This window comes from Adelges cooleyi, unplaced genomic scaffold (assembly GCF_023614345.1).
Source record: "Adelges cooleyi isolate 19-005CV unplaced genomic scaffold, UGA_ACOO_1.1 ACOO_flye_CR_arks_rails_tigmint_CR_PRNA_1, whole genome shotgun sequence".
In the NCBI taxonomy this organism is placed as follows: Eukaryota; Metazoa; Arthropoda; class Insecta; order Hemiptera; family Adelgidae; genus Adelges; species Adelges cooleyi.
The window spans coordinates 4,177,404-4,284,008 of NW_026095751.1; the positions used below are offsets into that span (position 1 = coordinate 4,177,404).

General features: G+C 27.6%; 14 protein-coding genes and 1 long non-coding RNA gene across 25 annotated transcripts; 9 read left to right on the forward strand and 6 right to left on the reverse strand.

The window, feature by feature from the left end:
- The first annotated feature begins 472 nt into the window (after positions 1-472).
- Positions 473-14,598, forward strand: LOC126835161 (uncharacterized). The gene is made up of 11 exons (XM_050567477.1): positions 473-487; positions 7,938-8,001; positions 8,094-8,129; positions 8,205-8,234; positions 8,748-8,801; positions 9,077-9,106; positions 9,179-9,208; positions 9,353-9,400; positions 10,899-10,928; positions 13,218-13,310; positions 14,139-14,598. Exons 2-11 carry the CDS (start codon positions 7,944-7,946, stop codon positions 14,387-14,389), a joined length of 660 nt encoding a protein of 219 aa, XP_050423434.1. The 5' UTR covers positions 473-487; positions 7,938-7,943; the 3' UTR covers positions 14,390-14,598.
- Positions 14,599-18,958: 4,360 nt separating this feature from the next.
- Positions 18,959-25,883, forward strand: LOC126835166 (uncharacterized). Its single transcript, XM_050567491.1, has 6 exons — positions 18,959-19,043; positions 24,197-24,261; positions 24,330-24,495; positions 24,584-24,658; positions 25,483-25,545; positions 25,723-25,883. Exons 1-4 carry the CDS (start codon positions 18,968-18,970, stop codon positions 24,646-24,648), a joined length of 372 nt encoding a protein of 123 aa, XP_050423448.1. The 5' UTR covers positions 18,959-18,967; the 3' UTR covers positions 24,649-24,658; positions 25,483-25,545; positions 25,723-25,883.
- Positions 23,521-26,386, reverse strand: LOC126835171 (uncharacterized). Of its 4 annotated transcripts, none has more exons than XR_007685170.1 (6): positions 26,284-26,379; positions 25,946-26,060; positions 25,695-25,883; positions 24,578-24,697; positions 24,317-24,503; positions 23,521-23,691 (listed from the first exon to the last, which is right to left on the reverse strand). It is a non-coding gene; the product is annotated as an uncharacterized LOC126835171 (long non-coding RNA). The 4 variants fall into 4 exon arrangements; XR_007685172.1 differs by having other exon boundaries at positions 25,946-26,069; XR_007685169.1 differs by having other exon boundaries at positions 25,709-25,883; positions 25,946-26,386.
- Positions 26,387-28,770: 2,384 nt separating this feature from the next.
- LOC126835926 (uncharacterized) lies at positions 28,771-30,934 on the forward strand. The gene is made up of 4 exons (XM_050568817.1): positions 28,771-29,178; positions 29,504-29,621; positions 29,682-29,765; positions 29,849-30,934. Exons 1-4 carry the CDS (start codon positions 29,124-29,126, stop codon positions 30,162-30,164), a joined length of 573 nt encoding a protein of 190 aa, XP_050424774.1. The 5' UTR covers positions 28,771-29,123; the 3' UTR covers positions 30,165-30,934.
- Positions 30,935-31,152: 218 nt separating this feature from the next.
- On the reverse strand, positions 31,153-33,101 carry LOC126835920 (DNA-dependent metalloprotease dvc-1). The gene has a single exon (XM_050568803.1). The coding sequence runs from the start codon at positions 32,732-32,734 to the stop codon at positions 31,334-31,336; it is 1,401 nt and encodes a 466-aa protein (XP_050424760.1). The 5' UTR covers positions 32,735-33,101; the 3' UTR covers positions 31,153-31,333.
- Positions 33,102-35,662: 2,561 nt separating this feature from the next.
- Positions 35,663-47,859, reverse strand: LOC126835889 (guanine nucleotide-releasing factor 2). Of its 2 annotated transcripts, XM_050568755.1 has the most exons (18): positions 47,726-47,859; positions 47,449-47,630; positions 42,862-43,118; positions 42,497-42,784; positions 42,214-42,434; positions 41,932-42,149; positions 41,739-41,849; positions 40,772-40,911; positions 40,486-40,693; positions 39,650-39,673; positions 39,338-39,518; positions 39,131-39,274; positions 38,880-39,058; positions 38,305-38,479; positions 37,827-38,189; positions 37,456-37,734; positions 36,825-36,956; positions 35,663-36,740 (listed from the first exon to the last, which is right to left on the reverse strand). In XM_050568755.1, exons 2-18 carry the CDS (start codon positions 47,501-47,503, stop codon positions 36,611-36,613), a joined length of 3,105 nt encoding a protein of 1,034 aa, XP_050424712.1. In that variant the 5' UTR covers positions 47,504-47,630; positions 47,726-47,859; the 3' UTR covers positions 35,663-36,610. The 2 variants fall into 2 exon arrangements, with proteins under 2 accessions (XP_050424712.1, XP_050424721.1); XM_050568764.1 differs by lacking the exon at positions 39,650-39,673.
- Positions 47,860-48,019: 160 nt separating this feature from the next.
- Positions 48,020-56,917, forward strand: LOC126835900 (cyclic AMP-dependent transcription factor ATF-6 alpha). 3 transcript variants are annotated; one of them, XM_050568782.1, is made up of 14 exons: positions 48,020-48,238; positions 53,367-53,410; positions 53,487-53,613; positions 53,683-53,783; positions 54,082-54,268; positions 54,332-54,397; positions 54,546-54,757; positions 54,828-54,968; positions 55,036-55,178; positions 55,237-55,437; positions 55,551-55,730; positions 55,798-56,021; positions 56,414-56,545; positions 56,616-56,917. In XM_050568782.1, the coding sequence occupies exons 1-14, from the start codon at positions 48,193-48,195 to the stop codon at positions 56,711-56,713; spliced, it is 1,902 nt and encodes a 633-aa protein (XP_050424739.1). In that variant the 5' UTR covers positions 48,020-48,192; the 3' UTR covers positions 56,714-56,917. The 3 variants fall into 3 exon arrangements, with proteins under 3 accessions (XP_050424739.1, XP_050424748.1, XP_050424732.1); XM_050568791.1 differs by lacking the exon at positions 48,020-48,238 and adding an exon at positions 51,399-51,770; XM_050568775.1 differs by lacking the exon at positions 48,020-48,238 and adding an exon at positions 52,478-52,541.
- A 1,642-nt stretch (positions 56,918-58,559) lies between these two features.
- Positions 58,560-65,010, forward strand: LOC126836130 (conserved oligomeric Golgi complex subunit 2). 2 transcript variants are annotated; one of them, XM_050569296.1, is made up of 11 exons: positions 58,560-58,806; positions 59,007-59,234; positions 59,323-59,574; positions 59,700-60,001; positions 60,067-60,187; positions 60,272-60,414; positions 60,691-60,849; positions 62,150-62,376; positions 62,473-62,716; positions 62,783-62,942; positions 64,836-65,010. In XM_050569296.1, the coding sequence occupies exons 1-11, from the start codon at positions 58,756-58,758 to the stop codon at positions 64,932-64,934; spliced, it is 1,986 nt and encodes a 661-aa protein (XP_050425253.1). In that variant the 5' UTR covers positions 58,560-58,755; the 3' UTR covers positions 64,935-65,010. The 2 variants fall into 2 exon arrangements, with proteins under 2 accessions (XP_050425253.1, XP_050425340.1); XM_050569383.1 differs by lacking the exon at positions 58,560-58,806 and adding an exon at positions 58,828-58,908 and having other exon boundaries at positions 64,836-65,009.
- Positions 64,667-69,901, reverse strand: LOC126836088 (WD and tetratricopeptide repeats protein 1-like). Its single transcript, XM_050569158.1, has 11 exons — positions 69,622-69,901; positions 69,412-69,542; positions 69,224-69,335; positions 67,231-67,418; positions 66,531-67,066; positions 66,377-66,474; positions 65,833-66,214; positions 65,566-65,740; positions 65,302-65,494; positions 65,048-65,228; positions 64,667-64,880 (listed from the first exon to the last, which is right to left on the reverse strand). Exons 1-10 carry the CDS (start codon positions 69,682-69,684, stop codon positions 65,049-65,051), a joined length of 2,058 nt encoding a protein of 685 aa, XP_050425115.1. The 5' UTR covers positions 69,685-69,901; the 3' UTR covers positions 64,667-64,880; position 65,048.
- A 2,013-nt stretch (positions 69,902-71,914) lies between these two features.
- Positions 71,915-77,550, forward strand: LOC126836239 (D-2-hydroxyglutarate dehydrogenase, mitochondrial-like). 3 transcript variants are annotated; one of them, XM_050569652.1, is made up of 11 exons: positions 71,915-72,164; positions 72,427-72,527; positions 72,633-72,723; positions 72,894-73,117; positions 73,738-73,980; positions 74,043-74,240; positions 74,324-74,517; positions 75,528-75,696; positions 75,755-76,041; positions 76,117-76,273; positions 76,879-77,550. In XM_050569652.1, exons 5-11 carry the CDS (start codon positions 73,746-73,748, stop codon positions 77,127-77,129), a joined length of 1,491 nt encoding a protein of 496 aa, XP_050425609.1. In that variant the 5' UTR covers positions 71,915-72,164; positions 72,427-72,527; positions 72,633-72,723; positions 72,894-73,117; positions 73,738-73,745; the 3' UTR covers positions 77,130-77,550. The 3 variants fall into 3 exon arrangements, with proteins under 3 accessions (XP_050425609.1, XP_050425467.1, XP_050425522.1); XM_050569510.1 differs by having other exon boundaries at positions 71,920-72,164; positions 76,117-76,288; positions 76,879-77,547; XM_050569565.1 differs by lacking the exon at positions 72,894-73,117 and having other exon boundaries at positions 71,920-72,164; positions 76,117-76,288; positions 76,879-77,547.
- An 811-nt stretch (positions 77,551-78,361) lies between these two features.
- LOC126847017 (pre-mRNA 3' end processing protein WDR33) lies at positions 78,362-80,980 on the forward strand. The gene has a single exon (XM_050587004.1). It carries the CDS (start codon positions 78,618-78,620, stop codon positions 80,904-80,906), a length of 2,289 nt encoding a protein of 762 aa, XP_050442961.1. The 5' UTR covers positions 78,362-78,617; the 3' UTR covers positions 80,907-80,980.
- Positions 80,981-85,779: 4,799 nt separating this feature from the next.
- LOC126834292 (apoptotic protease-activating factor 1-like) lies at positions 85,780-94,519 on the forward strand. 2 transcript variants are annotated; one of them, XM_050566103.1, is made up of 21 exons: positions 85,780-85,920; positions 86,048-86,252; positions 86,325-86,558; positions 86,624-86,761; positions 86,901-87,058; positions 87,537-87,808; positions 87,878-88,016; positions 88,101-88,239; positions 88,314-88,490; positions 88,571-88,813; positions 88,964-89,136; positions 89,223-89,349; positions 90,440-90,602; positions 90,665-90,867; positions 91,004-91,226; positions 91,462-91,714; positions 91,775-92,057; positions 92,136-92,414; positions 92,486-92,593; positions 93,684-93,947; positions 94,060-94,519. In XM_050566103.1, the coding sequence occupies exons 2-21, from the start codon at positions 86,109-86,111 to the stop codon at positions 94,333-94,335; spliced, it is 3,996 nt and encodes a 1,331-aa protein (XP_050422060.1). In that variant the 5' UTR covers positions 85,780-85,920; positions 86,048-86,108; the 3' UTR covers positions 94,336-94,519. The 2 variants fall into 2 exon arrangements, with proteins under 2 accessions (XP_050422060.1, XP_050422069.1); XM_050566112.1 differs by having other exon boundaries at positions 85,801-85,905.
- Positions 94,520-97,168: 2,649 nt separating this feature from the next.
- LOC126834769 (probable low affinity copper uptake protein 2) lies at positions 97,169-98,712 on the forward strand. Its single transcript, XM_050566937.1, has 4 exons — positions 97,169-97,699; positions 97,781-97,955; positions 98,015-98,241; positions 98,309-98,712. The coding sequence occupies exons 1-4, from the start codon at positions 97,630-97,632 to the stop codon at positions 98,407-98,409; spliced, it is 573 nt and encodes a 190-aa protein (XP_050422894.1). The 5' UTR covers positions 97,169-97,629; the 3' UTR covers positions 98,410-98,712.
- A 440-nt stretch (positions 98,713-99,152) lies between these two features.
- On the reverse strand, positions 99,153-100,169 carry LOC126834760 (mitochondrial import inner membrane translocase subunit Tim29). The gene has a single exon (XM_050566925.1). It carries the CDS (start codon positions 100,084-100,086, stop codon positions 99,469-99,471), a length of 618 nt encoding a protein of 205 aa, XP_050422882.1. The 5' UTR covers positions 100,087-100,169; the 3' UTR covers positions 99,153-99,468.
- An 819-nt stretch (positions 100,170-100,988) lies between these two features.
- LOC126832935 (DNA polymerase eta-like) lies at positions 100,989-105,910 on the reverse strand. Its single transcript, XM_050563993.1, has 8 exons — positions 105,587-105,910; positions 105,385-105,519; positions 105,046-105,248; positions 104,695-104,864; positions 102,887-103,110; positions 102,623-102,806; positions 102,362-102,534; positions 100,989-102,299 (listed from the first exon to the last, which is right to left on the reverse strand). The coding sequence occupies exons 1-8, from the start codon at positions 105,724-105,726 to the stop codon at positions 101,345-101,347; spliced, it is 2,184 nt and encodes a 727-aa protein (XP_050419950.1). The 5' UTR covers positions 105,727-105,910; the 3' UTR covers positions 100,989-101,344.
- Positions 105,911-106,605: the final 695 nt, after the last annotated feature.

Below are 106,605 nucleotides of genomic sequence, written 5' to 3' on the forward strand. Positions count from 1 at the left end.
ATATCTATAGCTTAACTCGGTGTATTAGTGTAAAGATTTATCAATAGAAACAAAGTGTTCGTCTATTATTTATTTATTTTATTATAGTTTAATTATCCTAAAATAGTCCGGTTATAGTTATCCTGGTTCACTTCATTTCTTGGGAAGCGAATGCAGCTCAGAAATTTAATTTCATTGATTGCCAATGAGTTGGGTGTTCTCGATAAGAATTGGATACTTTAAATAATTAAATAGTCATTATAAAGTGTTTAGTAAAGAAAGGACAATCTGTGTAGTCGTCTTTGAGCGGGGTAGTATACCAGTCTTCATTAGGATATGTAGCCTTGGAATAGGATAACCAAATAGATCTAACTAGCAAACGAGTTTTGTGTAGTACCCCTACTAGTTGTCAAGCAGCCTGAGAGGAGATAACCAAAACTAAATGGTATAATATACAACTAAATTAACAAAGCTGCTACTCCGAGATCATCGCTGCACCAGAATCAAGGTACGTACAAAATAATATAATATCATAACACATATTAGAGTAATAATAATGATTAAAGTATGTATAGTGTATACAGACATCCATTATCCCAACGTCCTATCCTATTCTTTTAATTTTTACAATTACAATATTTTGGAATACTTAGAGACCGTTTGAATTATTACCAATATTCTAGTTATAGTAACAATAATTGAATTCCATACTGTGATTTATCAACAACCATGTTGTTATTAGATACCAAGAGTTTAAACGTTCAACCAGGTTATCGTTTTATTGCAAATATAACAAATTGTTGACAATTTACAAAGTATCAATAATTTTGATTAGCTATAATTTTCAACAAAAAATTCAGATTTGTCTGAAATAGTTAAAAAATATACATGTTTAATTTGATAAAATACGGATAATTAATTCAATTTCCGTATCTGAGTGTATACAATGTAATTAACCACATTAAAATTACAATGGTTTTCCTAATTTAGGTTTAAAAAAAACTATAACCCCTATAAAAACTTGATTCTATATTTTTCTCTTGGGTTAAAAATCATTCGAATCTCATAGTTTTCATATTGCGTGTTCATTGGCGACGATCGTTTGTACGAATTTATTTGTAAGTTAATTGTGTACATAGAGCTCCGCTGAGACCCCGCCCTTACTATTACTCATACTACTAAAATATTGAGTAAATGTAATATTATACTCTACTTCGTATTATGCTTCAGAGTAATGTAAATATAAATAAGTTGCTCGAAACCAAAAATGACATATGTTTCTAGTGTTAACAAATTCGCAAAAACAATTCTGCAAAATACATCTAGATTTTATTGTTTCGGTCGACAAAATATAAGCCATTCGATCAGTCGTAAAAAAACCATTAAAGAAGCCAGTATAACTATCATTGCAATTATTTAGTAAGTAATATACAAAATTGTTTTCTTATATTTACTGGGTTTATATTTTTTCTAAATACAAAATTTACTAAATGTATATTAAATAATATTTTTAAATATATTTATTTAAAAAAATGTTTTATTTTTATTTTTTATTGGAAATATTTACAATCTGTATTAATATGAGCAATAAGTAAAATAATTTTTTTTTACAAAACTGGACGACTTGAGTCCAGTGACACTACTTCAGGTGTAAAAAAATACTTACTGACAATTTAAATACTATTTTTAAAAATTATTCAAATACATTTTTAAACGAAAAATTTGTATTTGAATAATTTGTCATCTAGAAGATTATTTATATATCTTTTATTATAATGATGCAAAACACTGGTTATAACTACGCATTAGGATGGACCAAAAATAATTTTTTTTGTTCTTCTCTTGACATTTTGTTCCTTGGGGGGGGGTATAACAATATTTCCCTTTTTTTTTTAGCTTTTAATTTTTTTAAGGTATAAATATCAATATTAAACAAATGTTGCTTGTATACAAAATCATCATTAAAAAAAAGAGTAATAAACCATTATTTTTTTTTTTTTTACAAAAAAAACTACTATCCAACTAATTTAGGCCTTAGAATTTGGAATATGCTAAATCATTGATATATATATTATACTCTAAACAGTACCCCAAAATATTTTTTTTAGGAATATAAAATATTTTTAACTTATGTCTCATTTAGTTGCAAAGAATTCCGATATACTTACATAACACATTATTCTAACAATAGATCAGAAAAAAATATGATTAAAAAAAAACAAAAAACAAGTTTTGAATACTGTTACTTAACAAATATATTTTTTTTTTAGTTCATTGTTTTTACAAATAATTAACAAAAAACGATATTATTTTTTAAAATAAAAAAATCTTTATGTAGAAGTACATAAATTTTATATACAAAAACATAACACATTATTCTAACAATAGATCAGAAAAAAAATTATTTAAAAAAAAAAACCAAAAAAACTAGATATATATATATATATATATATATATATATATATATATATTCAAAACTTGTTCTTTGGTTTTTTTTCTGATCTATTGTTATTATAATGTGTTATGTAAGTATATCGGAATTCTTTGCAACTAAATGAGGAATAAGTTAAAAATATTTTAGAAAATTTTACATTCTAAGGCCTAAATTAGTTGGATAGAAGTTTTTAAAAAAAAAAAAAACTGATTTATTCCTCTTATTCTATTGATGATTTCGTATACAAGCCACATTTGCTTAAAATTGATAAGTATACATTAAAAAAGTAAAAAAACAAATTTTTTTGTATACTGATGCTCGCAACCTTTATAAATAATTTTATAAATTTTAAAAAATAGGGAAATATTATTTTACTCCCAAGGAACATAATGTCAAGAGAAGAAGTAAAAAAATTGTTCTTGGTCCACTCAACTACGCATATCATAGTACGTATAAAAGCGTTTATTTGAAAGTGATTTTATCCTAGTAAGCCAGTAAAGTTGGTTCAAGGCATAATGGAATAAAAACAGTAGGGACGGAGTATTTAGAATAGATGTAAATAGTTTTTTAGTATTGTAGTGTAGGACTTTCAGCATTTGTTTAGTTGTATACCATATTATACTTACATGATATATATTTTAGCTCCTCCTCTAGCCGTAGTCACTCTTTGATGTTTACATATTGAACACAAAAAAAACATGTATTTTTTAAACAAGTGTTTTGCACTAACTGAATAATATCACCAGAAATTGTTGGGTACTCATATTGTTATTATTATTGTTTAAGTACTTCAAAATAGTAATCCAAAACTTGTTATCAACCAGTCAAAACGTTTAGTACATTATTCTCAATTTAAAAAGTTAATGAAATGCATGTGTTAAAGTTTATGTTTTAAAATTTGCTAACAAAAAAACTAAGTTTAAAAGCAGTTGAAGATATAAAATGTTGTGGAAAATCGAGATCACATTTTTGAAGACACTATGAAAAAAAAAATGTATTAGTTGAGCTAAGTGAGATATTAAGTGGCCCATGATAAAATAATCACACTGTACATGTATGAAAACCATTGAAGCAGTTAGTATTTCAATCATTGCAATTGTTTAAGTAATACTAACGAACTTCAAAAATGGTAACATTGTATGCTATGGTACAATGTTACAATAGCATACATGCCCTCTTTTTATTATTATGTGGTGAACCGGCAACACTGCTTGTGCCACCACCCCCGGTTGGACGAGAGAGAACGCTGATGTAACGCAGCTCGTCTTTGTCAGTAATCTTATGTTTCGTTGACCATTGTGCCTTTCTTTCTTTGAGTGCCGTATTCGTTATCGAACGTTGGCAATCATGTTAGCTATTTGGTCTCTATTAATGGCTGTTCTGAATAGAGAGATCGTAGATATATTGAACCACTCTCGGAGATTGTCCATCCAAGAAATTTGAGGTCTTCCACGGCTCCTTCTTCCAACTATTTTGCCTTGTAGTATTAGTTGTAGTTAACTATACTTTTCTGGATGCCGCATAAAATGTCCCAGGTATTGAAGTTTACGCCTTTTTATTGTTGTCACTAATTCCAGATTCTTGTTCATTCGTTCCAATACTGTGACATTCGTTATGTGATCGCACCAACTAATTTTTAATATTCTTCGGTATATCCACATTTCGAACGCTTGGATTCGGTTGATCGGAACTTTGGATAAAGTCCAAGTCTCTACTCCATAAAAAAATACATTAAACACATAGCAACGAATCATTCTTATTCGGAGATTCATGCTTAGTTGATGGCTACAGAATATATTCCTCATTTTCATAAAAGCCGCTCTTGCTTTCTCTATACGACATTTTATTTCGTGCGAATGATCCCAGTTATCTATCAATGATTGTCCAAGATAAGTAATTTTATGTACTCTATCTAAGGGGACATTGTTAAGTCTAAGCACATTTATCGGGCTTTGTTCTTTATCGATTATCATATATTTGGTTTTTCGGGCATTTAAATGTAGACCTAAGTTTTCATTAGCTGTTATTACTCTGTCCAATACCTTTTGCAGGTCTTCGATGCTGCCAGCTATCAACACGGTGTCATCTGCATATCTCAAGTTGTTTATAATTTTCCCATTTATAACAATGCCCTCCTCATTGTGCCTACCGGTCGTTTATTCGCTCGCCGGTGTACATCCCGTCATCTTGGACCTTACTCGATGGTCCTATGTTGTTATTTTAGTAAATAGTCGTTCGTATAGTTTTAATCGTCATGCGATTTGCCTGCACCCTTGTACATATAGTTTAATCGCCCTGCGACTCGCCTACACCTTAGCGTGTTCTAGTTCGCGTGTGTGTACTCGTCAGCTACATATCTGTCATCCTAGTGGCCATCATTGGGTTGAACATAGGTTACAAGACAAATCTTCAAATAGTCGATAAGTATCTTATTGTTAATATAAATTTAGAAGTTTTTAGGTTACTGCGCCGTGTGGCATTAATTTATAAGAATTCTCCCCATTGATTAATAATTTTCTGTTCGTTTTGTGTTTTATGTTTAAGTACATATTTTACTTATTTTAATTCCGCATTCGTTTTCAATATTATTGTAAGTGCCATCCTACCATCTATACAGTCCACTTTATCCGCTTTTATCTTAAGAATGCTTTAGTGTATTACCTATTGAACCACGCAAATAATCGGATCCAACCTGTGTAAAAAACACCCGGGCGATGGATTATCCAGTAGTATTCAGTTATTGTTTGTTTGGTTGTCCAGGGTATAGTTTTATGCCATTCTATTTGAGTAATATTTTCAAGGTTTATTCTATAAAGTATGGCTTGGTAAATTCTTGATTTGTTGTAGTTTAATGTTGGGTTATTTGTTCTTAATAATTTGAACGTGTAAAGAAGAGACGTATCCCACTATTGTGTTTGCTTTCTATTTGTCTAAGATAGTTCGATTCACACTTATATAATATTATCACTCCATAGTCTATCTTGGACCGAATAATGGCTCTGTACATTATTTTTGAAATTAAAGTATCTGCACCCAAAATGGTGTGTGATATCATTTTGATTAAGTTTAAGTTTCGATTTAAATACATTTTTAGCTGATTTATGTTGTAGCCATGAATTTTTTTGGTTGTAAGTTGGACCTAATATTTTTATTACTGTGACTTGTTCGGTTTCCTTGTTGGCCATTTTTAATGATAGCTTTACAGTCTTACGATTTTTAGTAAAGTTTTTACATTTTGATTTTTTGGAGGAGAATTGAAATCCTGAGTTAAGTGTCCAATTAGAAAGTTGGTCTAATGTATCCTGTAAGAAGTGTCTCACTGTTTTAATTCTTTTGCTTTTACAAGAAATATATAAGTCGTCGGTAAATAACGTTGCCTGTATTGGTGCCGAGATAGTATTAGATACATTGTTTCACAAACTAAAAAAAGAGTTACAGGTAGTGTCGATCCTTGAGGGACTCCATTCTCCCAAATATATTTATCCGAACAGCAATTTTCCCCTTTGACCTGAAATGTTCTAATTTGAAGGAAACTTTCGACAAATTTAAACATTTTTTCTTTGTTTATTACTTTGGATAGTTCTCTTTTGATTTAGTGTCTCCATGTTTTGTTATAAGCTTTGGCTATGTTTAAGCTACCCAATTAGTCCAAATTTTTGCTTAACCTGTTGAGCAAAATTTATATCATCTTTTATCTTACTAAGAGAATTTTAAGTTGACTTATATTTCCTAAATCCACTTTGAATAGAACTGAAATATTGTATGTGCTTAAGGTACCAGACCAATCTAAACTTTATAAATTTTTCTAACATTTTACACATGGTGTTAAGTAATTTAATAGGTCCATAACATTTAAAATGCAATTTATTTTCCCCAGGTTTTTGTATCGTTACTACATTTCCGTTTTTCTAGCTGTCCGGTATTTTACCGGTATCCCATATTTTGTTAAAATCCCCCTGCAATAGTGTAAAGAGAGGGTATTTTCTATATAATACTTTCGATGTCATTGCAAGAAAATGTTTTTTGGTTGGAAATATAGATGTAACATATTATCAGTGGTTATTTTCATTTTATTTTTGATACTACTACTTCTAAATCTGATTTAATTTGAGTTCGCTCGCTAGGGAATGAGGAGTTTATGTATATCGACATTTTTTTTATATTTAGTTTATTTTATTTTAATGTGTTTGTTGACACACTATACACTTAACTTAGTGTATAAGAACTCGAAGTAATGGAGACAAAAGACAAATGGCTGTTAAGCTAACAGTGTTAGCTTCACAAATTATTTAAGTTACTCCGTTACAAGAACTGTTGAATTTTACAAATACAATTTTTTAAGTTTTACCATAATTTTTTATTTCTTATGAAAAACAAACGGTTTTTTGAATGTAACATGTTTCAGTATTTGTCTTTTTGAACGTTTGAGCTTTCTTGCATGATATTACCTTATTGTTACAAATATTATGTCAAACACAAATTTTGTATTAAAATCAATAAATATACTTATCAAATGGGTTTTTGCCTACATGTATCATATATTCTAGTTACCAAATTTTTCATTACTTTGTCCATACTTTCCGATCTCTTAATAAATAAACAAAATTCTTCTTCATTCATTAATGTGTCACAATTAAGAAAATAGTATCGTTATACATTTTCTATACAATCTAATGTTTTGTAATAACTCGGTAAGAATTATAATTGTTTACACTAGGACAAGTATAGGCGATAGTATATACCCGCTCAGTAAATCGATATTTCTAGAATAATATAATATAACAAAGCCAAACTTGCCCAGACACACCGAACTAAATTTCCAATTATTATACAAAAGTATTGGGGACCTAAATGAAAAATTGTTGCTTTGCGGTAGTTTTCCGGAACCGTAATGATAAAATAAATTTATTGATCCATTATTAAAAAAGCCAAGTTTGCCCAAAGACACCTTACAATGTTATTTTACTGGAAAAAATCTTGTGAAATAAATTAACAATTTTCGATTCTAATATGTCGGTAATAGGTCGGTATAATTATGGTCTTAGGATTTCCCATAGATGGTCAGGTTGCTGGTTAATTGTTTTAAAGTCATCGTATTTTCTGCATCTGTTAATACGTATTTGACCGTGATAGAGGTGCCGCGGGATTGACATACTGTCTTGTTTTCTTTTTTTTAAATGTACACATGGGTAAGTTTTTGTGTCCAATTCTGAGCCTGTTTTATATGACTTCGATTTTTCTGCTTTTTGGCCATCTTTTGATAATGTTTTTTATTTCAATTAGCTTTGTGTTTGATTGTTGCCACATGTTCTGCCATTCTATTTCTATTTTTTCTTGTATTATTCTATTAATGTTGTTGTAATGTAGTTGTTCGATCCAGTTATACATTAATATATTGATAAAGAAATAATCCCAAACGGAGTTAAACAGTTTACATAGGCAACCCTACAATAAATGTTTAGATTTTATTGTAAGTATATCTCCGTCTATTATGACATGTTTTAATTTGCATTATTATTTGCAGACAAAAATGAAAGTGAACTATGTGTTAGTCTTCTATACTATTTTAAATGTTTTAGCAACTAATGGTATGTAATTTGTTTTTACAAGTACCTACTCAAGGTATTTGTTGTAACTTTAAAAAAAAACTAAACAAAATAAATATTCAACTTTCTTACAGATATGGATTTCTTTCGATCGGAGCTTGAAAATACAAGTCAGTACATATTTCGTTTACAAAATATTTGGTTTAATTTCAAGACTTGCATTTTTTATACATAATTTATTACAGACCTACTCATTGACGTACATATTGAAGCCAGTAAGACATACTTAAAATTATTAATACTATAAATTTAATGGTTTTGTTGTACTTGCCATTTGCCTGACTATAAGGTAATTTATATTTATGAACTATAATCTCTGTAAAAAATGGTTCTAATTAGTGGCCTTTGTGTGTATTGTATTTTTAAAAAATGTTTTTTACCAAAGAACTCCAAGAATTATCAATAGTGGTGAAGTCGAGGATTGATGAGGATAATAAGCTCAATTAACGCAACTTGTGTTAACAATATTTCTCAAAAGAGTCTCCTACACGAACAATATGATTATATATTAATTTAGTTTGTACAATATCATTGATAATCTAGAATAGATATTATAGAATAATTGTTTAATAAAATTCCGAGACGGTTTATCACTAATTAAATGGGTCACGTTTAACTCAAAATGTACTTCTATTCAGAACATTTTGTGTTAAAACAAAATGTTGCGATTATGTCGCATTAAACTTCATTTGATTGTTTTAACTCAATCAATTATTTGTTTATTTCAGAGACCATTTGGAACGAGATAAATTTTTTTGTTGGACAAGATAACATCTCAATGGGTAACTATTATTATATAACAAAACCAATTAAGTATGCTAGTAGGAGAAATATTTTGGAAATGATACAAAAATCGCAAAAACAATTTATCTATGTATTTTTATGAGAGATATAAATATTAAATTTAAATCCTTTGGTATTTATTTGTAAAATTAACTTCCTTACTCTATTATTAAACGTGTATTTTAAACCTTGACTTCCTCCTTTAATTTATAATGAAACATGAAATTAGGTCTTATATCGTTTAAAAATATTTTTTTTGTAATCATAATTTCAGAGCAATTGACTTTTATGTTTGCAATACCTGGTAATAATAGAAAATATTTCCATTTAGTTGTTGGTTATTCACAAGTATAAAATGTTTCCGTTTTAATTTCAGAACGAAATTATGGTCCAGACACACATACGCGTAATTCCTATTTCATATTAATAATACATTACATACGGCTTTTACATTAGTTTTTAAATTATGAGAAAAATCATAGTATGTATACCTATTAATTTTGCCATAACAATAGACATATGTAAAAATTAATTTTGTTTTAAATTTTAGAGCTCTTATCCGAGATTCGACTGCAAAAACGGTTACTCGAAACTTCAGGTAATTATAAAATTCAACATATTTTTACAAACACTTTACAAAACTGAAAGTTTTATTTTAATTGTACTTAAAAACAATATCTCATTCGCTATACTTATTTCAATTTATGAATATCAATTTTTTTAATTTATTGTTCAACCAACAGTACAAGGTTTAATTGAACGAATTTGACCCTTTTCATAAACGATGAGTTAATTGGGTAACATAAGTTACTTAATTCCGTTGATGAATAAAATTACTAAATCATAAACAAGGTTGTGTGCAACAGAGTGATGTGATCCAAAACTACTTCACCAATATAATTTTTTATGATTTTAAAATATTTAATTCGCTAGTAAGGACTTCACAATTTAATTTAATAATTTAAATAGTTGTTTGAATTTCCATACTAAAATTAACTATCATAAGAATTCGACTTCATTCAATTGAAAACGATCCGTATAGCCACAGACCATATTTATTAAAAATATATCTAGTTATTTTCTCCGCTCCACGGAAAAACATTGAATCGTGGGAATGCTTTAGCATTACGGGTCCGTATAACCATAACGACTGTTTTATTATGAGGTACAATTAATAAAAACATTGAACATTTCAGTAAGATGTTTTTATATTACAAAATTGTAAGAATGTGAGTAATCTTAAGCTTGTCACTCCTGGTACACCTCTCGTTAATTAATCGTAAAGTTCACACTGAATAAACAAGCGTACACAAATAAATGAATGGAATGAAATGAAAATTAAATTAAAAGAATAGAAAAGTCGTAAAACTTTATCGACCGCAGCAACCATTAATTCCTTTCTTATTAGATATTATTTGTATATTAACACGTTTTACGCACAGGACTCTAGTACTTTTTCTTAATAAAATGAAATTCTAGCGTTGAGTGCGTTAAGCAAGCTTGGCTTTTTTAATAATGGCTCAATACATTTATTCTAGCTTTACGGTTCCGCAAAACTAACGCAGTTTCTAAACTTTTTTATTTAAGTTCCTAATACTTTTTTCTTAGAAAATGATATTTTAGTGCAGTGTGTCTGGCAAATTTAGCTTGGTTATGTAATATTTTTCTAAAAATCTTTAACGTATTCCTAAAAAAATTTAATTTTTCAAAGGTTTCGATGTTATGAGTTTCATACAATTATCGTCCACTCCTGGCGCTGAGAAATTTATAGCAAACTTAACGTATGGGTCCCTGGTACTGTGGCCGCCAGCGACGGAGTGTGTTATATAGTACCCTGGTACCCATTATTATTATTCAATCACTAAATCTTTATCTTTATGTTGATGACGCGAAATCGTAACACACATTTTCTACGCCAATGTTGGAATGACACGCAGTCCAATATCATATCTATGTTACTTGTAATTAACAACAAAATTGTGACTAAGCCTATTGTATCTTAGTTTTAAAGTTATCGTTATACGTAGATCTAATAAAATACATATTTTCAATAATCGTACAATTATTTATTGCATATTTTTATGTTTTTGTTACAGGCTTGGAGGCCGTCGCGATTGAATCTGGTGGTAATTACGCTTTATTCGACAGTCGTAAATAGCGCTTAAAATCTAGTTAGTCATTCGAAATGTATTTAAAATCAATCCAAGTTTCCGTAACGTAACGAGAATAAACTGTTAAAATGAAAACGTTCAAATTGCAAGTTGATAATAAACTAAACATAACATTATACAAATATTTGTTCAACAACTATACGTTCATTTAAACGCTATATATTTTAACGTTCAAACCTTGTTACCTCCAACTGAACGCAAAAAAATGATACTTTCACTGCAACTATTTAACTTATAACGTAACATGTTTCAACTTCAAAAACCTCCACATTGAACTGAATGTTAAACCTTTATTTGCAAAAATTTAATCAACAAATCGTTGTTATACGTTCAGTTCAGTGTAACGGTTTTTGAAGTTAAAGCGTATGACGTCATAGGTTTAAAAATACAATGAACGCATAATTTTTTTGCGATTAGTTGGTGGTAATAGTTTTTGAACGTTTAACAACTTAGCGTTCATTTGAAAGTTATATTTTTTACCGTTCAAATTCCGTTTCTCTGAACTGAAGGCACAAAAATATTATGTTCATTCAACTTGTAAACTTAAAACGTTACACGTTTTAACTTCAAAAACCACTACACTAAACTGAACGTATAATAACGATTTGTTCATCAATTTTTTTTTGCATATAAACATTTAAGATTTAAGAACACATCATAATTCCTAGTCAATGAGATATAAAAAAAAAGTTTTCTGTGGTTTCAATATATAGTTTACAACGTTTTCGATCCGTTTTTTTTATATGCTTTGAATAAATATGTTATGCTCAATTATTAAAAAAATACATTAAATGGATACAACAAAAAAATGACTTTATAAAAAAATATTTATTTTTTTTCCATAATGAAATCTTTTTTAATGTAAACACATCTTAGTACTATAAATTTAATCATTTAATATAACTAACACAAGTCACAAATATACATTTTATTAACTTAAATTTATATCTAACTTACAAATATTAAACAACAAGAATTAGTCTCTTTTTAAAAAATTATTTTAATAAAACCTAATACCAGCTATAATAATAATAATAGTTAATTTATTTTTTATATAAATATAAATGTACAGAAATTGTCGAAAATATAATTCAATAAAAAATAAATAAACACTTACAAAAATTAATTATAACGAAATAATTATTCTAAAAATGTTATATAGAAATGTATAGGTAGTTAACAAAAAATAATGTTGTCAATAGCTCGATTTTTAATATTCAAACAAGTTGTAAATTAAGGGTCATAAAAACGATCTACTTTATATTTGGAAGTCTATCAAGAAACCGATTTGACCATATTGTCTTCAAGTAGAATTGCAAACGTTGGTCGTTCAATATAAATTCCCGTCGAGGATATTAATGTTCATGGATCTTTTATTTTAAAAGTTTTAACAAAAACGTCTCTTGGGTATAAAACTTTAAATTTTTAAGTTGCATGATAGAAAAAAAAGTTCCAAAATTTATAAAAGTCTTAAAATAGGATTTTTTTTTTTTTTAAAAAAGCTAAAAACATAACATTATTTTTTTTGGGAAAATTGGTTAATTATAGAATTTATTAATAAATAAATGAGCCGTATGATCGATGGTTAAGTTTAAAAAAATTAATTAACCTTGACCTAAGTAATAGTAATATCTATTTCTAACGACAGTGGTTCACTCAAACTATGGGAGAAAACTTTACGTACCAATCACATAATTTCCAAAATGTAATGATTTAAAACACTATTAAAAATGATGTTTAGAACGGCTTGTATTCCCTAGTCGAGATTTTTTTGCGATATCTATTTTTATTGGCATTTTAATTTTCAGTGAAAAACTATGTCAGTAATTGTAGTTGTCTTCTTACCATAATAAAATATCACAATGTAATTGTCATTAATTAAACTACTATTAATTTAAGTTTCTTCTTTGGCTTCACGTTGGTCACTGTTACTAGCCAGATTACTTTATAGAATTTGTCATTAAACAGTTGTTTTATTTAAATAACATACTAGTCGAATAAAATATTATTTGGTTGAAAAATAATAGATTTTGCGAATAACAATTTTTTGACACCATGTAAACGTTTAGTTCCAGTAAAAACATATATGAACGATTTTTGTGTTTGTTTAATGTGTGTTTTTCGAATAATGCAATTTGCAAATTTGAAATTTCGCCGTGTTTACTTAGGTTACAAAATTGCCATAATAAAAATATTTTACAAAATTATTTATTCTTTGTTTAACACAATTATTGAATTTTTCAGTTACCTGTCTAATAAGTGTGAAAGATCTTGGAGAATACAGAAGACTTAAATTAAAACCACAATTAAGCAATTTACTAATCTATATTATAAAAAGTATATAATAAACTAATAATAAAACAGTGGTTACACGGAAAAAAAATCATATTCGGACCAACAAACATTACAGTTAACACAATACATTTATAGTAGAAATATTTACATATATAAATCATCTAACTAATTTCCTAGTGAAATAAACTACAAACATAGTTCAACAAGTTTTTTAAATTTTTATTCCACCATTACAGTTTTTTATTAGGTTATATCCGTACCTCGGAGCAAAAGTGTATTAAATAAAAAATTTCAATTATCCGGTTTTTTGGTTCACCTAGATTTAAATTTCACGCTCTATTCACTGCCTATATATGACTTTTGGGCTCTAAATGGGTCCATCTAATTTTATTTATTTTAACAAATTAGTTAGTTCTTTATCAATTAGAGGTTCAGAGGTGGACGATAAAGAAAAAAATGTGTGCCGTAAGTGAAAGTATGGAAATGTATGAAGGCACAAGTACAAGAGTGAAGAGTGTGTGTGTTGAAATAAAAGATTTTAGTTTAAGAGTTGGTGTGCATCAAGGTATCGTGTTTAATTTTGGAGAATGTTATAGGGTAAGACAGGTAATGCAGTTGGGTGATGATAGAGTGTGTGAGGTTGATAGGTTTAGGAAGAAGAAATTAGTAACTATCAATTCATTAATAAATAATAATTTTATTTTTCACACTCGTGTAAAATTTACATTTTGTGACTCAATACACTTTTTCTCGTGGGTGAGGATATAAGATGGGTAATAGATTAACCTTAATTTTAGTTTGTCCATATATGTATTTTTTTCAGTGCAGCAAGCTAAATTTGGATAACTTTTAAAAACTTTTTTTTTTTAGACCTGGAGACCTACATTATGGGTTTTAAACACATATGTCGACTCATAGGATTGTTCATGAGTACGGATCTTAGAGGACCATCCGTAACAAGTGCTGATGTTTCACCCCCACCCGACAGCACTTGTGTCATACGTCATGGAAGTGATGTCTTGCGGTCATTCAAATATATTAACCATTATATACGTTTTGTAAATGACGAAAATCATGGTGTTGAAGGGCAGAGCATAATGCCATTTCTACGATATTATTAGTATATTAGCACACTAATTACAATAATTTGTATTGGCTTAATATACAGGCCATTTAGGTCCTTTTTCGAGACCACTACTCCTCTCCATCCATCCCATCCGTCGACATTGCTTCACCGTTATTTAATATTAGTAATTTTAATTCCTTTCTTTTTTCTTAATACAGAAGATGAAACTTCCTTAGTTATGGCTCTCCCATACAAATATTTTAATTAGTCCATAAAATAATGTTATTTCTAGATAGGTAAATAAGCATTTCTCTACTAAATAATTTGAAATAATACTTCTTAAAAAAAATGTATCTGAAAAATTAAATCACATACAGAATTGGAAAAAATAAAATATAATATGTGTGTATCAATTTCAAAAAATATTATAAAACAAACTACAGTTTCAATTTTTAGCTTTTTTTTTAGTGTGAATTATTGATTCCTATATAGCTTACCTACAATATCTAAATTTTACAGTAATGCTGAAATTTAAAAAAAAACCACAAATTTTTTTAAAAACCTCAAGCAGATGGGTACATAATAGTGTTTATATATACCTATATACATATATAAATATATAATATATGTATAGTTTATACATACAGAGGTGATTATTTTATCATGAACCAGTCAATATCTCACTAGGTTTAATCAATAGTTGAATTTTTTTTTTATAATGTTTTTATAAAACGTGATCTCAATTTTTCACATTTTTTTTTGTTTTACCCAATTTAGTTTTTTTGATAGCAACTTTTGAAACCTAAATTAATTAGTTCATATATTATGTACATTAGTATATAATATATTAACTATTTAATTATGAGTTTAAAAGTTAGGACGGGAGGGGAAGTGCGGCTGGGTAATGCGTGCAGATAAAAATAAAAATACACTCCACCTTTCCTCCTGCCCCAAACTTGAAACTTCAATAACTTCAAAAATAGTTATCCGAAACAGTCAATATTGTTAGTACATTATTCTTAATTTAAAATGTTAAGGGGATTGCATGCAGTCGGGGTTTTCAGTCAAAACACATCATTTTTGACTGAACCAGTGATCCGATAAGCAATTTAAAAACGTATTCGTATTCGCCATGCAGTTTACTTAGGATCGGTCAGAGTACTTTTTTCAATTTTTAATTTTAACCCTTTCCAAATTTGATTTCATATTTGGAATTTTTGTATAATGTTCAAACTTGTTTTTTACATAGTAGGATTAAGATATCAAAAAAGTACGCTGACCGATCTCAAGTACACTTTGAGACGAATTCAAATCTGTTTTTAGATTACTTATCGGATCACTGGTTCAGCCTGTGCGACGGAACATGAATTTCATATTATATTACCTAAAATGATTTAAGTTAAAAATAATCTTTAATGAATTTATTCTAATATTCAGAGATTAAATATTAAACTACACTGAAAAATTAAAAAAAAGAAACAGTTTCTAACACTTTTAAGGGCAAGGATTTTTGGTATATTTTGTTGAGTTTGATCTCACTGTCCTAATTAATGCGAGGGTATACAATAAAATTCATAAATTAAAAATTAGAGTATAAATATATAAAAACAGAAACAACATAAATAATAATGGAAAGAAAATGGAAGGAGGTTTTAGTAATGGCAATTCGCATAATTTTTTTTTAGAGATTGGTTAGTAGCATAAATATGTTTTATTACGCGTTTTACACAAAATTGTTTTTTACTGCATTATTTGTTGTTGATATAATATCGACTCCGCATAGTATGTATAGTAGTTTAAAAGTTTTTATTTTATCAAAAACTAGTGACGATAAAGTATGTTTTATAAAAATATTATTTTTCTTCGATTTGAATTGTTTTGATTTGATTGAATTCGGTTAATTCACCGAATTCAATCAAAGTAGCACAATCAATATGCATATTCAGTTTGCCTATTAAATTTAGACATATGTAATAAAACTGGTCAATAGCATGAAAAAGGAATAAATATGCTTCATATTTTTAAACTCATATTATATGCGTAAGCAAATACTACTTATATATTGTTGGCTTTCGTATAGCAAGAGGATACTAAAACTGTTAGTTGATAACTTATAGTTATCATGCATTAAACGAAAAATAGCAATGTAATTACAATATGTAAAATAAAGGCATTGTGAACACTTCAACGATGATAAAATACAAATATATAAAATAAGCATTCAAAATAATATATGTAAACATACAGTACTCCAAAACAAAAAAAATAGGCCAAACATATAAAAACACAAACTACCAATTGAATACGATTAAAAAACTAATTATTTATCAAACTTGTAAAAACAAATATACTTACTCGTTTAAAGTGAGACATTGCGGAAAACATCATAAAAATAAAAACACAATACCTCATCGTTTTGAAAACTAAAAAAAAAAAATTCGATATTCAAAATCAAACAATTATTATGATCAACTAAGAAAAATAATTAAAAATGGTTATTAGCTATATATATATTAACCCTTTATATGTTAGTGGCCTCTATGAAAACCGTACTGTGGCATGTATTATGAAGGGCACTTGTAAAAATACCCTAGATGGGCAGAACTGTTTTTTTCATTAAAACGTTCTTTTAGAATACTATTACCATTCTACAACTTATTTGTATCATTTTTGTTTAAGGGAACATCAATGTTACTTTAAAATTAAGTCCTGTAGATGGTGGCTGAAATAGATGCCACCAAACTATAAAGGGCTATGAATTTTCCTTGACTATGTACTTATTTAGTACATACCTACATCGTTTTAGAAGTGTCGATGTATCATTAAATAAAATTCAATCGCAATCATTGAATAAAAATTAATCTACTTAGCATAAAGTTCAGAGAAAATGAGTGTCGTACGTTAGATGGATCACCCATATTTCTGAGACCTATATATTTAAACTTTTTGTGCTCATAAATCTTCTGTGCGCAACTAGTTACATTGATAAATAATATACTGTTAAAAACTACAGAACATAACGATTTCAATAATATATAATTTAATGATATTAATTTACTATAACATTTTATAATCAGCAATTAAAAATACAGTTTTTTTTCTTAAATAGTTCTTTTTGTATTTTTCTTGAACGCAAAACTAGTGTAAAACAGAACAGTCGTTTATCAATAGTCTACCATCTATGTAAAATTTATAAATAATTACATTGTGTACTTATTTGAATTGTTTTACTTCGTAAAAATCGAAAAAGTCATAAAATATCTGAAATTAACATAAAACTTGAAATTATAACCTCTTTTATGAATCAATGACACGTGTACAAGTCACTTTCGACAATCACGATTGTAATACGGTGATTACCATATAATATTATATATTATATAGTCACGGTGGTTACATTGATAATATTTTATCGACATTGATAAACATAACCAAAAACCTATTAATTTTACAGCTGTTTTTATATTGATAAAAAAGTGTATACCGTGTTTACAGTCTTTATAATGGTGGCTTTTATGGATGCCACAGTTGTCTTGTTTATTAAATTTTACCGACCGGTCGTAAATTTACCGTTTTGGATATGTTGAAATGTGTTTTTTTTTCTAGTCTAAAATCACAATAACTTTTTTCTCGTAGAGTAACCTACTCGGTTAATATCTGATGTTCCTTGGCTTTAGTGGTTCGCCCCGAAGGGATCCCCTTCGACTGCGGACCGACTAGTAGCACTGGGTGCTAATTGCGGGCCGGGGAAGGTGTGTCACAAGATGAAGTGACCAGTCAGAAGGCCGCTTATCGGATGGCACTACGTCACGTTAGTCGCCTTTTACGACAGGTGTGAAGACCTTGGTAGATTTCTTTCTCCCCTTACCACAAGGATGACTCGATTAATATCTATATGCATTTTAAATTGTATGTGGTTGGTACTTTGGTGGGTCAAAAATAGAAAAAGGAAACTTCTTTATCGTTAAAATCGAGTAAACCAAAAATATAACTGTTTGTTAAAAAATGCATTCACTGTGTTAACGTTCTATTTTGGGGCATTTGAGTACATTTTAACAGCATTCTGATCATATCAATACAAAGTGGTTCTAAATTGGCAGAAATTTTCTTAATGCTTTAGCAGTCAACACTGACAACGAGTTAATAATTATTCTAAAAATTTATGAAATATAAATGATATAACTATTTGTAATATGTTAGCATTCACTTTTACAAGTTACCTGCTTATACTACGATTAATAAAAGTACAATTATTAATATTCAGTAGCTACTTTTATAAGTCACTTGTTCTGTTATGATAAATTGTGCTGAATACTGAAAAATACACAATAACAACGTCTTATATCTTCTAAGTTATTGACTGGTTCATAGTTAACCAATCACCCTGTACATTCTACAGAAATATTAATTGATAAGAAAAATTAAAGTATATTTTAAAAACAGTATTAAATCACAAAATAACGTAAATTACAGTTTATACTAATTTTTTAGTATTCTCTTTATCAAAGTAGTGTAACTATAGCAACACTATAATATGAAATGTAATTGGTTTTTCCAAACTGTGATTTATGACTTAAGCTCAACAATTTCGACTCGTGATTTTTTAACCTTTATTTCATTTGGCCCGAAAATAATGTTTTTTCAATGTAAAACTATATCATCAAATTATCATGGTCAGACGATCAATCCTTTTCGTGCAACGTTAAATGGTAAGTTTAATAGAAAACTGTAATAGTGTATATTATAGTTATTATATTGTATACAATAATTGTATCTTAATATAGGTACAAAATAGTTATTCTTTATAATTATTGAAACGTTTTACGGTCATGCTAGAAAAAAGTTCAAACATTTCAATGGGTGCCTACACAAACACCAAGACACACTTGTTTTTGTCAATTTTTCGCTATAGCCAAAATTTCCTAAAAAATTTATTATCGAAGAAAAAACAGCTCAAAAAGTCTTTAAAACTAAGAGAGACGCTAACATTATGAAAAATACCAAAATGTGTGTCACACGTGGAATATAAAAAAGCCAGTACAATAAGGTTGGGGCATGGAGGGCAGAGTGTGTTTTTGAACAATATAAATTCTAAAAACATGAAATGTTTGTACCGTTTTCTATTAAATTTGTATTAACAGACACGAAAAACATGGTGGTGCTAATGTATCTGTGTATTTTGTGCTTGAATAATTTTTATAATGCACTGATAAAATAATAATATGCGGCTCAAAAAAAAAGCAGACTAGTAGAGCGTTAGGAGAATCACCTGGTATATCAAAAATGACTAATGCAGTAAAAACAATTTTGTGTAAAACGCATATACCTCCTGAACTAAGCAATAAAATAAAAAACAAAATATGTTTTAATGATTCATACCATTTTATCAAAAAAAAAAAATTAATTACAGGCAAAATGTTTTATACTAGAAAAAACCTGAGCAAACCACTTTATAACCTATTTGAATAATTTCTCGAAACATATTTATGCTACTAACTAACCTTTAAAAAGTTTTTGCGAATCGCCAATACTAAACCCTCCTACCATCTTCCTTCCATTGTTATGAATTTTGTTTCGTGTTTATTTATGTTTCTACATATTAAATATTAAAAATATCAATTAGGACGGCGAAAAATAACTCGACAATGTATAAAAAAATTCCTTCCTCTTAGAATTGTTGGAAACTGATTTCTTATTTACATTTTTTAACGTCTCATTTTAATACTATACAACATAAATGATTTTTCTCGAAAAAATTTTAAATTTTGTTTACTTATAATAATAAGTAATACAAATTATTTAAAATCGTTTAATAGGTTCATTTATTTTTGTTATTTATAGTGTTATTTATAAAAAAAATGAAAAACTAGTTTTTCAGGTTTTTCTAGTTTTTCTAGATTTTCTGATTTTTCTAGTTTTTCTAGTTTATCAATTTTTTCTAATTTTTCTGATTTTTCTAGTTTTTCTATTTTTCAATTTTTTCAGGTTTTCCTAGTTTTTTTAGTTTTTCAAGTTTTTCTAGTTTTTCGAGTTTTTCTAGATTTTCTGATTTTTCTAGTTTTTCTAGTTTTTCTAGTTTTTCAAATTTTTTGTAGTTTTTTTAGTTTTTCTAGTTTTTCTTGTTTTTTTTGTTTTTCTAGAAAAGATAGAAAAACTAGTAAATCCAGAAAATCTAGAAAAACTATTTCTAGTTTTTCAATTTTTTCTAGTTTTTCTAGTTTTCTAGTTTTTCTAGTTTTTCTAGTTTTTCTTGTTTTTTTTGTTTTTCTAGAAAAGATAGAAAAACTACTAAATCCAGAAATCTAGAAAAACTTTCTAGTTTTTCAATTTTTTCTAGTTTTTCTAGTATTTCTAGTTTTTTTAGTTTTTCTAGTTTTTCTTGTTTTTTTTGTTTTTCTAGAAAAGATAGAAAAACTAGTAAATCCAGAAAATCTAGAAAAACTATTCTAGTTTTTCAATTTTTTCTAGTTTTTCTAGTATTTCTAGTTTTTCTAGTTTTTCAGGTTTTCAGGTTTTTCAGGTTTTTTTAGTTTTTCAATTTTTTTAATTTTTTCTAGTTTTTCAATTATTACTAGTTTTTCTAGTTTTTCTAGTTTTCAGTTTTTCTAGTTTTTCAATTTTTTCTAGTTTTTTTAGTTTTTCTAGTTTTTCTAGTTTTTCTAGTTTTTCAAAATTTCGGATTTTTCTAGTTTTACTAGTATTTCTAGTTTTTCTAGTTTTTCATTTTTTTCTAGTTTTTCTAGTTTTTCAGGTTTTTCTAGTTTTTCAATTTTTTCAATTTTTTCTAGTTTTCAAGTTTTTCTAGTTTTTCTAGTTTTTCAATTTTTTCTAGTTTCTCTAGTTTTTCAGGTTTTTCTAGTTTTTCAATTTTTTCAGGTTTTTCTAGTTTGTCTAATTTTTCAATTTTTTCTAGTTTTTCTAGTTTTTCAGATTTTTTCTAGTTTTTCTAGTTTTTCAATTTTTTCTAATTTTTCATTTTTCTAGTTTTTCTATTTTTCAATTTTTTCTAGGTTTTCTAGTTTTTTCTAGTTTTTCTAGTTTTTCTAGTTTTTCTGATTTTTCTAGTTTTTCTAGTTTTTTCTAGTTTTTCAATTTTTTCTAGTTTTTTTAGTTTTTCTAGTTTTTCTTGTTTTTCTAGATTTTCAGGTTTTCTAGTTTCCTCTAGTTTTACTAGATCTTTCTAGTTTTTCAATTTTTTCTAGTTTTTCTAGCATTTCTATTTTTCTAGTTTTTCTAATTTTTCTAGTTTTTCTAGTTTTTCTTGTTTTTCTAGTTCTGTCCAGCTGTTCTGTCTAGTGAATTTAGGCTAGACTGGCTTTTTAGTTCTTCAATCTTTTCTTGTTTTTCTAGTTTTTCTGTTTTTACTAGTTTTTCTAGTTTTTCTAGGTTTTTAGTTTTTCTAGTTTTTCAATTTTTTTAGTTTTTCTAGTTTTTCTAGATTTTCTGATTTTTCTAGTTTTACTAGTTTTTCTAGTTTTTCTAGTTTTTCTATTTTTTCTAGTTTTTCAGGTTTTACAGGTTTTTTTAGTTTTTCAGTTTTTCAATTTTTTTTATTTTTTCTAGTTTTTCTAGTTTTCAATTTTTTCTAGTTTTGTCTAGTTTTTCAATTTTTTCTAGTTTTTCAGGTTTTTCAGTTTTTTCTAGTTTTTCTAGTTTTTCATTTTTTTCAGGTTTTTCTAGTTTTTCAATTTTTTTTAGTTTTTCAAGTTTTTTCTAGTTTTTCTAGCATTTCTAGTTTTTCTAGTTTTTCTAGTTTTTCTAGTTTTTCTAGTTTTTCTAGTTTCTCTTGTTTTTCTAGAAAAGATAGAAAAACTAGAAAATCCAGAAAAACTAGAAAATTTAGAAAAGCTAGAAAAACTAGAAAGACTTTTCTAGTTCTTCAATCTTTTCTTGTTTTTCAATTTTTTCAGGTTTTTCTTGTTTTTAAATTTTTCAGGTTTTTTTAGTTTTTCTAGTTTTTCAATTTTTTCTAGTTTTTCTATTTTTTCAATTTTTTTAGGTTTTTTTAGTTTTTCTAGTTTTTCAATTTTTTCTAGTTTTTCTAGTTTTTCTTGTTTTTTCAATTTTTTCTAGTTTCTCTAGTTTTTCAGGTTTTTCAGGTTTTTCTAGTTTTTCTAATTTTTCAATTTTTTCAGGTTTTTCTAGTTTGTCTAATTTTTCAATTTTTTCTAGTTTTTCTAGTTTTTCAATTTTTTCAGGTTTTTCTAGTTTGTCTAATTTTTCAATTTTCTAGTTTTTCAATTTTTTCTAATTTTTCTAGTTTTTTTTTTTTCAATTTTTTCTAGTTTTTCTATTTTTTCAATTTTTTCAGGTTTTTTTAGTTTTTCTAGTTTTTCAATTTTTTCTAGTTTTTCTAGTTTTTCTTGTTTTTCAATTTTTTCAGGTTTTTCTAGTTTTTCTAATTTTTCAATTTTTTCTAGTTTTTCTAGTTTTTCAGGTTTTTCTAGTTTTTCTAATTTTTCAATTTTTTCAGGTTTTTCTAGTTTTTCTAGTTTTTCAATTTTTTCTAGTTTTTCTAGTTTTTTTAGTTTTTCTAGTTTTTCAGGTTTTTCTAGTTTTTCAATTTTTTCTAGTTTTTCTAGCATTTCTAGTTTTTCTAGTTTTTCTAGTTTTTCTAATTTTTCTAGTTTTTCTAGTTTCTCTTGTTTTTCTAGAAAAGATAGAAAAACTAGAAAAATTAAAAAAACTAGAAAATCTAGAAAAACTAGAAAATTTAGAAAAGCTAGAAAAACTAGAAAGACTTTTCTAGTTTTTCAATCTTTTCTTGTTTTTCAATTTTTTCAGGTTTTTCTTGTTTTTAAATTTTTCAGGTTTTTTAGTTTTTCTAGTTTTTCAATTTTTTCTAGTTTTTCTAGTTTTTCAATTTTTTCTAGTTTTTCTATTTTTTCTAGTTTTTCTATTTTTTCATTTTTTCAGTTTTTTCAGGTTTTTTTAGTTTTTCTTAGTTTTTTCAATTTTTTCAGTTTTTCTAGTTTTTCAATTTTTTCAGGTTTTTCTAGTTTTTCTAGTTTTTCAATTTTTTCAGGTTTTTCTAGTTTTTCTTTTTTAATTTGTTTTTCAATTTTTTCAGGTTTTTCTAGTTTTTCTAGTTTCAATTTTTTCTAGTTTTCTAGTTTTTCAGTTTTTCAGTTTTTCTAGTTTCTATTCAATTTTTTCAGGTTTTTCTAGTTTTTCTAGTTTTTCAATTTTTTCTAGTTTTTCTAGTTTTTCAATTTTCTAGTTTTTCTATCTTTTCTAGTTTTTCTAGATTTCAAGTTTTTCTATTTTTTCTAATTTTTCTAGTTTTTCTAGTTTTTCTAGTTTTTAGTTTTAGTTCAGCGCTAAAATAGGCTTTAAACAACATTTGCCACTCCTATCCTGGAAAAAAACAAATAAGCACTTCTGTAGAATAATATGTCTAAACATAAAAATAGTTTCACGATATTTTGCAGTTACATTTTCATAAAGACATACTGCAGGTGCACAACTAGCACTTGCAGTATGCTTACAGGGGCCAACTAACAAACTAATGTGGGGAGATTCTCCCATAAGAAATCATTGAAAAATGTAAAATTTATATATTTGTAATTTAAAAAAAAGATAATTTTATAACGACTTCAATGAAGCGAGCGTAAATAACGTATATATAATATATTTTAAAGTTTGAAATAATAAATTCAAATTTTTTCACCAAAAATAAATTTTGAAATAGTAAAGTAAGTTAAAAAGAATGTCTTTAGATGACTTGATGTTTAATACATGCATTCAGCACCTAAGTTAACATTCACAAAAACTTGATTTACATAGTTTATTGTTTATCCCCCCCCCTCCTCTCAACCCTTTATTTGCAGACAGGTATTAATGCTGTTTAATTGAATTTTAGACCTACTCAGAGGTGTGGAACAAATCACCAGACTAGAGATGACCCAAGTTTTAAATGGCCAACAAGTATATTAATATTTTAATTTAAAACAACATAAGTAAATAAAATGCTTAAACACACTTGAAATTTAAAGGTTCGTCGAAGATTTGCTACATCAAGGCATCTCAACAATAACTTGTTGCAAAATGCATTACAAGACATACGTAATGGTGGAGATCCTGTCCAATATTTACGCAGAGTAGGACATATAAACGAATCTTATATAAATCAAATGTTGGGTCCCATACAACAGCCAGAAGGTAGTCAACTAAATATAAACATACACCAAAATTCTTTATTTATTTTGGAGTACATAACATTTAATATAATTAAATGTTTTACTTTTAGTAAATCGCCAGCGTATTGGACCAAATCATCAAATTAACTGGAATGGACTTGTGGAAGAATTTTAAGATTTAAATGGTATGTACGGGTAATTAGTATGAATGGACAACATTGTTCCTAAAAAGATAATAAAAAAATTATGTAGAACTAATACTAAAATAATAATCATGAGTAATTAATAGTTCATACAATCTAATTTAATTTATATTGAAAAGTAAACAGAAAATTAAAAATGTATAAATAATAAATTAGATAAAATATTAATATATCATAAGTTTTATTAATATAACATCAGTAATCATATTCTGATCTCTTAAAAATGTCTTATTAAGATACCAAGTACTCCATAAATAAATAAAGTGTCAAAATATGTACCAAATGATTAACTATCACAAAGTCAATTTAACTACCAAATTTACAAATAAGTCATTTTTTAGATGTGTATAAAAACAGTTATTATATAAAGAAATAATATTTAGCACTTTGCGGCAATCATTGTGAAATTCCTTAGCATCTATGTAGCATTAAGCTTATTACAACTACAGTAAACTAATATAAACTTTTTTTTTAGTAAGAACCGTTTAAAAATTTAAATAGGCCATATTCACACACTCTACACAAACAACAAGTTACAATTGCATTGTATACCGTTTTTACACATAAAATGTACTACACTGCCATATTTATTATAATATAATTAAGTACATTTTTTTCAGTCCACTTAACTCAAACAATAAATAGTTTTAAAATTAATTTAATTTGTTAAATGGTACCTGTATTTTTTTACTTTTAGTAACAAAAACAATATTATGTCATTAGTGTATAGATTTAGGTCAATTTACGATAAAACCCATCAATTAAATAACTCCACAATACATTTATCTATATATACTATTTTTTAGAGGACATAGAACCGCCATCTCCTCCACTACGTCCAGTTGCAATAGAAATCGAAAACGAAGAAGGTTAGTAAATGACAATTAAAAAGCCTAATTATATTTCATAATGACTATCCAGTTAAGACTGGCATGACTCTTAGCTAATTTATACTTTGAGTCGTTTAATTTTGTAATGGGATAATTGATATTATCATTATAAATAATTATTTAGGTACCCTTTATAATTTACATTGTTTCTTTTAGAAGTTGTTGATATATGTCCCATTTGTATGAATGAAGAGACGACCGTCATCTTACAGCCATGTACGCACAAATACTGTAATACTTGCGCCATACGACTCCTGACAGAGAATTTTAACTGTCCGTTATGTAGAGCGACCATCGAGGAGTTCTCTGGAATCCAACTATTAACTTACGAATTTTAAATGTTGAAAGGAAAAGGAAAGAATAAATTTTGATTACTTACCTATATTATATATATTTTTGATACCTTACATCAAGTACATAACCATAGTCATCGTAACAGTAATGCTCAAATTTGACACTTCGGAGTGACCACTTTATTCGGAGAAACAATAAATCTGTAACAACTGTGAATTAGTGTGTAAGTCGAATTTTGGTAAAAATTGACTAAGTATGCTAGGATGTAGTCAGAGGCGTCTAGCACACATTCAATACATTTCTAACTCATTGGACCAACAAGAAAACCATGAGAGAGATGTGAGTTATTGGCTAAGTAGGGATTTATGGCAGCTGGTCAAAGTTTAAAATCGCTCTCCTATAAAATCACTGAAATCGACTTACACAATTATTCACAGTTGCTACAGAAATACAAATCTTATCCCTTAACTTGTCAAAGGCTAATTTTTGAACATCAAAAATAAATAAAATAATAGTACTTTTTAGGTTAGTCCTGGAAAATACTAAATAATATATGTATATACATATATATCTTTAACCATACAATGCATCGTGTTGCCGGCATAGACCTATAAAGATAGGTCTATGGTTGCCGGGCAAGAGCAAAGTTTAAATATTATCAATTTTACATAATAATAGTTATGATATTTCGACTGATAACATATTTTGTTGTGTTCTATCGAGTTATATCGAGTAAATTGTACGAAAGTCGAAACTAATGTTGTCACATTAGGTATTTGATATCGTAGCCAATAAATAAGCCAATAGGCAATCGTAGGGCGAAACTGTAGCCTGCTTTCAATAATAAATACTAATATTTAATGTTCAACTTTTTTGTGTGAATTTATTTTACACTAAAATACACTATAAATAAATATATATATATATATATATATTTATTTATGATTATTTAATGAAATTAGGGCCAAGTGCACCAACTTATTTTAGGCCCCCAAGTCAAACATTTTTCTGAAAAAAATCTGCAGAACTTTTGTTAAATATGTTAAATACTTATCACATAACTCACAAAATATTTGTACATTATTTTATGTACTTTAAATATAATTTAGTTACTTGGTTTTATACATTAAGGATAATGAAGATATAATACTAATTAACAAATATTATAAAATATATTATATAAAACTTAAAAAATACGTTTTAAATTTAAAAGTACTTATTAAAGAATTTTAAATTAAAATAAATTAATTTTCAGTCCTGCATAATAATGGAAAAATAACTTATTAATTTAACAGTTTGTTTAATATATATAAAATGAAATAAAAAGATTGATAAATTTCTTTTTTTTATAACATTTTATCATAAAAAAGTTTAAAAATTACAAAGATTTCTTTCTTGATTTTTTCACTGCAAAAGTTTCAATTACAGAGTTAGAATTTAATGATGATGTAATAACATACTGTAAAAATATACTGAACTCTGAACATTGATTGTATTACATTTTACAAATTAAGTTATGTGAATTATGTTATATGTGGATTTGACAAGAAATAAAATGTTCTGCAGCTTGCGGGGCCCCCAGAATTTGGGGTCCAAGTGCAAGTGCACCATTTGCACTTGCATAAATCAGGCCCTGTTAATAAACATATTATTTATTAATAAACAAAACTAATATTTTCTTTTTTTTCCATATTACTTTTATAATAATTTGAAATTATACACCTAAAATACATAATAAATGCTTATGAATAAAATTAGTTTTTATCAATATACAAGCTTAAACAGTAGGATGTTTTTATTTGTGAATAAAATATTAAATTAAAGTATTAAAACAAATTAATTATACGGGTTATGAAACAACCTGCTACTCATAGTAATATTTAACATATCAATTTTTAGAAAATATTTCATTACAAATAAAAAAAATGTATATTAGTAGTGTTTATAATTAAATTAATTATGACTTATTATTATTATTATATATATATATATTTAGCAATTAGCCAATTGGAATAAATAAATAACAGGAAAACTAGTTATTAGTAAACGTTTAACGCAGCACTTTACCTTTATGCACTTTTACCATTTGGGAAAATAAAAACATTGGTAAATGTGTTTAATACCAATTTTTCAGTTATTCTTTTTACCATACACCAGTTTTTCCAAACTACATGTTTTCCTAGTTGGGATAAATTAATATTGGGAAAACTGGTCATTGGTAAAAAGTGTACAATGGAAAAAGTGGTCCTTGGTAATATATGCAATTTGGAAAAAGTGGTGTTATCCCTAAACGAGCCAGCAATATTTGATAACAGAAAGTGTCATGGCGTTGGTGTATGTTGTATTGCCAGTACACTTATTATTCTAAGGGGCAGTCCATATATCCCCATACACCGACGATTATTATCATACGATATCGACTTAATTAATTAAAATATATTCTAATTATCGACAAAACAGTAAGAGTATATTATTTAACTTAAAAAAATGGCACTTGGGGTTTTGCGGCCGCCGAACCCAACCCAGCAATAAAAAAGCGGCCGACCGAAACCGGCGGCAGTTATGTCAATTTTTGACAATGTTCCGGAAGAGGTCCCCTCAATTTGATTATACCAATCGAAAGCTTACTAAAATGTCTAAAAATTTGTTTCTATTAAAAAAGTTGGCACTTTTAGTAAGCTTTCGATTGGTATAATCAAATTGAGGAGACCTCTTCCGGAACATTGTCAAAAATTGACATAACTGCCGCCGGTTTCGGTCGGCGGTCGGCCGCTTTTTTATTGCTGGGTTGGGTTCGGCGGCCGCAAAACCCTAAGTGCCATTTTTTTAAGTTAAATAATATACTCTTACTGTTTTTTCGATAATTAGAATATATTTTAATTAATTAAGTCGATATCGTATGATAATAATCGTCGGTGTATGGGGATATATGGACTGCCCCTTAGAATAATAAGTGTATTGGCAATACAACATACACCAACGCCATGACACTTTCTGTTATCAAATATTGCTGGCTCGTTTATGGCTAACTTCATACACGTAAAAATCTTGACATAAATACTGTAAATATTTATTTATTATTAAATCTATGCTTTGTAATGTATTACAATTTTTAAATTTATCACAATACAACGGGTAAATAAAAAATCTAATTTATTAATAAAAAATTTTAAAAGTACAGGGCTACTGTTTAATTTTTTGTAGTTAAAAAAACCGTCTTTCATTAATAAATTTAAATAATATCGCATTGAATCTAAAACGTTATGGCTGAAGAACATAAACGCCGAAGATCTAGTTTTTTTCCAAAGCCAGTTGAAGGTATGTCAAAAACACATTTTAATATAATATAATAAAAGTAAATAAATAATAATATCACTTAAGCAATCTGTTTTATTTATCTATACATTCTTCAATCAACCAGTTAACTTAGAAACTTATTAACTAAGTTTATGAAGGATATAAATAATGAAGTTAAAAATTAAAACTAAAAATTGTATTTATTTGTTTGCTTGAGAACATTTTTTAAATAATCATAAAATGGCTTCAAACACATAAATTGTCAAAACCAATTGGCTTTAAACGTGTTTTAGATGTTTAAAACTGTTTTTTATATAAACAAATTTTATATTTACATTATTTTCAGAATCCAATGATGATCGTTTAGAATTATTTCGAAATATGCTTTGGGTTGATAAAGAAAAAGAAAATATAATTTCAAAATCAAAATTGTTAGGAGGTTCTTCCAAAAAAGACATTAAAGAGTAAGTTGTTTATGTTTTATAGTTTTTTTTTTTTAATGAAAGAAAATATGTTTATTTTAGGTATACTGAAAAATTTAAGTGTAAAAAAAAAGAATTTCCAAAACTGATTTCCAATAAACAAGAAGAAAGATTTAATTTAAAAGAGTAAGTAATTAATATGCGTTTAATATCCTGTAACAAAGTTACTCTTGTAAACGTATTAGTTATTATAAATTAATTGTTATTAGAAAATTACGTAATGTGAAATTGGAGTTCGATTGGGAAACTGCCAGTGAAGGATTAACAAGTTATGAACGAGATTTTGCAAATGATCGTCCTGATTACAAGTACTTGGTTGAAAAAGTTCAAACTCTAACGTTACATAATGCTTTAATGAAAAGATCCAATTTTGAATTGCACAGTATTTTAAAAGCATATAACAGACTCGCTAATGAAGAAGTACAAAAGTTACAATCAAGTTTTATTGATAAAATCGTTGAAGATAGCGGTGTTTGTATTTCATATTACAATAGTGATTCATCTGAAATGTCTAATGCTGAATAGACGTTAAAATTTTAAATTAATTTTAAACAAAACGATAATACATTTTTTTTTTTAAGTCTAGTACATATTTGATTTTTGAGTTAATAAGTGAATAAATCCTAATATAAAACATATTATTTCAAATATTATTTCAATATAACCAATGATAACTTCTAAAAAAATTACATAAGTTTGCCATTGAATTAAATGTAGTGTGCCCAAAACTGTTGCTATGTTGAGTGTAGATGAAATCACTATCGACGAAGCTGTATCGGTGAGATTACCTTTAGAACCTAAGGCCATACGACTTGTCTGAACTGGATATAATAATACAACAATGAACCATTCTATAGCCAACGTTCTTCTTGGATAAGGTAATTTATACGTTTTTAAAATATTAACTACAATTTCAATTGTATAATACAGTAAAAAATAATAACGATTAAAGTAAAGTAAAACTTGGTATTGTAACGATGGTGCCATAATAAATATAATAGTAATATATTTTTATTATACTATATAGCTTATAAAAAAACAAATGTAGACAATTAAAAAAATGTTTTGTTTGCACATATTTGGTAACTAGGTAACCAATGTATTTGTAATACAAAATAATGCTTTGTACAACTGTCAATACATTAATGATGATAATAGTTTCTTAAAACCTCATAATTAGTAGGTTTAACTATTGGTCTTTATTTTTAAGGTTGATATTAAAATAAAAAATATATGATTTATTTGTTCTTTCCTATTTTTAATCATTAATATGATGGGATATTTTCTTATGTAATTATTTAACTTATTATTATTAACACTATATAAATACTATAATGAAAAAACACAAAATATAACTGTAACAAATACTAATATATTGTACATTAAAGAGCTATGTAGAAATTCATTTAATTACTGTATCTTGTTTTTATTTCTCTTAGCATTTATATATACAAAAAAAAAAAAAAGTAAATTTGTATCTGAAAAATTAATAAAAAAGACAATAAATGTAGTATCTCGTTTTTAGAGGGAATGAACACGCAATCAAATTATGAAAACAATATACAATTTTTTTAAACAACTTATTTATCACTTTTTTTATTAAACTGTAAATGACACTTAATCTTATAAATACAAATAATTCAACAATAAATATATATAATCACATATGTTTTTAATAATATTTAATAATCACATTAATTTCCTAATAAGCATCTGTCGATGTGATCATCTAATTCAATTACATTCTTAAACTTCTTATCACAACAAGGGCAGCTTACTTGCTTCATTGAATGACTTTCAATAGGAGATTCTTCTTCCAATGTACAAATATCCAAATGTTCATTGATATTTTTTTCTAGTACTAATTTATCACAAACAGGACAATGAACATAATTAATGTTTTTTGTGTTGTTTGATGCATTGTCAAATACATTATTCAAACCTTTACAGTTATCCAGATGCTCATTCATTAAATATCTTTCGACTGTTTCATTACAAACTACACATTTACAAGTATCTTCCATTTCACCACCAAACATTTCTTTAAGACTATTGCAGTTTTGCAAATGAACGTTCAACCAACTAGTAAAAACTGTTTCATTACAAACTGGACATAATGTAGTATCATTATCATCACTTTGAATAGAATCTTGAGAACTACTGTTACCTTTACATTGTTCTGGTTCCACTACCTGAATATTCGAAGAATTTTCTATTTGTTTTGTAGGTAAAGACGGAATTTTAAAGAAGTTGGTAATTTTATTAGCTGATTTTATTTGTGGTTTGGAATTGGTAGATTTTTTTTTCACTCCGTATCCTTCAGGCTCTTTTACTTTAATAAAAGAACCACCACATGTAGCATGATGTTGAGCCCACCATGAATCAATAGGACTAGGTGCTCGATTCATACTTCTTTTAACATATCCATAAAATGGTTTACGATTTTGGCATGGTCCATTGCATTTCCACCAATGTTGTTTATATAATTTGACTTCCTCATGAAAATTATGATAAATGGATATATTGGTACCAGCTCCTTTGTTGATACGATACATGTGTTTACAAAATTCTGGTCCATGACCATCTCTATCTCTATGTTCTCGATTATTAGTTAAAAATAAATATGCATGTATCATTTCATGTAATAAAGTTTCAACTAAATCTTTACGGGGTCTGAGTTTTAGCAAAGGTTCACTTAAACTTATAGAACATTGTCCACTTTGATACCTACATAAACCAGCACAAACTGTCATTCGATTGCTCCATTTAACTACAACTGAATCAAGAGTATTCCAAAAATATTGACGATTAAACGCCAAAAATAATCCATGTACATCAGGATTTGGATCTATAGTTTCCCATGAATGATCCACAATACTTTCAACATCTGAACGCTTTTTTTTTGTTGTTTGTGATGATGAGCTTATTAACTCACGTTTAAGTTCATTATCTTCAGATTTAAATTTTGTCAAATCAATTGTAACGTTACATGAAGATTGAGTTAAATCTATGAAACCATTTTCTTCATAATTAGTGAGATCAATCAATTCGTTTTGTAATTGAATAGCAAATAAAAAATCTAAGTCTTTATCCATTGTAACACTTCATACTACTGGAAGTATAAAACACTTACTTTAATGCAAACAACCACACTATCTGAATACAAGTATCAAGTATGTAGTGTGATCTTGTCTGTTTTCTATAGTGTGGACTATTGAAATTCCATAACGCTACTTCAAAGTTCAAAAGTAAAATCAATTTGCAATTGATAATAATTAGTACCGACTGGCGACTACGGTAAGACCTAAAAATTGATATTTGATAAAGTTAACGGTCAATTTTTCATATCTATAAATTTTCAATCAGTACAAAAGATGTTTTAAGGTAACACCATCAAGATAGAGAATACACTAGAGCGCGGACTCCCTAACACAGCACGTAAAAAAACGAGCCGCCGCCCGGCATACGGTTACCGTACTGTGGTGGGGCGTAACACATTACGTACTATACGTTTTTGCCGTACGGTAGTGGGGATGGTGGGTTGTTTTTTTCTCGGGTGCGCGCTCCAGTGTATTCTTTATCTCGATGTATTTTATATAGTCAGCACTGATAACCCGCTGTTATCATTAACGCGACAGAATATAACATGGATCCTCACTGAAAAATAATAATTTCTACGAGTTGCACACGAGGAAAGAGCAGTATCTCGCTAGCAGTTTCTCGCTTTTTCATATTTTCAGATAAAAACTCTTTTAGCCGCCTTACGAACATTGCTACTTGCGAGGTGTAGGCCGTTGTGCTACTATTTAATATTTATTACTGAGCAGTGAACCTGTGAACTCAATTTATGGAATGCCTGTAGTCGGCTGCTTATGAAAATGTCCCCTGGTAGGAGGCTGCCATTTCGTGTACAGTTATTGGTTTTGTCTATAATATTTATTGTTTTTTCTATGATTTATCAAACATGAGTTGTCATCATCTAACTTTTCTATGATTTACACAATATACAGACTATGTGAAAATAGTGGGTGATATGCATAGACCTTATACTACTAGACGGAGTATCCGGGGAGGGTGGTGCGAGCACGACTATTGTCGTAAGCAATGATACTGTGGTGGTGATACCACTGCGAAAAGTATAAATTCGGACCCGGACACTTCGCAGTTCGCCGCCAGAACAATTATTTCGCCTCACTCTTAAGATGACGTTATACCCCTTATTTATAAAGGAGTTAGGTATAGGCAATTTTTTGTAAAATCGTAATTAAAGGCTTAACTGTGATGTTTAATTATTAGTTAAGTAATCTTGACTCTTTTTGGTAGTTTATTTATTTTTCGAAATCTCATAGCATCCTTGACAGATATAATATAACAATTGGAATAAATATTAGTTTTTTTTTTTACAATAAATAACCGTTCGAAATTGGAAAAATTGTTTTGTGCACGAATACCTTGAATAACCACACTCGCCAAAGTGATTCCAGAGTTTTTTTCCCCTGCCGAATACCGCGTCCAAGCTACCCTCCTCCTCCCCCTGTTTTATTCATTTCCTTATTTTTCTCCGGTGGGATTTTTCAATACGGCAAATCAGGTCGTAATAGTTAACAGACCGATCGTACAAGACCGGATCCGGAATTCTCGAAAAAAAAATTAATAATTATTAAATAACGAGGTGTACCAAGAATATGTATTGTAATCAAACATATCAAAATACTTTTTCTCTCATTTTTTAGCATCATCGCAGAAGTGCGTAACTACTAATGTTTTTCAGTAAAAAATGTTCCGTTTTTGTGTAACAATGTTTGTGAAGATGAAAAAGTAAAATGGATAATAGTATTCCCACAACAATAATATTTAAACTTCCTGTTGTAAATTGGTAATTGTAACATAAATTAATATTATACATTAGGGAATAGGAATACCTTACAATATATTTTGTCAATAGTCACAAAAAAATTGTGAACACACAATTTTTAAGTCATCTTCATTTGATAATTTATTTTTATGTACCTATATTTATTAAAAAATAGAATTTGAACATAACAAAATTGCCAACTATATATTATTAACTTATGTTTTATTAGTGGAATAAGCAGCTATGCAATTCCATAAGTAATATTAGCATTAAATAGTACAAATGTTTTAAAAAAAAAATATTGAGCTGTTAAAATAAGTTGGTTTTGAATTTTACTAATTAGTAATATTCTAATGCACATTAAAAGGACTTATAAATAACTAATTTCTTTATAGCTAACAAATTTAATACTATACAATTAATCAAATTGCAACAAACACCGAGTAACATTAAATTAGGAATTTTTAAAATAATTACATTTGTATTTTTTATCTAGACCAGTTAAAACCAAGAAATTTATGAAGCAATAAATATTAGTGTTTACATTTCATTAACTATACAATTTTATATTTGGGGGCTAAACAATTTTAATTTAGCTTCTTTATATCCAGTATCTATATGGAAATCATAACTAGGTTTTCTTGAAATTACTGTATAAATTTAGTTCTGATTGATAGGCAGCGGGGTTAGAGAAGAGTTACTTATTAACAAAAAACCAGTTGGTTTTACCTAAATAATAATTTTGAATTTTAGAACATTTGACACTTAATTAAAATGTAATCAAAGACTGTGCATTTAAAGAGAGATTGATATTAAACATTTTTTGGGGGAAATTTACCAGGCTCAATTATGTTACTTTCAGTAAAATAAAATAAAAATTAACGCTGTATATATATATATATATATATATATATATATATATATATATATATAAGAAATGCTGTTAAAAATAATTGTATTTTATAAACTATACAATACTATTACCGAAAAAGCCAAATAATTCATTAGTAATTAATTTTTTTGAAAAATCTAAGATAATAGTCACAATAGTAAAATTACCAAAAAACCAAATTAATATATAATTAATTATTATTTTGATCATATATTATCATAAATTCTAATTTTAATGATATGATTAAAAGTAATTTATATAATTTTACAACACGGTGATTTCCTAGATATGCATTTCTTAAGTAAAATAAAAAAATAATTAGCTACAAAGTTATATCTGCCTAGTTTGTTTTATAAATAAATATTTTACAATAATAAGTTAGATAAATAGTAAAGTTAAATTTAAATAAATGATAATGGCTTATTTAAAAATGAAGACTCTAACAATTTAGCGCCAACGCTAACCCTAATCTCAAGTTTAATATTAATGAAATTTTGTAAATTTCATTTTTGTTATTTGTAATAACATTAAAATAGTTACTACTATATTGATATTAATATATAATTACATAATTCAAATGTGTATTTACACCTATGTTGTACAAATATTTTTATTTTGAAATACTTAATATGTCATTTTTCTATTTATCATGTCATTTTTAGACAGATGTTTATAGATAGTTGTTAATGTCTATAAAAACTAAAAAAATAAAAGTTTAATTTAAACTTTGCACTTTAAATTGACAAGAATAAATAATGATAAAAGTTTTTTAGAAAATTAAGTAAAATAGGAACTTAAAATTGTTCGCTCAATTAGTAATAGTTTACATTAATAATTAAAAAAAGTTATTTTATAAATTAGAGCCACCTTTTATAAATAAGATTGGTTAAGTATACATGATTTTGTTATAAAATTATCTATAGTAAAAACTTAAAAAAAAAAATGAATTAAAATAACTAGTTTTAAAACAACAAATCATTAACAAAATATAAGAAAAAAATAAAAAAGGTAAAAAATATAAGTTTTAAAGATGAAAGAAGAGAATATTATAATGAGTAATTTTTTTTCAAATGACTAGATATTCTATAACATTAGAGACATTTAAGTAAGCTTAACATACGTATTCTTTAATCATTAGTCATACTTAAAATGACTAGACTAAACACACTGCATATAAAATTAAATAATAACTTGTGATTAAAATGAAAAAAAATATTAACCACTTTATGTAGTCTTTTTGCTTCCTCTTGGTTTGATGCTTTCACTGATTTGCCACATAGCTTCTTCACAGAGAAATTCATCAAAGTTGTTAAAGAACGCAATGATGTGATCATGTTTTTTGAAATTGTAGCCCCTAAAATTTGTATGCATACAAAAACATGAATGAAACTTAATATGAGGAAGAACATATTAATTATTTTAATTAAAAATAACATACATTTTTTTAAATCGTTTCATATTTTCTACTATGTTAAATTGTTGCCATCTTTTAGAAAAATTTATAATATTTTCTGATAAATAATCATTGTTACCAATGTGCACAAATGTTAAATCTTGTAAAACAAGTCCTCTGAAAAAAAAATTACAAATTACAATCTTGATTTATATTATAATAAAAACATCAAACAAAAATTGTTTAAATGTTAAAGCCCTAATTGAAGTAATGAGAACTAAAAATGAACAAGCACAAATTTTTTTTATTACAATTTTTGATACTGAAAAAAAATTTCGTCCTTTCTACTGTAGTGACTGCAACACATGTCTACTATTTCCTAACTTAACAAATGTTTGTAGTACGCTATTACCAACATACAGTGTTACTATACATACATGTTGCTAAAGACTGTTGCTATAGGGGTTGTTGCAATAGACTAGCCTTCTGCATGTAGGGCAAAAAAAAGTTGTTTAACCATTTAGGAAAGCATCCTCATTGAAATTCCACTTATTCCAAAATAAGTACTCATTTATACTACTTTTTTTAAATTTTAGTTTAATAATAACCTCCTAAATGAGCAGACTATTTAACAGAAATAATTTTTGTTGAAAATTTATAAAAACTTGGTACTCACATGTATGGAATGCAAGGAGGATTTGTTTCAGCCAAAGCTTGTCTATAAGCTCTAAAACTAGATGAACTATCAATCAATGCACAATACTCTTTTAACCCTTCGGTTATGTACTTTTGCCATTCAAGTCGTCTAATCGGAGCACTATCCAACGCGGATAATAGTGCTAGGTATGAATTAAAATTATTCATTTTACGTAAGCTTCTCATTATTTTTATGAACTTTAAAACATAGCGTTCACGATCTTTAGCTTCACTTTGTTCTAAAATACGTGATCTCGCCCTATTTAAGTTTTATTTAACATAACAAAACATAAAAGTTATAATAAAAGTAGTTTTGTATAACATTAAATACTACAAAACATTAAAACATACCAGTAAGACATTTTGTTGAAATGTTCAGTGAACTCAGTAAGATTAGGACTGCGCTCTTCATTTTGCTCTTTTACCCATATTAATACTTCGGGAATCTCGATTTTCATAAACAGTTCAGAGTCCAACATTGTCATTTGTTCTGCGATAAGTTCAGTTTTATAATCTAATAATGTTGCTTGACGAGTATAAACATTTTGTGAAGGCAAAAGAGTGTTAACTGTTGTATTATGCATCAATTTTGCTTGATATCTTTCTAAAAGTTTAACCCTGAGAGCTTTGGCCATGGTTAAATCACCTGCACGTACTAATTGATATACAAAATCCATAAGAACTTGTAACACTTTTTCATCCAAATCAGTTAATCTAAAAATAATTTAAAAAATGTACACTTTTTGCAATATTTAAAATTTTTTATATTTTCAGTATACTGAATAATAACTAATATTTTTTTGTAATTTTTCATAATCACAATACTTACGTTAAGTCGCTAACAACTCTCACCAATAGTGAAAAAGACTCTCGGCCGGCCCGATGTTTATTTAGATCCCCTGAATTTTGGAATCTTTGATGTCGCGTGCAAAGTTTGTGTATGAGCTCCAAAGGCGATAAAAATGTTCTATATGTTGTTAAAAATGCTTCTTGATACAAAAAATCTAAATCAACAATTTCCAATAATTATTATGACTTTTGTAAAAACTCATAGATATATATTACTAGATGACCGACCATGCATTTAGGCGTATTCTCAAAAATGAAGCTTGGCAGCCATATGTAGTGTGATCAATGTTACATTATGTTACCAATATTTTATAGTGTTAACGAGGTATAAGGTTTACTTAGTAAAAGTTAAATTACTATAAGACGTATGATTATTATTATAATACAATGAAATATCAATAACACAATATAAACAGTGACCACACTGCATATGACCCCACCAAGCTTCCATGAAAAAAAAAGTTGGCTATCTAGTAATAAATAAATAAATATATATATATATGTGTGTGTGTGTGTGTGTGTGTAAAACTACAAAAACTATTGATATGAATTTACCATTTTTCACCACATTTGTAGCAAGGACGACTAGCGCATCAGAATGACCGCCGCGAACTAGAGGCCCATCTTCTTCAGGCTTTTTAAACAATAGCCAACTAGAAACATTAAGTTCTTCCATTATGTTGGTTTCATCGATATTAACTTGATTGGATTCAGAACCACTTGATGCCATTTCCCTAAATTTAAAATATTTTTTTGATGTATAAATAATTATAGTTTTAGTTAAAAAATTGTTTAAATAATATTACTGAGTTTCTAAGCAATGAGCCGTATTTGGGGTCGCGTTAACATCAGTTACATACACTTTGTTTGGAGATTTTGAAGGCGTTAACTCTTTATAAGGAGACACTATTTTTCCTCGTTTGGGAGGCAACGCTGGAGGATTAGAATCACTGAAAGCAGTTATTACAATTTTACATATTTTAACCGTTTAACTGAAAAAATCTACAACATACTTAGTAATATAATATTGTTGACACGAATTTTCAACACTATAACTTTGAACTTCACTTTGGTATTTTTGAGGTGAATGCCAATTAGTCTGATGAAGCATCGTATATGTATGGACTGAATGGCGTAAAAATTCTGTTGTGTTTCCATGAGAACAATTTCCAAACATTTCCATATACGCCATAACTAAAATAATTAAAGTTTATCAATATTATTCTAATTCTTATGAAATTTAAATTAAAAACATTATACAAAGCTAAGGAAAACAAACAAATTAGTAACATGCAAAAAACCTTTATTATGTTAATAAGTCTTACCAGAATAAGCCACCGAATGAAACACTAAAGAAAAATAGATTTAACAATTTTAAGTCACATGGAGTTTAAACATTAAAATTAATATTACATTTTGAGAATATGTGTTGTGTGATAATGTCCAGATGATTAAGAAGTTTTACCTTCATGAATGTCACCTTTTTAGCTTATACAACTTTTCGAACTAATATTTCTTGGCAATAATTCAATGTTTTAAATATACTATATTGTATATGTATGGTATTATATAAAATAATACCTATATGTACTTTATGAAGTTAAGTAATAGTCAAGAAATCAGAAACACCTCTTACGTTAGGGCTCAGGAAGAAGTCTACCAAAATCATCCAAAACTACCTTTCCATCACTTGGTTAACTAAGTTTGTCCTACTTACCACAAAAAAACATCAACCTCTTACATAAAAATCATTAGTATATGTTGTCAAAATAAAGGATGTAAAGCTACTCTGATCTGAAACGAATGTAATTTGGTCGTTCGTGCACAAGCCATCTTATTTGTGAACGAGTATAGTATGTATTGTATTTTTATTATAATATATGTATTTAAAAGGCTTTAGATAATTAAAACAATATTTTTTTTTTTTTTTTGTAAAATCTGTATATTTGTGTACTCATTAGTAATTTTTACCAATGTTAAATATTTTTTTTGCCATCACAGAATATCATAATATTTTCTAGTGAGTAAATATGTTATCATTTTCAGTAATCATAAATAAAAATTTTTAAGGATAATACTTAATTTTGGTTACAATATTTAAGTTTAGGCTTTTTAGTCTATAAAATATATTATTAGGACAATAAAACAGAAATTTACTTACTGTGTTTTTTTTTCAATGGTAAAGGTGGTGGATTAGAAGCATCGGCAACTGGATTGTCAAGTGACGCAGTGTGTGTCAAAGCTTGAATACTACAATGGCTGTTATTCCTATGGAAGTTGTATTGTGTAGCCATTTCATCCATTGATAAATTTTCATGTGTTACTTTGAGCCGTACTGAACGTTTTTTTTCGGGTACTGGCGGTGGAATCTAACAAAACATAAAAATATACATTATTTACCATAACAAATTGAACAAAACTTATTTTATTTTATTACACCAGCTTACTTCATTTTTCATTGATTGATTGATATCATTTAATACCACTTTTTGATTATCAATTTGCTGTACTGACATAGATTTTGATTGTTTCGTCCATGCTTGACTAGAAGTTTGTTGAAAATATGCAGTTTTCTTTTCCAATAAAGCTTTAAAAAAAATGTTTTAAAATACTATTTCAATTGCTCATGGTTATTATTTAGTTCTAACCACATAACTACTATACAAGTAAGTTTAGTCAATAGTGAATTAATTTTATAATAAAGACCAAAATAAAACACAAATATTATTTAAACCAAACATTTTTTTTTTTAATTTCAAGAATTATAAAAAAATTCAACACTTGGGCACCAGCACGACGGCACTCCGTGCTGCATATTGCCGTGGATGGGGTATCCGGGAAAAGGCGCGGCTACCCGAGGGTTAAAATAAATACAAAAAATAGAAGCTTAATCAGCAAAATATTTATGTAAGTACACTTATGTGTTAGCTCATGCCAAACCAAATATGTGACAATTATCCATAGATTTCAAAAAGCATATGACAGCGTACATAGAGTTTATACAACTTCATGCTTGAATTAGAATTCCCTAAAAAACTGAAACATTTAAGCAAGTTATGTGGATACACAATATTGAGCAAGGGTAGACAAAACTATGTTGATGCCCTTCAAGATTGTCAGGATTTAAGCGTGGTGTGCACTATCCTCAGTCATGTTCAATATAGCACTAGAAAAGGTAATAAAAGAATTGAGCAGATTAACCATAGTACAATACGATTTTTCGGTTTCGGTTAACTTAAGAAATTATAGGAGAGACACTAGAAGACATGGCTAATGTAGCAAGAATACAGGAAATTTTTGAAACTTTGAAGGTAACATATATATTTTATTAAATTATTCATCAGTTCGAAATAACTATTTTAAAAATAATTAGAGTTTTAGAAGGGACTTGTAATAGTTTGGTATGATACATACTGTGTTGTGGTGGGTACTCTGAAAATGGAGATATTCTTTTTTCGTTGCCTTGATCTACCGAAGCGGAACTTGAAGAACAGTTACAATAACCACAAACATGATTTATATCACCTAGACACACACCGAGGTAATGATTAATTTAATATAAATTTGATCAACTGGATATTTAAAAATTAAATTTTTTATCACATACATGTTAAAAATGAACTATCGTCATGAGACATAACAATGTTAACTTCATCGTCATTTAAAATTGAATCCAATGAACCAATTGATGAAGAACTATCAGATAAACTTAATGGTTCTAAAGATACTTTATACGGATAAAACTTAGCGACATTTTTACCAGTACGACGTTTTGGAGGTAAAGGCGGGGGAGAATTATTTTTATTGTCATTTTGTTCCCATGTTCTAAAACACAATAAATAATTGCCTTTATTACTTACTATAAATAATATATATTTATAGGGCTTACCTATCAGGTAAAGGGGGTTTAGAATGAGAAACACTATCAAGAGTGTCAAACGAGTGGTTGCTGGTTTGTTCCAATATTTCTCTTTCTCTCAGTGTTAATGGAATATCAGGAAGTGAAACTCTTTGTTTTAATTCATCAGGTAGTTTAAGAGAGTCTTCATCTTTGTAAACACTTTTTATGGTACCTTGACCTATTTTCTTGTTTGTTAAGGACACTAAATTCTATAATATTAAATTAATATAATTATATTAGGTGAATTATTTAAAAATAACCAATATTTTACCTGAATAGCCAAGTCGACCAAGTGTAATGTATCCGATACATTGCTAGTGTCGATTGCTTTCTCTCCAGATAATAGAACATCATCACAGAGTTTTATAAGTTGTGCAACACTTTGATATACTTGATTCAAAGCCGACACTACCAGAGAACTTTGTTCATTAATATCATAGGATTTAAATACTCCGCAAATAGAAGTAACAGTTTCTAAAACTACTGTTCCATTTCCAGGCAACATTTCTAATTTGTTTTTTGCAACAACATCGAGAAAATGTTTTAAGGCTACCTGAATCTAATAATAATAGCAGGATGTTAAAAGTAATAATATGTTAAAACAAAGTATTTATAATTTTTAATGGTTAAACATACTTGTCTAACATGAAAATCAATATCGTTGAGAGATCTTTTAGGACTGCTTCCCGAAGAAGCGTGCCTTTGTTTTGGTATTCCATTTCTAGGAGAAATGCTCCTGGAACTGATTCCGCTATGACTAGGCGACCGCATTGCAGATATAATGTCCAGTAAATCTTCTTTAAACGATCGAGCACGCCTTGCAAATTTGTTTCCGCCACTGGTGTTACTAATGTTGTTAGTCCATTTTTTGTACTTATCATCGGCACCCACTCCTAATTATTAATAATAATAATAACACGATTTTTAAAAACTAATACACAACAAAATATACACACGCGGCTCTGGAGCCTGTGCTACTCGTAAGCTTTAAACACATACATATATCTCTATTGCACGTCCAGATAAAAATGTCTAAAAATAGAGTTGCCTAAACAAGCGGAGTATACTCGGAGAGTCAGAACCTACCTACAATAATTATTATTTTTTATTGTCAATAAAAATCAATGATAATCTAAAGTCTAAAAATAATTGCTCAGTATTTCTAACACTAATGTATACCAGTATAACAGTTGGCTATTGGATTAAAAGTACCAAACTAACATTAATTACGTCACGCTTGCCATTCCTCAAACGGCCAAGGTTATTTTCTATATTCAGTCATCAGTTTTATTTTTTTGTGTTCAGAATTTCTACACGACATTCCAATTGAGTAGGCAGTCGCTTTGCCAAGTTCGAGCACTCGTCGAGTATATAAAACAATATCATGCGCACATATATGCGTGTGATCGTTTTTTCTTAATTTAACACTTAAGTTGTTTCATCCAAATTTTAAAGTTGTATAAGCATTAGAAAAAAATGTTATTAAAAGCACATAATTAGTTATAAAGTATACATTTGCTAAAATATACTCTTTCAAGTTTTACTAAAGAATAAAAAATATGTTTTATGCTTAACATTTCATGTAAGAACGACATACTAATAGATTTTACAGGATCCGATTAGCTGAAGTTACACCTTTTGATATATTATTACATTTTACTCTGAGAAAATGCTAAAAAATTACTTTTCAAAACTTTGTTTTTTTTTTATTTGACATTTTTTTTACGTATAAAGTTTTGATTTAACTGTTTTTACAATGATGTATTTTTATTATTAGCTTTGTATTTGGGCCTACGTTCACAACCAATTTCTTCGTGTAGCAAACTCTATAGTTTAGAAATCGTAATTAATTTGTACTCGGTTAAACTTAATTTCCACTTCGAATTCGGGAAGGTCATCCAAAATATTTATCGTCTTTAAATTATTGTCAGAAATAACTTTTAAAAAAAAATGACCAAAGTAGTTGCGAACTTGTGTTGTATATTCTTTAGATATATCTTATAGTAGTATTAATATACATTGACAAACCAAAACAAATTTAATAAACGGGGTGGAAACTTTTTTAAGCGTAGCTTTGGGGTTAAGATTTGAAAATTAGTCAGAGGATTTTTACAAAAATGTAGTCACTTTTTTTTAATCAAGGAAAAACCCACAAAAAAAGAAGTAGGGATCACATTATGACCATATGACATTTTAAGTTTTCTATGTATGAATAAGGCAATAGTAAACAGGTTTATGGAAAATATTTTTACTATACAGTTGATAACGAAATTGCTTAATGATAAAAACGTCAACAAATTATTACGATTTGTAACTTAACCTAACGGGTGATCAATTCTACCTGAATTATAAAATATAATCTTTACTTGATAAATGATCGTGCCAAATACTTTTAACTCGTGTTATTTTATTTTTAGTATCTTGACAAAGTAATTCGGATTATTACTTCTAAGTTTGCGATTTGATCAATTCTACTCGGCGTTAACTGTTCCTTTAAATTATATTATTTATGGAGCATAGCAACAAGCTTTATATGCAACAGCTTTATTTGGGCATATAATTAAATATTTTAATTAAATTGTTTTCTGCGCACAAAACATTTTTTACATTTAATTTATTGTTACAAACACAAAGATGTATGAGGGAGCTGCGAAATATTTAGAGGAGCTAAACTCCCTTATGCGCTACCTTCTCTTCTAAGGAGGAGGAGTAGGTCAATACTAAATTATTAAAAATAAAATACTGTTAAAAAAGTATGATGTTTTTAAACATCTCAAAAACAATCTACTGAGAAGATACATTATAACTTTACCTATGCCGTAGTGTTTTAATTTTTGTTGATATCCACACTTAAAGTTTTTTTATAAACAAATGAAAAAAAGAGGGGAAAAGTAATCTTTACAAATGATTACGAATAATTTTGATTGTGTTTAACTTATCAAAACACTAAAAACGGTACGGCATAGATAGAGTTCTTTTCTATCTATTGTGAATAATGTATACGGGTACTGTAAATACCGCCTCACTTATTTGTTCCTCGCAAAATAATTTTTTAATTACAAGCTTCCACTTACTACCGATTTTTTAGCTTCATTGCTAAACTAAAAAAGGTATTAAAAATTGTAATAACTTAAATAATAAGGTGATATTATACTATAATATTTAAGGTGACTATTTTGTGGGTAAAACTTTATAAAAAAAAGAAGGTATTGATTTTACAATGTTATACTTTTATTTTTAGTTTTTTGTCTGAACCCACTATATTACCTTATACACTAAACTAATTTCTTCATGTACAAAGTTTATAGATTAAAAATTTCATTTGAAAGGTACTTTCATTGGCAACAAATTATTAGGATAGACAGGATATCTCTAATAGTAACAAATTGTACCTATAGCTGTGTATTGAAACAAGTTTTTAAGATATTATATCACTTTAAGAAAATAATTCTTAAAAAAAAAAAAAAAAAACAAGACTTGCAACTACTTTAGTTCTACTATGTTTTGTCCACACTATACCCCGTCTTCACTATGCTGGCTTTTTTAAAGCTATTATTATTATTATTATTATTGCTGTCATACTAACGGCTGTAATAAATGAATCTAAGAATATTATACTGTTGCATGATTTAATAAATACATAATAATAAAAGATATGTCATGTACTGTGATAAGTGAAAATAAGGGACCTGATGTCAGCATTCTCCAAAATTAAGTTAGCACTATTTTCTGAATCTTGATTAATTTTTTATCAATTTGAGATTTGGTATACCTTAGCAGCTAAAAAAATTACTTAAGTTATTGTATTTTAAAGTTGCGAATTTGAAAACGGGTGTCCATCATCAACAAGAGGTCCATCTCCTCGAAATTGGGTTTTTACTAACTTCAGCTATTATTGAACATATTTATTATTTTAAAAATTTCCCGTCATTATTCAAATACCATATAATAAAAATATGTATCATACAATTATTGACAGAAATAGAAAATAAGTATTGAAGTATAATTCGATTTAAGTATCAATGAGTAACTCACAATTATAATACATTGATCGAAAAATTTTTATCATTAATAGACAGAGTCACAGTACTTTATAATTACATCCTGTTGTATCAGGACGCTACTATTTTCTAAAATAAATTAGAATAATAATGAATTGTAGTTCATAATTTAAAAGAAATAAAACAATTGTAATAAAAAATGATTTTAATAAGTATTGGCAAGTTATTACATTACAACAGTATAATACAATACCAATTAACAACCATGTTTATATTCTACCTAACCAAAGGTTATATCCTTATAAAAAATTGATAAAATATTAGTTAATAATATTATTTGGATAGGTTTTTTCTGATCAATTTTGAACTGGTCTCAAAGTTGTTTCAATACAAGAATTTACATTTGATGCAAAGCTAAAAAGGTATTTAATGCTTTAGCAGACCAAATACCTTGTAGAACTACAGTACTATATGCCAGTGGAGGCGTGAAGTGTTTATTTAAACCAAAATCATTATCATAAAACAACAAATAAAGGTAAAAGTATGTTCAATATGCTCACATATGAGATAAATCTGTAGTTAAAAATTATTTTCATTAATAAATACTAATAAAAAAAAATATTAAGCTAAATCTGATTTTTAACTAATAATTCCCTTTATACTTATGCCAATTCATTTTTGTCAAAAAAAACTACAGTTTTAATAAAAATTTTAACTATTTGTTATTAAATTCTGATAACCAACAAAAAAAAAATACAGTGATAGAAGGATGGGGTGGTTACTAGTATTTAGAAATTAATTAAACTGAAGATTTTAAAATCACATTCAGTCCATATAAGAAAAACACATGCAATAGTTTTAAAACATTAACATAAAATTAAAGACGTTGATACAACTGCAATAGAACAAAATAAGACTTACATTTTTCCAAATAGTGATTAGCTTAAGTTTGTTTTTGAGTTTCAAGTATAATAGTTGTTTAAATTGTTTTAAGGTAAATGATTGTGGAAGATAAAGCTCCCAAGTAGGAATCTTATGGGAAGTCCTAAATATCTAGTTCTCTTAATTTTTTAACAAAAATTTCACTTAAGTCTTATGTAATGTAAACTATTTCTACAAAAAAAAAATTAATTATGATATTTTTGGGGAAGCATAAAATTAATCAATGTTATTTATTGTAATAAACTATTAATTTATTACATCAATAATAGTTAATACTCACTATATTGTTCATTGCTATCATCTTTATTTGATTCTTGGTTGTTTGCTGAAGACATTTTGTTACTAACCAATCACGCAACCAAGCCAACCAGAGCTGTACGCAACGCATTGTTGATCATATTATTTATTGACTAAATGCTTCATAACCAAACCAATGGTATATAAAAATTTCCAATTTTACACCTAGTTTATTCATTATTTAATGAGATATTTATTTTACATGTTAGTTGGACCTAAAATTTAGAGCATAGTACCTATATGTATTATGGTTGGCTTACTTTTTTCATAGATGATTTGATACTTGTGTACTGCTGTTATCCTACGAAAAAAAATGACAGTCCTTTTATCCTGTGTTGAAACATTTTACTTTTTGAAATGATTGTGATGTCTCTTAATATTTTGTTAGTGTTTTAAAAACTCTAAAAATTGTGTTATCATTATGTTATCAACTACACTTTTACTACTGTGGTTATAGTTGAAGAACCCCGCATGTTTAGTGTTTTCAAATTAACATTACAATTGCGTTTTGTTTACACTTTAGAACTTGTAGGATAATAGTAAAATACGGAAAAAGAATTAATTTATCAATATTTACTTATTGGCGTTATTATAAGTTGTTTTTATTATTTTGTTATTAAGTTACAGTAATGTAACGTTTATCCTTTAAAAAATTATTACGGGACATATTGATTATTGTTATTGGTAATTGGTATTGATGACATTCAATGCCTATTAATCATTTTTAATGCCGAACAAAAATGTTTTTAACTGTTTAAATTATGCCTCATCAGGTAAGCGTTATAGTTACATTATAATGATAACTTCAAAATTATTGTTCATAACAATTAGTATAAAACTAGTTATAATATAGAGTATAAATTATTCTAATTATTGTACTAAATTCATGCCACATACTTTTTTTTATAGTTTTTAAACTTTACCTTAAAAAGCTAATATTGTTGTATAAATTTGAAAAACTTAAGTGGAAATAATGAACATTAAAAAAACTATTGTTATTAATGCTTATTTTTCTATAGTTAACTTTATGATGTAATCCAAGGCATGGAAGGTAATTCAAGGCAGGGTATTATCTAGCTTCTGCAACTTTAAATTGATTAGTTACTTTTTATAATAACTAACTAATTTGTTTAACAGTTTAATTTAAATTGATGATAATATATAATTTTTTAAACCTAAATTTTGCAGGTTGATAATTAATATTGCTATTTTTTACATTCAGTATTCGGTGTTGATTATTTAAAATGTTTAATTATTGAATGATTTTTTTGTTTTTTTGAGCATAGATGTGTCTGACTGCATTAGGATATTGAAAAAGCTGACCACTGTAACTATCAAAACACTGAGAATTTGCTTGATTAAAATATTGTTTAAATAACTTATTTTTTAATTAAAATATAACACTTAAACTGGATATTAAATTTAATTACAGTTCATCAGTTTCTTTTAAATCTATGTTTGTTACAAATAGTACATACAAATATATATTTATGGCATCGAACATTTTTCCTTCGACTAATGTCCACAAAAAAAAAATTAATTGAAAATAACAAAAGATATAAAAAACAAAATATATATGTATGTTTTTTTAACAATTAATATTTAGTGTGTTCATATTAATATGGGATGACGACTAGGTTTGAGTTACCGGGTCCGATTCAATTGGTATTGGACCTAAAAAGAACCTTAGTATTAAATATTAATCTATAATTATCTATTAATTATTAATCTTTTAACTTTTTTGGGAATTTTTATTTTGTTTACCATAAAATGTATGTAATTATCACTTTCATAATATTTGTACTTTTGTTAAGTCATACTTAATTCCATATTCAGTTTCATGACTTAAAAAAAAAACAGTTTTTGAATGCATTCTAGTTTACCTATTTAATTAAAGTACACCCTTGAAAAGTAAAATGAGTATACAACATGCCTCATACAAAAACAACAGAGAAAAAAGTTATAGTTTTACAAGACTAGCAGTACTCAAAGAAAGATATTTCTATTTGTAGACAAATAACCATTTGCAAAATTACTTCTAGTTCTAACGTACGAATATTAGGTTTAATTACAACCTCACTATTATCTATACCAGTCATATAAATTGCACAGAAACCGCTTTTGAACCTTCTCTGATTTATTTTTGAGACCGAGTTGGTAAGGATTCCAAAAAACAACTAAATTCGAAGACTGATCTTACCCAAAGATACATGCTTTACTGACAAACATTTAGGATTCTTAAGTTTTTAACAGTTACGTTTTAAATATCTCACATTTCTATTAGCTTTATAACAAATTAAATTTACATATTAAAAAAATTCAAATCTTCTGACAATAACAAACCTAGATCACGGTCTTGAAAAATTGTATTTAGATTTAATAAATGTGTTTATGAAATAAATACTAATGGCACTAAAGTACTATTGAAGAAGCCTAATATCATCAGAATTTCTAATAGGTAAATATAATTTTTTAGCCGCGTTATAGAATACCAGAGAAAAATCAAACTTATCTGTTATTATCTGCTTAATTATTACCATTTGAGAGTACCTAGTAAGATAGCATGAAAACAAAACATAAGAGGCTCGCCTATACCTAAATAATTGATTTTGGCTTATAGTCTACTGTATTAAAAGCTTTTTTTTTTGTCTGTAAGAGAAGAATACTTTTGCATATTTCATTAATTAAAGATATGCAAGTTTAAATGCTAACATCAATTAAAAATCTATGGACATTTCAACCGCTGCAACAAGATTTTTTTTATTTTATAATTTTTTGTCTACGGTAATTTTCAATGTTAGGCGCAATACAATTGTAGTGAAATTCTGAAAATAATTTTTAATTTTACCATTTATCGTGTGGGAATGCTAGCTAAAGGTTGGTCTAGTCTCTATTCGCGAATACCGGATTAGTAGGGGGTTGTGATGTAAAAACACATCTTTTTAGATGACAGCACACAGCACAATTATGGGATATATAGCATATAAGTGCATATTTTGGCATTTAAGTGAATTAGAGAATATAAGTATCATATTTCAGCTATTTTAAGAGTACATAAGTCCGTGCTCATGTAATAATATGAAAATCTTACTTGGTTACACTTCGTCATTACGCAATTGGGTACCTATTTTACCACAACATAGAAACTTCAACAAATCGTATCATTTCGTAAACAGTAAACACAAATGTGTAAATATCTATTTCAACATTCAGCAAATTGATTACTTTGCCTTAATATAGTATAGTTGAGTGACAATACCAATCGCCATTAGACAAAACACGAAAGATATAAAAAAAATCTAGAAATCCAGAAGAATTAAATAAATCATTACGAAACAATTTAAATTGTCGTGTTTAAATTTAAAATTCAAAAATTATAATACAAATTCTACATTTTTCCAGATTAGGTTGCCAATATTTTTTAAAATTTATTTTTGATTATGCCAATCAAGTTCGATTAATTATTAATACGTCCCGCTGGAACTAGGGTTAAGTCTATTACAGAAGCTAGGAAATATATTTGTATGATTAAAAAAAAACTAGAATGTTGAGCCAACACTTAAATTTCTACAACCATCTGTTTTAGAAAATAATTAAATTTACCAACGTAAAGTACATAATATATTAGTATACAATATTAAATATTATATTATGTTAGATACAATTGACAATTATTTCTAAAAACTAATATCTGGATTTTCTCAGAGGACTGCAAAAACTAAAACTTAGTAATAATACAAGATTTAGAAATTATAATATTTCTTTGATTAAAATCTGAACTAGCATCCAATCGGTTCTCCCCCCTTTCTAAAATTCGCACGAGTTTACACAAATATTGTGTGATATTTAATAAAATACTAAATAGTATTGACCACCTTTTTGTGACATTAATTTAATACGCAATAAATTGCAAATTATGTTGATATATATTTTTTATTTTATGAATTCGTTGTTTAGACTTTAGTAACATTTTTTTTGTTATTGTTTCTTAAGGCCAAGTTAAAAAATATGTATTATGGCTACACTGTGTAACACTTAACCGCCTAGTTTTTAAATAAGTAACAAGGTAGGATGCGGTTAAATAATATGGTATAGTTAATCGTAGCCGGCATCTATACTGTGTTGTATGTCTTGTTTTGAATTTTCATATTTCTTATAATAAATAATTATTACCGTTCTTTTTTATTTATTGTAACATTATTTAGCTTGGAAACGCTACTATATTAATATAGTACATAGGTATTATTACCTAGGTATTAATCTCGGAGCTCGCTATTTGAAGTATAGTAAATTTATGCATACCAGGTAAAATTTATTTATTTTTCGTCATTAAATTTATGTATACTAAGTATTATACTGACTTGTAATGTTAATATTAATAGTTGGCCATACTTAATTTTTGTTTTTGCGTTTTTTTAACAATTTAATTAAGTTTTTAGATTATTGACTTTTATTTTAATTATTACTATACTTAAATAAATATAGTGTAATTTTCAATTATATAAACTAAATTCAATCTATTAAAACTAGTCTCGTTTTTAACATTTATTGACGACAGTTCATTGCTAAAAGTAAAATATATATATATTAATAAAATATGTATTTGTATCTAGATATATTTTTAACATTAAAATACAAAATAGTTTTTATTGAGATATATAAATAAGACTTGTTTGTATGTCTAACAACTCATAATGAAATTTTAATACAAAATATTTTTACCATCGTTTTTGTATTTGCGAGGGCACAGTATCCTATAGGCTAGTGCCCGGAATGACAAGATCATTGACCCTCCTTCATTATATTGTGTTGAGTTCAAGGCCATTCATCTTTTATAAGTGATACTCATTGCTACACGTGATTTTATATTGTTGTCTTATTTCAACAGTATTTTTCATACACCCCTGTTTATTATTGTAAAATTTAGCTTACAAAAACTTATAAATAATACTTAATTCTAATTTGTTCTAAACGCACATTAATGTAAACTGCAAATTGACCGTAATTTCTATGCAGCTGCACCGATTATGACATACTGCGATTGTTATTATTATTTAAAAACAAAGCTATTTTTGAGTAATTACATAATTACTCAATGAGTAATTATGTGTTGGCGTTCATTATGATTTTAAAGACAATAACATGTCTTTAAACATGTTTAAAGATGCTCATAAATACGTTTTTCTTAACCCTTAACAAGAGCAAATTAAAAAAATTAAAATAATCACTTATTATAGTCAACCATAAAAATGTACGTTTTAATTAAAAAAAGGTTCCTTTAAGATACAATGTTTAGTTAAATTTCATAAATAAAAATTTTGAAAATTATCAACAATCATAATAACCGCCAGTCATCTTTATTTAGTTTGAAATACTATTGGTTTTATTATGATTATGTTTTAGCTTTTTGTGTATTCCAATTTCATTTTAATCACTTTTCACAATTGATTGTTGTCTGTAAACTGATAAAATTCGTCTAGTAAATTATTTTCGAGTTAGTTACCTAATTTTTTTTTATCGCTAAATATTACGTTTTAATAATACAATTTTAGTGTAGAATTTAGATGAAATAACCTCGTTATTTAACGTAGCGATAAATTTTCCCTCCAATTAAATACCATGCATATTTATTACTTTTAAAATATTTAGATTAAAAAATGAATGAGGGGAGGAGTTTTCCCTTAAAAATAAGTTTTTTTCTTTTGTAAATAAAAGTATAATTTTACTAATGTTATATAATCGTTAGTTATTTCAGTGGACTATTAAAATAAAATTAATATTCATTATTAAAATTGGCATTTATAAACTTTTATTAACTGATAACTGATACTGCTATAATGTTAAATGTTAACATTTAATAAATCATGCCATACTAAATTATAAATTAATTTTTTGTTTTAGAAACTATGGATTTTTTAGTTGAGCCAAAAAACGAACTTTTTGGAGTAAGCGAAATGTTTTGAATTATACTTACATGCAATCTTAATATTTTTAAATGTATTATGTTAAATTATTATCTAGTTTAATGAGTTGAAGATGGAATCTTTATCTCCTACATTTGATGATGAAGTTAAATTCTATTCAGAAGTCAGTGATTTGGATAATGACCTTGCAATGCAATGGAGTATTGAAACATGTTTTGGAAACGGTATGTGTTGCTCATATGAATTTTTTTTCTCTTATATTTAAAAATACCTAATTCTAATATATTATGTAGGTATTGAGTTAGAAAAAAATGACTTTTCTCCTCCGTCTTCACCTTCATCCAATGGATCTATGCCTAGTGTAGATTCACTATCATCATGCGAATCAAACCAGGTATATATATTTTTTAAACAGGTGGGATACAATTAAACATACCCGTTGTACTAATTCTAAAATGAGATTTTTTAATTTTGTTTTTTTTTAATAAATTTGATTAATTTTTAAAAAAAATTAGGTTAAAAAAAAAAATATTGAAGCTAAAAAAAATATATCTTTATATGTAAATACTTAAAAAAAAAACCCAATTTAAAGAGTAGAATTACAATTAGGTGCCAATTTCACACATATCATAAAAGTTAGGGAGTTTCAGAAATGTAAAGCAATTATACAATTATTTGTTTTTATGCTACAGGTATTGTCAAATAGCTCATCACCCAATGCACATAAAGAATTTGAATTAAACACCAGTAAAGTTATTGCCCCTAAGCCAATTGAATTAAACCAACAATTTCGAAAACTTAATTTTATACCTACTCCAGATAAACTCACTCCTGATAAAATTATTTCTTCAAGAACTGGTACGCTGATACACAATAACTGTATGTATTTTTTTAATAGTTATTTAACTTGTTAATATTTTAATTTTAAATCTTGTATTTTAGTCAATGTCTCTTCAATGTTGACTAATCAATCTGTTCAACGTCCAATTAAGATTTCAAGGACACCAAGTAATTTTTTCAAAAACTATTGAAATTTAAAATATTTAATAAATATAATAATAATAAAAATATGTTTTATCAATTATTTGTTCATAAATAATTATAATTATTTTAGGGTTTTTAACGTATTGTTTTTGTATTACATTGTTTTTGTTAGCATCAAGTGTTTCTCAAAAAATCATGTTAACTCCAGATCAATTTTCGAAAATAACTAAAATGCATAAAGAAATAAAAGTTCAACCTGAATCGGCTATTCCAACAGCACCGTTGGTAACGAGTACATCAGACATAAGTTCTCGGTTATCGATTCCTAGAGTTGATTTAACTACGACTAGATCTCACAGCCCAACTACCTTACAGTATAATCAAGTAAATCATAAAGAAACTTTTTAATTGTCAACATAAGACAGACTCAAAATGTAATAATTATTAATAACAGATAAATGCAATAAAACGACATCAGCGAATGATTAGAAATCGAGAAGCAGCGAGTTTATCAAGAAAAAAGAAAAAAGAATATGTCACATCACTTGAAGAAAAAGTGAACATGCTGCAGAAAGAAAATTTAGAATTGAAAATAGTAATTAATTAAAATTATCACTGTTTTCAAATAACTAAATAATAATTTACAATAAATTATTTTTTAGGAAAATTCATCTCTCAAAGAAAGACTCAAAATATTTGATAAACTATCGATGATAACTGATCGACCGTTAATCAAAAAGGCAAAAAAAGCTACTGCTATACTTTCTGTAGTTCTAGTAATCTCTTTCAATATCATTCCTTTAGGGTAATATAACTAGTTTTAGCATTAACATCTAATGTTTATACAAAAATTGTCTATTTAGACTCTTTAATTCAAGGCAATCTGACAATTCTGGAATTTCTATGAATCAATTAAGAAATAATAAACCAAAAAGCATTGATAAGTTTAATTATCACAGTAGAAATATTTTGTGGGTCAGCGATTTTGAAGATACTAACTCTTCCTGGAATTCTACTGAACATTTAATGTGTCCTATGTATATTAATGTATCTGAGTCAAAAAGGTAAAAAGGCATTATATTACAATGATTTTTCAACCATCGGTATAAATATATCTTTTTTTTTTTTAACTTTGTAATATAACATTGCAATAAATATTAACTTTCAATAATTTTAGAATTGATAGTGAACTAAGAAAATGGATTGAACCAAGAAATATAAATTTGGATAAAGACGATATTACTGTAGTTCAAATTGACTCGAACATGCTAAATTCAAATACTAAAAATATAAATCAAAACAAAACTGTCAAAAGCAAGGATAAAAAAAAAGAAAAATCGCATAATCCCAACTTGAAGTAACTAAAAATATTAGCCAAACTGAAGTTAAAATATTTAAGTTTTTCTCTTTAATTGTTTATTTAGGAAACAAAGAGATAGTCTGTTTAAAAACAGTTTCATTGAAATGTTTGGTCAGCTTAAATTTGATGCTAAAGAAAGTTTATTTGATTCAATCGAAAGACAAGAAGATACATTTTATGTTGTATCCTTTTCTGGTGATCATCTATTATTGCCAGCAAGTCATAATGTCTCTAACACTACACATCGACCCAAAATGTCACTTGTATTTCCTGCGTTAACATCAAATGGTAAAATAAAAAATTACACAAAATTCTAATGTATTTTTACCTTTACTTATTAAATGATTTTCCCTTAATATTTCAGTTTTCTAGATTTAAAGCTTGTTTTTTTTTATACATTATAATCAGTGACCTAGAAAGAATAAAAATGGTACTATTTTTTAATTTTTTTTTCAAGTTTCAGAACGTATAACAAATAGATAAATAAAAAATATTTTATTGCTCCAGTATATTACTGGAGATAAAGATCTAGAGAATTAATTTCTGATTATAATATTTTATTTTATAATATTGTAATAAAATATATAAATTATATTATATTATTAATTATATTATATTATATTATATTATAATTTATTATATAATAAATTATAATAATACAAACAAATTTTTATTTACAGGATCTGATTTTGTAACAATGATACAAATCGATTGTGCGGTAACAGATACAAAAACTTTACACTTGCGTGACACTCATTTAAGAAACAATAATGATCTTAGGAATAATGCTTCTCACCCTAAACAAAATAACAGTAAGTTATAAAAATTGATTTCTCATTATAGTGTAATATAATAATCATTAAAAAAAATAAATGTTTTTAGTCAGGAGAACTAGCATGGCGCACAGACCATATTTCTTACGACAAACCTACTCTGGAACAATGTTTGGTAAAATTAACAATAGACTTCCTAGTTATTAAAAATTATACATATTACTTACATTTTTTATTCATGATGTATTATTTTATTAATATTATATGAAATACTTTATTTTATTTTATAAAATGTGATCTACTATTACCTATTTATAGAACTATTGATGATTTGAAATTATATTTATTTTAAATTAAATATATTTCCTAACTTTCAAGTTACTAGTAAAACTAATTGTTGCAATAATAATTTTAGTAGTAATAATATTTAAATTAAATTCAACAATTTAACAAAGAATATAAATGTACCTCTACATTTATTATTAATTAGATATGTAAGTCTTAATTATTTTAGCATAATTTGTGTTTATATAAAACTAACTAGAAATAATACTTTATGTAGAATATGGATGTTTTATCAAGTCAATAATTAGTAAATCCATCTTATTGTGTAAATATTTTTTTAAGATATTCATCATTTTGTATTGTTTTTTATTTACGTGTTATACTTAAGCCCAAATTTTGTTTTACCTTTATTTTTTATTATTCTTTAATGAATCTTTAATTAGCTTTATGGTTTAATAAACAATTGTGATGGAAATACAAAAGCCGTTAACCGTTTTGGGAATTGACGTTTTTGTTGTGGCTGGAGCCGTTTGGGAAAAGGAAAGCCAAATGGGCTTTAGGCAAATTTACTGCATAGAGTAATTTCCTCCCCTCTTTGTTTTTTCCTAAATAAAATAAAATGTTTGACTACATTTTTTTTTTTTTTTTTATTAAATATGTTTAGTTCTATTCTACCTTATGAAAGGTAACTAATTTTCATACCTAAAACCCTAAAACTTCACCTAAAAAAGCGAAATAAAGAAAAAGTTATCCCTTCTAGGAAATTTTAAAACTATAACTAATTAAAGCGCTGTCGTTTTATATTGAAAAATATATAAATTTGTTGGATGTTTTTCTCAATTTTAGGTGTAAACTTTTATTCATTTTTGGCCCAATAAGGTTCGATTTCTGATTTATAGAGTTGCTACACAAAGAAATTGGTTCAGCGGTTAAAAGATATCGTAGGCCCAGACACAGAAAAAAAACAAATCATTGTAAATTCAGCTCCGCATCGAAGCTTAAAAAAGTACTTACAGTGTGAATACTGTTCAAACTATACATGTTAGAAAGCTGTACCATATAATATTACTATTTGGTTGTGTGAAAAATATTATTATTGATATTACATGAGGCTAATACCCTGTTCATAGGGGAAAATAACTATCGAGTGGTCTATGTATAGAGAGGTGGAAAATCTAACGATTTCTAGAGTATAGGAAGTACAGCTTTATAACTTAGGCTTTAAGAAAATAAATATAAAAAAACTACTTTTAATAATTAGCTTTGTTCTTTTTAAAAACATTGGGAGTTAAAATTAAATTATGTGGTAAGTAGTGTTTTGAGTCAGCTGTGAAGGTAAAAATTTGACATATTTGTAGCAGTACCTTTCCAAAAAAAGTCGATTTTTATACTCATTTAGTGGTTTCTACTTCCCAGTATTAGTAATATAATAGAAAATAAAGAAAACATATTTAAGAAGATATTTATTTAATTTAAAAGAAGACGTCTCCAATCATAGAAAAAACAATAAATATCATGAACAAAACCAATAACTATACCCAAAATTGCAGCCTACCAGGGGATATTTTCAAAGCAGCCGACTATAGGCAATACGCGTTTTAATTTTGTAAACATCCAATTTTTCCATGATTATGAAACACCCTATATTAATATTATTCAGAGTTCAGTGCTTCGTGGCAATCGTGTTATCTCATGGAGATAGATGTGATAACGCTTATCGATAATGAGCATTTATGATTGTTAAATGTTGGATATTATTTTAAATATTTGTTTATTTAAACAATAAAAATGGTGTTAATTAATTTTTTTGCTTATTTATTTTCATAAATAATAATAATAGTTAAAAAATAATTGAAAACTTTGGCAAATTTTTTAATCATTAATAGTCTATTTAAAATATATTTTACTTAAATGTTTTAATAAAAAAAAGTGGCAAATTCTGGTACCTATAAAAATCAATCTAAATGGACAATGATAACTTGTCTAATGTATTTGATATGCAAACTTTTTCAAAGGTAATAAACATATATAATATTTATGTTTTTAGTTTATTATTATTAAATTGATATGGCATAATAACATCTATAAGTCACATAAAAAGTGTTTGATATAATCATGTAACAATATAATTATTTTTACACAATACCTACAAAATGTGTATTTTTAATTGTAATTACTGAATAAATAAAATAACACATTTATTATTATTTTCTAGGAAACATTTTCAGTTGACGATTTCCTTACTGAAAACCGTAATAAAATGACATTAGAGAACATGAGAGTTGAAATGGGAATCTTTTTGAAAGATCTACGTAATAAGATGATAAATTCTTTGAATGATGACTGTGATAAATATTTTCATTTATCTCGTGGACTAATTGGCATTGATCATCAATTGGCAACCTTAAAACCTGGATTACATTCAATTAGTCATTCAGTTCAAGTATAGAATTACTATTTTACCTATTGTTATGATATCTATATATTTTTTATATGTATTATTATGTTTTACTATTTTTAATGTTTTATAGTTAGCTAAAAAGAATTTAGAAAATACATTGCAAATTTTAGATGAAGAAATACAATTAAACAAACGGTTATGTGAAAATAAACAAGCTTATTACGCTATTATTGAAGTACAAAATTCACTTGAAAAATTAGAGAAGTTGTTAAATTATAATGGTTGTGATGTTATAATTCTGACACGAGTTATTGCCGAGTACAATCGTCTTACGTCTTACATGGAAAAATCGAGCAAAATTGTTAAGCAAGTACACTTTAAGGTATCGCTTAACGGCCATATTGTTTTATTATTATTAATTATTTTTGCTTTCCACATCACGTTTTAAGTTTAACAAATTAGTAATCTTAAAGATATGTAATTTTAATAAAATAATTTTTTTTTTAGAAAAAAACAATAATTTATGATCTATTGATTACGAATTTAAATAGAATGTTTATTGCTTCGCTGAAAACCAATTCAAAAACAGTAAGACGCTACCTTGAGTTGTATTTATCGTTGGGGAGGATTAAATCAGCTGAAGATGTATGCAGATCAGAAATGATTGCGCCCAAAATTGCATCTCTGTTAAATGAAAATAATCTGGTAAATTGTAATGATGGGTTAAATAGTTTGTACAACAAATCTAATGACTTCCTTTTACACGATTTAAAAAATCTTCTCGAAGCGGCAGTGGAGCTAAATATATTGTACGTCTTTATACTTCAAATTGAATTTCTGTACATAACTACCACTTATACAGTACAATTTTCAGGAACTCGAAATTATACAAATTTGATTTCATAACCAAAAGCTATTGGCCTGAGATCAGCTCCCGATTACAAAACAATTTAAAAAGCATTTATAACTTAAGAGAACCAGATGTTTTTATTAAAGTATGTTATTATTCAGTAGTTTTAATTTAGTATTTTTTAAAATTCTATTCAATAATTCAATGTTATTATTTATATTTGTTGTAGAATTATAAAATTACATTTGAGGAATTTATGAAACATTTAAATCTGTTATCTATTTCCCAATGTGAATCTCAGCCGTTGTATGCATTAGAAAGTTATAATGATTTTAAAATGCGTTGGAATTTACCAGTTTATTACCAGTATCGGTAACATTATATTATTATTTTATCAATAATTATATTAGGTATTATTTATAAATAATTGATGAATCATTTGTATAGAAAAAATTATATTTAATCTTTTTTATGTCAAGTTTGATACATTTATTTGTTTATATTGTAATTATATAGTTTCGGAACTTTTTTTAGCTCGTTAACAAAAATATTGTATCAATGTATTTTACTAATTCTCTTAATTTTTTATTCTTTTTTTTTTGAACATTTATATTTTTTAACATATAAATTATTTATTTTTAATTTCAGTTACCAAGAAATTGGTTATTGGGCTGAGAGTGTTATGAATAATGAAAGTTATGATATGTGTGATGACAATTATTTTAAGCTTAAAGTAACAAAGACTATATGGGATTGTATGTGCTTTAGTCTAGATCAAAATGTTTTCATTATTGATCTTAGTCATAGGTAAATATAAAAAAAGAAGTTTTTATTTATTTAACCCAAACGGAAAAGGACATTGGGCGTCTTAAAAGCCCCATACTTTGTTTATATATATATATATGTATATTAAATTAACATTATTATATTTTTTGTCTTGTCCGATGTGTCTCCTAAACCGCTGTACTGATTTCTTCATGTTCAAGTCTAAAGATCAAAAATAGTTCTTAAAAGGTACTTTATTGGCCTAAAAATTGAAATGTTCATCTCTTCCACTTAAAAATTGAGAAGAACACCCAAAAATTGTATACATTTTCAAGTTAAAATTATGGTGCCGTATAACTTTTTTTGAATTACTTCCAAATATTCATGGGATGTTTTAAATATTATATAGTGCTGTTATAAAAAAAAGGGAAAATTTACACTTGACCATATTAAATTCCTAGGTGTTTATGTATGAATCAGTCAACGGGTATCTGAAAAACATTTTCATTATTTTGTTTATTATGATGATTACAATGGCAACTAACTAATTAAGTGATAAGGCTATTTGCTTCTAAAATTTATTCTCCTCATATTTCTCGTGCATAAGCTAGGTCCAAGATTCTATTCCAATCCCGGTTTTAACTCCTTTGGGTCTTTTCTAACCACATCAAGCCATCTTTGCCTTGGACGTCTTGTGGTCTTTTTCGTTCTCTTAATTTACCAACACCATTTTAATAAAAAAGCCATCTGCTCTCCATTCATGACCTGCCCAAACAAGTCTTGAACCCCTTGCAAACTGCAATGTATAGTCTTTAGTTCCTCATTTGGCCTCCTTTTTCATTTTTGCTCACTATCATCAAATACAGGGCCATATATTTTTATTAAAATATTTTTCTCAAAAACAATAAATTTATTGTAGTCCCTTTCTGTTGTGGCCCATTTACTCTATTACTAAAATTATATTGATTTTTGTGATGTTAATTAATATTTTTACATGTATGATACATTTCCCAATTCATAAAGTCCATTTTATATGTTCAATAGATTGTTTTCTCAAAATTTAAACAAAACGAATTCAAATTAATCATTAAATTCATAAAACATTTTGGGGGAAACCCAAATGCCAAATAACATGATTATAAACACATTTATTGTCATTTAAATTACTTATAATTGATACTTTTTACCATCTACAATTCGCATCAAAACATTTGAAAATGATTTTATCACTTTTAATTATAATAATTCTTGAAGACCTGAGACCTCTCCATCCCCATTGTGCTGACTTTTTTATTTTTATTTAAAATATAATTAATAATAAATTGTAAAATACATTTTTTAGATTTTTTAAATTGATTTTACAATTAATTTCGAGATACCAAACATGGGCAAATGATGTCATTAGCAAATCAAAGATGGATATAAAAGAATTTATTACACGTGTAAAGTTTCTCGAAAATCTTGAGGAAGATTTGAAAGGGTTTTATGTTAAATTTAATGATTTTTGTTGTATGTTGGAACAACTATTGCAAACAAAGATACCTAAGGAACTATTAGAACAGCAAAAAAGTAATTATTTTAATTATAACTGTAGTTTATCCAACTCCAACCAAGCATCTGTAACTTCATAGGTAATTCTTATGAATGTTATTTTTTTGTTTCCAGATTGTATTATGAATGTAAGTCTGGATCCATTGGTCAATAGTATAAGTAAATTTAAAGTACAAATAGTAATAGATGAAGCAATGTCTCATGTTATCCGAGTAACTGATGTACCTCGGTTGTTTAGACATACTAATAGAGAATGCCCAACAGAGCCATGTGCCTATATGAAATCAATTGTAACTGCATTAAAAATATTACAAAACAATGATTGTAAAAAACAAGTATTGGATTATGTAGTGACACAGTAAGTAGTTTAATGTAGTTTTTCCCTTGATTATTAATAATGTTTTATATTTATAATATTTTTAAGGTATGTTGCTTACATAGACGATGTAGTTAAAGCTATTAAAAAGACCGAAGAAAGCTTGAGAAAATTAAAAAAAGTAAGGGATCCAAATTATAAAGTTAACATGGATGATGATAAGATCCGTTGTCAATTATCTTTAGATGTAAACTTCTTGTTTCTTTCTGTAAGTATTAGTTAATTCCTTATGTGCAGGTTTCTTAGCATTTTTTTTATTAGAGGATGAGTGGGTAAGGTGGCAGTATGTTAGCATTTATTGTTTTTGGTTCAACACTTGGGGGGCGACCCTGTGTACTGGTCAGAAATCATCTAATGAATAGGAGCTGACATTCTCCTCTCCAGGGTTTAGCTGATGATCCGTTCCAGATAGCGAAGTCATCAGGAAACATTCTCCTTAGGAAAGGCAAACAATGTCCCTATATTGGCTGTTTAGCTATTTCTATTTTCCATTTACATTCTACTACTTTTTATGTATTAAAAAGAAAAATGGTGAAATTAGTTTTAATGGGGCAAGTTTTTAGCATGCAGTAAATGCTACATTACAAATGTGTAACATATTACGGACTTAAAATTGTTTATCTTTTAACATAGTTCCCATCCAAAAAGACAACATGATTCACAGGATATGAATTTTTCAAACTATGTGTCATATTTTTTCAATAATACAAATAACTTCTAACTTTACGGTGGAACTAAGAAATTATTGTTTTTACAATGTGTTTTTGTTTAATTTTTCTTTGTTTCTTATGCTCGCCACACAATATCTTTTTAACGAGCAAATAGAACTCTTCATGTAATATGTCTATAGATACAAAATCATACTTATTGAGTCTTTATGAGACCAAAACTTACCCTTTCCCTTCAAAGTGTTATAGATTTTTCAACTTAAAATTATGGCATGCTTAAACTTATTTAAAATAGTAGAATTACTTCCAAAGTTATGTGTGATATTCTTTAGAAATACTACTACCAATATACAGTAAAAAATCAATTTTCATATTAGTCATTTGTTGTGGTTTATACAATATTATAAATATCCCAATCATCAACTAGCAAGTTTAAAATTCTGTATTTGCGCTTTTTTATTGAGGTCAATTTAAAAAAAATAAAATAATAAAATTAGTAAAACATTTACTGTCTAAAAATGTACTTATATTTAATAATTTTTGGCACCTACAGTTATGCAATTAAGTATTTTAATAACTATAATAATTTAGTTATGACCTGTGACATCTCGATGCCACTTGACAGGCTTTTTAATATTAGATACCCATAACTCTTACTTTTGTTTGTCAAGATGAAAAATATAAATGAGATAAATTCTTTGTTTTTATATTTATATAAACATAATATATTTATTTATGTTATTACGTTTTTCACAATGTATAATATTACAACAATTGATTTCCTTCAACAAAGTTATTCTGGGCATAATCTTCACTATCTTGGCAAAATGCCACATTCTTAATATATCTTAATTTTACATTTATTAAGTGTTTTTTTTAAATTACCAAAGGTTCAAAGGAATTTTCCACTTTGCCTGTAACATCTTCAACACTTCTATATAATAAGATACATATATACAGATTATACATTTATAACTATTATGGTATGTTATCTTAAAATATAAAATATCGCTGAGGTATTTACGAAATACATATAAGAAACATATAGTTTTTAATGTTTAGCCATCATCAGACTACAAAAAAAAAAATTATATATATATATATATTATTGGGATCATATTTTTAAGATTATTTATTAACCTTATAATAAAATGTTTCATATTGTTAGAATATTAAAAATTAAATATTTTATACACATATATAAAAAAGATTTGTATGTGTACTTTACTGTGATTAAATGTCCATACTAGATTTTTATCAACATTAAAAATTAAAATAAGACGTATTTATAGCTATAAATTAATCAGTTTAAAGATATAATTGGTTTAAAAAATAAAAGATTAACCTATATATTTTTTAAAATATTTTTATTATAAACTAATACATTTTATTACATTCTGTACAAATAAGTATTTACATAATTTTATTTTCAGATTGGTAGCATGTCATTACCCGAATTGGATGAAATTGAAGCCAAGCTAGAAAGAGTAAAAGAAAACATGTTGATTGATAAAAATGAAACTGTAAAATAACTTTATTATAAAAACAAAATTAAATATTTTTTTTACATATTAAGGGATTAGAAAAACATATATAAATAAAGATTATACTTTGTAAAAAATATATATATATATTTATTTCATACATTAACTAGTTCTGCACGAATAAAACTGCCCAGGTTCTGGTGGATCTCGTCTATCTCTTGTATCACTCACACTAAAGCCAAAGTTACGTATAGCTATATCAAATGGATCTACTATCATTCGTCTTTGGTTTTCCATTGCTGTCGATGAAAAGTTTTTTACTTCATGTTCGTTTACAATGTCCTATGTACCAATAAAATAATTTAAGAAATAGTTTTGAAAATATAATATATTTTACACTTGAATATATGTTTACATCTGGCAGCGGAGTCCACAATTTGACAACATTATCGATTCCACTGGTCGCGAGCATGAACTCTGATGGATGTGCCTGCAAACAATTTACAATTGAACTATCTCCTTTTAACACTAGCAAGTTGTTCTCTGTATTTTTATCCCACACAAAAAATAAGCCGTCGTCTGAACCAGCCACTATATATTGACCTTGACTGAAAAAAAAAAACAATTACACTCAAACAACATCATATATTTCAAAAAGGAATAATCATTCCATTTATACCTTCCAAAAAAATTTGCTTCTTTAATGTCTGTAGAAGTGTTGCAGTGACCATAATATCTATGATAATAATCTTTAGCTTTTTTACGCCAGCATTCTTCTTGTTTACTTTTTTGATTTAGTTCAAAATCATTTTGTTGATCATCTTTTCTCTCATTGTGTAACGTCTCATTGACATCTAATAAATATAATAATGATAAAACGTGAATTATACGTTATAAATTATAATATATAATTATATACTTAAATATCAACTTTTAACAAGAATACCATTGTTTGGATTAGTTGCAGATTCCTTTTTGATTTTTTCATTGGCAAAAAGTATGTTTGCACTAAGAGTTTTATACGCCGGACTACTTTTGTATGAAGGGAACTTCAACTTGAAGTGTTCTAAATACATTTGCGACTCGCTTAACTTTCCCAGTTCAAATAGACATACAGTCATACGAAAAAAAGCTTTCATATGGTGTGGATCAAGTTTTAATGCAGTGACACAATCTCTAAGAGCTGCGTAAAGATCACCTTCCCATTTTCGTTTAATATATGCAGCTGCTCTATTCGAAAACAATACGCTACTTTGATAAATATTAATTGCCTGGTTGTACAAACGTATTGCGGTTGTATACTCCTGTTGTTCAAAAAAAAAGTTTGCCTGTAAATAAATTCAATGTACACTTAATTTTGTTTAAATAAATGACAAATTTATGTTCTAAATTTTAGTTTGAGTTAAAGGCTATATATAAAATCTAAAAAATATTCACAAATTATAGTTTTTAAGAAAAGTATATAATATTTTGGTAAAAAATCGATTTACCTCAAGTTTCAGTTTTTCTATTTCTTCCGGTAATGCAGAATGTACAACAGGAGTAGATTCATTAGGCAGACTTATAGAAGACCCTTCACCATCATCGCCTAAAAAAACATATCTTTCCTTTTAATCTTATTTTATTAAATATATATTAACTTACGAGAAATGTTTACAATATTGGGGATAGCATAATAAGAATGCTCGGCAGGATTAATCAAATCGAATAGATAAATATGTTCTCCCCCTAAGTTAACAAGAAGTTCGCGTCCATCAGGACTGAAATTCAAATAAGTGGTTCCAATAGATTGATTCTTTTGTTGTGCCTGAAGTTCAGTCAAATAAATATGACCAGGTATATAATATTGAACACTGCTATCTGTAATATTGTTAGTTTTAGCAAATAAGTTATCTTCGACAGCTTCAACCAGACGATAAAAAATCAGAGGCAAGTCCACAGGTCCATCATTTGGAGGTGCTGTAGGTGTTAATTTAACAGATGTTAATGAATTAATCATTCTACGGTCATATAAACGAACATATGGGTCATTTGCCCCAATAGCAAGCTGTTCTGGTCTCATTTGATTTATGGCTAAACATTTAGCTTCGGCCGTTGTTCCTAAATGAGTACGCAAGAACACTAAAACATTTTTAGTGTTTTCCGATAAACATTGATGACTAATTCTCATGTCATGTTGCCTGTAATAAAACAATAAAACATAAATAACTGAGCGTTACAAAGCTAATTGTTAAAATATTATCAAAAGCATAAGAAAAAAATTGTACTTTTTATTTAATTAAAAAAAAAAAATTAGAACTTTTAATTTTACTTATTTTATTTTGTTCATAAAAAATGTAATTACCTGATAGTTCCATCTTCTGAAGCACTCCAGTAAACATGAGGGGTGTCATTTGCAACAGCAATCCTCTTCACGCGGCCTCGAGCACAAGTGCAAGCAGTTATTTGCTTCCCGGTAGTTACGTTATATGTATGAGAGAACCAATCGCCAGCTCCAGTTGCCACAATATCATCATGACAGTTAGGTAGAAACTAGAAAACATAGATTTTAAAATTGTGATTTGTGTTAAGCGAAAACTAGCTAAACAGTAAAATACATTTTGTGTATAACCTGTGAATAAATTCTGGTCACACATAATTTCCAGTCATTTTCGGTTTTAATACTTATTATTATGTATCAACTATTAATCAGTGGTGTAGTCGTAAGAGTATACGATATGTGTGGGTACACATTACCACCACTTTTCTTTGTATGGGTGTATAACAAAAATCATATGCTCTTCGGGTAAAGAACAAAAAATGTAACCCCACCTTTACATTCAGCCCACTTTCGTGGCAGTGAGCATGAAAGTTGGCAGCGTGAGAATGTAAACACGCCAATCACACTGACCATGCTCCTTGCATTGTCGCTGCCCGATGCTCCCGCCAACGCCGGTTTTTTGGGCAGTGCGAACAGCAGCCTAACTGGTTAACAATGGGCAATGTAAACACTCACTACCTTCGACGCTGCCACTGAAGTATTTCATGAAGTAAATACAGTAGCGCTAGAAGCAATGGCAATGACTGAATGTAAAGGTGGTATAAGCAGTTATTACATTAATGGGTCAAACAAGGAACAATTCTCACCTTTTGCATAAAATTCAAGAAAAATGTACTAAAAGTTTTTAAATGTTTTAACTTCAAAACAATTATCATATAGTTTGACATTTATTTCAGGTAAACTTATTCTCAGACTCTTAGAGGCATATTTTTCATTTTGCAATTTGGGTGTTAGACAGGCCAAGGAATTTTAGACAATGTCCTTAAGCCAATATATTAGGAAATTATTCATAGCATTACAAAATATATTAAAAATTAATGTTATCTCAATGTGCATATTGTTATTGGGCCCCCACCCGGAGAGAGTGTGTTAGATCTAAGATTTAAGTTTTTAGGTTTAACTCAAAGGTTGAGTGGGTGTGTAGAGCATACACTCAAACAAAGTAGTAAATTTATTGATTTCAATAAACAGCATCGGAAAACTGGGGGGAAATTATGCCCCAACAGGCAAGTACCTCCCCAGTTAACTATGGGTTCATGTGCAAAAAAAAAGAGTAGTAAGACTATTAGGGTAGGTGCAAAATGATTTAAGTATCTGCAGCATAATGTCATGCATACCAGGAAACTGAATTTTTAAAACTTTAAATGAACCTCACTATCGTATCTTTTTATAATTATAAACATCAATTTGATTATATGAATGTAAATAAAATTACTTTTAAAATTAGGTATATTACATTTTACCAGTAGAAGTGTACATAATAAGCTCAATGGGATACTAATTATTCCCAATTGGTCCTTTTCTTGGTAGGCTTTTAACTATACAATATTACTACTTAACACATGCAAATATACACAGAGGCCAAACCAATTATAATACGCAATAATAAATAATACATTTAAACACTTCCGCTAATAAAAAAATATTAAGGTAAAGAAAATTATAAATAACAATAGTTACAGTAATTTAAAAGTTATTTTTTTAACATATTACTCATGAATATGTATATGTATGTTTATAAGATTAAAAATAAATAGGTGTATATTGATTACGTTTTTTAACAAAAACATTTTTTTAAAAATGTATTAAGTATGCATGATAAAAATAATAAAATGGAATACATTTCTTGTAAAAGAAGTTATTTTGAGCAAAGCCTCCCACGAGGCGGTACATATAAGTAGATTTGGGCCCTTTTTATACTTCCCAGTAACACAAATTAGCCTACTCACTCATAAATATTTCACTTATATTACTTTATAGGATGGATTTTATTATAGATGGCATTCTTTTTTTTTACCTTTACTGTAAATATATTGCCCCGGTGCAATGTTTTAATAGTAGTTTTTTTTTTTTGTAAAAATGGATCCCATAATATCACTTGAAAATCATCTGATGCTGATGCCAACACACTAAAAATATCATAGTTTAATTAGTTATGTTTTTTTATAACAATTAATGGCTAACACTATAAATAAAATTAGATACCTTCCATTTTCATTCCATTCCAGGCAATTCACACATCCTTCATGCCCTTCAAGTTCAGTGAGCAGGCTTAATTTTGTTATACATTTATTTGATATTTCGCTTTTTAAAGCATATTTGGTGCGAATTTGATCCTAATATAACAGTAATAAAAAAAATTCATCAAAGTGAGGAATAATACTATTTATATAATTTTTTCTATAAATATGTTACATTGATTTCTCTTTCCCTTAATAACTGCAATATGTTACGACGCTTTTTAATTTTAGGAGACATGATTTTTTAATGAAAAATCAAAAATATAATAGCACCAACACTAATATAAACACAATATCCTTATTTAAAACATTTGGTTATTAGTCAATAATCTAACGTGATTAAAAGAATATTAGTTACATTATATGTTATTTTTATTTGAATATGTTTTTACAAAAATATTAATAGCTTTATATATTATAATACAATCAACAAAAACAAACAACAGTTAAACATATCACAGTAGCTAACAGTAGACGATTTTAATATCGTCATACTCTGATCAATACATAATATTACTTATCATAATATTATATTCCTGTATTCCTTATCTCGTAAATTTTAAAATAACATACCTAGTCTTATCACAAAGTATCAATGGTATAAACATTTTCAACTATCGTGACGAAATTAAATATAACCAATGCTAGTAGGTAGTAAGTACCTACCAATTTTGTCGCTTAAAATTTTAGAGGATCATGTATATTTCTTACGAGAAAAAAACTATAATTTAGAGAGAGCTTAATTAAGGATTTTATATAGGCTCTATATTGTTATAATATCTGTAATTTATAACGGGAATATTAAAACTATAAACTTATAGTTCTAGTACAATGTACAAACAAAATGTTTGTATAACAGTGAGTATTAATTTTCATTGGTTAGTTTTCATAGGTGTAATAAATGATAAAAGTTGTTAGTTGATACAAAAAAAGTAAAATACAGAGAGGATTTTTAATTTTTCCGCACATCAACATATATATTTTACCGCATCATCATAAATAAATTTTGAATTTTCTTTCATGACATTTAATGTAATGAAGAAGTCCTAAATAAGTTAATCACCGTTATTCAAGTTATACGCTTGAAAAGGTGGTAAAGGACTATAATAATAGGGATATTTAAGACAAATGAGAAATGTAATTTATGCAGAGTGAAACTCGGAATGGACGTGGCCAATATATAAAATCGATTACACAATGAAATAGATGTTATCAACTTAAGATGGTTTGACATTATTAAAAGGGACCTGACAAGACTAATGCAACATTAAACAACTTTATAGGATTGAATAGAGAACAATGGAGAAAAATATAAGACGCGGTTTAATATCTATGCAAATGGCACATTTTAATTAGCCGAAGAAGAATAATACGATTAAGAACACTTTTGCCTTTGAGGGTATTTTAAAGTTGACTTCTAATGGCAGGCCTCGCTCTCTTGAGGGTTAACTGTTGAGAGATAGCTGACCGTGACGAAAAAGCATTACGACACGTACTGATTAATATATACCATCTGATTAATAATATCCTTTTTAATTGTCATGTATAATAATTATCATGTTGGTATTTTTTTTTTGAAATAATATTAAATAATATCGAAGCTAAAAAAAACAATGTCTATTAAAATATATACGAGCCTTCGAAACTTCTCAGTTCTCAGTTCTCGCCTAACTGCCGCGGGGTCAACAGCAATAGAAATAGATGAGATTAGAATTAGAAATCCTAAGGAATAAAAATTAAAGACGTAGAACAATGAATTTTAATAAGTACAAAATTAGTTTACATCTAAAAATAATGGTACTTAAATTATAAATATTACAATTTTTTTTTTCAAATATAGCATTGTTAGTATCATTATTATTCAACATAATATTTATAATTCATGTACCTAATGTAATAATATATGACAATCAACAAATATAAGCGCATATGGTAAGTAAATGAATCACTAACTGTAGAAAGACGACAAGTCCATTTTATCAATTTTGGTTTTAGTATCAATTTGTACTAAGCCATCGAGATAAAGAATACGCTGGAGCGCGGACTCCCTATTACGGCAACGTAAAAAAAACGAGCCGCTATACGTTTTTGCCGTACGGTAGTGGGGATGGCGGCTCGTTTTTTTTCTCGAGTGCGCGCTCCAGTGTATTCTTTATCTATAGATGTACTAAGCACACGCATAGATTAAATACATGTATTTACATGATTATATACATGTATGTATTTAATCTATGACATACAGCACTGTGGCGGATGCATGGCTACGAGGCGCCACAGCTCGAGCAACCTAGCTGTCGGCATCGATACCGCCTCAACACGTGGTCAGATCGCCAGATCCCGGTAGTTGTGACAAATCATGATGAACTTCTCGCATGTGATCAAAGTCACCCAACGCGCACGTATAAATGCGCACACGACAACTATAAAAAAAAATCGACATATGTCTTCGAAAAGACAAAAATTTTTTTATCAGCATGCCAACCCCGAAACACCAAAATATAAAATCACATTCTATCAGAATAAAAGTAACTAAAATATAACTAACGTTTATCAGCGTTAACTGTTATCTCTAGAACCAAACGGCAATAATTCAAATGATAAAAAACAACCATGTTAAAATAATATATTAAATTTTCTTAAATAGTACAAATTTGTACGACACATTTATAATTACAAAAAACCAGCTAGTTCATATTATGACGACAACGATAATAATTGGTAAATAAAACTTACTTTCGTTTCTTATTAATATTAAATGAATATATTTATTAGAATTCTTTTTAAATTCATAATTCAAAACTCTTATTTTCACATAATATAAACTTGCAATATTTAATATGTGTAACATAATATATTTATCAATTATTGTAGCGACAAAGTTCATACGTACACTATGTTGTACTAATTTGTGTGACAATATTATTTCATCCTATTTGAATAAAACTATTAATACAAGAAAATTATGTTTTACAATTTACAGTATGATGTCGTCTGAAGTCATAAAAAGCTTATCGGTATGCTTATTCATTAGAACAGTTTGATTGCTGAAACCATCTCTAGTCTGATTAAATGTGGTAACAGGTATGGAGTTATTTTAAGTAAAATTGTTTTAATTGCTTTAATCTCTATTATTTTATTAATTAACTTTTCAACTTTTAACTTATTTATTAATAATATATCTTTCAGTTTTAAGATGAGTCAAAGATGATGGTTGAATAGTCTCCATTGACACTAACTGGAAGAAATAATTGTTTTATCATTTGTCTAAATAGACTAGGTAAGGAAAATACTAACATTTATTTCTTATCACGCGTTATCATTTTTTGGAAGAACTACCCCCAACTCTAGACACCATAAACCAGTTTATCTACAATACTGGTTGTAACTTTGATATTTTTAATTTACGTCTCATTACGTTATCATTTTTTATAATTATTCCGATAATAGATTTGACTTGAGTTTTGGGATTATTTGCTAGACAAATGAGTAACGAACATTGGACTGATGAGTCGTGGGTTCAAGAAATCCTAAAAGAAATCAGATTAGAGAAATGAAAAGCTACGTTCATTACTTATGAAAGTATAAATTTGTTATGTGCACGATTTTTTAAGCAGTTTTTATTTTATCTATAATTAGCATTTATTTTTATTTAAAGAAGCTGTGTTAATAAGGTAATTGGATATTTTTCATAGGACAATAATTTCTCATTATACCAATATTTAAATGTACAGTAGAATCTCAATTATCAGAACTGCGTTTGGCATATCCAAACGTTCTGTAATCCGTACGTCAATACAAAAAATTTAGCTATTCAAAGCAAGTCGTTGTTTCTCAGCAATTAAAAATTAATCTTTTTTACAAAAAAATTTAGCAAAAAAGTTAAAAAATAATTTAAACACTGTATTGTCATTATCACTACTTAAAAAAAAAATTTAGGCTGAAGCTAAAGTGGTCAAAGCAAACTATATTTTTAGAAGTAGAAATGATAGAAGGTAAAATATTACCTTTGCCCAGTAGCAGTTTTTACGTAACGGAAATTTTCAGCTTACTGAAAACAAAGTTATTAAAAAAACATATTTTATATAAAATGATTAACAACAGGTCATGATGTGTTGCTTGGAATACAATAAACAATTTAAACTTATTTTGAATCCCTAGAACAACCTAGTAAAACTATATTAAAAAATTAAAAGTTGGTGTTATTTTATGTATAATTTAGTTTATAGATTAAAAAGTTAAAAAATTAAAATGACTTAACTAATTTTATACTCATACTTAACATTTTGTATAGATTTCAAAATGCAAACTGCCTTTCGTTCTTTCAATTTGGTTCGAAATTTGTCTACCAAACCATCACTATTTAACTCTACTCAATTGACTAAAGATAAATATCCGTACCTAAGAAGAGGTCCCTATGCTAAAATTGAAACTACCGATATACATTTTTTTCAAAATATATTGGGAGTCAATTATGTAATTACCGATCAAACAGAACTGGTACCTTATAATGTAGATTGGTTAAAATCTGTCTCAGGTACATAATTTCAAAACAAATTCTTAATGTATTAAAAACAATTATGTAATGAAGTTTGGTAGGTTATAGTAAGTGTGTGCTTAAGCCAAAAACAACTGAACAAGTATCACAAATTCTTTCGTATTGTCATAAACGAGATATTGCTATTTGCATTCAAGGCGGCAATACTGGCCTTGTTGGCGGTAGTGTTCCAGTATTTGATGAAATTATATTATCTACTTCCGCAATGAATGACATTATAAGCTTTGATAAACTATCTGGTAATCATTTATCTGTCATTATCTAATATCTTATAATATTAAAAACTCGCATTATTTAAAAAAATATATATATATTGTTGCAGGGATTTTAGTTTGTCAAGCTGGATGTGTTTTAGAAAATTTAATGAATTATGTACAAAATGAAGGATTTATAATGCCATTTGATTTGGGTGCCAAAGGAAGTTGTCAGATTGGCGGCAATGTAGCAACTAATGCCGGAGGACTTAGATTAATTAAATATGGAAGTTTGCAAGGCAGTGTATCTGGATTGCAAGTAGTATGTTTTTGGGTCTTTCATTTACTGTTTTTTTGCTATGAATAATAAGTACAAAGCTTTTAGAGGTACTGATTTAATTGATATTGATCGTCTATCTTTATTAATAATTTGTTTGCATCATAATAAACAATAAATTGAAAATGTTTTTTGAAACCTGTTGATTATTAATTTATTTATACATAGTACTTAGAAATACTGGCAAAATGTAATATTTCCCTTTTTTTTAAACAAATGCTATTGGGATATTGCATACACCATTCATCTCTACAATTATATGAAAAATTAAAACAAATAAAGTTAGATTAGAACATAAAATAACAGAGATACAACAATACTTAAATATAAATAAACATAAAATTAAATAGCCAGCCCCAGTAATAAAGAAAATAGTGAGTAGGCGTATTAGGAGATATTGAGTGTATCACTTTAAAAAAATCACCCTGTATAAAAACATCAATAGAAAAATTTATATTTTTTTATTGAAATATATAAATTTGTACGTTATTTTTCTTGATTTTGAAGGAGTAGCAGTAACCACTTTTTTTTTTGTCTTTCTAAAATGCATTTAAGGTACAATTTCTGATTTATAACCCTACTATATGAAAAATTAGTACAGTGGTTTAAGGTATTTGTTTGTCTAGTCTCAGCATAAAAATAAAAAAAAACACTTGTAAAACAATACCTTTTCAGCTTCAATAAAAAAACTATTATTTGATCCCATAATTTTTGTTTGCTCTTTAAGCATGGAACAAGAAATTAACTGAGTTTTTTTTTAAGGTGAATATGGACTAGTTACTTTTTTGAAGCAATAATGTTACAATGTTACGAGTTATCATCTTTCCAATTTTTTTTATAAATTACCTCAATATTTATTTGTTTTATAGTAGATTAATAACACACTTTAAACGTATAATGCTATTAGGATTATTAACTATTGTTATTTTATAATTATTTACTAAGAAAGTTATCAATATTTAAAACAGTTTCTTTAGTAATATTAATATGTATAGGTGTTAGCTGATGGTCAAATTTTGGACAGTTTAAGTACTTTAAAAAAAGATAATACTGGATACCATTTAAAACATATATTTATTGGATCTGAAGGAACCTTAGGCGTGATTACAAAAGTCGCTATTCAATGTCCAAATGCTCCTAAATATGTAAACGTTGCCTTTATTGGTATGTTAAAAAAAACAACTATTCTGTAATTTTTTTCAACATTTTTTTTTTTTTTTAGGTTTAAGTTCATTTCATAAAGTATTACATTTATTTGAAAATATACGAAGTAAATTTTCTAATAGTCTTTCGTCGTTTGAACTTATGGATTCTGTAGCCATAAAATGTGTGTGTGAAAATATAGGCTTAAAGTGTCCTATTGACGATGGACTTGAATTTTATGTACTTTTAGAACTATCAACTGATCATAGTTTTATGACCAAGTCTTTACAAGATTTCTTGGAAGAATCTTTTATGCAAAAAATAATTGAAGATGCTACTTCAGCAGATCAACCTTCTCAAATTGAAGTATATTACAAATTAATTTATAGTTAATTACTTAAAAATGTATGTGTTTTGTAAAATATAATTTTTATTGCCTAGAGTCTATGGAAAATACGAGAAAGTATACCTGAAAGTTTACTAAGGTTTGGCTATGTGTATAAATATGATATAACTCTGCCACATAAATATTTTTATCAGATTTTACCAGACATAAAGGAACGTTTAAATAATAAATTTAATGTTAAAGCCATTTCAGGTTATGGTCATTTAGGTAATATAGGTGTATATATATATATATATATATTAGGGTGGTTCTTATTTGCACAATTTCTGAATTTTAATTATGTCGCCCCTCCTATTTGATTAAAAAAAAAAAGAAAAAATGTTTCTCAATGCTTTATGTTTAAATGACTTGGATACACGTTTAGAACATTGTATGCGTCAATATATTTTTTTCTGATATTTTTCAGTAAAACAATTTAAGTCGTGATTATATAGTGTAAAAATTACATTAAAAGACCCATACATTTTTTGTAAAATTTGTGACAATTTCATGTTAAATTAATTTTTCTTGTCAATTATTTGCCTTCACAGTAATAAATAAATTAAAATAGGAAAACTGCATTTTCAATTATTGAATTACAATTACATATTTTAAACGGCAAACTTCTCCTCGTTACAGCAAATGGTTAGGATCAGAATAGAAAGTTCAAAGTAGGCTTAACATTTTTTTTTAATTGAATAGGAAGAGGCATAATCAAAATTCAGAAATTGTGCAAATCAGAACCACCCTAATATATATATATATACATGCGTGTTTTAAAAACATTAAGTGTATAGTAATTATTTTATTATTTGTAGGTGATGGGAATTTGCATTTAAATGTTGCTACTACTGCACACAATGAAGATGTCGTTTCTGAATTAGAACCTTATGTATATGAATGGACTAGTCAGTATAAAGGAAGTATAAGTGCTGAACATGGAATTGGTTTTTTAAAAAGAAAATACTTAAAATATTCGAAATCCCAATTAGAAATTGATATAATGAAAAAATTAAAAAATACATTTGATAATAGACAAATATTGAACCCTTACAAAATATTTCCATAATTTAAAATTCAAATGTATTTATTATATGTTGAAAATTTTAAAGATGGGAGTAGTCAATTACTATTTTATTTTATATTAATTGTTTTTATTAATTTATTAAGTTTTTGTTATACTCGTTTAAACTATATTGTATATTGTTATTGACAACAAAGCAATTTCACATGCCTGTTGGAACTTGTTAAAATAACTAATATCGAAAAAACCAACGGTTTTCACTTTTCATAAGAAAATACCTATTAGCTACACATAAAATTTAAAAGGTTTTTTTATGTATAAAATAATTTTATGTAAAAAAAAATATATAATTTTATTGCTTGTGGAAGTAAAAAAACTACAGAATTAAATGGTTAGCACACTATGCAAATATAAACAACTGTACATTTTCTTAGGGCACACGACATTTACCAACCACTATAGTTTTAAAACGAATGGTTTTATCCTTTTTTTGTAAATCAAACATCTTGATTAAAATAAAAAAGTATACTATCATCATTTTTAAAAATTTCAAATATAATGTAAATGTTACATTTTGCAATGCGTATGATAAAAAAAGCTTGCGTTGTTGTCCACTGCAGCGCTGAGGGTCCCGGTGTACCCTGTCTATATTATAATACAGCAGCTACGCAGAGTAATCTCCCCAGACATGGAAATATAGTAAAACCGTATTAATTTCTCATTTTAACTATCTAATAAGTTATAAAATCTATGATTAGAACTTAACGCGTGCAAATGCGCAAAGATTTAAGATAGGATAAGTTCGTAACCTAGCAAGCAGAATTTTAAATAATATTTTTACTCTGTGCAATATTCACAGCCGTTGATTTAATACAAATTGTTATTAATCAATGTTACAAATTACAATGGATGAAGCAGCTACTACCCGGTACGAGGTACCTATCGGTATCTTATCGATGAACGCATTGTATTCATCACTTTCATCCACGGTCCACTTCAGTTTATAGTTTATTTGGTCATAGTCCACTTCATTTAGCCGAGATGAATACCTAAGTGAAATTACGTTTTAGTGCGCATGCTCAATAGCTACTGCACATGCGTAATACACTGCACTGCATGGCGCATGCGCAATAGAACAAATGTAACTTTTCTCGGCCATTAACCTCGAAAATGGTGGACACCCGCTTGTAAAAAAATATCCATAGTTTTTTATCTAAACTATACATATTATCTCATATCACAGACATACAAAAATGTGTAGCCATGTCTCATATTATCAGGTAAACATGGCTGTAGTAACCAGTAACTCTAGAGTAATTATTGGCAGTAACTACCAAATAATTCATATCAATACGTATTTTTCAGGTTTTAGATAATATGTATTATGATTTATGAATGCATCATGCATTAAAGTGTAACTGTATTCCGTAACGAATAACAATGTAACATGTTATAAATTCGGTATTTGTGCGACGTTAATTTTTGTTTGTTTTAAATTTAGTTTTAGGTAATATTTTATTTTAAAAAATAACAATGTCCATTGTTGTGGATACTTCTTTCTCAGTACCTCCGCCTCCTTTAAACTTTTCAGTTCCACCGCCTTCAACAAACACATTTATTCCAACAAACTACAGGTTTCAAGGTCCAATACCTTTAAATATCCGTAGTGCAAATATGGGTGGTGGACCTCCAAGACATCCGATGACCAAAGGTGGACCGCCGTTAGATTTAGACTTTGACGGAAAACGTTTACGAAAATCTGGGCTTCGTAAAACAGTAGACTACAATGCTTCTCTTATACGAATGCTTCAAAATCGCATTTGGCAACGTGACCACCGAGATCGGCCGTTTTTGCAACCAGATATACTATATACACCTCAACTACTACCTCCACAGTGTTACGTAGATAACTCAGTAAATGCAGTTACTACTGCATTTGTCAAAACTGTTACAAATAAAATACGATGCCCAGTATTTTGTTTAGCGTGGACTCCTGAAGGTAGACGATTAATAACTGGAGCATCGAGTGGTGAATTCACTTTATGGAATGGGTTAACATTTAACTTTGAAACTATCCTACAGGCCCATGATTCACCAGTTCGTTCAATGGTGTGGTCACATAATGGTAATTGGATGACTACTGGAGATCATACTGGGTTCATTAAATATTGGCAATCCAATATGAACAATGTAAAGATGTTTCAAGCACACAATGAAGCTGTTAGGGGTATTAGTTTTAGTCAATCTGATGATAAATTTGCAACTTGTTCAGATGACGGAACCATACGAATATGGGACTTTTTTACTAATCGAGAAGAGAAAATACTCCGAGGGCATGGAGCAGACGTCAAATGCATAGATTGGCACCCACATAAAGGTCTATTAATTTCTGGTAGCAAAGACAATCAACAGCCAATAAAATTATGGGATCCTAAAACTGGCCAGTCATTAGCTACTCTACATGCTCATAAAAGCACTGTAATGGATGTGAAATGGAATGCTAATGGAAATTGGGTTGTTTCTGCGTCTAGAGACCATTTGTTAAAATTATTTGACATAAGAAATTTATCGCATGAAGTTCAAACGTTTAGGGGTCATAAAAAAGAAGCTAGCACAATTGCTTGGCACCCGTATCATGAAAACTTATTCTGTAGTGGTGGTTCAGATGGAGCTATATTATTTTGGAACGTAGGTGTTGACAAATTTGTTGGGTCAGTAGATCAAGCTCATGATAGCATTGTTTGGTCACTTGCTTGGCATCCCTTAGGAGAAGTTTTATGTTCTGGTTCTAATGATTATACTTGTAAATTTTGGACACGTAACAGACCAGGAGATAAAATGACTGGAAAATATCATTCAGTAAATACCGTCTCAAATATGTTGAAAACAGATAATATGACTGCAGATGCCCTGTCGACTATACCTGGTATGGGACTTGAAGACATTACCGATGAAGAAACTAATAGAGCTACAGTAGACAACACCACTATACCACTATTAGACATCATCGCTACCAATGAAGAACCAGCTAAACTTCGACCAATAAAAAAAATACCATATTCCAAACCTATTCCTAAAAATTTCCAAAAATTCTGGAATGAATATAAGACCAATGATGATATCGTAGAAGAAGACGGAGATGAAAATGTAGGTCCAGACAATGACGTTGTTAATAATGTGGTAGAAAGTTTAATGGATCTAATACCAGGTTCGAGACCAGCTAGTGAGTTAAAACCAGAATCGTTACTCGTTTATGGACAAATGATAAAAGTAGATCAGAATTCACAGTTAGCATTCGCCATAAAAGAAGGACGAGACTCATTAATGCGACTACTACACTCGGGAGCAATCCCTGAAGTGAGACAACATTTATCATTTGAAAGTAATAGAGATCCAATTTATTTGTATGCTGCAAAGCATCTTCAAAAAGATCAAGATTTAAGAAGAAATCCATTTAGTAACAATAGCAATTTTCCTATTAGTCAAGATGTGGATTTAAGAGTAAATAATAATTTTAACCAGCCATATGGACCTCCTAATAATTATCAAACTGGACCTCCCAATGATAACTTTAATAGGCCACCAATAAATCATATACTTCCTAATTCAAATGGTTATAATCAACCAATGAGGTCTTATTATAATAAATCACATCCATATAATAACAGTTCTCAAAATAATAATAGACCACCGAGACAGTATGCGCCTTATCAAAATAATATGCGAAATGGACCTCCCAATTTAATGGACTCAAACTTCACAAGACCGCCCAATTACAGATCAAATCCAGAAAGGCCACCTCAAAATTACAATAATATGTGAATTTTTTCCTAAAACCGAGTTACACTTATGATTTAATAATATATTATGTACATAAAAAAAAAAAAATTATAAAATATACATTGTTTGTGTTTTACATACACACAGTAAATTAATATAAAATTCATTGTAAAGTAGGTTTTTTCTAAATTTATATTGTAACATAAATTGTTACTATGTAACAATGTAAAAATAACCTTTCAACTTTATTTTAATTATTTTTAAAATTTTAAAAGTTGTATTGTTGTTATATTGTATTTATGTACAATATTAATATGTGACTGTAAAGGTTTAAAAAAAAATCCTATAAAATGTCATTGTTAAACCTATATATTCCTACCTAAATATTATTATTTTATTTTTTTAGAAAAATGAATTTTTTTCAAATTTACTTGGGTGATTATAAATGAAAGTTACAAACGTAAATGCGTTTTTACTATATCTAAAACTATTTAACAGTTTTATAAATCTAATTGAATGAATTTAACTGTAACCGAACAATTATTTTATTTTATTCCAAACCAAATAACATTAAAAAAAAAAAAAATTGGTAATTTTTATACATGCTTATAATAAATATATATGTATACATTTTTTATTAATATTTGACCACTGCATCTAAGGTCATTTACATAACGTTTACTTTTTATTATATATAATAAAAATGCATTTACATATATTATGATGAAAAAAATTTGTTTGCGACTACTCCACCTAATGTCAGCCTTCCTGATATTTTTATTGCCTAATAATAATTATGGCCTTGGTTTTTTTTTCAGGACATGTGTTAATGGATGATGTGCATCTTGTCTACTAATACTTTAAAAAGGAAAATGTCTGTGCTATAAAAAGTTTTAATTTAGGTATTTATTTATATGATCTCCCGGACATGGCGTAAAATATGGTTTGATATTTGGGGATAGGGCAAGCGAGATGCAATATTCTCATCCGTCTTTACTGGTACATTATTATGTATTTCCGATTTAACTGCTTCTTAGACATATTATTTAAATTTTAATTGTTCTTAATATGATTTCTTACTAATGAAGTATTTCTTTAGATAAACAATTTGATGTACTGACATTAATATGTTTTTGATACTGAGTAGGTTACCTACTTTATATTGTTGGAGAAATTAAAAAGAAAAGAACTGATAGATTTATTTCTAACACGTTTTAAGTCATGTTTGACAGAATGGTCTTGGGTAGTAAAAGTTTGTTTATTTATAATTGTACATCAGTACCTCCTAATAACCAATTAACTGGGCCTCACTCCAACTCAAAGTGTTTTCTACACTTCAGATATTTTTTTGTGTTATTTTAAGTATTTAGAATAAATATTATAATAGTAACAGCAACAATAAAAATAGCAATACGTTTTTACAATTTGGAGACTTTGATACTTGATTGTAGTATACATAAAGAATAAAGGGATCTTAATTATGTTTTAGTAACGTCATATACATAACAAATCAGCGTGAAATAAGCTTTTTAATTGCAGCAAATTCATGTTGGTCAGATAGATGAGCATTGAGTTGTATATCTGAATTCCCAAAAAATCTTATACTTTTCGACATCCAGTTTTATTTGGCCAAACTAAGGAATAATGTTAACTGCATAACCATCTGGTATTCTTTATGACTCAAAGGGGGACAATATGTTAAGTTTTTTTTAATTAAATAGTACTTGCTTACATAGTTTTATGTATACGTTTTTATATTCATATTTAATTTATTTATTATATATTTTAATATCTATAATCTTTTTTACACGTGACCCTGATAATTGCGTATTGGCAGATTTGAAGTTGTGTGAGCGCTTTAACGTGGGCCCCAATGCAATCTATTACTTATACCATAAGTAATTAGGGATTCAATAAGTGTTAAATATACCATTCTAATATCGTTGAATGGTATTAGCTCTATTACATAGATCATTTTTCTCAACTTATTTAACATAATTGAGATCTGATTCTTTCATTTCACGTCGAAACACATTTCAATATCAAGATATTGAAACTTAACTGATTGGTTTATTTCTTTCAAGCAAATCCAACAGTTCCTCCGGAATCTCTTAAGTTATCTGTCTCAAATGTAATTTCCAAAAGTCTTCAAACTAACGGATTAACTTTTAACACTGCAAAATGTGTATTGCATTTGGTCGACGGCTCACGGCCCTCTTTGATTCATTCAGTTTATAATATTTGTTTTGGGGATATTTTGAGAGTTAGGACATAGAATAGATTACATTTTTTTTATTCTGTAGTTAGGGACTCAAGTACATAATCATAGAATTGGTTTCTCATGTTTATTATTCAATTGTTGAACATTATTACTAGTTGATTTCTTCCGTCCTAAATTATAAATTTCAGTAACTTTAAAAGTAATTATCCAAAACTGGATATCGACCAGTTGAAATGTTCAGCAAATTATTCTTAATTTAAAAAATCAGTCTAATATAGGTTACACGTTATTGCTTAAATCTTAAAAGATTCAATAGTTGATACAGCTCTGAGCTCTGGAAAATACGTGTGCCTAATGTGTCCCATTGATAAAAAGAGTTTGGTTTAGGTGGGTGTAAGTGGTGTGGGAGGAAGAGCGTTTGAACTTTGAAGGGGTTGACGTATTCAATGGAATATTAGAACTTTCTTTTGGCTAGCCTTGGGTATATAAGCAGCTTCTGTACACGAAAAAAAACTGTTCCTTAAGAAATAGTACGAAAGTAAATCGGTACCCATTTATTATTAAGAAAATAACCAAGCGAAGGGGGTCTACCTTTATAGAATATATTATATTCTCCGACAAACAATTTCTCGACCGCTATTATTTTTTGCACTTATCACTTTATTTGTGTGTAGGTACGAGTATGTTTTTCTGTAGTACATGCGTCCTAAACATCATGTTGTGGGCGGCACGGCGTGGCGTTAATTCCACATTTCTGCAAAAATGGAACTTTTGTGTATGATTACGGTGATGTCGTCGTCATCCCTTAACTCTGAAGGTGTTGTGATGTTTAGAATTGGTTTGGAGTACCGACATAGACTAAATAAAAACAAATGCATATAGATTATAGCATGTGGCAGCAAGAACAGCAGTATACATTTATTTTGTCGGCGTTAGAAAGCTCGCCAATAGTTGTCGGCAGCCCGAAAGCTCGTGAAAATTCCAACACCTCTCGATTGCGACTGAGAAAAAACACTTCTCTAAACTTATCTTAGCGGTATTTACCGCCGTCGGCATTAGCGACTCGGTGCGCTTCGTAAAAGTAAGTAGTAACGCGCACAGTTAGCTGGCTATACGATTTTTCATCGCCGTCTCGTGTTAAACGGCCAACGACTGTACGACAAATGTCTAACGAGAAGTACCATCTTTGGGAGAACGCGTTCCTTCCTCTGATATTTATCCTAAAAATAATAGTGAAAGCCAAAAGGGGTGATTGTGCCAGAATTCGCGCGGAAGCCGTTCGATTGCGTCGGCAGCGTGCGACAATCGCTTATAGTGATAATAATGCACGTAGGCATCGACGGCCAGATCTGAGACCCATCGACGTCAGCTTTGATACCTACGCTTTCGCAACTCGGTGTGTAAGCAAAACTTTCAAAAAAGACTAGCCAACAGTAAATAAAAAACTGCCTTTCCTTGATCTAAGTACTAATTAAAAGAATAGACAATAATTTAGGTTTTGCGATTTATCGTAAGAAAACGCACACGTACAGGTACGTCCTCAAAGATTCAAATCACTGCTGTCAATATAAAATGGCAGCATTCAATAGTATAGTTTTCAGATTAGTCAATATTCCTAAATTGAAAAACGATTTATAATGAATAATTTTAGTATCAAAATCTGCGAACGCATCATCCGAAATTTCATAGACATTGAATTGATGGCGGTCATATGCCCGATGTTATGTTCCACACATAAACCTCAGGACCTCCTGAACACAATGGTATGTGTTATTTTTATTTTGGACAAATTTTAAAAAAGTTATAGAATTTTCAAAATGTGGCTGCTTTCTGGAACACTATATTTTAATGAAAATGTACAAAAACACGTATTGACGATGAATAATATCGGGTGTAACACTTCTGCATAGGTATAAAAGGAGGTTGTTTGCCGCAATGAGAGCATTGTCATTAAAACACGTGTAAACGGTAGTGAATTATTTTTGTATTAAATGGACCACACATTGAAACCTAAAAAGTAAAAATGTTACCAAGATATGTGCCAGAAAGACAGAGCTCTATCATACGTAATGTTTGTTTCCTGGTCCATATTATTATCAAGTCGATGGAGTAAATTAAATAACTAGCAGTTTTCTAAGTAACTGGTATTCGTTCTCCATCAGGAACCAGCTAATTTAGAAAAAATGACACTGCAGTGTGAAACAGAGGTTTGTTGTACCACTTTTTTGACCGAACAGCTTCTTTATATTACTTTATAGTTTATGTCCTATATATTATTATATTAAGAATAAAGGTACATCTTGAATCTTTTATGGCCGTAGAAAGTCAAAAGCGTATACTCTATGGGTACTGGGCCGTGGTGTGGTGTTATCACAGAATAACCAGAAGAGACACTTTCAAGAATTACATAGGTTCTTACGGGGGATTTGCCACACTTATGGGTAAAGATAATCATTACCATTTTTATCTTATTTCAGGCGACTGTTCCATATTCTATCCGGAAAATGTGTGAAATCAGTTTCGACAGCAATAAATAATTTGTAATAATGGTTGATTTCTGGCTACGCTGATGCTCTCGGCAATTTTACAGATTTCAAGTTCTCATTCACTGTCTCTTCTGATTATTCCGTGTTATTATGTACCTGTTATCATTATAAACAATAATTCAGTATTTTGTGATAGTAAAATTTGATTATCATACTTTTAATTTCACTATACTTAAATCTCAATAACCAATACCGACTTTCTTTGTAGAACTATAGTCTTTAAGACATTGACATTAATGTATTAGACCTCATATGTCACATAAACAAGATATACGTATGTAAATAATAGGTAATACTTAATTTTTAATCGAAATGTATGTTTCAAACATTTATAGATTCTTGTACCATTTATGTTTTACACAAATAATATATAGTTTGTATGTTAAAAACCACATAATATGGTTTGATTTTTTCAGTATATAACACAAATGAAATTACTCTACCATTGATATTTCAAGTCAATATTCCCCATTTATAATGGAAATTGACACTAAATGTATTCACGATGTACTTAAAGCAAACCGTGATTTAATAATACAAGACATACAAGGCGATGTAATCGCTATGTTGTTTGAAAAAAATGTATTGACCAATGATGAGTATCAAGATATAAAATCTGAGGTAAGAACTATATAAAATATTACAGTTATTTGCTACTTTGTTAATTAAAATTTTTACTGTTCTTAATGGCAGGAAAATCCTAAGGAAGAAGCAAGTAAATTACTAGATTTATTACCGTCTAAAGGTAATTTTGGTATGAAGCAATTTATTGATTATTTATCATCGGAATATTCCTGGATTGCTAAAACAATACAAACAACAATAGAAAATGAGTATCATGATGTTTCTTCAAAAAAAATACGGAATGCTTTAACAATTGGAGAAGTACCTCAATTATGTTTAAGACACATAACTCGAACAGAATTTGTATGTATAAGGGCTATTAGTTGAGTTTTATTTTTAAATAACATTATATTTATAAAACGATTAAGGTAAACAGTTTAAAAAACCAATTACAACTGTTGGAAGCTGGGAACTTTGTTGTTGTATGTGGTATGACTGGTTGTGGAAAATCTAGTTTAGTGGTTGAAGTGTTACAGGATCCGACTATTACAATGGACCTTTTTAAGGTAATCATTAAAATTAATTAATATTAGATTAGGCATTTTCTCCTTCTGATAATGTGAACTTCATTGATATTATTAGTATTTATTTTTCATAAACAATTTAGTTACAATATTGATATCAATAAACATTTACGTATTTTAGGGTTGTGTACAATGGGTAAATGTTGGACGAGGAAATTCAACAGACGTGGGTTGTATACAAGCAGAAGTATTGAATCGGTTACATTCAAATCAAGAACAACTTATATCGCCTCCACTAAACACTGAATATGAAGAAACACAAAAAATACTTACAAAAAAGTAAGTACTACCTGAATATTGTTGTATATTTTTCAATTAAAATAGTTAAATTACTTCCAAACTTGGGTAAGTCATTATTTAGATAAAGTACCTGGAATATTCAACAAATAATGATGAATTTTTCCCAAGAAGGTGTGGAAACATTTTCTTTATTTGCTGGTGTAGTATTAGGGCTTAAGGTTTTAAAATTAGGCTGAGTATAGAACTTAGTGTGGCATTATAATATAACAAAATATGTATATATAGTCAAACTTTTTTATACAAGATAATTTTAACCGTAAAAATTATTTATAATAATATTTATTTAACCCAATGATCTTTGCTACCAAGGGTAATAATAAAAAAAAAAATTCAGTTATACTAATAATTATTCTTGAAGACCTTGCGCTGTTCCCAATGTTTTTTTTCCCACTGTGTTGGCTGTTTTAGAATTATACTAATAAAATATTTTTTTGTTTTAAACATTTGGGTACTATAGATGGAAGCAAAGCTCTATGAAAGAAGGTTTATTAATTTTGGATGACGTTTCTACTTCGGAAATTATAAAATACATGAATATAAATTGTAAAATGTTGATAACAACAAATGATGATGGAGTTATGGATGACATAATTGATTCGCGTATAACATATGTTAAAATTACCGAAGGATTCCTCGAAAAAGAGACATTAGAATTATTTTCAAAATGTTTAGATGTAAACAGCTTCTCTTTACCGACCCAAGCATCAAAGCTTCATAGCATATGCAAAGGTAATTTGAATAGAGAATTTAGTTTACTTTAATTAAAAATACAATTTTCAACAAAGGATTGTTTGTTAGGGTTTCCTCTCACTATTTCACTTATTGGTGCACAACTTGAAGCCCACAAAGAAGACACAAAAAAAAATCCAAACAGATGGAATTTTTACTTGCAGGAATTATCAGATAAACATAAAAATAAAATATCAGAAACGTTTAAGTTAGTTACATACAAACAAACTATCATATAACATATTAATTAGTCTACTAAAAGATAAGATTACTAATGTTTTTATTCTTGTAGGTATAATAGAAAAAGTATTCAACAACTTAAAAGTCTAGAAAAAGCCATAAAAATGTCCATTAACGATTTACCAGAAAACTTACGAAAATATTATCAAGATTTTGTATTGTTTGTATATGATGTAAATATTAAACCCGAGGTAAAACAATTACAATATTTTAAATATATATTAATACACTGTTTTATTTTGAAGAAATCTCAAACATGTTTTAGGTCTTATCTGTTATGTGGAATTTGAATAAAACACAAGTTGAAGATATCATGCTTGAATTTATGCGTAAAAGTTTAGCTGTCAGAATTTGGAATCAACCTTTGAACAGTTACATATATTCAATACACGATTTATTGTTAGACAATTTGAAGAACATGATTAATGACCAGGAAAAAAAAGTAGTTTTGAAAATAAAAATAAAATTTGCTTAAAGGCGATTCTGAAAAAGTATTTTCTTATTCATTTTTTTTTTCAACAGTTATTACATAATAAACTTATAGATCAATACAGAGTCAATTGTCATGGAAATTTTGCTGATCTGCCTAAAAATGATAATTATATATTTTTATACTTTGGTTATCATTTAAAAGAAGCAGGATTATTTCAGGAATTTTCAAAGTGGTTTTTAGATTTGAAGTTTTTAGAATCTAAAACACACGCTACTGGCCCTGCAGATTTATTAGCAGATTTAAGAAAATATAAAGAATATATTTTTGCCAAAGTAAGTTATTATTTAAAAACCATGTTTTATTAAATATAAGTGTTTTAATCATAATTAAAATGTAAAATTAATTTAATTGTAACATATTCAGTTATAAAGTTAGCTAGTACATGTTTGTTGCCTTATTATATGGTATTGTGTATCATTTAGAATGAACAATGTATGGACGAGGTAGAAAATTTTATTAAACGTATTGGTCCCCATATGTACAAAACTCGGTGTGATATTGTCCAGTTAGGTCTCCAGGAACCTAAATATTCCTTTATTTATAAAAAGTCATTGGAAATTTCAAAGTCAAACGGACAATTGTATTTTCATAGCATGTGAGTATTTTTTTTTTCTTTATGTATTTAGATATTCAATAAATTTTTACATTTAAATTAGTTAAAACAATTATTTAAACATTTAGTCTTCCACCATCAAATGGTTTTTTACCTAAGCCAATCATATTTATATCACGCGAGAAAATTCAAACTGTCATTTTCGGAAATAGTCATAATGAAATTATTGTTGGCAATCGCAACGGAGATATTAAGGTAAGAGGTTATTATGCGAAATTGCAATTAAATATAATATTGTTGTACTTTATAAGGTAAAAACATTCTTATATTTTTTATTAATAGATGAGAATAAAAAGAACCTGCACATTGGGGTAGGGGAGATCTCTTTAAAAAATTACTTTATTGCGTAACTTTAGTTGTTGAAGTGAAACTTCTTTAGGTGCGTCATAAGGGTAGTTAACCCGTGAAAACGGGCGAACGCAGATACATATAGGTATACAGTAACGCCTAGCTTTCTTTGATTCTCTTTTGTGCGGATCTTCGTGTACGATAAAGTACGAGTTCCCCCACTTCTTCTCTCTCTTTCTCTCTCTCTCTCTCTCTCATACATATATTTTTGATTTGATTATGATATCTAAATAGATGCGTTAGTGTTTGTTGGCGTTAAAATGTCGCCATTAAAATTAAAGTGCCTTGTAATTCTGCGTGCGTTGATTCGTTTTCACTGACATTTTACGTTCGCACGAAAGTCCACTGTATCTGCCGTATAATAGTACAAAATGCATTCAAGTTGCAAAGACGTTAATGTTCAACCCCCACTTAAACAAAAATTTTTGTTTTTTCCAATTTAATACTATTTAAATTAATATACAAATCTTTACATTAGCATATATTTTATTTCACAATTTTTATAACACCAAGTTCTGTAACACACCGTTATAAAGTTTCACTTTTGTCGCGATTATATGATGTTTTTGGGATTTGATTGTCCCGAGACCCACACAATTTTTTTTAAAATTATATTAATTATAAAAATAATCCTTTTCTGTACAATTAATATGTTTATTTGACATTTAAATTTTCAAGATATTCCTCTATAAAATAAGTGTGACTACAAATTTTTTATTCGTTAAACTGCACCTAAAAAAACGGAATAAAGAAAAAATATTTATTTTTGGTTTTTAAAGTACCTAATTACAAGTAGCATTACAAAAAAAGAATGTTTAATTAATACTGTATAAATAAAAAATAGAAAAAATATTTATAACATTTTACTCCCTATTGTTTCAATAGAGTTGCTAAAAATATAAACAGAAAATTAATGTTTTTAACTTGCTTCTAACAGGTATGGGATGTGATATCAAATAAACTATTATACACTTATTATGGGCATAGTAAGAGCGTTACACACTTGGCTAAGAATAAATTAAAAGATAGATTTTTATCCACGTCAGACGATACAAAAATAATAATTTGGAATATAATTAGTTCCCCTAACAATTCAGAAAGTATTTATCAAATTATTATTATTTTATTATTTTTTTTATTAAATAATTAACTTCATTTGAAGATTTGGTAACAACCCGTACACCGTCGCCTGAGACTAGACAAGATCATTGGCAGAGTGCATTTAATCGAGATTGTATTAACAAGCAATCTAACATAACTGATTGTGTTGTTTCCCTTGAAGGGCATACTGGACCAGTTGTATGTGCTCAGTTTTCATCAAGTGGCGAATTAGTTGTTTCTTCATCAATGGATAAAACTTTAAAGGTAATGCAAATTATTAGTTAATATTTATATCCATTGATAAATATTTTATAATTTTTTATGTAGAGATCGATTTGTAGTATTCAAAGTAATTTTTCTTCAAATAAAAAAATGCATAAACTAAATTTTATTTACACAGATATGGAAATTAGATACTGGAATTCTCCACAAAACAATTATTCAAAGTAGTGTGATTTCATGTTGTTGGTTTATGGAAAGTGTCACTAATGATAGAATAGTATACTCAACAACATTACAAAATGGAGCTGTTTATGGATCTCAATGGCCATTTGACGATAATCCTGGGTTATTATACCCAAGTGAAAAAGTACTGTCAATTTTTCCTCTGCCCGAAAAAGAAGGTAACATTTTATTTTCAGCTTCAATACGGTGTTGTTGGTGTTTCAGAATAAAAAGATAAAAAATATGAAACTTACTATAATTTGTATCATTGGTTTTATAATATCTGTAGCGGAAGATAAAAAAACTATTTTTTGAAATTTTTATTTGAATAAAAATTTTGGTTACATAATTCTTTTAAAAAATATGTGGTAAACAAATAATATATTTTAATACTTATACAATTTTTTTTTCTAGGGGATGATATAATATTAGTGATGACGCCAAAAAAATCTGAACTGTACAAATTGAATTGGAATGAATCTATTCGAATTAAGGAAAGTCCGCATCCAATTGGTTATCAGGAGTACACATCGTTTGCTATTTCAGAGGGAAATGTTGATGCTACTAAAAACTCTCGTTTTATAGCTCTTGCTTTAAATAACGGCACTATTCGAATATGCGATTTATTGACAGGATATAATTTCATGGATTTAGATGACCCTATTCAGTAAGTAATTACATTTATCAAGGTTATTTTCCTGTAAAATAATAACTTACAACATTTTAGGGGTATATTGAACATGGACTGGCTGTGGTCCAACACCGAGCGCAGTAGTTGGTTGTTATGTGCAGCCGATAATGGATCGGTTAGGTTATGGTGTTTAGATGATAGTACTAAGTACATGTGCACTTGTAAGGCGAGTAGAATTACCTTACAAGAATATATGTGTACAGTAAATTTGGGACGACAAGAAACAAATTGTTGTAAATTAAATCCAAATTTCGATGCTATTTGGCTCAACAATAATATTATTTTAATAGCTGCAATGACTAAATGTGGAAGCTTAAAAGTAAATTTAAAAAAATATATTTATATTAAAAATATAACTAAAAAAACTTTAAAATATATATATATTTTTTTCCACTAGATAATATACGAAGGATTAAGTCAGTGGGCGATTATCGATAAAAAAATATCTGCATTGTTTGTTATATGTTTAAATCAAACAGTTGATCAAACAATGATTATTGTAGCGTGCGATGATTTATCTGTACACTCCTTGAAGCAAAATTCGGCAGAATACTTGTTTAGTACATCAAATAAAGTTGACAAAATTTATGCTTGTTGTAATTTTAATGTTTTGATTGTTGCTATGTTGCTTAAAACAGTTGAAAGGAAAAATGAAATGTTATGCCAAAAAATTGAAGTGATTATTTACATAGTATAATTATTTATTTATTTTTCTAAATTATTGTATGAAGTTTATTTTTTGTTTAGATATGGAGAGACAATACAAACATACAAAACATTTATATTAAACATTTTATTGACTGTCATATATTTCCAGACACACTCATTATTATCTACAATTACAATGAGTTAAAAGTATGTTTTACTAAATAATTCCTAGATTTGATATGCTCAAAATGCACTCAAAAACACTTAAGAATTATAAAAAATGTTGGTAAAATTATGTTCCAATTATGCAGAAGTGTTGTTTTCCTAGGAGGGGACGAGTGGCCGAGTGGGTTATGCGGCAGTGTGTGGCGCTCACACAGTTACTGGTTCGACACTTGGTCACGGGCACTCCATTTGCTGGGCGAGCAATCGTCCGGTGAATAGGAGACTCACCCCCTCTCCGGCGACGGATTGACGACCCGTCCCGGACAGCGAAACCGTCTAGAAACTATTATCTCATGATAGCAGCATTAGGCCTTAAGGGGAGGGGGGGAAAGGGTCGTGTGAACAATTTTTTTTTTTAATTTTTTTTTTATTGCTTAGAAAATTAGTTTATCATCTGAAGAATGTTCTCTTAAATTTTCTTTTCGAATTTTTTTTCTTAACTTACTAGTCTTTGCGCGAACTTAAAAGTTAACTAATTATTGTTACTTAATTAATAATAAATACTGATTTTTAGAATTCTATTTATACAAAAAATAGGTATTTTTTGTTAAAAATGATACTGAATTTTTTTTTTAATTTTAGGTTCAGGCAAAGGGTGTGAACGTATTTTAAAAGAAAAATTTTGAAATTTTTTTTAGATAATTAGAGCAATCTGTACACTGTACAGCGCAAAATTGAATTACAAAACTCAAGCAGCTGCAACGCCGCTATGTTGAATTTATTCAAAATTAAATTTTTTTAAACACTTTGAATGGTTAATTTCATGTTGAAATTTATTACATTTTAATAAATTTTAACATCCTATACAACATAATACTAAAAAAACTGCTTTTTACACGACCCTCCCCCCTTAAAGGCTCGATAAACTGATGATGACGATGTTGTTTTTCTATAAATTTGTCGCGCCAACTGTAAGTTATTTGGGTATAACTATGACTAATGTGTGACTACATAAATTATAGATGGGGTTAAGAAATGTTCAGTATATATATATATATATATACTAGCTTAATTTTTTCCAAACTTACATTCTTATAAAATGAAATACAAATTATAATTATGCATTTTCTAGATAATAAATGTACATTCAGGAACTAAATCGAAATTGGAAATAAATAATTGTATTAAGATTAATGGAAGTCTGATGCTTGATAAAACTAAATTAGCTGTCGCTGACAGTGGAAGTAGTTTGAAAATATTCAAAATAATTAATAATGACATTAATAAGTCCATGATAGAACAGTATAAACTGCCATTTAACAATAACGAGCAAACTGTCATCAGTATGTCACATGACTCAAATTTTTTAGTCGTAGGTGGTCAAAAGTGCATTGTTGTAAGTATATGTAAAAATTTGACCGTTTTATGAAATTAAATCACACTACAGTTGCACAGTAACATTTTTACTTTACAGTAACAATATAATTTATAGTTTATTTGGGTGTTAGTTGATTGACAGGTTATTGAAGACAACAAACAAGTTTTTGAGCGACTCAAACATGAACTACGTAAGATCATTGAAATGGTCGTCTGATGATAAATTTTTAACGTCTAAGGAAGATAATCAAATTGCTGTTTACAACGTAAAAGCTGGGGAAAAAATTGCAAGTGTTAGTATAGTGGCTGATAAATTAATTGTGGACTCTAATTTGGAAAATTTTGTAACTATTAATACAGCTGGTCATTTAGTAGTTTTTAAATTATCAAAAAACACAAATTATTGAAGTGTATTTAAGCTATCTATTTAAGATAGAAACACAGATTATATAATAATTACATATAATCTGTGATAGCAATGAGATTGCTGTGCATTATGTGATAAGATCTTTTTTTTTAGTCTTGACTTTAAGCCCAATTAAAAGTAATAATGTTACCTAAACAAGAAATAGAAATAAGAATTTATATTTTTATAATCAATTTTGCTTTGTAAACAATTAATATTTGATACTATAGAAAATAACTTGTTTGTTCTAATTTAATTTTTTTTTTACATTTTTTTCAATAAAAACCAATTTATTTTCAAAAGTATGCTTGTAATAATTAAATAATTGTACTATAAAATATGGATCATGAGACATTGACAGATTTAAATTTTTGTATATATATGTATAGTATCTGTCTAAATCTTGTAACCGATACTATTTAATATTTATCCTACATACTATACAATCATTTTATACCTAATACCTATACTATTCATTTTTAAAAAAGAAATTGTATTTTACTTGCTATTTTTTAATTAATTATCATTGGGTTTTGACCAAATAAGAATACTGGAAAATTAAAATTTAGCTACCAAGCAATCTAAACCGAATTTATAGCTTAACTTCAAAATATTATCTTTTAGGGTTAAGATCTTTGATTTTATAAACAGTATTTTTGTATTATATAGTAGTAATTACGATTCAAGAAAGAAAACAACAGTATATATATATATATTATTAATAATATAAATATATACATCAATAAAATCCATTCTCGTGTACATATATATATATATATACTCAATTTGTGCCTGGCTTGCAATTATATATTTTTGTTTATTCCTAAATAATTTGTGTGCATTGTAATAGTATTTAGAAATTGTACTTTATAGTAATGTTTTTCATGAAATAAATGTTTTAGGAAAAACATAAATTTAAAAAAATTATTTTTATGTTAAGGCCCCTGGATACCGACCGTTTTTTTTAGCCAAAACACATCATTTTTTGTCCATCGCACAGGCTGAACCATTAATCCGATAAGCAATCTTAAAACAGATATGAATTTGTCATAAAGTTTACTTGAGATCGGTCAGAGCACTTTTTTCAATTTTTAATTTTAACCCTTTCCAAATTTGATTTTAAAATTTAAAATTTTATGAAATGTTCAAATGTGTTTTATGCGTAGTAGGAATAAGATATCAAAAAAGTACGCTGACCGATCTCAAGTAAACTTCATGACAAATTCAAATCTGTTTTCAGATTACTTATCGTATCACTGGTTCAGCCTGTGCGATGGACAAAAAATGTACTATTATCTAAACTAAAATGGCTTTTACTCATAGACAAAATTATTTAAACTAAAAATAATACCATGAAGCTCATATAAATTAACCGGTAAATTCATTACCATGGTTGAAATTTAATAAAACCACTTTTTTCTTAAATATTGCCTATACAAAACTCCTTAAAAATGATCGGTATTCAGGGGCCTTAATATTATAAATAACATTTAAAATTTTTAAAGGGTAACTTTTAAAAATCGAGTAGCAATCTACGTATTTTATTAACTGCAGTGAAACGTTAATCAGTTTTGAATACTTGCCAAATTTTAGGTATGGGCTACAGTAAAAAGTAGATTCACTCACCCGTACTTCCCAACTCGCCCCTATACTTTAAGAATGGTAATCACTTAAAAAGTATATATATTCAAATGTGGTCATCGAATTGTAATTAGTTAGTACCACTACATATTATAGTTATAATAGTCGTTTTTAAACAGTGGTGCAAGTCAACTTTTTTGAAAATTGCATTTATATTGTAAGTGAATACTTACTACCTGTTAAATGCCTAAATGACATAACTATATATTCCAGAAAGTGAAATCTATTTTAAATTAACATGCTTGACGATTTTTAATTTTTGTTTATAACAAGAGTGACATAAGTCTATTTACACCCACAGTATAGTGATAATTTATGACATGCACCACTTTTCTTTAAATGAGTTCAACTATGATAAATAAATCTATTTTAGAAGTAAGTTACTATATTTTTTTAAATTTACCATTTAAAACAAATGTTTACTTAAAATAATATATAATTGCAATGGAAAAAATAGATATCTAGTTTAACTTTATGATAATAATCGGGTCACAGGAATATATTTGTTACTAATGCTAACAATACATCGCAAATTCTTTAAGCATTTATAACTAATAAAACAAAATAAAGTTCATTAAAACCACTGTTATGTGCCAATTCATATGGTATTTTTCATACGCTACAGCCGTAAATGATTTATTGCAAAACAATCAAAATAATTTTGAAATAATATTATTGTAAAATGCAATTTGTAATATACAATTAAAGTACACTAAAGAGAATATAAAATCACAGGTATGTCGGTAAATGTTGTGTATGCCATGTACAAGTCAACCAAAGAACACCAACAGCCATTTTACGATTATCAGACTGTACTAGTACACCTATGTTTTTAAAAATGGTCACAGTATATTAGCCATATCCCATAACCGTGATTTAATACGGTTCACAGCAGCTGCAGCTGATGGACCGTAGAGTATGACCCAATAAACAGCTGCTGCTGGTATGTCGCATAGGGTATTACTCTATGGTATGTCGGCGGCAACTTGTGATAACCGTGAAATGGGCGGCCGTGTATTTCTTACGGGTGAAAACCAGTAACCGATAAAGTTGATACTTGATAACACAGGTTTCTGACATACGGCATACCTATTACCTATTTATTTTGTCATGCCGTTATCGGTACGTTCCCCATGAAAATAATATACGGTTAGCGTGAAATGCCCCTCAAGGTCGGCATGCGTACAGAATTCAGCGGTGAACAATAGTAGATAGGTCACATGATTCAGATTTGGTGGTAAACACTAAATAACAATAATAACATTACGGTTATCTTAAAGACTGCCTACCGCTGACGCCTGACGGTTGAAGTGCCGAACTCGTTCAGACTTCAGTCCACAATGATTGAGGAAATATACTGTTTCTGAAATCTAAGTTGTTAATAATTAACGAAGGTTCATTTTTACACGGCCGATAACCTGACAGTGTGTTTACTGATAATTTTTCATTAATCTGTAACAGTATTTGTTACGATTAGTGATCGAATGTACTGGTAATCAAATTACTAGTAACCAACATTTAGTATACTACATACCTTTATAATATTATGTCTCCGACTGCCGACATAATATCTTGAGTTCTGGTCTAATAAATAACGCAATGTATACAATAGTTTTTCTCGAGTAAATATATTGAATTTTTTTTCCAAAAAGCAATGTCTTTTACATTCAATCCAAACATTGAACCATTTCTTATTAAGAACTTCAACATTCAAACTACAATAGGTAAATAAAAACTATAATATGCCAGCTGTATTAAAAATTAAATATATATATATATATTATTCAGTATTAATTACTTTATAGGTTTATTTACCATATGTGTTGGATTAACGGCTTTAGCAATTGTATTCGAGTCCCTAAAAACCTTTCATTATATGTCAAAGGTCCACAAACGACTACGCTGTTGTAGCCAGCCAAATTGCAAAGACTATGTCAATAAAGAAATGTCTTCAGTTACTCTTGGAACGAAAATAATTGAGTAAGACAAATGTTTTATTTTTTGATAGGTATAGAAAACTATAATATATTTTATTTTAGTTGTGTTAAAGGGCTGGGAGTTTATTCCTTACAAATGCTAATTGGATACGTTCTTATGTGTGCCGTAATGACGTACAATGCTTTTGTTTTTATTGCTGTTGTCGGAGGTTATGGTGTAGGGTATTGGCTGTTTGGTTTGACCATGATGCAGTTAACAGCAAAAAATTTATTAAAATCCAATAATGTTCCGATTAAATGTAGAAAATGTACTACAGTAAACAACAATAGTAAGAATTAATATTTTAAAATTGTATTATAACAATTTGATAATGTCATATTATCTATTTGTTTTAGAAAACGGTCATGAAGAAGAAGAAAGCACTTGTACCGAAATTAGTGATAATTCACCTGGTACAAGTTCGACAATAGTAGTAGACGTACATTGCAATAGCTAATATTTTTTCCTGGCTTTATATTCCTCTCCCTATTTTGTTTATTTAGTGAAAATGTTTTTTAAATTTGTTTTATATTACTTTATAGATTTCTAATGAGGTTTTCTTCAAGAAATACTTTTAGTTACCCTTATAATGTTGAGTATATGTTTATTAATGTATCCTGATACCAATTTGTTTTAAAACGTCTCTTATTATTGTTACCTTGTAGACTATGCCATAGTCAATACAGTAAGTAATTAAATAGTCTATTACTTATTAGGTTGACCTAATGGATAATTTTATTGAAGCATAAAGTAAAGATAATATTTAAATAATGTTATATTAACATAAAATACATAAATCTTGAATTTATATTAAGATCAATGTATCTAAATTTTGTTAGTTTTTTTATTAAGATTTTATGTATACCTAAAGAAAAACAAGCTTATTCATTGTTAATTTTATAAAAATTGAATATTATAATTTTCCTTATTTTCTTATAATAACTGTTTTTTTTATTGTCTAATCAAATCCAATAATTAATAATTGTAATACATAGTCAGGTAAGGTTAGATTAAATTTATCTTCACTATATTTATTGTGTTTATATGGAATTAGACTATCCAAAGTGTGGCAAATAGAAAAATAATTCGGCCAAAATTATTTTCGAGCTCAATATCTTTTTAATTTATCATATTTTTCTATTTTTGATATAAAGTGTAAAAGGTAATTATCATTTTTAGTTAATAAAAACAACTTCTAAATTGCACACTAAATGATTGTCATCGTTTTGTTCTAAATGCATTTATAACAATGGTTTTTTTTTTGTCCATATGAGCATATGTAATTTTGGATGTATATTTACATTCCATCATAACTAATGTACAGTAAATTAACCTTTTTAAATTTGTATGGTACAATATTAAATTAAAAAAAAAATGAGCAGAAAACCATATGTTATAAATCAATTCAGTAAATAAATCGAAGAGGGGAATCGTTCTTATTCAGGTATTTTACAAGATTACACAGAAATAAGCAAAGAAATGAGTGAAATCAAACATAAACAGGGTTAATAAAAAATTACACTTGTTCTTCAATATTTTTCCATTCGTCGGGATTTATGTCATAATCGACCATGATTTGTTTGAGATGCCACCATTTGCCCAAAAAACCAATATCTATGGCTCGTTGAGGAATTTGCAGTATTGTTGGTTTTATGTAGGAACAGTTTGCTTTGAACAATTGAATGTCGTTATTGAACTCGTCGATCCAGATAACTGAAAACAGCAATAGGTCAAACCTTTTAACAATGCCCATGTTATAACATTTTTCCAAATATTCCAAACGCTGTACAGTATTTGGATTACGTATTGTAGGTGAAATATACAACATTGAATTTGCACATTCCAGAAGTTCAGATCTGAAACTATTTTCATCGGGATTATTGGATACACAATAATATACACAGCCTCCTAGTGTACTGGCCAAAACACTTTTGATAGGATTTTCTTTGATATAAGTACCGACACCTAATGTGGATTCGTAGTAATCTTTGGCTACGCTTTCCCAATACGTTTTCCAGCGTTCAACAATTGTACCGCGAAAACGTTCCGGAAATGCAAACCTTCCAGACTTTTGTTTTAAGCTGCTACTCGTAAGAGTACCATACCATTTAATCAGTTGACGAGAACAAAACATAATGTTTTCTTTTTGACAAAATTAAACTATTTTAACTTAAAATCGATTATAAAAAGATCAATCTAATAATGATTGACAATTGTTCTTACTTATTAGGATTTATGTTACAGCTTATACTACTCCATGTGGATTTATCGTAGAACTTTTTATCTTCCACTGACTGTCCTTGTTGTTTTTAGTCGCGTCTATGTTAACAGCTGATTTATAAGTGAAAGATAACTCCAAGATAAATCAAATACTATCACAGATTATATGGAACAGGTTAGCCGTCGGTATTCTGTAATAATATGATTTGTACACGACCAACCGGTCAGAATACGTTATAGATATAATTTTAGTTATTCAAATTTCAAATATTTTATTCAAATATAGTAATTTGGAAATTATTAAAAAAAAATATTTTTTTTTATTTCAATTGATATTTTCTTTAGTTTGTTTTAGTTATCATTGGTTATTTAATAAGGAAGTAATAAAAAAAAAAAATATTTTTTTTAAAAGTTAGATTTGTATTATATACTAAACAAATGATGGCATTATTTAAGTTAAATATGAAGTTTAGAAGGAATTTTTTAATAACATGTTTTGTAACGCCAGTCAAAGCTTTTTATCATTTAATTATATATGGTTGCTGTACAGAGATGGCCAAATTATTTTAGCAGATTCGGGAAGACAGCAATATAACTTTTTCAAACAAACAAAAAGTTTATATAGACTTATATATAACTTAAAATATTATATATCTATAAGCACGCACGGTAACAAATATCAAATAAATAATATATTTTTTAATAAGACACAAGGATGTATTAAAATTAACAATCGTTGAACATTTCCACATTGATCTCTTTAAAACAAAACTTTAAATACAAATATGTGAATAAATTATCATCAATTATAAATACTATAATAATCAAATAAATGTAAAATTAAATAAAGGACGGTAGTATCATTATATTGTATATTTATACATTAACTATTCTATTAATAACAGTAAACTTTTCTAATATTTGCTAAAAATGATAAAAATGTGTTGTTTTTTTTAGTGACCTATACCATGCTTTAATCAAATGACTAGGCAACATATCTGGAATTGCACCAAGTATTCTTAAAAAAATATGTAATATTTACTAGGTCACATTTATTAAAATATAAATATTATTTATTAACATTATGGTTTGCAATCAAAATGTATTGATAAATATATAATTAATTTTGGAAATCCTCTTTGATGAATGATGCACTCGTGGATGCATAGAATTTACGTACCTACTGGCTTGAAATAAGAAGAAATATTTTTAGTGCAAGATTTTTTTGTTTTAGGACTTTTAGGTATACCGAGTTTTCGTTTACGATTGTTATTTACAGTTTTATTTGGAGATTTATGTAAACCATCAATTTTCGCTATTTTATTTACATTTTCAACAGAATTTAACTGTTTGCTTAGTTCCAAAGCTATATGATGATCCAAATGTTCATCATATTCCTCAATATCGATTAACTTATTACATCGATCACATGACAACTTGAATGGATTATCTTCAATAGCGGTTTCTACAACAGAATTTTCTTCAATAGATAGATCATCTCTTATAACCTGTTTACTAGGAGATACATAATCAAGTTTTTTTAAGAAAACCCCTGTAGCGAACGGTTGTTTAATCGAATGGGAATCATAAAGTTCTTTTTTATCTTCAGAAGTTACTTTATCTGATTTATACGTGTTATTATCTTCATGGTTTGTTTTATTGAATTCTGTTAGTGAAAACTCTCCAGTTTTATGTGGTTTTATGGGAGGAATTGATTCAAGTTTTTTAAAGAAAAAACCACCAAGTTGACTTGTTGATTTCAGTTTGTATTGCTGTGATTCCTGATGTATGTTATTGGTTTCATTAATTTTTTCAGATTTCTCCGAATTTAACTTTTCATTATTAGTTATTGAATCATTGCTTTTAGAAATTGTTGATGGTTGATATATTTCTTTTGGTTTCTCAAAAACTTGTGTCAATACAAGACAATCATTTTTATTTATTTTGTCTACATAAGTTTCAGAATGTATTGGTTGTTTGCAGTCAAGTGCAGTTGAATTAATGTCATTCGTTTGTTTTGTCTCTACCGCTGTAGCTTTATTAAAATAATTGTTGATTAACGATTTTCCCTCTTTCATTTCTTTGAATTTCCCAATAGCTAGTCCTATAAGTGTCAAAGGATTTTTCCTAAAACAATTATTATGCTGCTTTAAAATAACATTTAAAATTTATTTTAAAAAGTATAGTACCAATTTATAGATGATTTTTGATTATCAGTCATAGAATATAACAGTGTATGAGCTGTGTTCAATAATTTGTCACGGTTATATGTTGTTACTTCCCCGCAATGCGATGTAGGGAGACTAGTATCTCTGTTTTGATATCTGACGCTGACTGTCATTGACGTTGCTCGTCTTTTATTCTAAACAAAATTTTACATGTGTTGTTTAAGAAAATGTTACAAAATCCTCTGCTCCTCATATAGCTGTCTGAATATGCAAATGACATACTGTTTTTAGGTCTGCTTCTAATTTGTCAACAACATCATCTATTAACGTGCACACCCAATGATTAACATCATTTTTTACTTTTAACCCCAAAGGAAATGATTTGCAACTGCCAATTGATTTAGGAATTAATCTCGATTCAACTGGTTCATTATCAATACCCCTTGAAACTTGATACAAAAAATGACTGAAAAAATTATCAGTTATTGATTATACAGTTTTTTATTTAAAATATATTTATCAATTAATAAATGACACAACTAGTACCTGGTTTTATCATCAAACTTTTGTCGTAAAATATCTAAAGGAATTATAGCCAAATCTGACATGAAAACACATTCAAATTCTTGTGCAACCCTAATGCCTAGTTTACCACCCAAATTTCGTACTTTTTTTAGTGGCACCGATCTAAATAGATGTGGTATGCTAGATGGGGGTAATAATGTCTGCTGGTTGGGCTTATGCAAGCCACACGCTAACTTGGCTAAAATCTGTAATATAAATAATAAGTTAGCAAAATATTTTACAAAACAATATCTGTTTTCAAAGTTATGCAAAAATTATTTTCATAATGAATAAACTGATTATTTAGTGAATAATATATAATTTTTTTTTTTATTCATGAATAAAATGTTTAGATTAAAAATGTATTGAAAAGTAACTTGATTAAAGCCCAAACAAATTTGGTGGTCAGGGGCACTGCCCTCAAGCCACCATTAAGCAATCAAATTAAATTTTTTTTGGCGATTTCAAAAAAGTCCAATTTTTGGACAAAAACCACAAAAAAAGTGGCCAAAAGTACATTTTCTCAAAATATAATATATTTTTATTCATACATTTTAGTTGAGGAATTGTTTTTAAAAATATTGGAAATTTTGGTTGCCCATTATATCTAAAAAACAGTTAGAAAAAATTAATTCATTCTAAAATATAGAATAAGTATAATTTAAATTTATTTAAAATGAGTGCATAAATTAATTTATATAAATTAATCTTAGGATTCTTCCTTTAGAAAATGTCTTAGGGAGGTTATATAAGTTTTTAATTATAACAGACATGTGGCGACAGGTATGTCATACATATATTATAACAGGTATGTGTTATACCCAAGCCATCTATACTTATATTAAAGAATATAATTTCCAAACAAGTTTAAATTAAAAAAACTATCAACATTGAGTAAATAATTGCAGCTGGTCACAATCTATAGTTAAGTACATATTAGTGGTGGGACTATTTGAATAAAAAAAATTTGAATATTTGAATACTTTATTCGCACGAATATTTGTTATTCGAATAACGAATATTCAAATTTTTTATTCGAATATTCGATGGGTTATTCAAATATTCAATCTGATTTTTCGAACATTTTATCATTTTCTTTGCAGGATTAATTAGATTAAAAAAAAAAATAATTAAGAGACAACTAAGGTGGACCTTGATATATTTTTAATAATTTTTTAACAAAATAAATATAATTATAACAAATTATTCTTTTGACAAAATAAATATTATTACTTATTACAACAAATAAGATTTTAACAATTTATATAGATATAATAATTACAAAAAAACATAAATTTGACAAAATATTCGAAAATTTGAATATTCAAATTATTTGATTACTATTTGAATTATTCGATTACTATTCGAATTATTTTCATACGTATAGTATTATTCGATTATTCAAATAATTCGAATAATAGAAAAATTCGATTCGAGGTCTCAGCTCTAGTACATATAATATTATTATACTTAGTTTTTTAACATTCCTAAATGAAAAATCTTAGGGTTAATTTGCATAAACTAATTTAAGCATTGATTTTACATAAACGTTATATAATTAATTATATATATTGTGTATTATATATTTTAGAATGTATTTATTTTTTTTAAAAGGTTAAAAAAATATTTTGAAAGTATACTTTTAGCCACTTTTAATGTGATTTCTGCCCACTGTGCAGCAGAACAATTTTTAATAATAATAATATTTTACTATTGCCTGTGCTTCTGCAGCTTATTCTTATGTATAAAAAAAAAAAAAAAAATAGCAGTACTACGAGTTAAAAACTTACTTTATTATTTGCTATTCCTGCTGAACATCGAAAACCGGTTTTCAAAAAAATTGATTGTCTCAGATTTTCTACCATCATGGCAGCTATTGTTAAATGTAGTAAATTTTCATCTTGTAGCTCATTATTATATACATCGTTCAGCCAAGATTTGATATATTTACTATTACCTTCTAAAAAATAAACATCAAGTTTTAAAATATTATTATGATGGTTGAGATTGAAGGAATGCTCAATTTTTATTATACTAGACTAGTTTGTATTCCTCTGCTAGCTTTATTATAGCACAAACTCTTGCTATAGTATTTGCTATTATTTTCATATAATAATAATTTATTATTATTTCTTACTTACCCGTAGAACTCTTATCATCTGAATAACCCTCAATATATGTATTAGGTAAATCAGATTCAGTGATCACTTTATTGCGATTTGATATAACATAATTATTTACTGCACTAGTTAAATCTAAATAGGCTTCATCAATACTAGCTCGTTGTACGCATGGACAAAATTCACTAAGGACATCAAACACTTTTTGACTCGCTTCCCGGTATCTACAATAAGTTTTTATTAGATAATGATTATCATACTAAATATCAAAATTATCATACTAAAATTATTAAGAACAAATTTAAAACTAAAAATATAAGTTCAAAGCAACTGAAGTTAGATAGGATTTATTTATCTTACTTGGATAGGTCTGCTTTACCGTGGAGTTCTTTTACACGAACTAAATTTAAATCTGGGCAAGTCTTCAACGCATCGTCTCCTCTCATATGACGCCCAACTCCTTTTGCTCTTGCCTCATAATTTACAGCTATTATCCTTCAATAGATTTTAACAAATAAATTATAGTTTCTTATGACTAACAATATTGAGTAAATTATTTTACCCGCCACCTCTCCAACTATTATATTGTACAACAGCTACTGGTTTTCCAATTAGCGATTGATTATGCTGCACTTCTACTTGACAGTAAAAACAATCCATGTCAACTAAAACTATTAATCGTTTTGCATTGAACTCGTCCATTATATCTAATATTTAAAGTTTAATAATTAATTAAGCATGGATAAAATTAATATTTCCTTTGAAAACGTAAAATGAGTCTATACAAAATGTAATTTAAAAAAAATAGCCTATTCAATGATGGTGAATTATTAAGTATTAACTGAATAAAACATCTTTATTAATGTTTTACAATTCAAAATTTTAATTATAGGTCTTTAGAGTATGGATAACATTGTTATTAACTATTACTATCGTATTAGATTAACTGTTATCACTTATCAGTTATCAGTCATAATAAAAAATTTGTTCCATGAACATTTAATTAAAATGTATTCTGTTGTTTGTAATCAATTACGGATTTAATTTATCCGTGGCCTGTGTATTTATTACTAATTAATTGTATAAATAATAGTATGTCTGTCCCATTCCCATGTACGTCTTTCTTTTTACCATTTCAACAATAAATATTATATTACAAAACTATGGAAAATTGTAGTATGTAATGAAAATATTCTCTCTCGTTCCAATATGTATACTTTATGTTTATCCAATTATACTTTATTTTAGTAATTAAAACATGTTTTACAAAATATGTTAAAGTTTTTATTTGAATATAATATTGTAAATATGAAAATTTGTTTATTTTAAATAACATCAGTATAAGTATATGTTTTTCTTAGGGTGTATATTTCGATAAAAAATACTTTAATATCAAAGCGTTCCAGAGTTATACCTAATAAGTAATAACTAAATCATAACCATAGATATAACTTACCTACTTCCTGCCTCCTAGAGTAATCGACCCTCAAAGCTCGAACTTAGTGCAGTATCAAAAATTACTTGTTACTACGGCCGACCTGCTGTTAGTTTTTAATTTTGAAAAGCAATACGGTTTTTGCG

Coding starts and splice junctions, on each gene's coding strand:
- LOC126835161 (XM_050567477.1), top strand. CDS start 7,944: ATGAAAGTGAACTATGTGTTAGTCTTCTATACTATTTTAAATGTTTTA. Junction 9,107..9,178: donor TTTTATGTTTGCAATACCTG/GTAATAATAGAA, acceptor TTTTAATTTCAG/AACGAAATTATGGTCCAGAC. Junction 9,401..10,898: donor ACGGTTACTCGAAACTTCAG/GTAATTATAAAA, acceptor TTTTTGTTACAG/GCTTGGAGGCCGTCGCGATT.
- LOC126835166 (XM_050567491.1), top strand. CDS start 18,968: ATGTTTTTTCAATGTAAAACTATATCATCAAATTATCATGGTCAGACG. Junction 19,044..24,196: donor TTTTCGTGCAACGTTAAATG/GTAAGTTTAATA, acceptor ATTGAATTTTAG/ACCTACTCAGAGGTGTGGAA. Junction 24,262..24,329: donor AAGTTTTAAATGGCCAACAA/GTATATTAATAT, acceptor TGAAATTTAAAG/GTTCGTCGAAGATTTGCTAC.
- LOC126835926 (XM_050568817.1), top strand. CDS start 29,124: ATGGCTGAAGAACATAAACGCCGAAGATCTAGTTTTTTTCCAAAGCCA. Junction 29,179..29,503: donor TTTTCCAAAGCCAGTTGAAG/GTATGTCAAAAA, acceptor CATTATTTTCAG/AATCCAATGATGATCGTTTA. Junction 29,622..29,681: donor TCCAAAAAAGACATTAAAGA/GTAAGTTGTTTA, acceptor TGTTTATTTTAG/GTATACTGAAAAATTTAAGT.
- LOC126835920 (XM_050568803.1), bottom strand. CDS start 32,734: ATGGATAAAGACTTAGATTTTTTATTTGCTATTCAATTACAAAACGAA.
- LOC126835889 (XM_050568755.1), bottom strand. CDS start 47,503: ATGTCTTCAGCAAACAACCAAGAATCAAATAAAGATGATAGCAATGAA. Junction 43,119..47,448: donor TGATAGCAATGAACAATATA/GTGAGTATTAAC, acceptor ATTAATAATTAG/GAGTGGGTGCCGATGATAAG. Junction 42,150..42,213: donor AAACCCCCTTTACCTGATAG/GTAAGCCCTATA, acceptor ATTGTGTTTTAG/AACATGGGAACAAAATGACA.
- LOC126835900 (XM_050568775.1), top strand. CDS start 52,493: ATGACATACTGCGATTGTTATTATTATTTAAAAACAAAGCTATTTTTG. Junction 55,179..55,236: donor TTCAATATCATTCCTTTAGG/GTAATATAACTA, acceptor TTGTCTATTTAG/ACTCTTTAATTCAAGGCAAT. Junction 55,731..55,797: donor TCGCATAATCCCAACTTGAA/GTAACTAAAAAT, acceptor TTGTTTATTTAG/GAAACAAAGAGATAGTCTGT.
- LOC126836130 (XM_050569296.1), top strand. CDS start 58,756: ATGGACAATGATAACTTGTCTAATGTATTTGATATGCAAACTTTTTCA. Junction 59,575..59,699: donor TTAAGCAAGTACACTTTAAG/GTATCGCTTAAC, acceptor TTTTTTTTTTAG/AAAAAAACAATAATTTATGA. Junction 60,415..60,690: donor CCAGTTTATTACCAGTATCG/GTAACATTATAT, acceptor TTTTAATTTCAG/TTACCAAGAAATTGGTTATT.
- LOC126836088 (XM_050569158.1), bottom strand. CDS start 69,684: ATGTCTCCTAAAATTAAAAAGCGTCGTAACATATTGCAGTTATTAAGG. Junction 69,543..69,621: donor TAAGGGAAAGAGAAATCAAT/GTAACATATTTA, acceptor CTGTTATATTAG/GATCAAATTCGCACCAAATA. Junction 65,229..65,301: donor TGTGGACTCCGCTGCCAGAT/GTAAACATATAT, acceptor ATTGGTACATAG/GACATTGTAAACGAACATGA.
- LOC126836239 (XM_050569510.1), top strand. CDS start 73,746: ATGCAAACTGCCTTTCGTTCTTTCAATTTGGTTCGAAATTTGTCTACC. Junction 73,981..74,042: donor TTGGTTAAAATCTGTCTCAG/GTACATAATTTC, acceptor GAAGTTTGGTAG/GTTATAGTAAGTGTGTGCTT. Junction 74,241..74,323: donor AAGCTTTGATAAACTATCTG/GTAATCATTTAT, acceptor ATATTGTTGCAG/GGATTTTAGTTTGTCAAGCT.
- LOC126847017 (XM_050587004.1), top strand. CDS start 78,618: ATGTCCATTGTTGTGGATACTTCTTTCTCAGTACCTCCGCCTCCTTTA.
- LOC126834292 (XM_050566103.1), top strand. CDS start 86,109: ATGGAAATTGACACTAAATGTATTCACGATGTACTTAAAGCAAACCGT. Junction 86,559..86,623: donor ACATAACTCGAACAGAATTT/GTATGTATAAGG, acceptor AAAACGATTAAG/GTAAACAGTTTAAAAAACCA. Junction 90,603..90,664: donor TTCCCCTAACAATTCAGAAA/GTATTTATCAAA, acceptor CTTCATTTGAAG/ATTTGGTAACAACCCGTACA.
- LOC126834769 (XM_050566937.1), top strand. CDS start 97,630: ATGTCTTTTACATTCAATCCAAACATTGAACCATTTCTTATTAAGAAC. Junction 97,956..98,014: donor CTTGGAACGAAAATAATTGA/GTAAGACAAATG, acceptor ATTTTATTTTAG/TTGTGTTAAAGGGCTGGGAG. Junction 98,242..98,308: donor TACTACAGTAAACAACAATA/GTAAGAATTAAT, acceptor TATTTGTTTTAG/AAAACGGTCATGAAGAAGAA.
- LOC126834760 (XM_050566925.1), bottom strand. CDS start 100,086: ATGTTTTGTTCTCGTCAACTGATTAAATGGTATGGTACTCTTACGAGT.
- LOC126832935 (XM_050563993.1), bottom strand. CDS start 105,726: ATGGACGAGTTCAATGCAAAACGATTAATAGTTTTAGTTGACATGGAT. Junction 105,249..105,384: donor GGTAAAGCAGACCTATCCAA/GTAAGATAAATA, acceptor AACTTATTGTAG/ATACCGGGAAGCGAGTCAAA. Junction 104,865..105,045: donor AGATGATAAGAGTTCTACGG/GTAAGTAAGAAA, acceptor TTTATTTTTTAG/AAGGTAATAGTAAATATATC.